At 35.8% G+C, this 144,179-nt stretch overlaps 13 protein-coding genes across 16 annotated transcripts in view; 3 read left to right on the forward strand and 10 right to left on the reverse strand.

Annotated features, from left to right (window-relative positions):
• Positions 1–1,091: 1,091 nt before the first annotated feature.
• LOC128232559 (uncharacterized) lies at positions 1,092–13,522 on the reverse strand. The gene is made up of 15 exons (XM_052946195.1): positions 13,210–13,522; positions 12,784–12,971; positions 11,488–11,656; positions 10,960–11,168; positions 10,489–10,682; positions 9,707–9,807; positions 8,941–9,038; positions 8,728–8,812; positions 8,378–8,450; positions 5,664–5,718; positions 5,328–5,437; positions 4,254–4,322; positions 2,788–2,828; positions 2,470–2,606; positions 1,092–2,052 (listed from the first exon to the last, which is right to left on the reverse strand). Exons 1-15 carry the CDS (start codon positions 13,514–13,516, stop codon positions 1,477–1,479), a joined length of 2,412 nt encoding a protein of 803 aa, XP_052802155.1. The 5' UTR covers positions 13,517–13,522; the 3' UTR covers positions 1,092–1,476.
• A 290-nt stretch (positions 13,523–13,812) lies between these two features.
• Positions 13,813–18,103, reverse strand: LOC128230923 (uncharacterized). The gene is made up of 3 exons (XM_052943350.1): positions 15,175–18,103; positions 13,961–14,799; positions 13,813–13,836 (listed from the first exon to the last, which is right to left on the reverse strand). The coding sequence occupies exons 1-3, from the start codon at positions 18,101–18,103 to the stop codon at positions 13,813–13,815; spliced, it is 3,792 nt and encodes a 1,263-aa protein (XP_052799310.1).
• A 5,163-nt stretch (positions 18,104–23,266) lies between these two features.
• LOC128230209 (coiled-coil domain-containing protein 91-like) lies at positions 23,267–36,380 on the forward strand. Its single transcript, XM_052942285.1, has 13 exons — positions 23,267–23,405; positions 24,694–24,735; positions 25,464–25,542; positions 25,984–26,153; positions 26,888–27,277; positions 28,711–28,812; positions 29,005–29,190; positions 29,584–29,676; positions 30,897–30,965; positions 31,133–31,219; positions 31,691–31,780; positions 34,342–34,455; positions 34,832–36,380. Exons 1-13 carry the CDS (start codon positions 23,391–23,393, stop codon positions 34,982–34,984), a joined length of 1,590 nt encoding a protein of 529 aa, XP_052798245.1. The 5' UTR covers positions 23,267–23,390; the 3' UTR covers positions 34,985–36,380.
• Positions 36,381–39,160: 2,780 nt separating this feature from the next.
• LOC128230431 (carbohydrate sulfotransferase 10-like) lies at positions 39,161–47,909 on the reverse strand. Its single transcript, XM_052942694.1, has 3 exons — positions 47,674–47,909; positions 46,174–46,262; positions 39,161–45,039 (listed from the first exon to the last, which is right to left on the reverse strand). Exons 1-3 carry the CDS (start codon positions 47,795–47,797, stop codon positions 43,927–43,929), a joined length of 1,326 nt encoding a protein of 441 aa, XP_052798654.1. The 5' UTR covers positions 47,798–47,909; the 3' UTR covers positions 39,161–43,926.
• Positions 47,910–49,532: 1,623 nt separating this feature from the next.
• Positions 49,533–54,205, reverse strand: LOC128232798 (carbohydrate sulfotransferase 10-like). The gene is made up of 3 exons (XM_052946537.1): positions 54,020–54,205; positions 52,226–52,308; positions 49,533–51,660 (listed from the first exon to the last, which is right to left on the reverse strand). The coding sequence occupies exons 1-3, from the start codon at positions 54,141–54,143 to the stop codon at positions 50,548–50,550; spliced, it is 1,320 nt and encodes a 439-aa protein (XP_052802497.1). The 5' UTR covers positions 54,144–54,205; the 3' UTR covers positions 49,533–50,547.
• A 1,065-nt stretch (positions 54,206–55,270) lies between these two features.
• On the reverse strand, positions 55,271–59,936 carry LOC128232830 (uncharacterized). Its single transcript, XM_052946586.1, has 3 exons — positions 59,751–59,936; positions 57,955–58,037; positions 55,271–57,389 (listed from the first exon to the last, which is right to left on the reverse strand). The coding sequence occupies exons 1-3, from the start codon at positions 59,872–59,874 to the stop codon at positions 57,057–57,059; spliced, it is 540 nt and encodes a 179-aa protein (XP_052802546.1). The 5' UTR covers positions 59,875–59,936; the 3' UTR covers positions 55,271–57,056.
• Positions 59,937–61,743: 1,807 nt separating this feature from the next.
• LOC128230924 (carbohydrate sulfotransferase 10-like) lies at positions 61,744–65,720 on the reverse strand. The gene is made up of 4 exons (XM_052943351.1): positions 65,535–65,720; positions 63,735–63,817; positions 62,156–63,119; positions 61,744–61,802 (listed from the first exon to the last, which is right to left on the reverse strand). The coding sequence occupies exons 1-4, from the start codon at positions 65,656–65,658 to the stop codon at positions 61,744–61,746; spliced, it is 1,230 nt and encodes a 409-aa protein (XP_052799311.1). The 5' UTR covers positions 65,659–65,720.
• Positions 65,721–67,527: 1,807 nt separating this feature from the next.
• Positions 67,528–71,497, reverse strand: LOC128230925 (carbohydrate sulfotransferase 10-like). Its single transcript, XM_052943353.1, has 4 exons — positions 71,352–71,497; positions 69,518–69,600; positions 67,940–68,903; positions 67,528–67,586 (listed from the first exon to the last, which is right to left on the reverse strand). Exons 1-4 carry the CDS (start codon positions 71,473–71,475, stop codon positions 67,528–67,530), a joined length of 1,230 nt encoding a protein of 409 aa, XP_052799313.1. The 5' UTR covers positions 71,476–71,497.
• A 9,356-nt stretch (positions 71,498–80,853) lies between these two features.
• Positions 80,854–89,455, reverse strand: LOC128230274 (tetraspanin-7-like). Of its 2 annotated transcripts, XM_052942401.1 has the most exons (8): positions 88,895–89,453; positions 87,222–87,434; positions 86,786–86,860; positions 83,102–83,200; positions 82,742–82,816; positions 82,271–82,399; positions 81,931–82,014; positions 80,854–81,678 (listed from the first exon to the last, which is right to left on the reverse strand). In XM_052942401.1, exons 1-8 carry the CDS (start codon positions 88,958–88,960, stop codon positions 81,601–81,603), a joined length of 819 nt encoding a protein of 272 aa, XP_052798361.1. In that variant the 5' UTR covers positions 88,961–89,453; the 3' UTR covers positions 80,854–81,600. The 2 variants fall into 2 exon arrangements, with proteins under 2 accessions (XP_052798361.1, XP_052798362.1); XM_052942402.1 differs by lacking the exon at positions 82,742–82,816 and having other exon boundaries at positions 88,895–89,455.
• Positions 89,456–96,196: 6,741 nt separating this feature from the next.
• Positions 96,197–109,300, reverse strand: LOC128231449 (protein Hikeshi-like). Of its 2 annotated transcripts, none has more exons than XM_052944282.1 (4): positions 109,210–109,300; positions 102,762–102,891; positions 102,256–102,363; positions 96,197–101,936 (listed from the first exon to the last, which is right to left on the reverse strand). In XM_052944282.1, the coding sequence occupies exons 2-4, from the start codon at positions 102,802–102,804 to the stop codon at positions 101,614–101,616; spliced, it is 474 nt and encodes a 157-aa protein (XP_052800242.1). In that variant the 5' UTR covers positions 102,805–102,891; positions 109,210–109,300; the 3' UTR covers positions 96,197–101,613. The 2 variants fall into 2 exon arrangements, with proteins under 2 accessions (XP_052800242.1, XP_052800241.1); XM_052944281.1 differs by lacking the exon at positions 109,210–109,300 and adding an exon at positions 108,848–109,006 and having other exon boundaries at positions 96,198–101,936.
• Positions 109,034–117,223, forward strand: LOC128231448 (uncharacterized). The gene is made up of 8 exons (XM_052944280.1): positions 109,034–109,153; positions 110,287–110,778; positions 111,408–111,541; positions 111,811–111,877; positions 114,563–114,727; positions 115,022–115,212; positions 115,483–115,624; positions 116,246–117,223. Exons 2-8 carry the CDS (start codon positions 110,299–110,301, stop codon positions 116,273–116,275), a joined length of 1,209 nt encoding a protein of 402 aa, XP_052800240.1. The 5' UTR covers positions 109,034–109,153; positions 110,287–110,298; the 3' UTR covers positions 116,276–117,223.
• LOC128231447 (FAD synthase-like) lies at positions 117,209–126,577 on the reverse strand. The gene is made up of 12 exons (XM_052944278.1): positions 126,360–126,577; positions 124,589–124,683; positions 124,150–124,273; positions 122,559–122,671; positions 122,253–122,393; positions 121,514–121,751; positions 120,723–120,867; positions 119,216–119,296; positions 118,927–119,025; positions 118,403–118,524; positions 118,028–118,169; positions 117,209–117,482 (listed from the first exon to the last, which is right to left on the reverse strand). The coding sequence occupies exons 1-12, from the start codon at positions 126,508–126,510 to the stop codon at positions 117,344–117,346; spliced, it is 1,590 nt and encodes a 529-aa protein (XP_052800238.1). The 5' UTR covers positions 126,511–126,577; the 3' UTR covers positions 117,209–117,343.
• A 64-nt stretch (positions 126,578–126,641) lies between these two features.
• Positions 126,642–144,179, forward strand: part of LOC128231635 (DNA helicase MCM8-like) — a 23,308-nt gene continuing 5,770 nt past the window's right edge. Inside the window, exons 1-23 of one of the 2 annotated variants that reach the window (XM_052944668.1) lie at positions 126,642–126,717; positions 127,303–127,448; positions 127,813–127,944; positions 128,079–128,161; positions 128,337–128,397; positions 128,762–128,850; positions 129,765–129,921; positions 130,727–130,827; positions 131,174–131,215; positions 132,079–132,164; positions 132,558–132,640; positions 133,568–133,636; positions 134,132–134,315; positions 134,766–134,859; positions 135,122–135,190; positions 135,513–135,590; positions 135,871–136,008; positions 136,425–136,468; positions 136,996–137,082; positions 138,111–138,230; positions 138,397–138,427; positions 138,610–138,726; positions 139,433–139,668. In XM_052944668.1, the coding sequence (XP_052800628.1) occupies positions 127,328–127,448; positions 127,813–127,944; positions 128,079–128,161; positions 128,337–128,397; positions 128,762–128,850; positions 129,765–129,921; positions 130,727–130,827; positions 131,174–131,215; positions 132,079–132,164; positions 132,558–132,640; positions 133,568–133,636; positions 134,132–134,315; positions 134,766–134,859; positions 135,122–135,190; positions 135,513–135,590; positions 135,871–136,008; positions 136,425–136,468; positions 136,996–137,082; positions 138,111–138,230; positions 138,397–138,427; positions 138,610–138,726; positions 139,433–139,668 (2,222 nt within the window). In that variant the 5' untranslated portion in view covers positions 126,642–126,717; positions 127,303–127,327. Of the gene's footprint in view, positions 126,718–127,302; positions 127,449–127,762; positions 127,945–128,078; positions 128,162–128,336; positions 128,398–128,761; positions 128,851–129,764; positions 129,922–130,726; positions 130,828–131,173; positions 131,216–132,078; positions 132,165–132,557; positions 132,641–133,567; positions 133,637–134,131; positions 134,316–134,765; positions 134,860–135,121; positions 135,191–135,512; positions 135,591–135,870; positions 136,009–136,424; positions 136,469–136,995; positions 137,083–138,110; positions 138,231–138,396; positions 138,428–138,609; positions 138,727–139,432; positions 139,669–144,179 lie in introns of those variants that run through there. The other variant, XM_052944669.1, reaches the window with a different exon arrangement.

Genomic DNA, 144,179 nt, shown 5'->3' on the forward strand with positions numbered 1-144,179 from the left:
ATGCTGTATCCATCAATGGCCAATAAACCTATATCTCTACTGATTAACAATTCCAATGCCAAACAAGTCAATATTTTACTTCATTCTTGCCAATTAAATTACCATCATGTCCATTGTAACTGAACCTACATTCCAAATACATTGTAACCGATAATAACAAACCCCGAATTATCTAGTCAAGCCACTCAATTGTAAAATAAGTCCCAAATAGAAACCTTATAAAAAGTCATTTAATAAACTGGTTATCGATGTACTTGAAAGAATATTTAAAAAAAACTTGCATGAAATTGTATAATCTGATTTTATAACAGGATGTTCATAATTAGGATTATAAATAAATAAATCTAACCAAATTTAAAAAGATAAATGAAATTAATACACACACACTATGGTTAATGTATTGTGTTTTTTTAACATCTTCATCACTAGAAACATACGAGATAGTGAGCATTTTGAAAACAATTTTTGAAAACATTTTGTAAGCATATGCGCATTTTTACATTCAGATACTTATAAAAGGCATACTTTACACACTGAAGACCAATTGGTTTTATTCAACGTTTTATTTATCGACACTATAGGTAATTGTATGTATAAGTAATACGTCTATGTTTTATTTCAACAGGCTAAATTTGTCAACAGAATGACATTGTTTAAACATGTCAGTTGAGAATGACCCTGCGAAATGCCATAGCCGGGAATCCGAAAATGACGACATGCTGAACTATGTCAAACCATTGATTTAAGCGCAAGCGAGGTACGTGAGATTTTTCTTTATTGATCAATTTTACATTCAGTTTGTCAAGTTCGCTGAACTATTTCCTTAATTATGTTTGGTGTTATTAAGTTATTTTACAAATTGTTCCTACGCCTTGACAAATAAACTTTCACGATCCATGGCAATAACCAATTATTCTTTATAAAACTATCATAAGTTGAGATAAATATTTTGGAAATGTTTCATTTTTTTCATTGTGATATTTTTTTTCAATGGATGTAATGTTGGTAATCATCAACCAACATGTTTAATGAATAGACCTAAAAACACCAATAAAAAGAAAGGTGTTTGCACAGCCGTCCGTGTAGTGGATTTGAAGTACGTTCAACAACATTTGCTACTTTCGCCCAGGAATCATATTGTTTTATTACAAGTTATTGCACAATTAAAAATGAATTATATGATATGGTTATCATATTTAACGTTTAACAACAAATGACACTTTTATTATATTATAATTATTAGGACTTGATATATTAATGAGTTAGTATCTACATCATAAACGCGATAAAAATAAATCGATAACGCTAATTTATTTCATAAATTAAAGTTATATTTCGATGTAAAGAATAAGAATGAATAGAATATCTTTTGTTCAAACACATCACAGCATATAACATCATAAATGTGCATAATGTATGTAAATAATTACTTTCATATGCTAACTTTTAATTAAAAATGCAGTTGAAACTGTTCCCTCACACATCTGTCATTGGCTTTTTAACCTTCCTGCTTCGCCGTCTTATTGGTTTTTTATTGATATCCTCCTCTTTTTCTACTTTGGTGCTTCTTAGTTCGTCACGAATACTTTTAATCAAGCGTTCATTCTTCTCTTCACTGTTAATATCCGAGACGATGTCGACTACATCTTTGTTTGCTATATTTCTTTCGGGTCTCCTGTGTTGTTGAAGTGAATCGCTTTCTCGGCGATTTTCTTTTGCATTGGTTTCAGATTTAACAACGTGGTGATCCTTTGAAGTGTTTCTAAAACCCGTATTTACACCAGAAGAGCTCCTGGAATGCGGAACACTGCCGTTGAAGCTGAATTTAGATGTCCTCTCATCAACATAGTTGTTTGTTAATTGAGGCGGCTTTCCAGAGCTAGGTCTTTCCTCTTTTGTACGTAAAAGGATTGGTTTGCCTGGATCTTTTGTATATGTGGACCCATCTATAGTAGTTGTATCTTGTAAGTCAAGCACATTTAAGTCTGTTGCTGGTCTTCTCCCTTTTAGGTTGTTATTCGATTTCTGTCCAAGTTTCGTAACAGGTATGTCCTAAATAATGTTTACAACATGATGTAATAATAATTCATAATGATTATGATATATCTAATTTGACTAAAATGAGTAACCAAAAATGAGAAAAAAAATGTATTATACTTATACTTTCAATCATGTTGTTTATATTGATGTGTTTCTTATTAAAGTAAGATTTAACTTAATCATTAATAATCTACTAATGGATAGGTACAGTATGTTTAAAATATGGCACAGGCACACCTTAAAGCGAGATAAAGCAACAACAGTTGAGACCAGTGCGTTGACCTGCGTGTGATTAAAGGCAGATGGCTACATAATGCACACTAAGTGCTCATGCCCTATTAAGGATTTTCTTTATACTAATGGTAAGATTTTGAAGAAAAATACTTATGGCGTTTATTGTGAAACATTACATTTCATTGGGCCTCTTACCATTTTATTTGGCATGGATATGAGGGCGACCTGGTCGTAAGCTCGATATGGACTCCACGTTTCCAAGTAGTCACCGTAAAGAGCCTTATACGCGGGGTTTGTGTATCCCTGGCCATCCGGTTTCGCTGTTGGTACGTCTATAAGCATACAGGAAACATTAAATAACCACTGTGGTATTGCTTGAAGGGCAACATAATCTCCTAAGTTCCTATAGTTTCCATTGTGTTATTAAATGTTTAAATGGAAAGTGTATATACATAGTGATAGTGCAGAACAGAATGCCTTTGATAGTAGAAATGAAATAGTTTGACAAATTACCTGATTGTGACGAAACGAGAGCATTTTTAAGTTCAGGTTGCCTGCAAATACAAAAACGTATATAATAACAATTAAAATTTAGGTATGTGATGAACAAATACGCCTGTCATTGGCTGTAAGGCATTGGCAAATAAGCATGTCATTGACAATAAAGGCACTGGCAAAAACGCCTGTCATCGACAATAAAGGCATTGACCTAAAATAAATTGGCAAATACGTTTGTCACTGACAATAAAGTCATTGACAAAAAAGGCATTGGCAAAAAACGCCTGTCATTGACAATAAAGGCATTGGCAAACACGCCTGTCATTGGCAATACAGGCATTGGCAAAAACAAAACGCCTGACACTGACAATAAAGGCATTTCCTCAAACATATTGACAAATACGTTTGTCACTATCAATAAAGTCGTTGACAAAAAAGCCATTGGCAAATACGCTTGTCATTGGCAATAAAGCCATTGGCAAAAAACGCCTGTCATTGGCAATAAAGCCATTGACCACATATATATTGGCAAATACGTTTGTCACTGACAATAAAGCCATTGACCACATATATATTGGCAAATACGTTTGTCACTGTCAATAAAGTCATTGACAAAAAAAGGCATTGACAAATACGCCTGTCATTGGCAATAATGGCATTGACATTAAAGGCATTGGCAAAAAAAACCTGTCATTGACAATAAAGGCATTGGCAAACACGCCTGTCATTGGCAATACAGGCATTGGCAAAAACAAAACGCCTGACACTGACAATAAAGGCATTTCCTCAAACATATTGACAAATACGTTTGTCACTGTCAATAAAGTCGTTGACAAAAAAGCCATTGGCAAATACGCTTGTCACTGGCAATAAAGCCATTGGCAAAAAACGCCTGTCATTGGCAATAAAGCCATTGACCACATATATATTGGCAAATACGTTTGTCACTGACAATACAGGCATTGACCACATATATATTGGCAAATACGTTTGTCACTGTCAATAAAGGCATTGTCAATAAAGGCATTGGAAAATACGCTTGTCATTGGCAATATAGGCATTGACCACAAAGACATTGTCAAATACGAGTGTCATTGGCAATAAAGGCATTGGCAATAAAGGCATTGGCAAATACGCCTGCCATTGGCAATAAAGGATTGACAATATAGGCAGTGGCACATACGCCTGGCATTGGCAACAAAGGCATTGACAATAAATGCATTGGCAAACCTATCATTGGCAAAATTGGTATTGACAATAATGTTGAATTGTGATGCATGTGATCCCATATAATGTTGGTATCTTTTGAAAGGGTTTTGCTTGCTTATCATTAATATGTAAATTAAGTAAACGAGAAAACATCACTATATCACAATGTTATCACATTATCATCGTTATGAAGTTATTCTCGCTCTGTTTAATGTTACATAATTATATGTCTTTTAATTGAGTTTTTTATGACACAATATCTCATTGCTTACACAGGTGTGGTATTAGATGCTTGTTTTTCTTTCTCTTTATTTTCATCTGTTTTATTCTGTTGTTGTATCCTGTAACATGATTAATACAAACATTAAAATGAATGTTCATAAAATCAAAATATGTTTTGAACGATATTGTAATACCGTTTTATTATTTGGTTCTCGTTTGTGTGAATACAATCTTAGCAAATTATTTGATGTCCAAATGAATAACGACACAGGTGTTAAACAGTTTAAGGACATCTGTAGTTGTGTAACAATATTTAAAATCCATGAAACTGGTGAATACGAGTGGTGGTATTTTATGTTCGATCCAATACGTATCAACTGTAGTAGTTTCACACAGGACATACAAATGGTGTTGATTTACAAAATATAATTCTGTTAACTAAGATAAAAAAAACTGGTCCTGTTTCGCTTGACTAGCTGCATGCACATTTCGCAATCTTATGAACCAAAACGCTAGTGGAAAAGAGGCGCTTTCAGCAGCCAAATATATATATATTACACATATTTCGACAGGATAAGCAAAATTTCTGCCTTAATAAAGGTGAAGGCTAAGTATTCATTCAAACAAAGCATTGCAAAACCTCGAAGTATACTGTTGAACTGTTCCAAACGCACTGTTGTTTCATCCGACAGCATTGAATTTAGCGTCATATAGAATTTGGAAATGGTATATTTACATGAAAAGTATGTACCTACCTAAAACTGTAAATATGTTCAGAACAGTCATTTTGGCATATTCCATACCTTAAAAAATCTCAAAAGGTGTTTAATGCATATTTGATTTGACAAAATTGTGTCACATGAAAACAACCTTAATACAACTTTTTCTCTCGTAATCTAAATAAATAAATAAAAATGTCTCTGATAATTTCCTCTGAACCATGCTAGTTATCTATTTCGGTAACTCTTTTTAATAGAAGAAATATATAGCCTGGGTACCGAAGATACGACTTTCCTGGACATTTTAACTTGTCGGAGATTTCAAACAATAACGATCTATATTCCAATATTTATATGAAAAGCAGGCACAAGCTCTACCTGATTCCCCCCAAATGATCAACATACCTCAAGTCTTTTTCGCTAAAAGAATTTCCTGGCGATATAAGAGAAAACGCATCGTCAAGAAGCCTGTGCATTCGCTTTCTCGCTTCTGCAATGTTTTCATCCCCAGATTTCTGAAACATAAATCTAATTAATCAAGTAAATTTTCTTTTGATTTCAATTTCCCAACTTGTCCGTTCTATTGCATATGATATCGATGTTAAATGCTGTGTTAGGGAATAAGAAACACGTGTGTAACGGGCGTTGCATTTCCGTTTGATATAAATTGCAATTCAATTCATCATTGAAAACCAAATCATATACAGCATTGATCAGCATTGTTCTTGTATAATGCTTTACCCCGTTGTCTGGTGGTTCTTCTTGTTCAGTCGTATTGTCTCGTACTAGTCTCCCACTGAAATGTAAAATACTCAACATTTTATTCATTTATATTCTCGGCATACTCTAGCAACATTAGTTTTTAAGTGATTAAGCAGGTTTTCCCATTAAAGATTGTAATAAAAAACATAAAAGGTTAAAGCATCCATCATACAGAAAACGCTTAACATTAAGATAGAAGATATATGTTCAATTCCTTGAAAAAAATCGCCCTTTGCCGGCAGATGATTCACCAAATAGTTGAGGAAATTAACGTATAAGTAGAAAAATGAAAAGCACATGCACTTTTAAAAAGATTAATTGAAACTCTTTTAAAATGTAAGATTTTTTTGTAACATACTGCCTACGTATGATCAAATTCTATATCTAAGAATAACTTTCCGTGTAATATTACATTTATTTCAAATTTGTTTCTTATGAAGAGTCACCTAAGACTGATAAAAACATGCGAGTAAAGGATTTGATTTTTATTTCTGTCAAAAGCTTAATATGAAACAAATTTGATTTATTTTACGATAATTTGTCATATGATCGTACTGTATCATTGTCCAACAGACCGTTTTCATCGCGGTATCAATTCATTTCAGAGCTTCTGCATCGCCATCACAAACTCATAAATAATTTCCTGCTAAACTGGCAGATAAATTAAACTATCATTACTTCAAGAGTCTAGAATTATCTATGGGTCCAACTTTGATCTAAATGTATATTTGTAAAATATACGGCATTTATTAATGCCATAAAATGGTTTTCGAAACATCGTTAAATGAAATATAGTTTATATTCATATTTCCCGAAATACATATCTGGGTGGACCAATCGGAGGAACGGACTTCAATATACTTCTGCTTTTTGTAATTCAATAACAATAATTTTCATGACAGAAGTGAAAACGTCCTACATTATATGTCTGATGCGTACGGATGGTTACATCTTAGCTTTTAATTTTCTGACACTTCATAGTGTTGATATCAAAAAACTTTCAGTTGTATTCTGTTGGAAATGTCTTTTTCATGCAATTGAAATTGTACTATCTGCCTGGTCATGTAACTCCAAATAAGTGTTACCGTACGCATTCCTACGCTCGTATCAAGTATATATACACCATTACATCGACCTTTATCTCTATATTAAAACAGAGCATATGGCAATGTGCAAAATTAATTTGACCTCAAAACGTGTATTAAACATTTCAAAAGAAATACTTCTTTCATCAATTTATTACTTCTTTTATCAAAGATTTCCAGTTAATTTCAGACTCAGAAAAGAAAGAAATTATCCAGCTTTGTCATGTCCCTATTTACAACGCTGTGGTGTATGCATAGCTGAAATTATATATCATAATAGAATTACATGTATAACATGTGTTTCACATACTGTATAACCCAGATTTTAGATGAAGAACGGGTCATTCAAGCTTGCTAGTCAAACCCTTGGTCGTTATGTTTGAGAAGATAAGGAAACATATCCGTTGTGAATACGTGCATTTCAGCCACACTCATTGAACTGTTTAGCGAAGACAAACAGTTTTTGGCTTTGCTTGCTCTATAGAGCAACTGTTGGTGCCTCGTAAGATACCTTCGTACAACTAAGAGATCACACTTTCACATCACATTAAAATATTTATTTTTGGACCTATCCCACGATAACCTTTTATCAAAGGATTCGTGTATACTGCTGTAAGAAAGCATGTACAATTTCTCCACATGTCAATGCAATAAAAATAAAATGCAAAATCACAATCCTAGATGTCAGTAGGTACACTCCGTATTCGTCTGTTTTGAAGATAAGACAGACAGGGAGTGTTCTTGTAAGTTCATAGCTACTAGTATTAGAAGAAACATACAGAAGGCAAGACCTGATTTATGATAATGGAGACCTCGTTGCGGTTTTGAGCCCATATAAACCTAATATTAATGTGCAGAAAAAGTTCCTTGTTGCACAACCACTGAAAAGCATTAAACGGTATGACGATGCAACTTACACACCATAATTGACAAGGACCTTTCCCACGTTAATATACACCATATTTGACACCATAAATACCAGGAAGGACCTGTCTATATTTAATTCAACATTCAGATGAAACCTGTTACCGACACCGAAGATGTGGAACTACATCATTTGGAAAAATGCCTTTTTTTAAATGTTAACACATGACCAAATTACATATGCATAACAAAGTATATTTTTGTAATAAGCTGCTAGAATACATAAAATTTATTTAGATTGCACCGTCTATATCTCAAATTGTATTATCTCAAATTGAACTAAATGGCATAATTCATGGTCGCGTGTTCCTTCACCAAGTATACATAATGCGTCCATGTTATTAATACATAATTTATAAAACAGTGGTTACAGGCTTAGGTTCGGAAAATAAGATCTGAAGAACTGTGTTATTTATGGTGATTATTATAATCATTATTTTACATTTTCAAGGGCATATTAATTATCCAAATTATGATAAATGCTTTACGAATACTTTAATCTTCTTAATATGGAGCCAGCATGTTAATAAATCATATTATAAGATCCATTTATTTATCAAAATAAAAGGAATAAGTCGCTCTCGAACGCAATAGGAACTCATTTATTATGTAGATAAATAAAATAGAGAGTACCGAGAAATAACTTACTGTGATATTACACATTATTGTAATGTATTCACTGACCTTTCAATGACAAGATGCGGGACGGATGTATTTTGCATTCCGAGAATGGTCTCATTCATCGCTGTAACATCACCTAGTGGAACGAATATAAATGAGGTATCAATTCAAGTGCATATAATTCAAACATGTTTAACACTTTACCATATATGGATATATTCTGTATAAAAAGTATTAATTAAGTGTGTTAATGGGATACCGTATCTTTTGTCGCATGCAACTTACGTCTATCAAATTTGACATCGAAAACATACATCTGACATTTAAAAATGGAAGCACTTTCGTGAGAATTCCTGACTTAATGTCTGTTATTACAGTTTGATAGCATATGACACTTAACGATCCACATGTACCGTTCATATCGGCGTGTTGTCCCCTGAGTTTGACTTTATTTTTCTTCTTCTCTTCATGCAGATGTTGTTTGACATGTTCATTATCCTGTAATTTGTAAAATGCTCATATGTAAGCATTTCACCGTGTAATAATCATTTTAAGGTGTAAGAACTTATTGCAAGAAAAAGTATACTGGATTATAAATTGCAATCGCATGGTTTTAATGAATGTACCTCTGTAAAACTGGTTTGGAACATGTCGGCTCTATCCGGCTGCAGGCCTTCTGAATGCATACTACTTGTGGCTAACTCCATAAACTCCGTTGCAGGACCTGAACAGTAATATACAACTCAACAATTGTGATCACTTAATGCTACAACTGGCAACCAATTTAGTTGATATTTTAATATGGACTGGGAATACTGATACAAATTTAATGACCATTTTGTGTATCAAGAAGATTGTATTTGGTCCATTTGAAAATAAATTGTTACACAATTGCCACATTTTTACCAGGAATTTGCGTGTTATACTTATTGACTCCTTTAGCCATACATTTAAGTACGGCTAACGTGCGAGTTATGGAACAATGTTTAAGCTTTATTTTATTTCTTACAAACTATCATAAAAAAATCTGATTTCTTATTCTTTTTGATCTGTCGAACTAGAAAACCTTGGCATTTTTCTTGACGTCTTATTTGACGTCAGTTTACGTCATATTAATTTTTTGACTTAATGATCATTTTGTTTATCAAAGACTTTACTATTTACTTTTGATAAAACAGCTCTTTATGTTTCTTATAACAGTAACATATTTTGAAACTAAAATCAATTTGATCCTTAGCAAAATTTGACTGTTATAGTTAACATGATAGTTTGAACGTAACAAAGTGCACGGGATTGATATTGCTGAATAAGTAATAGATACTGTAAGTGTTCGTTTGTGTATGAATACATTAATAGCGAACGTAATTTTGCGTCAACTGTTTCGGCACGTACTGATGCTGTTCCGACTTTCCCTCCTGCTGCGTTGTGCCGGAGGTGCGAGGTCCCGGGCTGATGGCGGAGGCGTGCAACTCTTCTCAACAGGGATATATAACCTGGAACACGATGGTTGACGACAGATATGCAGAATGTGTGTTGTTAATGTCAAAGGTATGAAGAATCCATGAATTCTGTTTACGTATTCTACGTTCGTTTATTACTAACAATTTGGTATATGGTCAATACTACATCAGGAAAGAAAATGTTTGACCCGGATCATTACTTGTGCTATATCAAACTCCAAAAGTAGACGTACTTAAAATGAATCCGTTATTATAAATATGTCTTGTTGCATTCAAGCCTAGTAGTAATGAATCAAGTATTTACTCTGTTAATCGCCTAAAAACTGGACAAAAGACGCAAGACGTACAAACAGAGCACACATACCTCACATACATCAGCATAGCTTTATCAATAAAAGCTGGAATTACAGCCTTGTAACGGTCAGTTAAACACGAGTTCAATAACTTATTTGCCTCCTTATTAACTTCGTATATATATATATATATATATATATATATATATATATATATATATATATATATATATATATATATATATATATATATATATATACGTGTGTGTGTGTGTGTGTGTGCGTGTGCGTGTGCGTGTGCGTGTGCGTATTATTTTTGTTTGGAGAAATGCCAACAAATATGTACACATACGAAAACAAATCGTACACAAGAACTAATGGAGTGGTCTATAAGTTATAATAATCACAGCGTGACGTCTACCTTCCCTTCGACGGAGTGCTGTGTTTTATAGGCGGTGGATATAAAAGATGTTCCTCCTCGTCCCGTCCATGTCCAGATTCAGAAAGTTCCGGATTCTCCGGCCCGTATGACCTCAGTTTTGTCGGAATTATAGCAGTCACGCTGCTTCGTTGGCGAGGTAGCGGTCTTTTCGACGGTGATGGCGGTAGTGAACGCTTGGCAGAACATAACCAACTTTCAATTGAATAAATTCGATATTTCTTACTCTTAACTACAAGATGCGTTGATATTTGTCGCCAAAACCTGATTCTTTGTAGTCATACTTTAAAAGGTTACCATTGGAACAATAATTACATAAAACAAAAAGAGACACAAACAACAACAAAACTGTTAAAAGATAGTGTTGAATATAATAATAAAATTGAATATCTGGAATACTGTCTTTGAACAATCATTGAATTTGGAGTTGACAAACCCCTGTTTAAATAATACCTTTCTCGGTGCAGGCTCCTCGATGGACATGAGTTCAGGATCTCCATCATCGTTTCCTACAGGCTTGTGTCGGCAACACTTGCAGTAGATGCAGATGGTGATAAACACAATTAGCAAGGCTCCACCAGCACCACCGGCTATCGCAGCGATTAGCCAGATCTGAGATTCGTCACTTGTAGGTGTCGTCTGTGTCGTCGTCGGAATGTAAGCTGGAGAAAGACAAGAAAATATGATAAAATATAAGTGTTCGACCGCTTTTTAATAAACATATATGAATTTTGAATTCAGATTTCTTTTTCCATTAATATGTTTGCTGTTTTCACGACGGAAATATATTACAAAACCGATTTAATTGCGGATTTGAACATTAGACATAATTCGGAAACAAATGTCTTGGGTTTCGTGCTATATTTTTGTATTTCGGGTGTAACGAATGTTTGTTATCTCGAACTTTTTTCCTAGGTCCTGACGAATTCGACATAACAAGTTTCAACTGTATATTGTAGGATCTCTTTTTATGATACGTACTCTCGGCCTTGACCGCGACAACCTGTCTCAGGATAATTGCTAGCTCCTGTGTGTCGAGGGTGACGAGAGCTGCCACCGCCTCCTCTGCATCCATCACGCGGCCCTGCCTCTCGACCGTGTACACAGCCGTCACCGCGCTGCTCCCTGCCGTCCGCAATAACTCGTGCACCTGATAGTGAGATTGACAACAAAACATGTTCAAAACAAAACGATACTTCTCTTAAATAACAAATTCTTGATAATTTTAGATAGTTACCTAAACGATTGAACATTAAGCAACTGCAGTATTATAGGTTGTTGTTGTTGTTGTTGTTGTTGATGATGATGATGATAGTGGTTATATTAAAAAATAAAATTAACGATTATCAATTATTTCTTTTCATTTTAGTGTTTTAAGGCATTTCCGAGTATTAAGTATTACTGTTCTTGTTAGTGTTTTATCGCATTTCCGTTAAGATAATGAATGTACGATTGTGTACATAAAGAACAGCAAAGTTCAATACAAATCATTTTAAGTCACGAACCTATTTTTTACATTGCAGCGGAAATTATCATTTCGTTAAAACTGATGTACTAATAAGACTATAATTGTATGATGTGTCATCCACAGTCGTAAAGGTTGGCAGTCAATTTGCCTACTAATCATCACTATATTTGATGAAATGTCAGACGCCGTAATATGTCACAATAAATCGACAATGAAATTGTTATTGATATGGTTTGGGATACAAATGTAAAATAAAATAAAAACAATTTTACAGTAAATAGTTTATTTTTCAGATTTTCTTGTGTTTAAAAAGTCAAATGCGTGACTTATATTCTTTGCAGTTGAAATGATTTTAATAATGATGAAATTTTCGAACGACTCCATTAAGTATATTAACATAATTATACCGAACATAATGTAAAAACGCCAGGGCAATATTTCGACTATAACCATGCACTATCAACCGCTGCCGCACTGATAAATAATCGGGGAGGGGGGGGGGGGGTATAACAATATGCCATATTTTGTCCACAAGTGCTAAAAACAAATCGTTTCGTGTTATGACTCGCCAATCGCCATGTGTTTATGAACACGTAATATTTCTTGTCAATGAGTCATTTCCACATACTTCAATGTATAAATTTATGTTGAATGTTTGAACTGCAATAATGTACTGTTCTATTACTTTTTTATGACATCATTTATCTTCTGCTCTGATGATCTAATACGAAAAAGAAAGTTCTTAGGTCACATCCAGAAATTGGCCATCGATGTTTTGCAACGTATTTTCTATCGGAAGTGCTACTCACATGTACGGCAGCGTCACCGACAGTCGTGTACCGCTTACGTCTCTTCCGGTCCTCAAGCGGATCAAACTGTCCTTCCGCAATCAGTTTCTCACGCAGGAACGCCTCACTGTAGGCATTCGCCAAACCCTGCTCTGTTTCCATCCGGAACGTTGGATCGCTCACATTTATATTTTTCTGAACCTTTAAAACTTTAAGCACAGTTACGAATAAGTTCACCTACCAAACAAACACAAGATACAGCAATGATTTGTTAGTCATATCATTTTCCAGGTCAAATATTTTAAAAAGAATTCAGAGAGTGTTTAACATGCATTACAACAAAACTAAACCACACATTTTTTTCGAAGAAGGTCATCTTAAACTTTTGACCCACTTGAAATTAATTAAATGGAAAAATGAGTTAAATATAAAATTTCTTGTACTGACCAGTTTTGACCCAATTCTTTTCTCTTGCTGTTGTAGCATTTTCTGTCGTACGTGTCGGCTCTGGTGTGGAGACAGCATGCGAGCTGTACATATTTTCTGAAGATGTTTTAGTGGCAGATATGTTTTTAAAATGTGTTGACATCAATGAATTAGAGGTACTTGCAGGTGTCAGCTTTTCTGTGGCTAAAAACGTGGACATATCGGTTGAGTTTAAAGTTACATTTACTGCGTCAGTTGTACTGCTGATGATGACACCTGAATAGTTGGCCACTGTCGTCGAGAAGCTTGATTCAACATTAGATGGCATACTTCCATAAAGCGTTGATATAGGTGAATCTGGTGACGAGACAGTATACAGTTCAGCAGTATTCATAGTATTTGACCAGGACTCAACAACACTCGAAGCTGGTGTCGGTGAAATTACAAAAGACACAGATGTTGATCCTTGTAAACTGGTCGTTGCCGACGGTGTAAAAGCTGTGCTAACGATATCCGATTTTAAAAGTGTTGTGCTGCTTGAAATTTGGCTAGTTTGCGTGAAAAGATTCGTCAGTGCAGATGAAAAAGAGTATGTGGGGACAACACTGGGAGCTTGAAGAAATGTCACTGTACTTTCACTGCTTTGGGCTAAAGAAGATGAATGATCGTTATTGAATGTACTTATAAGCACGGTTGTACTTTCAAATGAAGAAGTTAATCGATTCGCATTTGATGTATCACGGGAAATACTGGAAGCTTGAAGGAATGTCACTTTACTTTCACTGCTTTGTGCTAAAGAAGATGAACGATCGTTATTTAATGTACTAATAAGTGCTTTTGTACTTTCAAATGAAGAAGTTAATCGATTCGCATTTGATGTATCACGGGAAATACTGGAAGCTTGAAGGAATGTCACTTTACTTTCACTGCTTTGTGCTAAAGAAGAAGAGAGTTCGCTACTTAGTATACTCATGAACACGGGTGTACTTTCAGATAAAGACATCAATCGATTGGAATTTGATGTATCAAGGAAAACACTGGAAATTTCAAGGAATGACGCTGTACTCCCACTGTTGTGCGCTAAAGAAGATGATTGATCGCTACTTAGTTTACTCATAAAAGCGGTTGTATGTATAAATGAAGAAATTGGCGTCAATCGATTCGAGTTAAATGTATCAGTTTTACTATTCCTGAATGAATCAGTCGATGCCAGTTTACTTGCAACTGATATATCAGTAACATTGTGTTTGAATGATGAGGCTGACGTTAATGGTTTTGTGAATGACGTATCACTAACACTGTGTACAAAAGAAGTCAGTAAGGATGTTCTAGAAAGTAAAAAGCCGTTGGTTGTGACAAGGGATGTGATTGTGGAATCAAGTCTCAAGATGGAGCTAGTATGTCCGTATAATGTACTCCAAACTTCATTAGTAAATGGTGTATGACTTGTCTCTAACACTGAATTCCCAGATGATTTAGATATCCGAGAAAATAAAGAGGCTGAAGACACTCTTGTAGATGAAATATCTATGGGAGAACTCGTGAAAACTATGTTAGATGTCAGCATATCTGTGGTAGGTAAACTGTCGGTGTTCACGTCGGGGGAAGATGCTGGAAGATTAAATGAGCCTGTTAACTTGTCGGAAGGAATTGTGCTCAATCTTGGTGATAAGCTGTGCTGAATACTAGTCACAATGACGCTACTTTTACTTTTAAGAATTTCGGTCTCACTACTTTTGCTGAAAAACTCCAACGTGTTTACTGTATTTACTGGTGCACTGTGAGTAGTTCTAAGTTTAACTGTACTGCTAGAGCTTCTATACACATCGTTGGTGGCAAATGTATGTACAGATATCGATGATGTATATTCTAAACTAGCTGTGTTTTCAAACTTTGTGGTAAAGCTACTTTGATGCGGTCTTAACACAGAACTAAAATAACTATATTCGCTACTTCCTTCAAAAGTTGACAACACGAATGTATTACCTGGAGTGGTCGAGGTATAATGATATATGGAGGACATATTGCTGTAAACATTCCAATATTTTGTTGAATGGTTGACATTTTCACTATCCGTGGAATGATAAACAATGCTCTGACTAAACACGGGTGTAAACGATGGCTGAATAACTGCGGCTGTTGTCATCACACTGGAACTTGAATCACTTGCTATTGTGGACTCTGATGAGATAAATGTTGATGTCCACGTTGATAAACCGAATGAGATCACAGCTGTCGACAAAATAATATCGTTGGTCTTGTAGGATGAATTATTAACTTTAGTACTAAGTAGCACTTCGGTAGCATCACTTGTTACAACAATATTTGTCGGTAAGGAAATTAAAGGTGAAGTCAATGACGTTGAAAATTCAACTGGTGCTGTTTGAACTGATGTTGTTATTAACATTGTATTAGTCTGCACTTGTGATACATTCACATTTAAGAACTTGCTAGAAATGTCTGATGAACTGGCTTGTAAGAAATCACTTTTACTCTTAAAGGATGATGTCAACAAGATAGGTGTGCTTACGTTTCCTTTAAATGGTGATCCACTTTCAGACGCACTTGGAATGGATGAAATGTTAAAAGCACTCGAAGGTGAGATACTAGAATAATTCGTGTCATTTAAATTCTCGTTTGCAACATGACTCTCACTTGAGTGAATGCTATATGGTGTACTTCGTTGCAAGACAACGTTTGTAATATATGTCTGGCTCGCCGAAAAGTCCGATGATGGAGAGAATTTGCTTCCTGTAGAAGACACTGATAATGTAAAAATACTGTCAGAAGAACTGCGAATTGAATAAGCAGGTATTGATTCAAACATATATGAAGAATAACTGGTTTCTAATGACTTTAAATGAGTCAAAATTGACGATGATGACATTTCATTAAAATAAACCGTCGAAGAAAACATGTAAATAGAATTTGATTTAAAAGTAGGTATCGGGAAATATTTCGTGAAAGTCGATGAAATCTGTGACACAGAAAATAAATGTGTGCTGTCAATAAGTGATGGAAAATATTGACTCATAGCAAACATTTCACTGGAATCAAGTGAGCCAATATCTGTGCGAGTAGAAAGTGAATGGTCATGAGAACTCGACATGCCTGCTTCTGAGGTCTTTGTATGGTTCCATTTTGCTGAACTTCCGCTTGATGGTATCGACCTGTCGTGGGTGGAATACGATAAACCTCCAGATAAACTTTCAACAACAGGTCTTTCTGTCGCCACTGTGTTTGTGGTTCCATACATAAAAGAGTATGTTTGCACACTTGTCATAGGTGATGATGGCGTGGCAGTAATGCTTAAAAGTTGACTATCTGTTGATGCTGTTATGTTGATGCTTTCTAATAATGGTTTATTTATTTTGCTTGAATAAAGTGAGCCAATAGATGTGCTAGTAAAAAGTGATTGGTCATACAAACTCGACATGCCTGATTCTGAGCTCTTAGTATGGTTCCATATTGTTGAACTTTCTCTTAGCAGTGTCGACATGTCATTGATGGGAAACGATGTTTCTCCAGATGAACTTCCACCCACTGTTCGTGCTGTCGCAACAGAGTTTGTGGCTTCATACATCAAAGTCTGTGTTTTTACACTTGTCATTAGTGATGGCGTGGCAGTAATGCTTAAAAGTTGATTATCTATTGATGCTGTTAGTTTGATGCTTTCTAAAAAAGGGCTACTTATTTTGCTAGAATAAACTAAGTCAATAGCCATGCTAGTAAAGTCCGATTGGTCAAATGAACTCGACATGCTTGCTTCTGAACTTTTTGTATGGTTCAATATTGGCGAACTTTTGCTTAAAGGTATTGATATGTTGAGGATGGAAAACGATGTGTCTCCAGATGCACTTTCAATCACTGATCGTCCTGTCGCTACATAGCTTGTGGTTTCAAACATAAAAGGGGGTGTTTGCACACTTGTCATGGGTGATGATGGCGTGGCAATAATGCTTAAAAGTTGACTATCTGTTGATGATGTAATGTTGATGCTCTCTATTAATGGTTTATTTATTTCACTGGAATCAAGTGAGTCAATAGCTGTGCTTGTAAAAAGCAATTGGTCATATGAACTCGACATTCCTGATTCTGAAGTCTTCATTTGGTTCCATATTGTTGAACTTTCGCTTGATGGTGTCAAAATGTCGTGAATGGGAAACGATGGATCTCCAGATGAACTTCCACCCACGGATCGTGTTGAAACTACAGAGATTGTGGTTCTATACATTGCAGTGGGTGTTTGCACACTTGTTATGTTTGATGACGACATGGCAGCTATACTTAAGCGTTGACTCTCTGATGATGATGTAATGTTGATGCTTTCTACTAATGAGGTAATTATTTCACTGGTATCAAGTGAGATAATAGCTGTGCTAGTTAAACCTGATTGGTCATATGAACTCGACATGCCTGATTCTGCACTTTCTGCATGGTTCCATATTGTTGAACGTTCGCTCATTAGTGACGAAATCTCGGGGATGGACAACAGTTGGTCTCCAGATGAACTTCTAACCACTGGTCGTGCTGTCGCTACTGAGTTTGTGGTTCCATACATCGCAGTGGGTGTTGGCATACTTGTCATGGGTGATGATGGCGTGGCAGCTATGCTTAAACGTTGACTATCTGTTGATGATGTAATGTTGATGCTTTTTAATAATGGGCTGTTTATTTCACTGGAATCAAGTGAGCCAATAGCCGTCCTTGTAAAAAGTAACTGGTCATATGAACTCGACATTCCAGATTCTGAACCCTTCATATAGTTCCATATTGTTGACTTTTCGATTGGTGGTGTCGAAATATTGTGAAGGGCAAACGACGGATCACTAGATGAACTTCCACCCACTGTTCGTACTGCCACTACTGAATTTGTGGTTCCGTATGTCAACATTGGTGTTGGCACACTTATCATGAGTAATGATGACGTGGAAGTAGTGCTTAAAAGTTCACTTTCTGTCGATGCTTTTATGTTGAAGCTTTCTAATAATGAGATATTTATTGTGGATTCTGGGCGAGTTTGATAAGATGTAAAATGTTTCTGATCTGTAAGCGAAATGTTCTCCGTTAATTTCGTTTTAATTGAGGTCGAATAACTGAGCTGCATTTCTGAACTAGTAGTATATATAATAGACCTTTGCATTGATAATTTAATTTCTGATGTCGAATGTTGTTTGTCTGTAGCGGATTCAATAATTTGCGAAGCAAGAGCATCATATGTCTTCGTTTCATCCGATGCTGATAACGTATCTTTTATATCCGATTTCCAAGTTGAACTCGTTGTAAAATCATATGATTTATTTTCTTCTGAATAGGTCTTTGCAAATATAATTGTCTGCAGTATTCTGCTGTTTACTATAGATGAAAATGAATGGCTTTTATCTGTAAATATTGTCGCAACAAATTTTGAGGCGTCCGTATGATGTCCCCTTGCTGAATCACTGTAATAACCAGTTATCGTAGGCGTAGACATTGCGGGTGACGATGTCTGCGCTCCTATAAAATCATCCGATGACGATTTAAACGCGTTATCAGAAAATGAAATTCCATGCAAAATGGTGCTCAACGTTTCAAATGTATCAGACAAAATAGGATTTGACTGCAAGTGTGCGCTAAAGTTTGTTGTTAATGTTTGTGAATTCAAACCAGTGACTGAGTGCTTTATAAGATTCTCGGCTGACATATACTCTGAAAAAGATATTGTGGAAGGCACTGACGATAGTTCAAGTGACGAAGAAAGTTTTGTTGTGTTTTCTGGCATATTCGATGTCATGCTTGACTTACCCATTGAGGTTGTTGTTGTCTTCATGTATTGGGAACTTTCAGAATACATACTAGAAGGTGAATTGAGAGTTGAATATCCTGATCCATTCATTGTAGTTGGATTGTCAAGAGGCACTGAAGTAAGATGGATTGAATGTTTCTTTTCCGAAAAATACCTCATGCTGGTGCTGGTAGCCCCGAATGATGAATCGACTATAGTTGAATAGTTTATTTGCGTGGTCTTGGTTGGTGCGATAAATCGTGTTTCTGCTGTGTTTGATACGTCTACCAATGTCGGCGAAAGCTGCGTAATCGAGTTGATAGATGAGGATTTACTTAATGCAATTATAGAATTACTTTTTGTAAAGGTAGGAAATGTAGCACTCATTGAAGTCCTGAGGCTGGTGGTGTCCGTATAGGAAGTTCTGAGATTTAATGTTGAAGATAATTTAATATTCGAAACTGGTGTTGAAGTATAATGAGACGAAGAGGAATTACGTGATGTAAAACTGTCTTCGATGGCAATCTTAGGGTCAGATGATTTCACAAAACTATGCAAGACTGTAGAATCTATGGTCACTGTGGCAATAGTTCTGCTTCCATTAACACTATCTCTTATGACTGTTTTAGATGGCTTTATAGTTCGTGTAATTTCAGATGATGAAAGGTGTACACTTCCGGGTTCATCCGAATTCATTTTCAATGATTTGCTATGAGAAATTATTGATGTATCTACAGTTTCTCTGTATAAACCTGTAGATGTTTGTATAACAGATGATGAAAACGTTTGATTAGTATCGCCGGATGCTACGTTCGCACTCGTTGTGGGGGGCAACCTGGAGAAGGTTTGGCTCATTTCCGCGATTGACTTCGAGGGTGAAACAGACACCTCCATCCCCGCTGTGCTGTGTACCGAAGACTCCGCAATGTTGTGGTTTGAAAGTGTGGTTGCGGCGGCATTGACACGGCTCATTGATAAATCTGAAGAAGAAAAAGACAAACATAGAGTAGTGACTCAATGCTTAAACCTATACGTATGCCTATTTTTTATTTTCAGCATTAGCAAATCTTGTGACTGTGAGTTTAAGTTAATATCATGACAACTGTAATGACAAATAGTTTGAAGAAAGAGAACTGTGATACTTCTTCATTATTGGTTATACCAACTTTTGAAAATGTAAAAATGCATTTGCATAAAAAAAATCAATTGAATTGAAGCATTTAGCTGTATTGGAAGTTTTAAAACTGTAAATAAACAACTTATACGTGTTGCTGTTACTATAACAACATACGGTTGTTTGCCGATAAGAACAGTAAATAACATTCTAAAACTGGCTAATCATGGTAGAACAAAGAAAAATCACCTTCCTCATCAAATATTTATATAATGTCAGAATACACCGAATCATTCCGATACAAAGTCAATATATCAAAGCTATGTTTGGAGAAATTAACAAATCTTCATTTGATCGGTTTGCTCTTTATCAAATATTCATAATGTTTACGGTTCTGTGTGTATGTTGTTAACAGACAAATGCAGCTTCGGATGTCAGCATTTGGAAACCTTAAACAAATGCGTGTCAAAATTACTTTATTTCGATAACTGCGTGCAGTCTTTAATGCGGATTGCGTGCATATGAGTGTACGTTTGGGATATTGAAACAAGGGAGTTCCGGACATCATGTTGAAACATACCTAGCAAATGTTAGTATCACAGTTTGGAATTAATGTCCACTTTTTTCATTTTTTGAACAACTTAACAATTACCATTATGATAAGCTTGATCGTATTTGGAGCAATTATACCTTTATAATACGGGCCATTTTGAATCTTCTCCGAACTATTTCAAACCATATGTGACATAGGAAGACATGTATACATATTAAGTGCCTTAAATTTCAACTACAATCGGCCTATTTATACAGTCGCGTATAAAGGTAAGAAAAAGGCAAACTTTGCTGCTTTGTCAGCTCCAAAACCCTAAAATGACTAACAATCTTAACGGAGCACTTGCCGAATGGGCAAGGCCCAAGTGCGAGTATAAATAAGCTTACACACCCCACCCCACCCCCCTTTGCTGGACGTGCTGTTTTGAAAACCAACAGCAATGACATCGCAATGAACAGATGAACGTAATGGTGCGTTTGTCTTTAATTATTTTTTTATATGCGATAGTTGTGAAAGTAAAATAAATTATGAATGTTTCTCTTGAATAGTATATATTTTTATGATGTATATACTGCTGTATAAATGGTCTTCAAAAGCTAACTTGTCAATGGTGGACATATGTGTGTGTTACGGTCATCTTTAGTGTCCTCAACAATAATATTAGGGGCAATAAATGACAGAAAAAGGTACAGTTTGATCTCCTTCCCTAATGATAGAGACATTTGATAGAATAGAACCATGGTGAGAATGTCTTTATATAGCATTTGGATTAAATCTGTGTAATTATGAAATATAAGACATCATACGTTTGTATTTTCTAAAGGGTATAATCCCTCTGAGATGAGTTGAGTCTATTTTCAATGAAGTTTTAATTCAGAAAGAATTTCGTAGTCATCTTAATCATGAAATGTGTAAGTCATTGTATGTACGTACCTTGTGTGTTTGTGGACGACTGACAGACAACCACGGAGATGTCGCAGACAATAAGACCAAGAAGTATGAACAAAGATAGCATAGTTCCGTCAGATGTTCCGTCCAAAATATATAACTTAAGATATCCACACTATGTTAAGGTTTAATCTTGCTGTCATTTTCTTTCTCTTTTGGCTTTAAAAACGTTTTCGAAATAATTGAATTCACGATTTATAAATTGTTGACTATTTGATGATGGGTACATTCAAGCACTTGTTATTAATGTAATGCTATCTTTAATACAAGTTCACATCAAGCTTGTTTGTATTGCATTCTCCTAAAGATATGGACATAGTTAAATAAAGCGTTCATGTAGTGTGCTATTCTGTTATCATCGGTGTGAGCAATAATCCGAAAAGTTAATATCAAACTATCGATTCATCCAAAACAAATCACTGATGATCAATAAATCCAAGATAACGGGTATAGAGATATAGTCTTAAAAATTTGATGAAAACTTGACTATTCGCAAAATAGTGTTGTTGTAATATGACCCACATGTACGAAACAGAATTAGAACAATCCCTATGGGAACACTATTTCATCTCAATTATTAAATAGCTATCTTTGTGTAAAGATCACCAGCTGACAAACATCTAAAAAAGTATTTGTCTTCTTAAAATGTTCGCTGTTAATCCAAATATTATGCAACTTTTCTTAGTTGTTTTCGAACAAATATTTACATCACATTCATTCTGCTGTATATCGATGCGATTTTTTTATTTCTTTGTAATGCTGAGCATCAATAGAATAAAGGTTGCTTATCATATTAGTCAGTTGCCGTATATAGAGAAGATGAGGGTGGAGCTAATTGATTTTTCTTCAGCGTTTAATATCCCGAACATATGTTACACGAAGCCCACTGCAATATAGTAATTCCTCAGGTAAACCTCTCAATGTGGAATTGATTTCTGTCACAAGTCGAGAATAAAATCTAGCATTATACAGAATTTTCTGTAGGATGTTGTTTATTGAATAAATACCAACAATGCGAAAGCTGTCAAGCTGGACTTGGCCAGATGCGTACTTCGTGACTCATTTTTACACTCCTTTTTATAATATGTTTTTGTTCAAATCTGCCTTTTTTTAAATATACTAGTTTTATAAAAAATATGAAACAAAAATATAAAACTAATTCTGAGTTAAACATGCACACCATACACGCATGATGTCATTGTGCACTGATGTCTGACATTTTTTTAATGAAGCATCCAATAAGATTATTTGATACTGCGCAAAAACGAAGTCGGTTAGGTACACTTTTCTTAATAGCATGCGATTTGTAATAAAACATTGAATACATGTATTTAAAAAAATCAAAAAATAAACGAGCATTTTTTTTTCAAAATTTAAAGAAAGGCGCACTTTTTCAGCGAAACACGACGCCGTTTTACCCGCGAAAAACAGTCAATTACTGGGCATATGCTCTTCTATTTATATACCAATTTTCAGAATGATTAACTCGAAAATTCGCTCAGGGTCGCGTTCCACCTTAAAGACGTTTCTTCGCAAATATTGGCCGTGACGTTTTTTTCATTCTTTTACTATTAGCTTTTTTATCAAAAATTTGTACGGCTAAAAATAACATACATGTAGCTTTGGTATAACCGTTTGAAAAATTTCGGCCTTGTTACCAAGCCGTTTTTACGGTTTTGCCTAGTTAAGTTCCGGGTCCCGAGTAGTACACGTTCACAATATGGCTGCGCCCATAGAAAAACTTAAACAACGATAAATCAACAACTTTTTGTTGACAATCTTGGTTAATTCATTAAATTTATTTCTGATCGTGTGTCAATAAAATGAGTCAGAATCAGGTAAAATCGTTTATTAACAATTTTATGAATGCTGTTTACTAGTATGTATCTTGACCATGAAAATATGTATAATGCCCATGTTTTCGGACCACAACTTCGGATATTTTTTAAGATTTTATTCAAGTCAAAGCGATGCATTCCTTGAGATAACACAAAATAATCTAAATATATTTTCTTTTCTACACTATACATTTGTGAACTATTAATACAATAGATAAGTCTATAAATGTACATTTGATTTTCTAAGGAAATGAAATTTCTGAATGAATAATGATTAAAATCATTGAATATTGAAGTACTCCCAATCTTTAACCAATTCTACATCAGATGTATTTATTCCCTTGCCAGAAAGTGAATTTAATTGGGAAAGAATTATAGGAATCAATGCACCTTTTTCCGTCAATCATTTTCATGCCAGCTTCATATCTCTTGCACTCCCCTTAAAGGATTTTAATCAGTCAATCCACATCTCTTGAAGGATTTACATAAAAATTGTTTTACACCCTATACTCATCAAGTCAACAAATGTTGTGCCAATGTTCCAACCATTGTATCATGGTACCAGGTCACAGGTTTAATTCTTGATCATGTGTCTGCTTCATTGTTTTCACAACTTTGAATGCAACCTTGGTTTATGATCTACTCATCAATGTGACACTGAGAGACATATAGAACCCATGTTTGAACCACCCATTGCCAGGTTGCAATATAAATGACTCAAAATTATACCTGATTTGATAAAGACTTGAGAACATGTGTACAGCTAGTATTTACAGGGTCTTTTTGTCCCTGCCTCTTTATGTGGTTAGGAAATATATCTGTTGATTCCAACTACCTTGAAATCTTTTATAGCTGGCCATTCCTGTGATGATAATTCTGAAGTTTACATAATTAGTTCCTCCGAAACAGCTCACTACCCTGAACAAATCTGGGTTCATATTTATAAATCGGCTCACCTCACTAGTCTTCTTCTAGTCTCAGAGGGACACATTTTTAAAAAATAAACACGCTCAATAAATGAAACTTCACATTCAGATTGTTAAGCTTTTATTTTAAAAATCAGTTTGATAAGATTTTTTAGAAATTGTTTACCTGCAGTGGCTGAACCGATTCCCCAGAAACTTCAATTTCCATTTGGCTCCTAAGAAGAAAATTTTGTTTGTATCATTTAAATCAGTCATAAAAGCAAAAACAAACAAATCTAAATATTTACTGATCAACTAAAAAAAGTTTGGATCTGGCAATACCAATTCACAATTTTTATGAATGATCAAATGTTTTATTTCAGAATGCAGATGATGATGATTTTGGGGACTTCGGTGGCTTTGAGGTATGTTTGAATGATGACAAAATCAAAGTTTGCCCTTCTGTGTTCGCCAATGAAATCACTGTATTGTGTTTGAAATTTGACAATTATTCCTCACACAGACGCTTTCATGTGGAGAAAATAAATCAGGTTTTTCTTCTGTATGGGGTCGACATGATCAAACTCTTATAACAGGTGCATTGTGAACGTGACAAAATAGGTCAAACTGTAAATTTGTTATCATTCATATTTTGTATTTTATAGAACATATCACAGAGCTTGCTATGCTGGCTTCTTATGTATTCCATAAAATTCAAAATATGGACGATAACTCATACTCATTTATGTTATGCTTATTATAAGTCATGATTATGATAACAGCAGCAGCTTTTTATTTGATGATTGGTCACTATTTAAAAAAAAATTATAGTCAAGAGAAATCCCTCATCAAAACCTCAACATGAAAACTGTATAGTAAAACATGTGTTTGATTTGCATTCATGAATTAGTTTACCTATTTACTCTCTCTTTATTAAGGTGTTTTTGATTTGTTGAGTTTCAAAGAGCAAGTAGCTTAAGTTTAAAAAGCTTGGACTATTTTATTATAGACCTAATGAAATTGAATTCAGTAATAACCATTCATCCTATACTATTTACATTCTAAATACATTTTAGAAGTCTTATGTAAAAAGGACCATATTTTTTCTTAATTCTGTGTTAGTTTCACAAGTGGTATTTCCTTGCTGTTGCAGGGGGCCGAGCCAACAGAGAACGAGAATCAGGGCGGGGCTCAAGCAGCACCAAATGTCTGGGCAGCCATGTTTGCACCAGGTATATGCAAGCCACTGACCTCATACATATTATGGTCATGTAATTATACATGAATTACTGTTGAGTTACCAGATATTATAGCATTTCTGATGTTTAATTGCTATTAAATGATGACATTTACCTTACAATAAATACTGACTCAATGAATGTAATGTTACTGCAGTGCTCATGATGACATATCTTCCTTTGTTGTTTGGTCAAGGTTGTAAAGAATTACTTCATACATATGTTTTACACAATTCATCCAATCTGAAAATAACTCTGAAATTTTGGGCTCACAATTGTAAATATTACTGTTTTAATGTCAAAAAGTTTTATCGATGATTTCTTGCTAAAAAACATTCAACTATGTAGTAATGGTATTCACAATGTACCTTTAACTACACATACCATGTCTGATGATTGTCTCAACTCTCATATTTTATCTCATATTCCCCGCAGCTGTACCAGGCATGCGGAATGTCCAGCCTGACCTACTGTGTGGACAGAATCGATTTCCAGCCCACCTGGACACACCTACCACAGTGGACATAGCTAGCAGTGCCCAGGCGAGGGTTCCGTCTGACTTGAACTCAGCAGATGGGGCAACTGGCGAAGATGGGGATGGACTGGTAGGGTTTGATTATTGGTTTCAGATTTGTTGTAATGATTCTTGACTGGTTGATTTAAAAACATAAATGGTTCAGGAGGGCATATTAAAACAGCACCTTCCATCTGTCTGCACAAACATCTAGGGCTTATTTGTTTTATTGACAATATGGTAAGGCGCATTTCTGTGTAGTTACCTATGTTAAAAGCTCATGCTCATCCATCCGGTTCGCAATGTCCCTGCTGAAACTTTGTCATTCAGTGAGGGATTTTAATATTACTTGGATGTGTTCAGTACATAAAGAAGACTTGTCTCTTGCCATATTCACGTCCAGTACCTCAAAGGTCAAGGCCACTCTTACAGGTTTATCATTTTGGAATGCTGCATATGTGCAGATATCTGTGTACGTCCTGCATTGAGATATTTTAAGATTACTTGGCACATGTGTTCAGTATATAGATCGGGTGCAAGGCCCATGTCTTTATCTCTTACTGCATCACTCCTTGACACTTAATGTCGACCATCATGGGGGCAGGCATATGCTTATAGTTTATGATACATGTAGCTCTTCCTGAATGTAGGCATATTATTGCATAATCCATTGAGCTGTAAAGCACTTCAGGAGGTTTCGTCTCTGACTATGACAGCTCCTGTTCTTTCCATTGAACAATTGCCGTGTTTATGATGATTAATTATACTATCTACAATATATATGTACTATACTATTAACAAATGTTTTTAAATTACTCATTTCAGAATGAGCAAGACAATTTCAGCCTTGCGAATGATATACTAGATGGCAGCTTCAGATCATCATCTATGTCCAATCAATCACAGATGCCAGACATCAGTGGCCTTGACATTGGACATGGAGCTCAGGCAAGGGCAGACAGTGCACAGCCATCTGCTGTCCTGAGTCGACCGGCACCAGGTACTCCTGGTTCTGACCAAGGAGGCCAGGGATTGGCTGAGAGAGCAGAAACTGGTGGAGCCACTGGTGGTCCGGCCAATGAGATTGCAGAAAATAAAGATGAGTCAGCCAATCAGGTTGACTGGAGCTTGGCAGTCAGACGGGATGCTGCTCATGCTGATGAGAACAATGCTATTGTTCAAAGAGCATTACAAGAAAAAGAAAGCATCAAACAGGTAATAGAAACTGTTAGGACATTCAAGTTTTATTTAAATCTTTATTATTAAGAAAGGCATAACAAGTGCAACAATAGAGCCCTTCTTAGTCATATAGATTTTGTTTAGACTTATTTACAATTTAACATGTCTTCAGAAGATGGAGTTCAAAATTATGATGTCAAGTCTACTACATGAAATCTAACAGATAAATGGTGTATTTTTTGAAGGTCGTTCGGCAATTTCATTTTATGTAGAAACTTAAGGTCATAGATTTGTATTTCATAGTTATTTGATTAATTTGTGCATTGATAAAGTATGACAAAGTGATGACTATTATATTGTTTTCCATAACTAAGTTTTAATTTTGCAGATTTGATTCAAATTTCAAGGTGTGTGATGTCAAATTATGGTAATTTAGTACAGCTGTTGATTAATTTCATCCACTTAAATAAGCACAGATTCACAGCATTTGAATTTATTTCGTTTTATTATATGCCCACCTTCAAAGAAGCAGGGGGAAAGTTTCCTGCACATGTCAGTCAGTCAGTCTGGAGACCGAATATTTTACAATTGATATCTACAAAACACTTGGGTATCCAAACTTGGTAGGGAGGTTGGTTATGACCAACAGATAACCTATTGATTTTGACATAATCATGTTGAAGGTCACAGTCATGGTGACCTTTAACAAAAAAAGCTCTCCGGTTGATGACTAGTGTATCCATGGGCCTTACTTTGTCTTTACCTGCAGATGACCGCAATCGTTATTGAGGTCAAAGGTGAAGGTCACAATAACCTTGAACACAAAAGCCTTATCTGATCAATATAAAGAGAACGCCTGGAACTTTGTGGGGAGTTTGGTCATGCACGGTATCTTCCTATTGTAGACCCCTATTTTTTTTTAGATCAACATTTTTTACGATAGCACCAAAATGCTGGAACGTTGCAGGAAATTGACCATTGCTGATTTATTATAAAGATATTGGTTACTATTTCAATTAACACATAACACACACATGTTTTACTGGAAACTGTAATTCATCAACTGCTATAGCAACTTTAAGAACTGATCAATTACCATAACTAATATCCACAAACTTAGGGATGTTGGTCATATCTTTTAATTACCCCACAGACATTTAATGTGAAAAGACTTTATGGCTGTAATAAGGGGAAATTCATGTTTTATAAACATCTCTTGTGCTCTAATATTGACTATACGCCCAACAAGGCCCAAACGAGTCCTCTTGTTTCTGTGACAGCTCTGGGTTGTTCAAAAATGGTTGTCAACATTAGCTTCAGGGTTGTTTTCTTATACTTGTTATTGCTAATAGATCATGTAAGGTTGTCTTATGGTGCTTTGTATGATGCAAGTGCCATATACAAACATACATTCCAAACAGAATCATATGATTGTTGTGATTTTCACTCTCTGCCTACTTTCCATACAGGAGCTGACACAGCAACAAGGAGAAAATGCCAGGTTAGCAGAGGACCTGGTTCGGGCAGAGGCTCTTGCAACAGAGGCCAGGCAAAACCTGGAAAAAGTCAATGTAAATGTATATATTTGTCCATGTATGGGACCTGTTATCAATGAGTGTTGCCAAATTGTAAAATGACTAACTGGACATGTATAATTTTTTGTGTAATTTTAAATTTTTGGGTATAAGTGCTCGAGGTCAGTAAAATGTAACATATATCAAAAAACAAGTGACTTACCACATGGCTTCTGTGTCTGTTTTCAGGCTGACCATACTGAGCAGCTGGAGGCCTTGCGATCTGCTGGTCATGAGGCGGTGACAATGGTTGTTGGGGAGTACAGGGCCTCACTGGCCACACTGGTCCAGGAACAGAGGGAAACAGGCCTCCGATCTGTCACACAAACCCTCTCACAGGAGACCGACCACCTTCGACACTTACTGGTAGAACAGGTGAGTTATAAGGGAGGACTAGGGGGAGAGGCTATTTATGGTGAAATTACAGGGAAACACTGGATCCTGGTACAGAAACAGAAGGTGACGCAGTCAGAGTCATCATATAATTCCTCTTTCATGAGATGGACCCCCTTCAACAGTTGTTGGTTGAACAGGTGATTTGTGGTTGATGGGGAAGGAGCTACATATCCTCTGTTAGGGAGTCTGTGTACTAAGTTTATTATTTTATTTTGATTTATGAGTTAAAAAAATATCTGAGAATTGTGTTAAAGTTATACCTCTGGACATGTAATCATCATGTCTTTGAACTATTTACTTAAATAATAAATATGTTTTTAAGCTATCATAAATATATTATTGAAATAGTATTGTATACTTTCTTGATGACAGAAAGAAGAATTTGATAGATTACAAGAAGTAGAACGAAAGAAAAATGAAAAACTACTTAAGGAAGCCATAGCTGAAATGAAAGAAAAAAATAAGGTAAGTCTTTACAACATATACCGGTAGAGAAATACATATTTCCGAAAAGTAATACTTACATGTAGCACAGGCAAACCGAAAATGTATGCTGATGTTTGAGATAGATTCAAGACTCTGCTTTTCTCAGTTTAACACATTACTGTGACCGATGAGTTCTAGTTGGACCAAACATGTGTAAACAAATGCAGTACTAGAAGTCATAAATGTTTCTAGGACATTTCAAGTTTAATTTATCATTTAAGCAATTTACAAATCCAGTTGTAATAATCATAAAATATTTAGCTTATTTTAGCACAAAGCACAAGGCAACCATTTTTAGCTCGACTATTCAAAGAATAAGGAGAGCTATACTACTCACCCTAGTGTCGGCATTGGCGTCGGCGTCACACCTTGGTTAAGGTTTTGCATGTAAGCACCTTTAAGTCATTATCTCAGTTAATACCACATGTATTGCATTGAAAATTTAGAAATGTATTCCCAACTATCTAACCTACTAAATGAATGAAGTTAGATAACACTTATTTGAATCTAATGCAAATTATGGGCCTGTATTACTAGTATTTGATTTAGAAATTCTTGTTACGGTTTTGCATGTAAGGACACATAGGTTAATATCTCAGCAACTACTTGATGTTTTGCATTGAGACTTAATACAATGGTACTCAACCATCCAACCTACTTAATTAACCAAGTTATATAACTCTAGTTGGCGGAATAGTCGAAGGCGCTGTCTCTGTGACAGCTCTTGTTAATCTCCTAGTATTCCTTTTCTTTCTGTAACCTATTACTTCTAATGGCAGCATGCAGGAAACTGAACTAACATTATTGATAGATTATAAAATCATCATTAAGGAGAATGGATTGTGTAAGCTCCTTAATCCAGACTTTTTTATGTTAATAATGGTGTACTATGCATTCTTTTAAAATGATAATACTTGGACAAAAAAGCACCCAGTTTTGTAACCTTTCTATCAAATTTCTTGATGTCCTGTATTTTGAGTATGGCTGTTGCATTGATACATCAAAGTTTGGGTTGAAGTTGTCAAGCTTGGTGTGTGAGTTCCATCCATGTGCAACAGTTGAACTGCAGCATAAGGCCAGACTATCGAGAAATATTGTACCTATATTGTGTTATTAGGGTAATTTTGTTATAACCTTTCACAATATTTTGAAAATAGACAGGTTTAAACAAATGACTCATCCATGCTCTGTGCCTTCAGGAGCAGGTTGTGAATGCTCTGGAAGGGGAGAGAACAAAATATGAAGCTAAAATTCAGGATGCAATTCAGGTAAGACTTTACTTTATATACAACAATTTATTTCACAACAATTTGTTATCCTTTCTTTTCCTTAACATCTATATGTTAATGTGTATGTTAAATTATTAAGAAAAGATTATTTAAACCTTTTTGTCTTTGTACATTATTTGTCCTATGTATTATTATATACCACACAGGCTGAGCAGGAGGGGCTAGAGAGGAGACTGACAGAGGCAGTTAAAGAGGAGCAAGACAGGGGGGCACAGGCCCTCAAACAACAACAGGTAACATTCCTTCCTTCTATCACGGGCTGGTTCATTTTTCAGTGTAACTGTATTTGGTTAAAATGAGAGGGTCCGGTGCAGAGGCTGATGTGAGACGGGATCTGTCATGTAGATGAATCATGCACCCTATCCTATGTATTAAAAGGGTAAAAAAAAGCTGATAAAGGGATTATTGACTGCAATCTATAACAAATATTAGGGCTATGTATTATCTCTTAAGGGTTTCAATTTTCTGAAAGTTGGAACCCGAATGACTCCTTAGTTAAAACAAATAATCTGCATAATAGCTACACAAAAAGTTTTGAGTAACCCTCGGTATGCCCTTTAGTGTTATGTGATGTCTTCTTTTGTTGCTCTTGTATCAGTTGTAAGTCAAGTCGGAAATTGTCCTCACCATGAGGAGCCACTTTGTAAAAATGATTGGTTTCCCTTCAAGACTTTATATCCAACCTTATCATAACTTATTTCCAGGAGCAGTTTACCACCCAGATGTCAGAGGAGGCTGGGAAACACCGGGAACAGCTTGAGAAAGCCCTACATGAACAGCAGGATAAATATAAGGTGCATATTTCGCAATTTTCCTCATATCTAGAATAAGGATGATGTTGGTCATAAGATCTCTGTTGTCGAGTTTGGTTATGGGCAAAATCTGATCATGAGGCTACTTGTAAGTTAAGACTGTATAGGATAAAAAAACAAAATTTAAAACAAATTTTTAGCTACATGTACAAACAGCCGCCATTGCTTTCTTGATCATAAATTTATGCATATGAGTTTAGCCAAAGGATATAGATTTGACCTTGTCTGTCCATTTTTCCATCCCTCTGTCAGTTCACAGCTATTTCTATGTAACAACTAAACAGAAATTAATGAAACTTACGTCAAGTGTGTATAACACAAATGTTATTGCCCTTTAAGTTATGAAAAAGCCTTAAAAAATCAATCCACGGCTATTACTGTGAGAATTTAGGACAGAATGTAATGACACTTATATGAAATGAGTATAACTAGAGTGTTGCTTGTATGAAATGAGTATAACTAGAGTGTTGCTTGTATGAAATGAGTATAACTAGAGTGTTGCTTGTATGAAATGAGTATAACTAGAGTGTTGCTTGTATGAAATGAGTATAACTAGAGTGTTGCTTGTATGAAATGAGTATAACTAGAGTGTTGTTTATATGAAATGAGTATAACTAGAGTGTTGCTTATATGAAATGAGTATAACTAGAGTGTTGCTTATATGAAATGAGTATAACTAGAGTGTTGCTTATATGAAATGAGTATAACTAGAGTGTTGCTTATATGAAATGAGTATAACTAGAGTGTTGCTTATATGAAATGAGTATAACTAGAGTGTTGCTTATATGAAATGAGTATAACTAGAGTGTTGCTTATATGAAATGAGTATAACTAGAGTGTTGCTTACATGAAATGTGTGTAACTAGAGTGTTGCTTATATGAAATGAGTATAACTAGAGTGTTGTTGTGCATCCACACGTTTGTACCAATTGCCTTTTGATTAATGAAAAAAATCTCAAATGTGTCCATTTGGAGCCATTTATGTATATGTATAACTATTGAAAAGTATTAGTGAAAAGTACATGATTGGTGTACAACCATAGTACAGTGGTGCATAATCAAATTTTGTCTAGATTGGATCAGTACTATCACAGTTATTGCCCTTAAATTAATGAAAATCGGAAATTATTGTGCCCACTTTGAAACACCAAACCTTGTCCAATTGATAACTATAGAATGCTTGATCATAAGGTCTGCAAACTTGAAAAGGAGGCTGGTCATGACCAGATTATAAGCCCTATTGATTTTAGGTCAGAAGGTCAAAGGTAATAAACCTGTAAGATTGATAACTAGAGTAGGCTTGGTCTTACAATCCTCAAACTTGGTAGGGAGGTTGGTCAACACCAGGTCAGTCCAAATTACTCTGTGACCTTGAAAACAAAAACCTTTTCTGATCAATACAAAAAAAAATACTTGCATCTTAAACTTGGTAGGGAGGTTTGTCACCACCTACAGATCAGGGTCAGCACCAGCAGATCAGGTCAGCCCATCAAATGACTTTGTAAACTTGAATACAAAAACCTTGTCTGATCAATACAAAGAAAGTACTTGCATCTCAGACTTGTATGTAGGTATGACCCGATTAATTTTAAGCACAACTATTCGAAGAATATGAGAGCTTTACTGTTATGCTGGCGTCAGCGTTGGCGTCGCACCTTGGTTAAGGTTGTGCGTGTTAGCAACATAAGTCAATATCTCGGCAACTTCTTGACATATTGCATTTAAAAATTATACAAGGGCTCTTAACCCTCCAACCTAATTAATTTATCAAGTTAGATAACTTGATTTTACATTTGATGCAAATTATGGCCCATATTTGGACGCAAAATAGATAATGATCTTACAGTGAAATTAACAATTATCTACTCTTTTTTTAACTATAATTAATTTCTCAAATGTTTCAACTGATTATGTTTAATATATAAGATTTTTTTTAACATTTTAAGATATGCCTTTCTGCGTCTGTGAGCTTGAATTGTGCCATAAGGTTTACGAACAGTCTCAAATTTGATTCAAGACTCAAGCATTATGGACAAAATATCATGTAATGGGTATTTTATTCTTTAAATATAGTCTGTAAATTTTAGTGAATATTTTTGCAAATGGTAATAAATCCCTCAGTTTACACAGTCATGCATTTTTATTTTGGGCTCAAGTTAACAAACGGTGTTAAATTAGAATCTAAACTCAGACTCCAAAAAGCAAGATTTTGATATGAATAAAATTCATTTATGCTGTATATTTGCAAAATATGTGTGAATGGTGTTGAAACTTACTAGCAGTGATATATACAATTTCAAACATCCTAATCATGAGCCCTTCTCTTGGAGTTGGGAGGCAATGAAGGGGATCATTTTTGAAAAATTTACAGTTAAATTTAATCATGTTTCGGTTCTAGGAAGAGTAGTCCCTATCACTGCTGGATAAGAGACCACGGAATATGATGCTCTGCATGTACCGTAAATTGACCATGGGATATTAAAGACCTGAAAGGAATAATTGTTCTATGTTCAAAGTAAAAAAAGATTGTGTTTCTACTTCAGGAGGAGTTGTCAGTGGCTTTGAGAGAGGAGAGGTCAAGGGGTCAAGATGCCCTTCAAGGGGCTGTGAGGGTCGCAAGGGAGGATATGACCTCTCATCTTCAACACCTAAGGGAGGTCAGTGGCTAACCCTATATGTTGTCCATGTATTTGTGGTAAATAGCACTTTTGCGGAAATATGTACAGTGCACTAAAGGATTGTTTCTTAGAATACCAGGTACATTACATATGTTGAAACATTTCCATGTAGTTATGCTATACCATGTTATTCCTAGTGTTTGTGGAAACAAGCAGAGTTAAACAGAAAAAAATACTCTAAGAAATTCATTTAACCTTCTCTATTTCTTGATTACATATGGTAATGTTCATAGTTTGTAGATCTAGAATTAGTGGCTTACTTTGTCTTTAATTGCATAGAAATACTGTTTCTTTTTGGATGATGATATGAATTAAATACATTATCATACAGAATGTCCATGTAATTGTGTTTCAGAGTGATCAAAGGTTACACAGGCGTCAGCTAGCAAGCCTGGATTTATTTTTGGAGAGTGCCCGCCAACAGCTTGCCTTACTGATGACCACTCCGGACAAATCTGACCACAGCGGACAAGACAATCCGACTGATTCAGACTCCGGAGTTTCCTGAGGTTGTTGCAGAAGTGATGTTGTTACAGTTGAAGTGAATTATAACATATCTACTGATGGAACAAAAAATGCTCAACTGTGCAAATAAATATAACAAAGTGCATAATACTGTCATTGTCATTTAAGTCGAGAGCATAATTATTGTTGAAATCAGAATATTTTATTAGGTTTTCATTAAACAGTACACATTGTATGAATCACCTTGCATCTTTGTGACGTGTCTAGTGATAGGCCACTTGCTTTTAAACATCAAACATGCTTTGCTTGTCCCAGTGTATTTTTGTTGTTTTTTTAAGAAAATAATCACATTGTTATTTTCTATACATGTACATGTATTTAAGAAGCTCATGTGTTGTCACCACTGGAGTCATGCAAAAATGTCAATCCTACGCCACCAATCAAAAACTGTTCTAGGTTTTCACAATGAACTTGGTACTCATGTTTCAATAGTGTACACATACATAAAGATAAACATATGACTGTGGTGGCATGTCCCTTCACCAACTGAAAACAGGCAAACCGTTTGCATTCACTTGCAACCCTCGTGTTGTAAATAGACTGGGTGGACTTAATAAGACTCTTGGATTTGTGCCAAGTAAACACATCTATTAGTTTTCATGTGAAATACTCTTTGAAATTCTCTTTTTAAACCATCATAATGCCAATGGCCATAGCTCACACAGTGATCATTTATTCATCAAATCAATACATAAACAAGTTAATATTGGATTTAGGTCAATTTGACCCATAATCAAAACATTTCCCTGAATACACAGTATCTATATATAGATACACAGTATAATAAACATTTTTATATGTTTAATAATACATATAATAAAGAATTAGCATGATTTATGTCAGTTACTTTGTTTACATAATAAAGTAAATAACAGTTTATATTTTGTTTTGTTATACAGTTTTAAACCTAGTGAAGTTTCGACAAACAAAACATTTGTATAAAAAATAAAAAAATAAAAACATACAAATGACTATTTACTAAAAAATCGAATGAGGCACTTTATTATATAATAATTTTATTGATTGTTATTCATACCTATTATTTAAAGGAGTTCAGAGAGCATTTATTCTACCTTAAGGGCAGATATCGGGAAAGGAATCAATGCCAGTTATTCAGAATGGTTGTTGCTGTACTGTACTGTGCAAATAAGTTTGCAAAATTATTACTAGTATTTGCATGTATTTTTTTTATTGTTTTGCTTTGAAAACTTTAATGCTAACCATTAAATAGTTCAGTTTAATAAACTTTATCAGCCAGTTGTGTAATATCTCCATAAGTAGTCCACTGGTGTTCATTTGGCTAATTTGCGCTTTTAAATGATTTGATCAGTTAAACGCATTATTTTACTTCTTTGTTGAAAAGAAACCAAATAAACAACATTGACAGTCCCTGAGTTTATGACTACACATCCAACATGATAACAACAGCTTAACAAATAGTTAATAAAAGCTATTAGTAAAAAAATAAGCAACATATGGCCTTGAAAACGAACGAACTCCATAATAGGTCCTAGCGACACACGGCTCGAAGTCCCGAGTGGGAACAGACCACGCAAGCCTAAAGAGGCTAGGCTGACCCGTTGTATTAAGTGTATATACAAAATGAAATTTAAAAAAAAATGCTGGAATAGACTGTTTAACAAAGAGGGATAACTCCGCAACAACGTCTTCATGTAAATGTTCCTATTGCCAAATAGCCAATGCAAAAATCCGCAATATATATCTCCTGGCAAGGCCACGCAAAGCAATAATGCAACCGCCAAATACTTGGGCGTCTCGACCTTGATAATTATACATGCAGTATACGTGTTTAGACTTTGTAATTCCAGCGACGGGATTATACGTGTTATTTATACATTTATCCATAACGAATTAATTAATTTAAGTTTATAAATCCCATAATATTTATAGCCCACTATGGATTTCACTACCAAATGACAACTAGCACCGAGGTGCACGACCAAGGTCAAGGTCTCGACGAGCCAAATGACAACTAGCACCGAGGTGCACGACCAAGGTCAAGGTCTCGACGAGCCAAATGACAACTAGCACCGAGGTGCACGACCAAGGTCAAGGTCTCGACAAGCCAAATGACAACTAGCACCGAGGTGCACGACCAAGGTCAATGTCTCGACAAGCCAAATGACAACTAGCACCGAGGTGCACGACCAAGGTCAAGGTCTCGACAAGCCAAATGACAACTAGCACCGAGGTGCACGACCAAGGTCAAGGTCTCGACAAGCCAAATGACAACTAGCACCGAGGTGCACGACCAAGGTCAAGGTCTCGACAAGCCAAATGACAACTAGCACCGAGGTGCACGACCAAGGTCAAGGTCTCGACAAGCCAAATGACAACTTGCACCGAGGTGCACGACCAAGGTCAAGGTCTCGACAAGCCAAATACAACTAAATTATATTTTTTTATGTATACCGGTATTTCCGAATCCCCCCACCCCGCCATCTCGACTGACTAGGAATAAAATACGAATCCCCCCACCCCGCCATCTCGACTGACTAGGAATACAATAGGAATCCCCCCACCCCGCCATCTCGACTGACTAGGAATAAAATAGGAATCCCCCCACCCCGCCATCTCGACTGACTAGGAATAAAATAGGAATACAATAGTTGTGGAACTTTGGAAAACGGCACGCGTTTAATTCAAACTAATATTAATCACTACGGAAAATGCCGTTTACCCTTATCCAAATTACTCTGCTTCATATTTTAGCAATGATGCAACTCATTTTTTTTGCTAACAGATAGCTATTTTTTCCGATGTCCATGGCTCCTATTATTAAGACATGGTTAAATAAAAATAATAAGCACATTCTCAACATGTAAAGGAATTTCATGTTTTCAAACCTTCACGATGTAAACAAGTCTGGTCAAGTACAATACATCTTAAACAAAATTTATTTTCACTAAAAGGGAGAGTTCAATAGTCTGTCGTGTTCTCTTTAGGGCGAGTCAAGCGTTCCCTTCGGAACCCTAATGCCCATGAGTTTCCAGTAATGATTAATCACGATGATAAATAGGTAATAATGTATGTGTTGTTTGTCACAGGACACCGTCAAAAGTATTGCTCCATATAGCGGTTGCACGTGTAAAAGCGGGAGTTCATTCCTGGTATTCCGAGATGACACTCCAGATAAATCCCAATAACGATTGGCGATCCATTATTCCCCGACTGTTTTATTCTATTATCTATCATGATAAACGCCCCCTGAAGATTATAAGTATCTTCCATGGCCGAGAGTGTAATGCGACAATTCGTGGTTATCATGGATATGCGCGCAGTGATTCAGATTATGTTAATAGTCAAATCGGTCTTTAAATAGTTCCAAGGAGAGTGAAGCACTTGAAAGGTGCGTGAAAACTGTTTTATGGTGACATATGAAGCGAGAAATAATTAATTAGCTTTCTAAATATTGCCACATGACAAGGTTTCCATGATGCTACAGACGACAGTCTTCAACAATAGAGGTAATTACAATGTGGCGACCATCAAAAGGAGTTACATACGGGCGGCATTTTATCTTCGCCCGTGGGCAAGATAAGAATTTCTCGCATGGTTAAATTATTGGATCTACTTTTCTGAGGTGGGAGAAACATCAATCCACCATAGCGTACATGTGGACCAGACTCGAACCACCGCTGCGACGCAGTGCCGTAAAATGCAAAATACAAAAGCAGCAACGCGGGAATTCATATATATATATATGAGCAACGTTTAGTAAACTAAATTACTTAAATACCTTGTATGATCGGTAAATACTAAAGAGGGCAACAGGAAAAAATTCTATTACTGAGTGGGTTGGGTGGGCTTTTTTCGATCCACAGAGTTTTGCAAGAAAACAGGGATTCTCCATTCATAGACCAATTTAATCTTAAATTATTTATAGCGCTAAACACAATCAGTATATTGCGCACATTTTCAACGCTACTCATTCATAACGTATTCGTCATTAGAATGCCTCTATACCATATTAAAAATATTTAATGACATTAATTAATTCGTTCATGCTGGTGGCGTTATCTATGAAATAAGTTCTTATATGGCATAGCTTCATGTGCAACGTATAGAACACTTGTCATTTTCATATCCTAATATAGAAACTACATAATACATGAGCAAAACCAAGTCTAAATGCTTAATAATAATAACAACTTTATTTAACGAAGGTTACATACTAAGTGTACAATCATTACAGACATACTACTTATTTCCAGCATGGCCTTCACACAAAATGTATTACAAAAACACATGTACTAAGTTACATATTAAGTAACATACAAAACGTACAATCAGACTATCACTATCATACATTTCTTCGACAAACACAACTCAGTTTGATATGATGATTATAAATTACAATAATTTCATACTGTAAATAATGTAGATATATTCAGTAAAACACATTCAATCAATATATTTACATATTTGGTAGTATCCATTACAAGTTGTTGCAAGAATGTCATATACGTACATTAACACAATTTATGTAAACAATGAACTATTTATTATAATGTGAAGTAAATAAAGTGTCAAGATTTTTTGTTCATGTGATAAAATTATTCTGCCAATAAGTAGCCTTTTAATGCATGTTTAAAGGCTGGTAGCTTATCTTGACATTTAATGTATGTAGGAAGATAATTCCAAATTTTCATTGCTTTATAGGCAAATGTATTTTTGACATAGTTTGTTCTAGGTTTTACAACAAAAAGATCCTTGTTTTCTGAAGAACGCAAGTTATAGTGCTCATTTTTCGAACGATACTTGCAAGTTGCAATACTCGATCCATTAATAAATGCATGATACATATAGCAAGAATATAGCAAGATTATACACCATTTGAAGATGGCTTCTTCAGTTCTGTTAGATTTGATGGTAATTATGTCACCTTTCATTTCATATTTTATATCAATAAAACAAATAATAAATTCAGGCAAAGATAAAAATATAAAATATGCACATGTACTAAAATTAATGTCATGAATAACAAGCACATTGTGTGTGTGTTTTTTTCATATTAAATTCAGTTATAAGTATACTATTGATAATAGTAATACAAAAAGAAACAATGAATGAATAAATGTAAATCAAAATTTTAAGTTAACTCAGTACTTAAGGATTTCTATTATTTTTGTTTTGTTTAACTATCGATTTTGTTGCAGCAGATGCACTGCCACGACCAGTTGTCTTATGTATTTCTGCCAACTGATCGTCTTTTTTTAACTTTTTAATCTTTTCCTGCATGCTCTATTTTCGCAAATAACTAAACTATCGACGAATTCTGGCATTTCACATGAACATAATGTTTTTATTTTAAAAGTCTTGAAAGTACAATACACAAAAATGTCATACCATGAAAGGTGAAAATGCGTTGTACAACGCGTGTCAGAGATTAGCGAATGTCCCGGATAAACGGATTAGCCAGTTTTATTACACACGCACGGCTACTGTTCGGTTCGTACCCTAAAAGCATTGTTGTTTATAATAAAGGCAACTTAATAAAATAAATGATTGTTATGCAAAGGCTCTAATAACGTTTAGAAATAATACGAGAATACCATAAAACCAAATTCAAAAATAAATAAAATAATCAGCATATTCAGATTTCTTAAATAAAGATTAATTGCAAACTTCAAGTTGACAAATAAAATATATTCTGCTAAAGTTGTGTAATAACGACGAATGTGTTCCAATTTATTCAATGTTAGCGAATAGCACAAAACAAATATAAAGGAAAAAATGGAGACGTATCGTGTTGATTATTTTAGAATGGCGCAACTTAAAATCAACACTCTTCATCTAGTAGCTTAAACAAGGCTGTTCAATGGCACCCGCCAACTTACTTTAATGGGATGTTATGACATTGCATCTATTAGCTCCAGAAAATGTGTTTGTGTACTTTTTCCCATTTATTGATTTACTTGTTTACATGCTATGAACATTGTATTAACATATTGTATCGTATCGACATGAGTCGGATATGCAAACATGAAAACATGAAAACTTTTTCAATTGTAAAATTGTAATCATTAATGCTAAAACAATGTAATGTGTAGGGGGGGGGGGGGGGGGGGTTCATACCATAACTTAAAAGGTGCAGTTCTAAGTTACTTCATACTCTAGCCGTCGTCAATCTTTTATGAAAAAAAAAACATTTTTATTGCCATCGCATCTTTCTCTACAGTTCACGTTTAACAAGAATTGCATAAATAGTTTACACCTATAACAAATAGCATAAATTAAGACATAATGTTTATATATTTTACGCCATTTGGTTATATATAAAAACAAATAGTTTAACAAACATCGGCATTTTTTTAAATCACAAAGCATTGAAATTCAAATCCTATAAAGCTGTAAAGTAGCTAAATGCTCTGAGATGGTATAACTATGCGTTGAGTCACTGTCAAATGTTAAAAAAAAGCATGCTACACATATAGTAGTCACTTCCGAAGTTTTGTAAATTGCCCTGTATTATGACGGTTTACATTGTGTGTATTACAGAATGTGTATTGAACTACGTTGCAAGTAGTTCGTGTAGTTATTTCAATTTAGTAGAACATAAAAAATCCCAACAGTTTTACGCTCGAGTAAACGACCGTTCATCAGAATGCTACTTGTCAATTTGTAATTCCTATAAAACAACTATGATGAAACCATGACTTGCAATTTCAAACATCAAATATTGTTAAAAACAATTCCGTCTCTCCAAACGTTTGTCACCCGATGAATACGTCTGCGTTTCAGATTGAATTACACCATATAATAGCCATGATAGCTAGCAAACCGTACATGGGAACTTGTGTGTTTTTGGCGGACCTATGTTTTCTTTTGTAAACTCAAATGCACCATATATGCAAGGGCGAGGACGTAATTTCGTTTCATGCAAACATTAAGTGAGAAAGTGTTTCGTGGCAAACAAAATGGCGGATTTAGAATGAAAAGTACCAATTCTGGTACCAATTTTTGCCTGGTAAGTGGACTTTTTCTTTAAATTTTGAAAAAATGTATGCGTCCAGTATGTGGCGAAAAACATATTCTTCGACCGACTTCTTAGTTTGGTATCATAACTTTAAAGATAAAACAAGTTATTGAACAGATTGTGGCTTAGGAGGCAATGTTTAAAAATAAACTTGTTGAAGTTATCCCCAATTTTTCGTATTTTTCGGCAAATATGGCATATCTGTGCATGTGGTAACTGTGTTTGTATGCATATAGTCCTATTTTCCAAACTTTATGCATTGGTTATTACTCGACTGTAAATGTTTCCACGCCGATTTTTTTAACCTAAACCCCCTATTATGTCTATTTCAAGCATACTACACACATTTTGCAGAAATGCAAACAAACTTCTGCATAATTGTTTAGTCATGGGATGATACGTTTTTAGTCCAGAGAATCGCTAATGACCACGAGGCTTTCAGTTGGTATGTGATGTGTACCATAATTTGAAGTCAACGACTTTTTAACTTCAGGAACGACCTTGAACTTCACTATGGCCCGATTTAGCAGGCGAGCGAGATAAGTCACAGAAAATCACACAAGACTGCAGTGTGCTTGTCCTCGAAAAAGAAACGCTCAAAACGTTACGATTGTTTGGGGTGGATCCGAGAGGGAGGTATCCCCCTCCGGCGTTATGAAACGTTTTAGGGTTTGAAACTTCAGGATGTAGAAAAACGTCAAATGATGCTCGTGCGGTTGCGATATGCTGATCAATTAAAATCCCTGGTCTAATAAATGACAAAATCCTTTGGTCTTATGCCTGAAACTCTTAACCAAATCCCCTGGTCTACTGACAAAACCCCTGGAAATCTAAACAAAATCCCCTGGAATTCTGAACAAAATCTCCTGGTCTAATGACAAAATCCAAATGTTGTTTATATATATATATATATACATATATACAATAAGAAACTAGAAATAGATGAAAAATCTTGCAATAAAACAAGGAAACTAAAATACTCAAAATAACGTGTTCTATCTTCATGAGTGACATGTATCATTAAAATGGAAGTAAAATATGTCACTTTCATTATCACTGTGGTCAGACCAGCCATAAACTGATAAGCACTTAGTTGTAGCTTTTAGTAAAATAACAAAATGTTAAAAGTTAAAAAGCATAAGAATAGAGTTGCAGGTTCTGGCATAGCCTTGTCTATTATTTGACTGTATAAAAGACAGCTTATCTATATCCGAAATAGTTTGAAATAATGTTTTGGTTGTATTTGTTTTTCTAAATATAGAATGCATGTAGTACCATAAAGTTTACTATATTAACACTCGAGTTTCTGACTCAATATTATCATAAAGCGGCAAAACAAAGACGATCATTCAGGCCAAGCGTTTCGTATCGCCCCGTTTAAAATTGAAATACAGCTTCTGAACATCTTAACTTTATTTTGAGAGCACTATCAATTTAAAATAATATTCAACATCATTGCTCTTTTTGTATTAAATATGGTTCCTTAACTAATTTCTGCCACTTTTATTTATTTATGGAGGTAGATTGTTATTTGGAGTGTATTGTTCATGATGAGTGTTGCTAAATTGCACACATATGTTGGTTTTTAATAGTAAATATTAAATAAATATTGACCAAGCAATTCAGTTTTTGGCTAGCTTTGACTAAATCACAGAATTAACCAGTTTTAAACAATTGGCTGCTGATTCGTTCTGTTTCCTCACAAACGTTCTTGAATATTGCTGTATTAAATAAGCGACAATTCTTATGAGTGAACTTTTACAGATTAGTTTTAACCCGATGATATTGATGTCTGACTTTATTTTATGTTAGTCTGATTTTGTTTTGAGGTATGCCTCAGAAGTGATCAGTATGTTGTTATAACAATGCAATGTACAATATTTTGTGTTTAATTTCCTACGAATGCTTTTTGAAAGAAAGTTAACTTAATCCATAGTATGCAACAAAATATTACTTTCGATGTTCGAGTAATTAAAAAAACCTATTGCATTGTATTGATCCGACTGTCGAAATATTTTAGTATCGGTGCTAAAATTGAATAAATTAAATTCATTTCTATATACATGTTTAATACTGTCTAATAATTCCTCAGGAATATTCCTGTATGCTTCAATGTAAGATAACTGCTTCATCATATGTCTTTCGTTTGCTGTGCTTTTCTCCCTAACTTTCTTAAGAACGTTGATGTAATCAGTCCTACTAATAGACTCGGCCTCAAACTCGGAGAGGGAAAAGCCCTTGGTCCCTATTACTCCTCGGATCTGCAACTTTCGCCAAATTTTACGCAGAGCATCTGGCCATGACATGCACTTTACAATGTCCTTCCGCCATTCATAAGGTCCAGAGACCGAATCCTGTATAGCGTCATCAGCATGAAGGTTAGAGGACTTAGCTTCCATTGCATCCAGACTCTTGAACTGCCGAAGAGCTGACAATATACTTGTGATATCGTCTTTGAACGTTTCCATTTTGCCTATATATGTATAGTTTACTTCACATGGTAAACACGCATCCCACTTGGCAACATGGCAGTCGAGAGTTTGTTTCTTCTTATCCGTGATAATCACATATTCAAGCAGTTGTCGAAATGAAAAATTCGCATATCCACATTGGTTATTCTTATCTCGTGAAAACCGATTGAAATAAGGATTAGGTCCAACAAATTTATCAACGTAAGCTGAAAAGAGCATATCAAATGGACTCCTTACAAACATAAACCGAAAACTGTTACTTGCATCTTTGTTGCCGACAGTCCACTTGTTAAGGTCCAAATTATCTGTGGAAGGAGGTGCATCGGAGATAGGCACGTCAAAAGGGGTGTACACAGTCCCGTTTGGTAAACCCCTGTTATTAAGCGCTATCATTCGGAACATTCTTGTCAAGAAGGTGGAAGCGATCTTACACAGCGGACAGTACACGGCGTTAACATGCGGGTCGAAACTTACTCGGACCTTTCTGTTCCCCGATCTATGTATGTTGTTCTTACACGCGCTCCGTAGATACTCAGCTCGTGAAAACCCATCCTCCACTGGCAGATCCTGTATTCAGACAAACCATGACTAAACAATACGTATTAACAGAGGTTTTTAAAAATAAAATATGCCCAACAAGAACTTCAACATTGCTATATTCCATATCAAAATTCATAAAGATTCAGACCAGGCCGATCTTAAGAGCAAAATTTGAACAACGAAGTACTCGGTAGCTCTCCTCTATGTACACACTTAATACAAGCATATATGCATTAAAGGCCTGCCACATCTAGTATGGCATCGCAACGGTATGGCATCGTTATGAAAGGTAGTACATCATTAAGACATCGTCAGAGCATCGGCGAATACCATAGCAACGACCGGCGATGGAATTCATGGGACTGCCACGGCAGTACAACGGTTGTACTCCGGTTCCACTTCGCCATAGCCCCGGTCATCGCTGGCACATAGGTGGAACTACGGCGGCGCCTCGGTATAACACTTAAGTGGCATAAAAGTTATTCGTTAGTACATCGGCAGGACAACGGTATGGCAACGGTAGAACCACGGTATCACAACGCCGGTACTACATCGGTATCAAAACGCCGGTACTACATCGGTATCATAACGCCGGTACTACATCGGTATCACAACGCCGGTACTACATCGGTATCACGACGCCGGTACTATATCGGTATCACAACGCCGCTACTACATCGGTATCACAACGCCGGTACTACATCGGTATCGCAATGCCGCTACTACATCTTTATCACAACGCCGGCACTACATCGATATCACAACGCCGGAACTACATCGGTATCACAGCGCCGGTACTACATCGGTAGAGCTACGGTCAATTGTGATTTTTCAAAAGCCTTTTCGACGGAGCTCCGCCGATTTTCTCGCCATTTTTAATTGTGTGCTCCGGTTTAGTCCCGGCGAAGTGTGTGACAGGCCCTTAATTAACAAGCATTTCCTTTTTTCATATTGTTGGGGATGTTTTTAATACACTTGAACCATCTGAATGCCTGAAAATATCTGGCCACATTGATTTCTGAATGATCGTTCGTTCTTATGTTATCAGGACGTCTACGAGCAAAGATTTGCCCAAATAGCCCACAGTGAGACATTGTGAACACCGTTTCCAATTATTCAGTTTAGAACAAATAATATTTAAGTTAGTATGGTTTTTGATACCTTTGTGTTCTTCAGGATACTACTTTTCTTTCCACTTGATGTTGGCATCAACTCTTGATGAATCTTTTCTTCTGGCGTAGTTGTCAGCTCTAGATCAAGGAGAGAGTACAATGTTAATATAACTGGCAGTGGAACATAAGCCTTAGTCTTTTATTGAAATACTCTTAATAAATTTAACAAATATTGTTATTACTCTTTTTGTCGCAACATCCACAGGTATATCGGAATGTATATAATTATAAACACATGGGATGAATAAGATATACACAATTATATTAGGTGATTGTGTACTGTCTGAACTGTGTGATAAGAGTAAAAAAAACATGAAACTTAATCCGCGCCAATCTAGCTGTGAATATGCTCAAAATTTGGTAATGTTCATAGAGACAAGAAGTAAAATCACAATTTGGAGGAAAAGGTAAGTTACGATATGTTAATTTTCAAGACTTTTGAAGTGACTGACACCAATAAAGGGCGAAATATCCGTTCTGCTTTCCGAATGTAATTGATATATATAGGGAACAAGATATCTTCAAAACAAGACATGTTTTGGTAGTTCTTTAACGTATCGGGATACGTTAAGATTACTAACTTTTGAAAAGGAGTTCATGTTTTTCTAGATTAACCCTCAGAATCGTTGTTTAGACATCTAGTTTTACCAAACAGTAGTAAGATTCTCTTTCCAGGGTCTCTGCTTTCGAACAATTATTGTTTCATCTTATACAAATGCAACCTGAGTAGCATATTGTAACAGTAAATAACAAAGACACAATGCACCCTGTGTGGCGCTCAAACCTACTTCTTTTAGTAATGCACTGATCATCGTATGACGAAGATGGCCGTGTGTTCCGACACGGTGTGGCGCTCAAACTAACTACTTTCAGTAATGCACTGTTCATCGTATGGCGAAGATGGCCGTGTGTTCCGACACGGTGTGTAGCTCAAACTAACTACTTACAGTAATGCACTGATCATCGTATGGCGAAGATGGCCGTGTGTTCCGACACGGTGTGGCGCTCAAACTAACTACTTTCAGTAATGCACTGATCATCGTATGGCGAAGATGGCCGTGTGTTCCGCCACGGTGTGTAGCTCAAGCTAACTAATTTCAGTAATGCACTGTTCATCGTATGACGAAGATGTCCGTGCGTTTTGACACGGTGTGTAGCTCAAACTATCTTCTTTCAGTAATGCACTGTTCATCGTATGGCGAAGATGGTCGTGTGTTCCGACACGGTGTGGCGCTCAAACTAACTACTTTCAGTAATACTCTGTTCATCGTATGACGAAGATGCCCGTGTGATCCGACACGGTGTGGCGGTCAAACTAACTACTTTCAGTAATGCACTGTTGATCGTATGACGAAGATGCCCGTGTGTTCCGACACTGTGTGTAGCTCAAACTAAATACCTCCGGTGTGGCACTCGAATGATTAAAATGAGCAAAATGATTTAGAATATTTTACATTTGATATCCAAAGAACATGATTATGATCCTTACCTGAAAAAGTGAAGCGGTTTTGGGTTAGGTAAATGAGCATCCATGTCCCGATGACCATCATCAGGGCCCATATGGCAGCGCCCCTCCGCCGACACACCCACCAATGCACTCGTCTTAACATCATTTCCAATGCTTAAAGGCAGAAAAACTTACGTCCCTCTAAATTTTTGTCATGCAATGAATATCTGTGCACTTTGCGATTTGGTAATTGAAGTCCACGATACGTCCTGCTCCGTATTTTGATTGGGAAATGTTAAACTCTTTGTGTTTAAGGATAAGAACGACAAAGCTTGAAACTTGATCCCAAAAATTAAAAACTTGCACCGAAGTACAGAATGTTGTCTATTCATTGCGTCGCATTTGAATTTATGGGCTATGATTGTTAAAAGATACAATGTTCGTATCAATGTGGGTTTAACAGTCGGTTGCATTATACATGTAACTGTAAAAGCAGTTCGATCTCAAACATTTAATCATTCTTTAACTGGTCAAGAGTACATGCATGTTATTTTTGTATAAGAAAACCTAATTTAAACAGCTTACAACTGAGATCTTGGCAAATAATTATATTTGTCATAAGGACCCCATTGGAAATAAGTTGAATAACTTTAATGGGTTATCCTGTGTTATATATTTGTCACATTGAATTTAATCTTTATTAACGCACGTATGTATCCAAAGCATTCTAATGATGTTGTGCTTTAGTATAGATATCATCACTAATACTTTGTTAATCAGTCTGTGATATAACTTTAACATATTTGGCTTGTTACTATATATATGCACGAATAAATCCATCCATCCATCCATCCATCCATCCATCCATCCATCATCCATCCATCCATCCATCCATCCATCCATCCATCCATCTATCTATCTATCTATCTATCTATCTATCTATCTATCTATCTATCTATCTATCTATCTATCTATCTAATTCTTATGATGGCATATAACTGCCGTAAAATAACCTGTTCACATTCGCGAATAATTTTGTGTTAACAACTTAATTTTCGCAATAACTTTGTAGCTAACTAATTAAGTTTCGCGAACTATTTTTGGTTATATAAATATTATAGGACTAAAAACTGGCTTGAAAGTGCCAAAAACTGCCACTTGTCAGCCTGTTTTAGCTGTACAACACTAACATGTTATTTCCACTTAATAAGTAACATACTAACAAGTTGACTTGATACGATGCGTGTAACAACTTATATATAAATGCACGTTTGGATTTTAGCAGTAACTGATTATCTAGTTATGGTTTGCGAACCATAAAACAGTTTTTACGCACCTTTCAAGAAATAATACTTCACTCTGCTTAGAACTATTTAAAGTCCAATTTGACTATTAACATAATTTAAATCACTGCGCGCATATTCATGACAATCACGAATTATCGCATATCCATACGCAATTATTTTCACTAAGCACAAAAGAGTTCCAGCAAAAATACATCCTCGTCCTACGTCCTCGGAAAAGAAACGCTCAAAACGTTTGTTTGGGGTGGATCCGGAAGGGAGGTGCCCCCTACCGGCGTTATGAAACGTTTTAGGGTTTGCAACTCCAGGATGTAGAAAAACGTTAAATGATGCTCGTGCGGTTGCGATATGCTGATCAATTAAACTCCCCTGGTCTAATGAATGACAAAATCCCCTGGTCTAATGACAAAATCCCCCGGAAATCTGAAAACACTCTGGAATTATTAACCAAATCCCCTGTCTACTGACAAAATCCCCTGGAAATCTAAACAAAATCCCCTGGAATTCTGAACAAAATCCCTTGGAATTCTGAACAAAATCCCCTGGTCTAATGACAAAATCCAAATGTTGTTTATATATATATATACATATATACAATAAGAAACTAGAAATAGATGAAAAATCTTGGAATACAACAAGGAAACTAAAATACTCAAAATAACGTGTTCTATCATCATGAGTGACATGTATCATTAAAATGGAAGTAAAATATGTCACTTTCATTATCACTGTGGTCAGACCAGCCATAAACTGATAAGCACTTAGTTGTAGCTTTTAGTAAAATAACAAAATGTTAAAAGTTAAAAAGCATAAGAATAGAGTTGCAGGTTCTGGCATAGCCTTGTCTATTATTTGACTGTATAAAAGACAGCTTATCTATATCCGAAATAGTTTGAAATAATGTTTTGGTTGTATTTGTTTTTCTAAATATAGAATGCATGTAGTACCATAAAGTTTACTATATTAACACTCGAGTTTCTGACTCAATATTATCATAAAGCGGCAAAACAAAGACGATCATTCAGGCCAAGCGTTTCGTATCGCCCCGTTTAAAATTGAAATACAGCTTCTGAACATCTTAACTTTATTTTGAGAGCACTATCAATTTATAATAATATTCAACAGAATTGCTCTTTTTGTATTAAATATGGTCCCTTAACTAATTTCTGCCACTTTTATTCATTTATTGTTTGAGGTAGATTGTTATTTAGAGTGTTGTATATATTGTTCATGATGAGTGTTGCTAAACTGCACACATATGTTGGTTTTTAATAGTAATTATTAAATAAATATTGACCAAGCAATTCAGTTTTTGGCTAGCTTTGACTAAATCACAGAATTAACCAGTTTTAAACAATTGGCTGCTGATTCGCTCTAACTGTTTCCTCACAAACGTTCTTGAATATTGCTGTATTAAATAAGCGACAAATCTTATTAGTGAACTTTTACAGATCAGTTTTAACTCGATGATATTGATGTCTGACTTTAATTTATGTTAGTCTGATTTTGTTTTGAGGTATGCGTCAGAAGTGATCAGTATGCTGTTATAACAATGCAATGCACAATATTTTGTGTTTAATTTCCTACGAATGCTTTTTGAAAGAAAGTTAACTTAATCCATAGTATGCAACAAAATATTACTTTCGATGTTCGAGTAATTAAAAAAACCTATTGCATTGTATTGATCCGACTGGCGAAATATTTTAGTATCATTGCTAAAATTGAATAAATTAAATTCATTTCTATATACATGTTTAATACTGTCTAATAATTCCTCAGGAATATTCCTGTATGCTTCAATGTAAGATAACTGCTTCATCATATGTCTTTCGTTTGCTGTGCTTTTCTCCCTAACTTTCTTAAGAACGTTGATGTAATCAGTCTTATTAATAGACTCTGCCTCAAACTCGGAGAGCGAAAAGCCCTTGGTCCCTATTACTCCTCGGATCTGCAACTTTCGCCAGATTCTACGCAGAGCATCTGGCCATGACATGCACTTTACAATGTCCTTCCGCCATTCATAAGGTCCAGAGACCGAATCCTGTATAGCGTCATCAGCATGAAGGTTAGAGGACTTAGCTTCCATTGCATCCAGACTCTTGAACTGCCGAAGAGCTGACAATATACTTGTGATATCGTCTTTGAACGTTTCCATTTTGCCTATATATGTATAGTTTACTTCACATGGTAAACACGCATCCCACTTGGCAACATGGCAGTCGAGAGTTTGTTTCTTCTTATCCGTGATAATCACATATTCCAGCAGTTGTCGAAATGAAAAATTCGCATATCCACATTGGTTATTCTTATCTCGTGAAAACCGATTGAAATACGGATTAGGTCCAACAAATTTATCAACGTAAGCTGAAAAGAGCATATCAAATGGACTCCTTACAAACATAAACCGAAAACTGTTACTTGCATCTTTGTTGCCGACAGTCCACTTGTTAAGGTCCAAATTATCTGTGGAAGGAGGTGCATCTGAGATAGGAACGTCAAAAGGGGTGTACACTGTCCCGTTTGGTAAACCCCTGTTATTAAGCGCTATCATTCGGAACATTCTTGTCAAGAAGGTGGAAGCGATCTTACACAGCGGACAGTACACGGCGTTAACATGCGGGTCGAAACTTACTCGGACCTTTCTTTTCCCCGATCTATGTATGTTGTTCTTACACGCGCTCCGTAGATACTCAGCTCGTGAAAACCCATCCTCCACTGGCAGATCCTGTATTCAGACAAACCAAGACTAAACAATACGTATCAACAGGGGTTTTTAAAAATAAAATATGCCATAAAAGTGGTAGTCGGTAGTACATCGGCTTTACATATGGAGGAAAACAGTAAGGCAACGATAAGGCAACGGTAGAACCACGGTATCACAACGCCGGTACTACATCGGTATCACAACGCCGGTACTACATCGCTATCACAACGCCGGTACTTCATCGATATTGCTACGGCCAATCGTGATTTTTCAAATGCTTTTTCGACGGAGCTCCACCGATTTTCTCGCAATTTTTAATTGTGTGCTCCGGTTTAGTCCCGGCGAAGTGTGTGACAGACCCTTAATAAGGGCAAGCATTTTGATATTGTTTTTAATACACTTGAACCATTCGAATAAAACATCTAGCCACATGTTTTCAGAATGGTCGTTCGTTCTTATGTTATCAGGACGTCTACGAGCAAAGATTTACCCAATAGCCCACACTGAGACATTGTGAACATCGTTTTTAATAACTAGTATTCTGTTTAGAAAAAAATACTATTTGAGTTAGTATGGTTTTTGATACCTTTGTGTCCTTCAGGATACTACTTTTCTTTCCACTTGATGTGGACTCTTGATAAATCTTTTCTTCTGGCGTAGGGGTCAGCTCTAGATCAAGGGAACAGCACAATGTTACTATCACTGGCAGTGGCCTAAGCCTTCTATTGAAATACACTTAATAAATTTAACAAATTCTGTTATTACTCTTTTTGTCGCAACATCCACATCTAAATCGGAATGTATATAAACACATGCGATGAATAAGATATACATATTTTATATTTTATATATATTAAGTGAATGTGTACTGTCTCAACTGTGTGATAAGAGTAAAAAAAAACAACCTAAAACCAATCTAGCTGTGGAATATGCTCAAAATTTGATAATGTTCATAGAGACAAGAAGTACAATTACAATTTGGAAGAACAGTTAAGTTCAGATAGGTTCATTTTCAAGGCTTTTGAGGTGACTAACACCAAAAAAGGGCGAAATATCCGTTCCACTTTCAGAATGTAATTGATATAAATATGGAACAAGATAACTTCAACAAAAGACATGTTTTGAGAATTCTTTTAAAGTATAAGGATACGTTAAAAATACTAACTTTTGAAAAGGAGTTCAGTTTTTTTCTAGATTAAACCTCACAATCGTTGTTTATACATCTAGTTTTACCCAAAAGTAATAAGATTCTCTTTCCAGGGTCTCTGCTTTCGAACAATTATTGTAGCATCTTATAAAAATACAACCCGGGTATTATATTGTAACAGTAAATCCCTAGGCTAGGAAACAATGCGCCCTGTATCGCGCTCAAACCAACTACTTTTAGTAATGCACCGGTCATCGTATGGCGCAGATCACGGCCTCCAAACGCCAGCTCCACCACTTTACGGTGGTGCAAAGAAAAAGAGCTGTCGACACTTCCGTGGTGGAGCTGTGCCCTATGTTTACATGAACAAAAGTGAGTATGATTTATATTTTATTTGATAATTTCATTTAACGGACATATTTCGAAAAGCGGAGAATGTGGTACCGTGTAAGAACACTTTTACTGCAGGCTATTTCGTTTCAATATTGCGCAAAGTGTGGTGCCAGGAGCTTTTCTCCCGAATCGGACTTGTGCATATTTTGAGATCTGATTGCATAGCAAGTACATTTCGGTGCTTACACCCCCCCCCGTAAGAACATTCTTACGCATGTAAACATAACTGTTATGTATAGTACCTATGCCAGAACACAACAAAACTAATAAACACTTCTTAAAAAGGAAAAATGCACACATTTATAAAAGTGGTGGCGCTGTTGCCCTAGTGGTGGCGCTGTCGAGTAGTGGTGGCACTATCGACTCCGTAATCGAGTATGTTTTGCGCTTGAAGTAATATAAAAAGTTAACGCTTTTGGAATAAATACAAAGGTTGCTATATTTATCATTCATTGTTATGCTGGTTATGCATGCTTCTCAGTGCGGAAACAAAACTATACGCGAACTACCTAAAACCTTAATAAAACCTATTTCGAAAACAAACAGCTATAGCGGCGTTTAGAGGCCGTGTGTTCCGACACGGTGTGGCGCTCGAATCAACGACCGTTAGTTTATCTAAAAGGTGTGCTAATTGTCATCTTGTATGTACACTCAAAAATTAGGACTAGTATATTGAAACGATGCCTTGTCATTTCAATTTTAGAGATAAAAAATCACTATTAATTAGAATGCACCTTCTTAACTACACATGACTAGCACATGCCATTAAAACATATAATGTGCAAAATGATCTTGAATGTGTTACATTTGATATACAAAGAACATGGTGATGATCCCTACCTGAAAAAGTGAAGCGGTTTTGGGTTAGGTAAATGAGCATCAATGTCCCGATGACCATCATCAGGGCCCATATGGCAGAGCCCCTCCGCCGACACACCCACCAACGCACTTGTCTTAAAACCATTTCTACTGCTAAAAGGCAGAAAAACTTCCGTCCCTCCAAATGTTTGTCATGCAATGAATATCTGTCCACTTTGCGATTTGGTAATTGAAGTCCACGATACTTATGGCACCGTATATTGATTGGCAAAAGGCAAACTTTTATGTTTAAGGTTTAAGAACGACAAAGCTTGAAACTTGATCCTACGGAACTCATGTACATGTAACTATATAAACAATAAAATTACACTGGAGTACAGACTGTTGGATGTTCATTGCTTTGAATTTATGGGCTATGGTTGTTAAAAGATGCAATGTTCTTGTGCACCGATATTTGCATTATCTCAGTGGTTCGTAGGAAAACAATGTCATTCTTATTCTTATGGTGGCATATAACTGCCGTAAGATAACCTGTTCACATTCGCGAACAACACATTCGTGTGTTAACAACTTAATTATCGCACTGACACCGTAATAAAAACAGCAGATCGCCTGGCATGAATAAATATTTATCCATTAGTAATACCAATATAATGTGCGCATTTAAATTCACTGAACTGTGATACTGATCAATGATCAGTATTATTGCGAATTTCAAAAGTACAATTCTCCCACGGGCCAATTTGTACTTGACTTTATAGTGTATGGACATTTTACCAAACAGTATGAATGCAAATACAATGTCAATGCATTTACGAGTAGGATTAAATGAAATATTAGATTTGAAAGACTTTAGCCGCCTAAAGTTATTATATAACCCCACTATTGCCCGCCGAACTATAAGCTCATTGCCTATTAGGCAATTAAAATCAACAGATATGTGACGAACACTAATGGGGTATGAATGTAAAGGGGACCAAGCGTTAAATGATGCTCGTGCGGTTGCGATATGCTGATCAATTAAACTCCCCTGGTCTAATGAATGACAAAATCCTCTGGTCTAATGACAAAATCCCCCGGAAATCTGAAAACACTCTGGAATTATTAACCAAATCCCCTGTCTACTGACAAAATCCCCTGGAAATCTAAACAAAATCCCCTGGAATTCTGAACAAAATCCCTTGGAATTCTGAACAAAATCCCCTGGTCTAATGACAAAATCCAAATGTTGTTTATATATATATATATATATACATATATACAATAAGAAACTAGAAATAGATGAAAAATCTTGGAATACAACAAGGAAACTAAAATACTCAAAATAACGTGTTCTATCATCATGAGTGACATGTATCATTAAAATGGAAGTAAAATATGTCACTTTCATTATCACTGTGGTCAGACCAGCCATAAACTGATAAGCACTTAGTTGTAGCTTTTAGTAAAATAACAAAATGTTAAAAGTTAAAAAGCATAAGAATAGAGTTGCAGGTTCTGGCATAGCCTTGTCTATTATTTGACTGTATAAAAGACAGCTTATCTATATCCGAAATAGTTTGAAATAATGTTTTGGTTGTATTTGTTTTTCTAAATATAGAATGCATGTAGTACCATAAAGTTTACTATATTAACACTCGAGTTTCTGACTCAATATTATCATAAAGCGGCAAAACAAAGACGATCATTCAGGCCAAGCGTTTCGTATCGCCCCGTTTAAAATTGAAATACAGCTTCTGAACATCTTAACTTTATTTTGAGAGCACTATCAATTTATAATAATATTCAACAGAATTGCTCTTTTTGTATTAAATATGGTCCCTTAACTAATTTCTGCCACTTTTATTCATTTATTGTTTGAGGTAGATTGTTATTTAGAGTGTTGTATATATTGTTCATGATGAGTGTTGCTAAACTGCACACATATGTTGGTTTTTAATAGTAATTATTAAATAAATATTGACCAAGCAATTCAGTTTTTGGCTAGCTTTGACTAAATCACAGAATTAACCAGTTTTAAACAATTGGCTGCTGATTCGCTCTAACTGTTTCCTCACAAACGTTCTTGAATATTGCTGTATTAAATAAGCGACAAATCTTATTAGTGAACTTTTACAGATCAGTTTTAACTCGATGATATTGATGTCTGACTTTATTTTATGTTAGTCTGATTTTGTTTTGAGGTATGCGTCAGAAGTGATCAGTATGCTGTTATAACAATGCAATGCACAATATTTTGTGTTTAATTTCCTACGAATGCTTTTTGAAAGAAAGTTAACTTAATCCATAGTATGCAACAAAATATTACTTTCGATGTTCGAGTAATTAAAAAAACCTATTGCATTGTATTGATCCGACTGGCGAAATATTTTAGTATCATTGCTAAAATTGAATAAATTAAATTCATTTCTATATACATGTTTAATACTGTCTAATAATTCCTCAGGAATATTCCTGTATGCTTCAATGTAAGATAACTGCTTCATCATATGTCTTTCGTTTGCTGTGCTTTTCTCCCTAACTTTCTTAAGAACGTTGATGTAATCAGTCTTATTAATAGACTCTGCCTCAAACTCGGAGAGCGAAAAGCCCTTGGTCCCTATTACTCCTCGGATCTGCAACTTTCGCCAGATTCTACGCAGAGCATCTGGCCATGACATGCACTTTACAATGTCCTTCCGCCATTCATAAGGTCCAGAGACCGAATCCTGTATAGCGTCATCAGCATGAAGGTTAGAGGACTTAGCTTCCATTGCATCCAGACTCTTGAACTGCCGAAGAGCTGACAATATACTTGTGATATCGTCTTTGAACGTTTCCATTTTGCCTATATATGTATAGTTTACTTCACATGGTAAACACGCATCCCACTTGGCAACATGGCAGTCGAGAGTTTGTTTCTTCTTATCCGTGATAATCACATATTCCAGCAGTTGTCGAAATGAAAAATTCGCATATCCACATTGGTTATTCTTATCTCGTGAAAACCGATTGAAATACGGATTAGGTCCAACAAATTTATCAACGTAAGCTGAAAAGAGCATATCAAATGGACTCCTTACAAACATAAACCGAAAACTGTTACTTGCATCTTTGTTGCCGACAGTCCACTTGTTAAGGTCCAAATTATCTGTGGAAGGAGGTGCATCTGAGATAGGAACGTCAAAAGGGGTGTACACTGTCCCGTTTGGTAAACCCCTGTTATTAACGCTATCATTCGGAACATTCTTGTCAAGAAGGTGGAAGCGATCTTACACAGCGGACAGTACACGGCGTTAACATGCGGGTCGAAACTTACTCGGACCTTTCTTTTCCCCGATCTATGTATGTTGTTCTTACACGCGCTCCGTAGATACTCAGCTCGTGAAAACCCATCCTCCACTGGCAGATCCTGTATTCAGACAAACCAAGACTAAACAATACGTATCAACAGGGGTTTTTAAAAATAAAATATGCCATAAAAGTGGTAGTCGGTAGTACATCGGCTTTACATATGGAGGAAAACAGTAAGGCAACGATAAGGCAACGGTAGAACCACGGTATCACAACGCCGGTACTACATCGGTATCACAACGCCGGTACTACATCGGTATCACAACGCCGGTACTTCATCGATATTGCTACGGCCAATCGTGATTTTTCAAATGCTTTTTCGACGGAGCTCCACCGATTTTCTCGCAATTTTTAATTGTGTGCTCCGGTTTAGTCCCGGCGAAGTGTGTGACAGACCCTTAATAAGGGCAAGCATTTTGATATTGTTTTTAATACACTTGAACCATTCGAATAAAACATCTAGCCACATGTTTTCAGAATGGTCGTTCGTTCTTATGTTATCAGGACGTCTACGAGCAAAGATTTACCCAATAGCCCACACTGAGACATTGTGAACATCGTTTTTAATAACTAGTATTCTGTTTAGAAAAAAATACTATTTGAGTTAGTATGGTTTTTGATACCTTTGTGTCCTTCAGGATACTACTTTTCTTTCCACTTGATGTGGACTCTTGATAAATCTTTTCTTCTGGCGTAGGGGTCAGCTCTAGATCAAGGGAACAGCACAATGTTACTATCACTGGCAGTGGCCTAAGCCTTCTATTGAAATACACTTAATAAATTTAACAAATTCTGTTATTACTCTTTTTGTCGCAACATCCACATCTAAATCGGAATGTATATAAACACATGCGATGAATAAGATATACATATTTTATATTTTATATATATTAAGTGAATGTGTACTGTCTCAACTGTGTGATAAGAGTAAAAAAAAACAACCTAAAACCAATCTAGCTGTGGAATATGCTCAAAATTTGATAATGTTCATAGAGACAAGAAGTACAATTACAATTTGGAAGAACAGTTAAGTTCAGATAGGTTCATTTTCAAGGCTTTTGAGGTGACTAACACCAAAAAAGGGCGAAATATCCGTTCCACTTTCAGAATGTAATTGATATAAATATGGAACAAGATAACTTCAACAAAAGACATGTTTTGAGAATTCTTTTAAAGTATAAGGATACGTTAAAAATACTAACTTTTGAAAAGGAGTTCAGTTTTTTTCTAGATTAAACCTCACAATCGTTGTTTATACATCTAGTTTTACCCAAAAGTAATAAGATTCTCTTTCCAGGGTCTCTGCTTTCGAACAATTATTGTAGCATCTTATAAAAATACAACCCGGGTATTATATTGTAACAGTAAATCCCTAGGCTAGGAAACAATGCGCCCTGTATCGCGCTCAAACCAACTACTTTTAGTAATGCACCGGTCATCGTATGGCGCAGATCACGGCCTCCAAACGCCAGCTCCACCACTTTACGGTGGTGCAAAGAAAAAGAGCTGTCGACACTTCCGTGGTGGAGCTGTGCCCTATGTTTACATGAACAAAAGTGAGTATGATTTATATTTTATTTGATAATTTCATTTAACGGACATATTTCGAAAATCGGAGAATGTGGTACCGTGTAAGAACACTTTTACTGCAGGCTATTTCGTTTCAATATTGCGCAAAGTGTGGTGCCAGGAGCTTTTCTCCCGAATCGGACTTGTGCATATTTTGAGATCTGATTGCATAGCAAGTACATTTCGGTGCTTACACCCCCCCTCCCGTAAGAACATTCTTACGCATGTAAACATAACTGTTATGTATAGTACCTATGCCAGAACACAACAAAACTAATAAACACTTCTTAAAAAGGAAAAATGCACACATTTATAAAAGTGGTGGCGCTGTTGCCCTAGTGGTGGCGCTGTCGAGTAGTGGTGGCACTATCGACTCCGTAATCGAGTATGTTTTGCGCTTGAAGTAATATAAAAAGTTAACGCTTTTGGAATAAATACAAAGGTTGCTATATTTATCATTCATTGTTATGCTGGTTATGCATGCTTCTCAGTGCGGAAACAAAACTATACGCGAACTACCTAAAACCTTAATAAAACCTATTTCGAAAACAAACAGCTATAGCGGCGTTTAGAGGCCGTGTGTTCCGACACGGTGTGGCGCTCGAATCAACGACCGTTAGTTTATCTAAAAGGTGTGCTAATTGTCATCTTGTATGTACACTCAAAAATTAGGACTAGTATATTGAAACGATGCCTTGTCATTTCAATTTTAGAGATAAAAAATCACTATTAATTAGAATGCACCTTCTTAACTACACATGACTAGCACATGCCATTAAAACATATAATGTGCAAAATGATCTTGAATGTGTTACATTTGATATACAAAGAACATGGTGATGATCCCTACCTGAAAAAGTGAAGCGGTTTTGGGTTAGGTAAATGAGCATCAATGTCCCGATGACCATCATCAGGGCCCATATGGCAGAGCCCCTCCGCCGACACACCCACCAACGCACTTGTCTTAAAACCATTTCTACTGCTAAAAGGCAGAAAAACTTCCGTCCCTCCAAATGTTTGTCATGCAATGAATATCTGTCCACTTTGCGATTTGGTAATTGAAGTCCACGATACTTATGGCACCGTATATTGATTGGCAAAAGGCAAACTTTTATGTTTAAGGTTTAAGAACGACAAAGCTTGAAACTTGATCCTACGGAACTCATGTACATGTAACTATATAAACAATAAAATTACACTGGAGTACAGACTGTTGGATGTTCATTGCTTTGAATTTATGGGCTATGGTTGTTAAAAGATGCAATGTTCTTGTGCACCGATATTTGCATTATCTCAGTGGTTCGTAGGAAAACAATGTCATTCTTATTCTTATGGTGGCATATAACTGCCGTAAGATAACCTGTTCACATTCGCGAACAACACATTCGTGTGTTAACAACTTAATTATCGCACTGACACCGTAATAAAAACAGCAGATCGCCTGGCATGAATAAATATTTATCCATTAGTAATACCAATATAATGTGCGCATTTAAATTCACTGAACTGTGATACTGATCAATGATCAGTATTATTGCGAATTTCAAAAGTACAATTCTCCCACGGGCCAATTTGTACTTGACTTTATAGTGTATGGACATTTTACCAAACAGTATGAATGCAAATACAATGTCAATGCATTTACGAGTAGGATTAAATGAAATATTAGATTTGAAAGACTTTAGCCGCCTAAAGTTATTATATAACCCCACTATTGCCCGCCGAACTATAAGCTCATTGCCTATTAGGCAATTAAAATCAACAGATATGTGACGAACACTAATGGGGTATGAATGTAAAGGGGACCAAGCGTTAAATGATGCTCGTGCGGTTGCGATATGCTGATCAATTAAACTCCCCTGGTCTAATGAATGACAAAATCCTCTGGTCTAATGACAAAATCCCCCGGAAATCTGAAAACACTCTGGAATTATTAACCAAATCCCCTGTCTACTGACAAAATCCCCTGGAAATCTAAACAAAATCCCCTGGAATTCTGAACAAAATCCCTTGGAATTCTGAACAAAATCCCCTGGTCTAATGACAAAATCCAAATGTTGTTTATATATATATATATATACATATATACAATAAGAAACTAGAAATAGATGAAAAATCTTGGAATACAACAAGGAAACTAAAATACTCAAAATAACGTGTTCTATCATCATGAGTGACATGTATCATTAAAATGGAAGTAAAATATGTCACTTTCATTATCACTGTGGTCAGACCAGCCATAAACTGATAAGCACTTAGTTGTAGCTTTTAGTAAAATAACAAAATGTTAAAAGTTAAAAAGCATAAGAATAGAGTTGCAGGTTCTGGCATAGCCTTGTCTATTATTTGACTGTATAAAAGACAGCTTATCTATATCCGAAATAGTTTGAAATAATGTTTTGGTTGTATTTGTTTTTCTAAATATAGAATGCATGTAGTACCATAAAGTTTACTATATTAACACTCGAGTTTCTGACTCAATATTATCATAAAGCGGCAAAACAAAGACGATCATTCAGGCCAAGCGTTTCGTATCGCCCCGTTTAAAATTGAAATACAGCTTCTGAACATCTTAACTTTATTTTGAGAGCACTATCAATTTATAATAATATTCAACAGAATTGCTCTTTTTGTATTAAATATGGTCCCTTAACTAATTTCTGCCACTTTTATTTATTTATTGTTTGAGGTAGATTGTTATTTAGAGTGTTGTATATATTGTTCATGATGAGTGTTGCTAAACTGCACACATATGTTGGTTTTTAATAGTAATTATTAAATAAATATTGACCAAGCAATTCAGTTTTTGGCTAGCTTTGACTAAATCACAGAATTAACCAGTTTTAAACAATTGGCTGCTGATTCGCTCTAACTGTTTCCTCACAAACGTTCTTGAATATTGCTGTATTAAATAAACGACAAATCTTATTAGTGAACTTTTACAGATCAGTTTTAACTCGATGATATTGATGTCTGACTTTATTTTATGTTAGTCTGATTTTGTTTTGAGGTATGCGTCAGAAGTGATCACTATGCTGTTATAACAATGCAATGCACAATATTTTGTGTTTAATTTCCTACGAATGCTTTTTGAAAGAAAGTTAACTTAATCCATAGTATGCAACAAAATATTACTTTCGATGTTCGAGTAATTAAAAAAACCTATTGCATTGTATTGATCCGACTGGCGAAATATTTTAGTATCATTGCTAAAATTGAATAAATTAAATTCATTTCTATATACATGTTTAATACTGTCTAATAATTCCTCAGGAATATTCCTGTATGCTTCAATGTAAGATAACTGCTTCATCATATGTCTTTCGTTTGCTGTGCTTTTCTCCCTAACTTTCTTAAGAACGTTGATGTAATCAGTCTTATTAATAGACTCTGCCTCAAACTCGGAGAGCGAAAAGCCCTTGGTCCCTATTACTCCTCGGATCTGCAACTTTCGCCAGATTCTACGCAGAGCATCTGGCCATGACATGCACTTTACAATGTCCTTCCGCCATTCATAAGGTCCAGAGACCGAATCCTGTATAGCGTCATCAGCATGAAGGTTAGAGGACTTAGCTTCCATTGCATCCAGACTCTTGAACTGCCGAAGAGCTGACAATATACTTGTGATATCGTCTTTGAACGTTTCCATTTTGCCTATATATGTATAGTTTACTTCACATGGTAAACACGCATCCCACTTGGCAACATGGCAGTCGAGAGTTTGTTTCTTCTTATCCGTGATAATCACATATTCCAGCAGTTGTCGAAATGAAAAATTCGCATATCCACATTGGTTATTCTTATCTCGTGAAAACCGATTGAAATACGGATTAGGTCCAACAAATTTATCAACATAAGCTGAAAAGAGCATATCAAATGGGCTCCTTACAAACATAAACCGAAAACTGTTACTTGCATCTTTGTTGCCGACAGTCCACTTGTTAAGGTCCAAATTATCTGTGGAAGGAGGTGCATCTGAGATAGGAACGTCAAAAGGGGTGTACACTGTCCCGTTTGGTAAACCCCTGTTATTAAGCGCTATCATTCGGAACATTCTTGTCAAGAAGGTGGAAGCGATCTTACACAGCGGACAGTACACGGCGTTAACATGCGGGTCGAAACTTACTCGGACCTTTCTTTTCCCCGATCTATGTATGTTGTTCTTACACGCGCTCCGTAGATACTCAGCTCGTGAAAACCCATCCTCCACTGGCAGATCCTGTATTCAGACAAACCAAGACTAAACAATACGTATCAACAGGGGTTTTTAAAAATAAAATATGCCATAAAAGTGGTAGTCGGTAGTACATCGGCTTTACATATGGAGGAAAACAGTAAGGCAACGATAAGGCAACGGTAGAACCACGGTATCACAACGCCGGTACTACATCGGTATCACAACGCCGGTACTACATCGCTATCACAACGCCGGTACTTCATCGATATCACAACGCCGGTACTACATCGGTATCACAACGCCGGTACTACATCGGTATTGCTACGGCCAATCGTGATTTTTCAAATGCTTTTTCGACGGAGCTCCACCGATTTTCTCGCAATTTTTAATTGTGTGCTCCGGTTTAGTCCCGGCGAAGTGTGTGACAGACCCTTAATAAGGGCAAGCATTTTGATATTGTTTTTAATACACTTGAACCATTCGAATAAAACATCTAGCCACATGTTTTCAGAATGGTCGTTCGTTCTTATGTTATCAGGACGTCTACGAGCAAAGATTTACCCAATAGCCCACACTGAGACATTGTGAACATCGTTTTTAATAACTAGTATTCTGTTTAGAAAAAAATACTATTTGAGTTAGTATGGTTTTTGATACCTTTGTGTCCTTCAGGATACTACTTTTCTTTCCACTTGATGTGGACTCTTGATAAATCTTTTCTTCTGGCGTAGGGGTCAGCTCTAGATCAAGGGAACAGCACAATGTTACTATCACTGGCAGTGGCCTAAGCCTTCTATTGAAATACACTTAATAAATTTAACAAATTCTGTTATTACTCTTTTTGTCGCAACATCCACATCTAAATCGGAATGTATATAAACACATGCGATGAATAAGATATACATATTTTATATTTTATATATATTAAGTGAATGTGTACTGTCTCAACTGTGTGATAAGAGTAAAAAAAAACAACCTAAAACCAATCTAGCTGTGGAATATGCTCAAAATTTGATAATGTTCATAGAGACAAGAAGTACAATTACAATTTGGAAGAACAGTTAAGTTCAGATAGGTTCATTTTCAAGGCTTTTGAGGTGACTAACACCAAAAAAGGGCGAAATATCCGTTCCACTTTCAGAATGTAATTGATATAAATATGGAACAAGATAACTTCAACAAAAGACATGTTTTGAGAATTCTTTTAAAGTATAAGGATACGTTAAAAATACTAACTTTTGAAAAGGAGTTCAGTTTTTTTCTAGATTAAACCTCACAATCGTTGTTTATACATCTAGTTTTACCCAAAAGTAATAAGATTCTCTTTCCAGGGTCTCTGCTTTCGAACAATTATTGTAGCATCTTATAAAAATACAACCCGGGTATTATATTGTAACAGTAAATCCCTAGGCTAGGAAACAATGCGCCCTGTATCGCGCTCAAACCAACTACTTTTAGTAATGCACCGGTCATCGTATGGCGCAGATCACGGCCTCCAAACGCCAGCTCCACCACTTTACGGTGGTGCAAAGGAAAAGAGCTGTCGACACTTCCGTGGTGGAGCTGTGCCCTATGTTTACATGAACAAAAGTGAGTATGATTTATATTTTATTTGATAATTTCATTTAACGGACATATTTCGAAAATCGGAGAATGTGGTACCGTGTAAGAACACTTTTACTGCAGGCTATTTCGTTTCAATATTGCGCAAAGTGTGGTGCCAGGAGCTTTTCTCCCGAATCGGACTTGTGCATATTTTGAGATCTGATTGCATAGCAAGTACATTTCGGTGCTTACACCCCCCCCCCCCCCCGTAAGAACATTCTTACGCATGTAAACATAACTGTTATGTATAGTACCTATGCCAGAACACAACAAAACTAATAAACACTTCTTAAAAAGGAAAAATGCACACATTTATAAAAGTGGTGGCGCTGTTGCCCTAGTGGTGGCGCTGTCGAGTAGTGGTGGCACTATCGACTCCGTAATCGAGTATGTTTTGCGCTTGAAGTAATATAAAAAGTTAACGCTTTTGGAATAAATACAAAGGTTGCTATATTTATCATTCATTGTTATGCTGGTTATGCATGCTTCTCAGTGCGGAAACAAAACTATACGCGAACTACCTAAAACCTTAATAAAACCTATTTCGAAAACAAACAGCTATAGCGGCGTTTAGAGGCCGTGTGTTCCGACACGGTGTGGCGCTCGAATCAACGACCGTTAGTTTATCTAAAAGGTGTGCTAATTGTCATCTTGTATGTACACTCAAAAATTAGGACTAGTATATTGAAACGATGCCTTGTCATTTCAATTTTAGAGATAAAAAATCACTATTAATTAGAATGCACCTTCTTAACTACACATGACTAGCACATGCCATTAAAACATATAATGTGCAAAATGATCTTGAATGTGTTACATTTGATATACAAAGAACATGGTGATGATCCCTACCTGAAAAAGTGAAGCGGTTTTGGGTTAGGTAAATGAGCATCAATGTCCCGATGACCATCATCAGGGCCCATATGGCAGAGCCCCTCCGCCGACACACCCACCAACGCACTTGTCTTAAAACCATTTCTACTGCTAAAAGGCAGAAAAACTTCCGTCCCTCCAAATGTTTGTCATGCAATGAATATCTGTCCACTTTGCGATTTGGTAATTGAAGTCCACGATACTTATGGCACCGTATATTGATTGGCAAAAGGCAAACTTTTATGTTTAAGGTTTAAGAACGACAAAGCTTGAAACTTGATCCTACGGAACTCATGTACATGTAACTATATAAACAATAAAATTACACTGGAGTACAGACTGTTGGATGTTCATTGCTTTGAATTTATGGGCTATGGTTGTTAAAAGATGCAATGTTCTTGTGCACCGATATTTGCATTATCTCAGTGGTTCGTAGGAAAACAATGTCATTCTTATTCTTATGGTGGCATATAACTGCCGTAAGATAACCTGTTCACATTCGCGAACAACACATTCGTGTGTTAACAACTTAATTATCGCACTGACACCGTAATAAAAACAGCAGATCGCCTGGCATGAATAAATATTTATCCATTAGTAATACCAATATAATGTGCGCATTTAAATTCACTGAACTGTGATACTGATCAATGATCAGTATTATTGCGAATTTCAAAAGTACAATTCTCCCACGGGCCAATTTGTACTTGACTTTATAGTGTATGGACATTTTACCAAACAGTATGAATGCAAATACAATGTCAATGCATTTACGAGTAGGATTAAATGAAATATTAGATTTGAAAGACTTTAGCCGCCTAAAGTTATTATATAACCCCACTATTGCCCGCCGAACTATAAGCTCATTGCCTATTAGGCAATTAAAATCAACAGATATGTGACGAACACTAATGGGGTATGAATGTAAAGGGGACCAAGCGTTAAATGATGCTCGTGCGGTTGCGATATGCTGATCAATTAAACTCCCCTGGTCTAATGAATGACAAAATCCTCTGGTCTAATGACAAAATCCCCCGGAAATCTGAAAACACTCTGGAATTATTAACCAAATCCCCTGTCTACTGACAAAATCCCCTGGAAATCTAAACAAAATCCCCTGGAATTCTGAACAAAATCCCTTGGAATTCTGAACAAAATCCCCTGGTCTAATGACAAAATCCAAATGTTGTTTATATATATATATATATACATATATACAATAAGAAACTAGAAATAGATGAAAAATCTTGGAATACAACAAGGAAACTAAAATACTCAAAATAACGTGTTCTATCATCATGAGTGACATGTATCATTAAAATGGAAGTAAAATATGTCACTTTCATTATCACTGTGGTCAGACCAGCCATAAACTGATAAGCACTTAGTTGTAGCTTTTAGTAAAATAACAAAATGTTAAAAGTTAAAAAGCATAAGAATAGAGTTGCAGGTTCTGGCATAGCCTTGTCTATTATTTGACTGTATAAAAGACAGCTTATCTATATCCGAAATAGTTTGAAATAATGTTTTGGTTGTATTTGTTTTTCTAAATATAGAATGCATGTAGTACCATAAAGTTTACTATATTAACACTCGAGTTTCTGACTCAATATTATCATAAAGCGGCAAAACAAAGACGATCATTCAGGCCAAGCGTTTCGTATCGCCCCGTTTAAAATTGAAATACAGCTTCTGAACATCTTAACTTTATTTTGAGAGCACTATCAATTTATAATAATATTCAACAGAATTGCTCTTTTTGTATTAAATATGGTCCCTTAACTAATTTCTGCCACTTTTATTTATTTATTGTTTGAGGTAGATTGTTATTTAGAGTGTTGTATATATTGTTCATGATGAGTGTTGCTAAACTGCACACATATGTTGGTTTTTAATAGTAATTATTAAATAAATATTGACCAAGCAATTCAGTTTTTGGCTAGCTTTGACTAAATCACAGAATTAACCAGTTTTAAACAATTGGCTGCTGATTCGCTCTAACTGTTTCCTCACAAACGTTCTTGAATATTGCTGTATTAAATAAACGACAAATCTTATTAGTGAACTTTTACAGATCAGTTTTAACTCGATGATATTGATGTCTGACTTTATTTTATGTTAGTCTGATTTTGTTTTGAGGTATGCGTCAGAAGTGATCACTATGCTGTTATAACAATGCAATGCACAATATTTTGTGTTTAATTTCCTACGAATGCTTTTTGAAAGAAAGTTAACTTAATCCATAGTATGCAACAAAATATTACTTTCGATGTTCGAGTAATTAAAAAAACCTATTGCATTGTATTGATCCGACTGGCGAAATATTTTAGTATCATTGCTAAAATTGAATAAATTAAATTCATTTCTATATACATGTTTAATACTGTCTAATAATTCCTCAGGAATATTCCTGTATGCTTCAATGTAAGATAACTGCTTCATCATATGTCTTTCGTTTGCTGTGCTTTTCTCCCTAACTTTCTTAAGAACGTTGATGTAATCAGTCTTATTAATAGACTCTGCCTCAAACTCGGAGAGCGAAAAGCCCTTGGTCCCTATTACTCCTCGGATCTGCAACTTTCGCCAGATTCTACGCAGAGCATCTGGCCATGACATGCACTTTACAATGTCCTTCCGCCATTCATAAGGTCCAGAGACCGAATCCTGTATAGCGTCATCAGCATGAAGGTTAAAGGACTTAGCTTCCATTGCATCCAGACTCTTGAACTGCCGAAGAGCTGACAATATACTTGTGATATCGTCTTTGAACGTTTCCATTTTGCCTATATATGTATAGTTTACTTCACATGGTAAACACGCATCCCACTTGGCAACATGGCAGTCGAGAGTTTGTTTCTTCTTATCCGTGATAATCACATATTCCAGCAGTTGTCGAAATGAAAAATTCGCATATCCACATTGGTTATTCTTATCTCGTGAAAACCGATTGAAATACGGATTAGGTCCAACAAATTTATCAACATAAGCTGAAAAGAGCATATCAAATGGGCTCCTTACAAACATAAACCGAAAACTGTTACTTGCATCTTTGTTGCCGACAGTCCACTTGTTAAGGTCCAAATTATCTGTGGAAGGAGGTGCATCTGAGATAGGAACGTCAAAAGGGGTGTACACTGTCCCGTTTGGTAAACCCCTGTTATTAAGCGCTATCATTCGGAACATTCTTGTCAAGAAGGTGGAAGCGATCTTACACAGCGGACAGTACACGGCGTTAACATGCGGGTCGAAACTTACTCGGACCTTTCTTTTCCCCGATCTATGTATGTTGTTCTTACACGCGCTCCGTAGATACTCAGCTCGTGAAAACCCATCCTCCACTGGCAGATCCTGTATTCAGACAAACCAAGACTAAACAATACGTATCAACAGGGGTTTTTAAAAATAAAATATGCCATAAAAGTGGTAGTCGGTAGTACATCGGCTTTACATATGGAGGAAAACAGTAAGGCAACGATAAGGCAACGGTAGAACCACGGTATCACAACGCCGGTACTACATCGGTATCACAACGCCGGTACTACATCGCTATCACAACGCCGGTACTTCATCGATATCACAACGCCGGTACTACATCGGTATCACAACGCCGGTACTACATCGGTATTGCTACGGCCAATCGTGATTTTTCAAATGCTTTTTCGACGGAGCTCCACCGATTTTCTCGCAATTTTTAATTGTGTGCTCCGGTTTAGTCCCGGCGAAGTGTGTGACAGACCCTTAATAAGGGCAAGCATTTTGATATTGTTTTTAATACACTTGAACCATTCGAATAAAACATCTAGCCACATGTTTTCAGAATGGTCGTTCGTTCTTATGTTATCAGGACGTCTACGAGCAAAGATTTACCCAATAGCCCACACTGAGACATTGTGAACATCGTTTTTAATAACTAGTATTCTGTTTAGAAAAAATACTATTTGAGTTAGTATGGTTTTTGATACCTTTGTGTCCTTCAGGATACTACTTTTCTTTCCACTTGATGTGGACTCTTGATAAATCTTTTCTTCTGACGTAGGGGTCAGCTCTAGATCAAGGGAACAGCACAATGTTACTATCACTGGCAGTGGCCTAAGCCTTCTATTGAAATACACTTAATAAATTTAACAAATTCTGTTATTACTCTTTTTGTCGCAACATCCACATCTAAATCGGAATGTATATAAACACATGCGATGAATAAGATATACATATTTTATATTTTATATATATTAAGCGAATGTGTACTGTCTCAACTGTGTGATAAGAGTAAAAAAACAACCCTAGAACTCTTTTGCTAATTAAGGTAGCCCACCAATCTAGCTGTGGAATATGCTCAAAATTTGAGAATGTTCATAGAGACAAGAAGTACAATTACAATTTGGAAGAACAGTTAAGTTCAGATAGGTTCATTTTCAAGGCTTTTGAGGTGACTAACACCAAAAAAGGGCGAAATATCCGTTCCACTTTCAGAATGTAATTGATATAAATATGGAACAAGATAACTTCAACAAAAGACATGTTTTGAGAATTCTTTTAAAGTATAAGGATACGTTAAAAATACTAACTTTTGAAAAGGAGTTCAGTTTTTTTCTAGATTAAACCTCACAATCGTTGTTTATACATCTAGTTTTACCCAAAAGTAATAAGATTCTAAAGTAATAAGATTCTCTTTCCAGGGTCTCTGCTTTCGAACAATTATTGTAGCATCTTATAAAAATACAACCCGGGTATTATATTGTAACAGTAAATCCCTAGGAAACAATGCGCCCTGTATCGCGCTCAAACCAACTACTTTTAGTAATGCACCGGTCATCGTATGGCGCAGATCACGGCCTCCAAACGCCAGCTCCACCACTTTACGGTGGTGCAAAGGAAAAGAGCTGTCGACACTTCCGTGGTGGAGCTGTGCCCTATGTTTACATGAACAAAAGTGAGTATGATTTATATTTTATTTGATAATTTCATTTAACGGACATATTTCGAAAATCGGAGAATGTGGTACCGTGTAAGAACACTTTTACTGCAGGCTGGTTACTATTTCGTTTCAATATTGCGCAAAGTGTGGTGCCAGGAGCTTTTCTCCCGAATCGGACTTGTGCATATTTTGAGATCTGATTGTATAGCAAGTACATTTCGGTGCTTACACCTCCCAGTAAGAACATTCTTACGCATGTAAACATAACTGTTATGTATAGTACCTATGCCAGAACACAACAAAACTAATAAACACTTCTTAAAAAGGAAAAATGCACACATTTATAAAAGTGGTGGCGCTGTTGCCCTAGTGGTGGCGCTGTCGAGTAGTGGTGGCACTATCGACTCCGTAATCGAGTATGTTTTGCGCTTGAAGTAATATAAAAAGTTAACGCTTTTGGAATAAATACAAAGGTTGCTATATTTATCATTCATTGTTATGCTGGTTATGCATGCTTCTCAGTGCGGAAACAAAACTATACGCGAACTACCTAAAACCTTAATAAAACCTATTTCGAAAACAAACAGCTATAGCGGCGTTTAGAGGCCGTGTGTTCCGACACGGTGTGGCGCTCGAATCAACGACCGTTAGTTTATCTAAAAGGTGTGCTAATTGTCATCTTGTATGTACACTCAAAAATTAGGACTAGTATATTGAAACGATGCCTTGTCATTTCAATTTTAGAGATAAAAAATCACTATTAATTAGAATGCACCTTCTTAACTACACATGACTAGCACATGCCATTAAAACATATAATGTGCAAAATGATCTTGAATGTGTTACATTTGATATACAAAGAACATGGTGATGATCCCTACCTGAAAAAGTGAAGCGGTTTTGGGTTAGGTAAATGAGCATCAATGTCCCGATGACCATCATCAGGGCCCATATGGCAGAGCCCCTCCGCCGACACACCCACCAACGCACTTGTCTTAAAACCATTTCTACTGCTAAAAGGCAGAAAAACTTCCGTCCCTCCAAATGTTTGTCATGCAATGAATATCTGTCCACTTTGCGATTTGGTAATTGAAGTCCACGATACTTATGGCACCGTATATTGATTGGCAAAAGGCAAACTTTTATGTTTAAGGTTTAAGAACGACAAAGCTTGAAACTTGATCCTACGGGACTCATGTACATGTAACTATATAAACAATAAAATTACACTGGAGTACAGACTGTTGGATGTTCATTGCTTTGAATTTATGGGCTATGGTTGTTAAAAGATGCAATGTTCTTGCGCACCGATATTTGCATTATCTCAGTGGTTCGTAGGAAAAAAATGTCATTCTTATTCTTATGGTGGCATATAACTGCCGTAAGATAACCTGTTCACATTCGCGAACTGTTGTGTGTTAACAACTTAATTATCGCACTGACACCGTAATAAAAACAGCAGATCGACTGGCGTGAATAAATATTTATCCATTAGTAATACCAATATAATGTGCGCATTTAAATTCACTGAACTGTGATACTGATCAATGATCAGTATTATTGCGAATTTCAAAAGTACAATTCTCCCACGGGCCAATTTGTACTTGACTTTAGAGTGTATGGACATTTTACCAAACAGTATGAATGCAGATACAATGTCAATGCATTTACGAGTAGGATTAAATGAAATATTAGATTTGAAAGACTTTAGCCGCCTAAAGTTGTTATATAACCCCACTATTGCCCGCCGAACTATAAGCTCATTACCTATTAGGCAATTAAAATCAACAGATATGTGACGAACACTAATGGGGTATGAATGTAAGGGGACCAAGCGACAAACAGATTTAAAGATGGTAAATGGGTCCGATAATACCACTAACCAGGAATTTCGAACTTTTTTTAGTAACCTCATGTCAGGTGTCGAATCTCGTTATAATGATGACTATGATGATTTTGTTGGCCAGTTCGATGCGGAGGTAAAACAAAATGTTACATTTGATTCGTTGGATGCACCTATCACAAATGATGAAATTAAAAAAGCAATTGGGAAACTAGGCTCAAATAAGGCTGCTTCTATTGACAATGTGTTATACGAGTATTTTAAGATATCAGTCCCACTAATCATTGGGCCATTGAATTCTTTTTTTAATCATATATTGGACATGAAGTCATTTCCAAGGGCTTGGGCATCTGGTGTTATTATCCCAATCCATGAAAAGGGTGATCAATCAGATCCAAATAATTATAGGGGGATAACTCTTACTAGCTGTTTTTCAAAATTATTCACTGTTATATTGAATGAAAGATTAAAAGCGTGGGCGGAGGAAAATAGTATATTAACAGATGCGCAATTTGGGTTTAAAAATAAGTACAGTACTGTGGATCCTGTTTTTATTTTGCATTCATTGATTCAAACGCAGTTTGAAAGAAAAAAAGCTTTACTGTTGTTTTATTGATTATAAAAAAGCTTACGATTGCATTGATAGAAACAGACTCTGGTATAAATTTATTAAGTTGGGAATTGATGGTAAAGTTTTGTCCCTAGTAATATCAATGTATAATGAAGTCAAACTATTTGTAAAACACTTGGGAAAATTATCAGATTGTTTTAATAGTGACATTGGCCTGTATTTTTTCTCTCTTTCTTAATGATATTGAAATGCATTTACAAGAAAACCTTGACGTCGGAATTAACATTGACCATATTTCAATTTATTTGCTGCTTTTTGCCGACGATGCGGTTATTGTATCAGAGACTAAGACAGGATTGCAGAATTCTCTAAAGTGGAAATTGTTAGCTCGTTTAATTATTTAGGAATTGTATTTAGTAGTGGCGGTGCATTTATGCAAGCTACAAAAACTTTAGCTGGAAAGGGGTTGAGATCACTTCACTCTTTGATGGCGCTAGTCCGTAATATTAAAGTGCCAATAGATATAATGTTTAATCTGTTTGATGCATACGTATTATCAGTAACTATGGTTCTGAAGTCTGGGTTTATATAAATTCGGACGTGGTAGAAAGAGTCCACAAAAAGTTTTGTAAATGGGTATTAAATGTGAAACAGTCAACCAATACGTTGGCTTTGTACGGAGAGTTGGGCAGGTTCCCATTATATATCGAAAAGACATGTAAGAATGGTTAAATATTTTTTAAAACTTCATATAGTCAAGCGAGATAATTGCATTTTAAATGTTATATTACAGGATCAAATTTACAGTGTTGAAAATCATTCTTCTACGAACTGGGCATCAAAGGTTAAGGAAATTCTCCAATCATACGGTCTTTATGAAATATGGTTATACCCTGAGTCGGTAAAAATGGACGTATTTGTTCCCATACTAAAAAGTAGACTCAAAGATATTTATATCAGCAATTGGAGGTCTTGGTTAGACTTGTCTCCGTCTCTAGATGTGTTTAAAGAAATTAAGACAAATTTTGAACAATCTTCATATCTCAGTCTTGTTGAAAATACAAAGTATAGAAGTATTTTATCTAAATTACGCCTTTCATCCCATAAACTAATTATAGAAATAGGTCGACACAATAAGGTTCCTAGGAATGAAAGAAAATGTTCACTCTGTAATTTAAATGATATTGAGGACGAATTTCATTTCGTCCTCAAATGTCCAGTATATGCGGACCTTAGACGTCAATATATTCCGAAGTATTTTTACACTCATACGAGTTTGATGAAATATATTGTTTTAATGTAAAGTAACAACCAAACCACCCTAAGGAAGTTAGCGCTTTACTGTGATAAGTCCTTCAAATTACGTGATTCCTTAATATAGTATAAATTTTTGCTATGTTTCTTTGGTATTTTGATTGTATCATAAACGGTAGTGTTTAAACATGAATCTGTAGATCCTTAGGACATACGAGATGTACATATTCTTTTTCCTTTTGTGTGCGTGTTTTTCTTTTTGCTGTTGTTGTTGTTTTTGTTGTCTTTTTTTGTAATATTCATATCCTTAAACAGTAGCCACAAAGTTGTATGTATCACGCAGCTTGAACCTTGCGGCTGTATTAATCAACGTTGAGACGTGTTTATATATAGAGAGAAATTCATATAGATTGTTATAACACCGAAATCATTACCTTTTCATATTATACCTTAATATCGATGACATTCTTGTTATTGTTATACACACTCTCACAATATCTATATCAAACTTATGATTGATTTATTAATATAACTTATTTTATATTTGTCACATGCCATGCATTATTTCTATACATAGTGTTGTGACGATGAGCTTTTTATGCTTAAGTCGAATAAAATTTCTGTTCTGTTCTGTTCTGTTTAAACCATAGAAAGAACGGGTAAGAATCAAGGGCAGTAATGTCAGGTGCGTCCATGTTTACTGGTTCATTGTTTTGGCTGACAAACGTCCTCGATTCGGTGAGTATTAACACAGATTTCTATATGTTTCAACGATATTCTTTAGAAACGACCTTGTGCACCGAATGAAGAGCAATTACTTGTTTATGATGACGCTTGTTTTAGATGAAAATTATGTGTGTATTAAAATATCTCGTAAAAACACTACACATTTTTACCAGGCTCAGTAAGTCGAGACACGATTAGGTCTTGAATTGAAATGGTGCTTACGGAACTTGTGACGAACTTCATTTAAGACGTTATATTGTTGACAGTCTCCTGAAGGTTGTCTCCCTTTTCAATTTGCCAAATTTAAACAATATGCGTAAAGACATCTGCATAATCAATCATTCGGAGCTCCTCGGCCATTTTATCGAAAACAAGCTCGGATGTATTTGGACGGTTTACACACTCAAAAAGTGGTACGTTTAAGTCCGCTGCAAGTAGATCGCGTAGTAATTTTATTTAGCAGTTAAACTTTGTGACCTAACTCTTGGGATTCTTCATTATGTTTGCTATAATACAATTCAATGACAATAAATTTAAACTTAGATCAATAAATACAACTCTAAAACACTACATTTAACTAATGATATAATTCAAAATTTTACGAACTACTTCAGCAGATGTACCTGCATACATCCGAGGTTGTTTTCGATAAAATGGCCGAGGAGTTCCGAATGCATAATCAATAAGGCAAACTCTTTCTTTATCATAAATTTCAGTTCAAAACAGCAGACATGCTGGGAAAGAACGCTAAAAGTGTGATGTATGCTGGCAGGGAAATGCATAACGTTCATCCCATGAATTACACATACAGCAAAAACATCATCCACACAAGTGCCATGTGTGTAAAAGATGTGGAAAGTCATTTTCGAATAAGTTTGATCTAGAGAGACGCAAAGAAATGCGGGATAAAACAATATTAAAGTACTATTGCAAGTTTTATGAGAAGTAAGAAGCTGATCTACGTATTATCATCTTTTATTGTGTGTAAAATGATGAGGCACATCATTTAGATTTACTTTGTTTACATTGTTCTAGTAAAATTGCTGTGTCAGTTCTTTAGCTTCGTTTACCATGTTTGATGATTTCATGATTGATCTGTGATTACGAATTCCTGTGGAAACTATTTTCAATTAACGTTTAATATTAAGTCTCAGTCTTTGTATAACAACTCGACTTAATTTAAGGAATGAATTGCAGGGTTGGTGTCATTATCGGGGTATGAACGCAATTGGGCTGGTCAAAGTGTGTGGAGTCGGAAGGATGTGTGTAAATTGTTACGAACATATTGTACTGCTGTATGATAATATTAATAGAAATTTTGCAGTATACGTGTATAAAGCTGTGCAAATAAGGGAAACATATAAAATGTATTATGGGTAAACTGTCTCCATTAAAAGAATCGTCACGCTATGTCATGTGCCCTTTTTTGGTTTATATGATTGTAATGTTCATATGCAAGTAATGAAATTTCATATACATATACATGTATGTATGTATGTGTGTATGTGCGTGCGTGCGTGCGTGCGTGCGTGCGTGCGTGCGTGTATGTATGCATGCATGTATGTATGTATGCATGTATGTATGTTGGTATATATGTATAGGTATACTTGTACCTTGATCACTTTGTTATGTTTGTACCATTGTGAAACGCTGTATACTCATGGACATTTCTGCCTCGATGTATTTGTGAATAAACTAAACTATGATGCCGATGCCCACTAATTGGGATTATGTATGGTCACACGTTATTTGTAATAATAATTATTATTATTTAATTTTTAAATTACACATTGCTGACATGTTTCCTTGAAATGCCTTAGCAATTAGATATATATAGTTGTACATATGTATGCATATCTCCTTCTTAGGAGGAAATACAGATTTTGATTGATTGATTAATTGATTGTTAACGGACTCACACGATCTGTATCAATAAACAATTTACTAAAATAAATTGACTGGATGTCCCTTACGGATAGAAGAACAATTCAAAAGCTTACATAAATGTATAAATACAAACACAACAGGTTACCATCTTATCTCGAACAATTATTTTCTCCAAGTGTTCAAGCGTTTAGACACAAGTTAACAACACGTACAATTTACGCAACTTCTAAACGTTACCTAAAAGAACTCTAAGGTATGCACATTCTATACTTCCATCCGCATTGAGGATGTGAAACGATCTTGGCACCTCCGTAAAACATGCAGTATTACTGCTCGCGTTTAACACCAAAATGAAATCTTTATAATTATTATAGTGTTCCCGTAGTCCCTTTATTTTATATCGAAGGTGAAAGATCCGCTTCAGTCCATCATGACCGAATGTGTAATACTTGCAGCAACTATAATTCCGATCTTTACAATAATCATATCGCAACTTCCCCGAACTGTGTCTATGGTACAGAAATTAAAGATGCTGAGCAGATTTCTACACAAAGGCGTCAGTTATTCGTTCAAACTAGACTACGGTAATCTGAATGGCGAACAGAAGACATACATTTTCCAAAGAGTGCACACATATAGTGTTGCATCTGAAAATATTTAAGACAATTGAAGTTCAGTAAGACGACTGTAAACCATATTACTTGTAGGATTAGCCCACGTGGACTTGGCGACAACATATTCGTACATATACATGTTCTCTTCATGTCTTTCTCCCTCTCTCTCTCCTTCTTCCGTTAACTTTTTTCTTAAGAAAAACTCGTACTAATTCGAAATTTTAAATTTATCATCATGGTATGTAATTTATTTTTTTCACATGCAAATTGATACTGTCATAACTTTTCAATCTTAATGATAACTTGTGGCCCAACCCAATTGTATGATAATATTGTTTGTCCAATTACTATAATTGTTAATTATTTATAAATACACGTGTGTATAGTATACAGAATAAAATACGATTAAACTTAATTAATGTGCGTTTATGTGCGAAACACATGAACTACCACAAAGAAACGAGTGTTCATCAATTGCTGCTTTCAGTGGTCTATATTTATTAGCCATCCGATGATCTATGCCAGTTGCTATAAAGGATTGAAAAGCGTAATAAAATGCATTGGAATGTGTTTAGTGTGTCCTGTTGGGTATGGCAGTTGCTGTGATGTCAATCTTCCTTCCTTCACCATCTTTGAATATTGAAAAGTCATCACTCATTGTGGAACATTTCAAACAGTGAATTCTTTACCAGGTCATGGTACATGGTTGTCAATTGCATAAACTAAAGAGGATATTACAAAGGTTGAATTTGCGACATGGCGGTGTGACTTGTACACTCCACTGGGATATGTAGTTGACGTCATAATCAGAGGAATACAGAATAGCGGACACTCAGATGGCTACCGAATTGTATGGCGCCGGTTAAAAGTTATAAATGATATGAACGTCAAGCAAGATGCCATGTATGTAGTGAATGCATTGGATCCGAATGGCGTACGGTAGTACTGCGAAAGGCACATCGCCTCAAACGTGCAAAAGGGCATAATTTGCATATATTTCGATAAGACCAAGCCATTCGGATTGTGTATCCATGATGTGATAGATGGGTTTAGCGGGAAAATAATCTGGTAAGAAGTTACAGACACTAACAACAACCCAAGACTAATCACAAACTATTATTAAATGAAATTAGTGACACGCCTCGCACATTGCGTCGTGATGCTGGCACAGAAAATTCTGCTGTTTGTCGTCTACAGCAATTCTTTCGGAATTATGCGACGGGCACATTTGCATGAAGTCGAAGCATTATTGTTGGAAAGACCAACGCAATGAACGATTGCGGGGTACTCAACGGCAACAATGTTTACAGTGGTGGATAGCTTCTTTGAAGACTTGTGTGATTATGGTTGATTCAAGGAGTAAGACTCTATATATTGTCCCAAATTTGGTGATCATCGGACAATATGTTTAATACGTTTTAAGAAGACAAAGTTTATGTATTTCTTTATTTAAGTGCGATAACTTCGGAGTGACTTGTCTGATATATTATGCCCATACATATTCCAACCAACTTTGGTGAAAATACTTCTAAAGTTATCGATCGAACAATATCAATTGTAGGTAATATTCTATTTTTAAAGGGCAATAACTCTGGAGTGACCTAAGCGATATCGCGCGAAACAATACTTTTCCGAGAACGGAAATATAATTTCAACCCTGAAACTAATCAAATTGGTGGTCTTGTTTCTATTCCAATGACATGATCATACAGTCACACCAGCATAATAATACTATCAGACCTAAACAGTTGGAATTAAAATATCAACACTATTAAAACAGTGTTTCTATGATATTTCAAAGCTATCTATAGAACATAATCAGGCTTATGAGAAAACCGGGCAACAATCATAAGCAGGTGGGAGCTTTCAATTGTCATATTGTTAGCTTTTTGGAAAATGGTTTTAATTTCAGATGCAATATATTTTGTATTCTCCTGGTTCTGTTATGCGCATTAAGCAAAGACGTAACTGCAAAGATTCGTCCAGAGCAATACCAAGTGAACATACCCTCTCCTGAGTTATGCGACTTTGTCACAACTCCAATAATTAAGGATCACCATATTCGGTTCAACATATTTCAGTTAGACCATGTACACCTGAAGGTGAATAGTCTTGATGACCCTGCTCAGGTTGTCCCGAAAATTCCATACAGCCCAACATAGACTGACAACTAATCGAATGTATCTGTCCATTGCAGGAAGAAATTGTGTATCTCGTGTACTTAAGCAAAATATTGATTGTTTACTAGTAGTAGATCTAGTGGACGCTTCGACCAGTTTCATATTTATTCTACTGCTACATGAGGTTTTTTTCACAGATTGAAATTCAGATGTTGAAACAATGTTTTGCATCCATGTCTGCTTTTGTTCCTGTCCACACTATGTCTGATTAATCTTTATGTAAATACTTTTTGCCTGACTCAATTAAGTACGGGAATGTTTGGTTTTCCTTCAATTGGATAACTCAGCACTCTTCTTCACCTCCTTGTATCAATTTCACCTGCTTGTATTGCCCTTTACTGTTATTTAGCCAACAAAAATGAATTTCATAATGTGTGTACCGGCCAAACTCTTGTTCTCAGTAGACTCAGATGTAACAGCCTGTAATAGAAATGCATTTCTTTTACAGAAAAATCCTTTTGGACATGTTTACCTTGAAAAGACCCCAGACTTTTGAATATTGCTTTGGTTATTATAACAAGCAGCATGAGCTTCAACTGTCGGTAGTATGATTGCTTAAATATAGCTTACACAATCTGAATCGCTCTTGCTGTTGTCTGGCGCCATCGTCGATGTCTTCCCATTATGTAACAAGCCCGTGGTTGAAATGCGCGGCAAAGTTACATCAGTCATTAGTTTAAAGTCACAAGTCACAATTCAAAAGCCATCCATAAATCAAAAGTAACAAGTCGGCAGACATAAGTCGAAAAGGCCCTCCCCGGTTTCCACGAGAATGAGTTATTATAGTGCCCGTAAATCTCGTTTAAATCATGTATGTTTAAATCAGATTCCAAGTAATCGATTCATGCTAATTGCCCGTCGCCGAAATTCATGCTCCCGTTGTTGCTCCTGTCGGTGAAAATAGTGCGCCCTTCGGTGTTGTTTTATTCTATTGGAAACTGTTGAAGTTGTTTGCGTCAGAAAGTGCATAAATAGTATAATTTTGTAATGTTTGACAAATCCAAGGCCAATTTTTCTATAATGACAATTACATGGTCAACGAAACATGTATTGCTCTACATGTCACTTCTACCAGTCATAAAGTCATTCCATGAAAAACTGAAAGTAGTTCGTGTCACAAAATTATAAATCTTTATATGGAAGGACAAGAACGTCAAAGTAACCCCTACCTCGTTACAATAGCTACCTTGTGGAGGCATGTTATAGCCGAGTTATCGACAACTTCAGATCGATTAAATCGTAACTTTAAAAAAAAAAATGAACTGAAGACTATGTACCATTAATTATGAAGCAACTCCATCATTCTAGTTTTCTCTTTTTAATTAAAACCCCCCACATCTGTACAGCATACGAGAACATCAAAAATATATTGTTCACTTATTCGAAATAATCACACACAAGCAGACACTTCTAAGTCACATTTTTCTTCGTGTCCTTCTCGAGAAAAGTCGCGACTGACGATACGACACACCATTTGCATTTTGTCACACATTACATCAATGCTATTTATTTCTTGATATAAAATACAGGAATCAAACACAGGCTATCTTCATATCATCGTTGCAACCATAGTTTGTAAATAAACCGACGATGTCTCTTTATACAAGTGAACAAAAGAGCCTGCATCGGGGTTTCCTGTGTCGTCTTGGAAAACCGCAATCATCGGTCATTTGCCACGGTGCATTAGTGGAAGTAGTTCGTAAAATTGATATTATTACTATTTATTTATTGTAATGATTTGTATTAGTAAGTTCAAATTGATTCCAAGTGAAGTGTATTATTGCATCAATGATTAAGATTCCTAAGAGTAAAGTCCTTAGGTTTAACTGCTATACTGAAATAACCACGCGATTCACTTGTAGCGTTTTCGATGGAAAATGGCCGAGGTGTTCCGATGGCAACCGCAAGACATACACATCCGTTTCACCGCTGCACCTGTTCTGCTGGAGGCGTGTGTCTAAATAAATGTTATGTAGAATTTGAGACGACTATCAAAACATAAATTAATGAGTAGAATTTAGAAACGTGAAAGTTCAGGTGGCTGGCTTCTTTGCTTTAATCGTCGTAGTAGTCATCATCATACAAATCTGATCGATTTCGGCACAGGTATATCGCAAGGGCCACCCCGATTAGCTGAAATAAAAAGGACAACGGTGAATTTTGGACTCTAAACCAGTTTGTTTTCTCTTTCAGACTAAATAAAAATCTAGAGCTTCTTTCAATGCCAATGCCCGTATTTTCCTGGCATTTAGACGCCATGCATATACTGTACCACTCATTTTACTCAAAGCAAAGGTTTTTTCTTAAGTTTAAGATATTCCATGAATGTAATTAAACGTTGTTACTTAGGTTTTAAAAGAATGAAAATCAACAAGACATGCATACCTCTAGTACAAGAATACCAGAAGAGACACCTATGAGAATGGCACTGTTGTCTTCTATCAGGTCTCGAATAATGTTAAGGCAACCCTGAAAATGACAACGAAAGTACATTCTACAAGCTTCAGTCATCTGGCTGTTTTGATTGGATTATAAGATTATTTGGCCAATGAGAACACTCAGATTTTGCTCCTTATAATAAGATCAATCTAAGATGCGTATTGAATTTGGCACCCGGGCGGACCTTCAAATAACATGTAAAGGCAACGATCTCTATACCCAATGGGACATGAACTAGAATAATAACATTTAAAAGAACTATAGAAACACCGTCATTAGTACATACCTTGGTGAAGAGTTGTGTACCATTGACGAGCCCTAGACGGGCCTCCATCTGACAGCGGTTCAGTGCGGCCGGCTCGGGGTCCTGACTTATGCTGTACGTAAGGCAACAACTATCTGGCACAGAGTAGTCCTGAAAACAAAGACGTTTTGATAAAACGGGCACACATAATAAAGCATGTTTATTCTATTATAAATATACATTTAGCCAAATCTGCATGTTTTCGACGCAGAAAATGGTATTTCGAGTTTTTGCACTGGCTATTAAATGTGCAACGTGATAAAACAATAACATACATGTATGTCTGTTTGTTGCAGTTTGTGTTGTCAATCTCCTCGGTTTACTGCGTTGTGTGGATATCAATCATTTCAGTTTTGTTTTGTTATTCAGGCTGTGTCAGACATACATGGAATATATACATACAGTAATGCAAGCAAAATTTAAATTGCATATACACATGTAAACTATACATACCTCAAACTTTGGATCGTGTTTGAAGTAGTAATTCTCTTTATAGTTAGTGAAATTATCTGCGCCGCAGCATTTACCCTACAAATACAAGACAAAGTGCTTAAAGCAATTCATGAAACATGCATATATACTTCATCCATTTGCATACCTAGCATTCCTGGCCAATTTTGAAGTTACAGACAAAGCTGACCGTTAGAGCAAAGGATCGCATTTGGTTAATTTAGCAGATGACATGAACTTACAAGAAAAACAAACTTTTGTAAGAAGCCTTTTGAGCGGGTTTTTTTCGCATAAAACTGTTCTCAGCTTAGGGTACCTTGCAAAAAACTTACTTAAAGAAAGAGCAAACCGAAGTATACTCGCCTTTGACTGAAGTATATCCAATGCAGTGGCATTTTTCTTGTGGACAACAGTGGAGTTGAGCATGTCTGACAACAGTTTGTCCCTGAGATTGGTCTCAATCTGGAAAAGGTACAGAAACATATTTGGTACTATAGAATTGATTCTGCAGAATACATAGGACATATCTGAGACTCTTTCATTCCTTTTTTCAAGGGGGCTTATAAGCCTCAGTGTTCCATATGCTTAAAGATCGAGCTGTTGGTAAGCAAGTTGAAGTTTGACATTGAGGTGCAGAGGTCGATGTGGGAGACCGATAGTATAGTATGTGTGCGTGCAATTAGTCAAGGTAACATTTGAAAACGATGAGGGTAATCGACATTTCATTTAGCAAAGTGGGTTCAATTGACAAGTGAATGATTGAGTGACAGGATACATTTGGCCCATAAGCTTATGTATACAAAACACATAAGAATATAAAAGAAATGAAAAATAGAATACATGACTAGAGCTGTCATAGGAGTGACGAAGAGCCAATGATGTCACCGGAATGGCATAGTATTTCTTTGAAATGAGTACTTTTATTACTTTAATAGTGTTAAACAAGTGCACAAATCATTTTTAAGCCATTGCGCCTGTAATGAGGACCCTTCCATAAACTTCCAAGTTTTTGACAACTTTAAAGTTAAAAGGGGGTATTAATTCCGTAAAACAAGAGGCCCACGAGGGCCTAAGCTCTGTCGACAATGTGACGTAACTACATTTTCAAGTTATGCTCCGGACAATAAAAGTAACAAAGGGCATTAGCAATAGCTGAAATAGAGTTATGGTTCCTGTACACTACACTTATACTATTGTATAAAGTTTATTTAAATTACATGCAGTAATTTTGAATTTTATGTCCCGCACAAAGGGAAATTGCAAAAAAAAACGACCAACTGACCGGTCGACCGACCGACAATCCGACCACAGGGTGACTCTAACATATCCCCCTTCGTTTGTCGGGGGTATTATAAAAAAGTTCGATTTGCAGCAGGTTCATTCCCCAGACATCTTGATCACTAGAGGGGGTCTTTAAAGCTTGAGAACTAAGGCATCCATGTAAAACTGGTGATATGGTATACTAAAAATATAATATACAGACTACGAGGAGCATCCAGTATGTAATCCAACTATAGGGATGATATTTGTGTTGCAGATAAATATTGAAACATTTTGTACATTGCGTTAAAGATGCATTTCAGGTGCAATTTGGTCCTGTTTATTTAACGATTTAGTTAGGAAATTTTACAGACATTTTACATCTCTAAAAAATCATAAGTTCGTGATACTTGGTTAACGAAGAATACTTTGTAGTTGACTGTTCAGAATGTATTTAAACAACGATAATGTTTTGGCATTTATTTTGACTTATCATAGTCATTTGATAAAAATGATTAAAACCCCTACAACAATTAACATTTTTAGAAAAATTGTTTGTGCACCTAAGCACGTAAATGCTTCACATCTTTGTTTATTACTTGAACAGTTTAGGTGTACTCGGCAAGGCTGACGCCCGTTCGTCTTCGAAACCTTTTTATAGTATTACATACAATTATATCCTTTTTCACCATCTCCGACTGATACTGTCACCCATGACCTAAAAGGCATTGAAGTTAAATTCCCAAGAGTGGACCGACTGATACTGTCACCCATGACCTAAAAGGCATTGAAGTTAAATTCCCAAGAGTGGACCGACTGATACTGTCACCCATGACCTAAAAGGCATTGAAGTTAAATTCCCAAGAGTGGACCGACTGATACTGTCACCCATTACCTAAAAGGCATTGAAGTTAAATTCCCAAGAGTGGACCGACTGATACTGTCACCCATTACCTAAAAGGCATTGAAGTTAAATTCCCAAGAGTGGACCGACTGATACTGTCACCCATTACCTAAAAGGCATTGAAGTTAAATTCCCAAGAGTGGACCGACTGATACTGTCACCCATGACCTAAAAGGCATTGAAGTTAAATTCCCAAGAGTGGACCGACTGATACTGTCACCCATGACCTAAAAGGCATTGAAGTTAAATTCCCAAGAGTGGACCGACTAATACTGTCACCCATTACCTAAAAGGCGTTGAAGTTAAATTCCCAAGAGTGGATAATTTCGTGTACAATTTGTCAAGTTGGTAATCAAGAGTACGTTCAGCAAAAAGCGTATTCGTGGTACATTTGGCAAAGTGATTATTTGAGAGTGCATGTGCCGAAATGAGAAACCGAATGACAGGGTACATTTGGCAGTGTACTTTAAATTGACGGGTACATTGATCAATGAAAACTATGATACATTTAGAAGAGTGGGCAATTGGGGGTATATTTTGCAAAATGAGTATTCCGGAGTTTATTTTGCGAAAGAGTAAATGAGGGTATATTTGGTGGAGTGAGTATTCCGGAGTATATTTGGCGAAGGAGTAAATGAGGGTATATTTGGTGGAGTGAGTGTTCCGGAGTATTTTTTGGCGAAGGAGTACTGGAGGGGATATTTGGTGGAGTGAGTTTTGCGGAGCATATTTTGCGACGGAGTACTGGAGGGTATATTTGATGGAGTGAGTATTCCGGAGTATATTTGGCGACGGAGAACTGGAGGGTATATTTGGTGGATTGAGTAGTCCGGAGTATATCTGGCGAATGAGTAAATGAGGGTATATTTGGTTGAGTGAGTATTCCGGAGTATATAAGGCGAAGGAGTAAAAGAGGGTATATTTGGTTGAGTGAGTATTCCGGAGTATATTTGGCGACGGAGTACTGGCGGGTATGTTTGGTGGATTGAGTATTCCGATGTATATTTGGCGACGGAGTAAAGAGGATATATTTGGTGGAGTGAGTATTCGGGAGTATATTTGGCAAAATAGTACTAGAGGGTCTATTTGACAGTGAGTATTTCAGAGTCCATTTAGTAGATGGACAATTGATTGCACCTTTGCTAAAGTGAGTATTCGAGAGTTCATTTGATAAAGTAATTAAGTGTATCTTTGGGAAAAAGCTAATTAGGATTACATTGGGCGAAGTGTGTAATCTAAATTACATTTGAAGTGGGTATTTGGGGAAACACTTGACAAAATGGTGAATTCAAAACTCTGTCTTTTGCTTAGTGTCTCTTAAACCCTTTTCGTTTTAGGCCTCGATTTGACGGTAATCGATGGTACATTTGGAACATATTTTTTTATTTGAGAGCATATTAGGCGAGCTACCATTTATTACACACCACCTAATACGCCATGTCATGTGGGGTACAAAACTTGTAAATGTCCCAATTTCATGGTACAGATCTTGAAAACCTGAATTCACTCAATCTGGACTAAGCTGGCGATGTTTTGCATGATTAACAAAGGTCGTGTGCCAGATATTTTTATCTGTGTTTATTAACAATGGTATAACATTATTAATATGTATTAATACCTGTCTAAGTACACGCCGTGCATCATCCTTATCTAATGCTGGCAATAACAGCCAGCCAAAGGTTCATCAGCCATATGGCGATATGACGTTATAATAGCTAATTCTTGATGTAGCAAGGGCGTAGTCAATAGACAAATATCCCGTTATTGCAGTACAAAAATATAGTTTTATCGCGAGTTTATCATGTTCTTGCAATAATACTTGCAAGTACCATAGTCTCGGTGATTAAGAAAGTTAGTTGTTGGAAATTGCATGTAAAACTTACTGAAGATTTTTCCAATGCGACGTAGACAATACCTGCAAGCTCTCCACATAACAAGACCACCATGAATACCATATACTGTAAAAGAAACACATACCTGCAACTGTTTTAAAAGTCTAGGTATTAATTGCTATATGTATCAATCATTTGAAGGAATTTGGTTAAATGTAAAATAAGCTGTATATGTTGCAATAAAATAACAAATCATGTTGTGAATTAATTATGTAAAGTATTTGCGCGCAGCTGATCATACTCTTTATGTAATTATCGTGTAAAGTGCTTGGACCTATGCTATCAGAAATACCTTTTTTTAGAAATTCATCAAGAATATACATCAAGAATGTTATCCTCATTGATACAACAGAAACTTATGTAACGAAAGGTTACCACACATACAAAATTTAGATATATTTCAGCCCTTCGCATAGACTGGACTCACCACTCCGAGCATAATGGCGCTCTCCCGAATGGCGCCACAGCAGCCACAGAAGCCGATGAGGAACATGAAGGCGCCGACACCGACCACGGCATACCCGACCGCCATGAGCGTGTCAGCGGGGATGGATATGCGAAGCCATTCGGTGACCGTTTTTCCAACGTTGTCGCTAGCCACCACCCAGATACCTGCTCCCAACAGCAGCATCCCCGTGATCTGTGAACACGATTTTTAAGTACATTAATAAAAATAAAACTACATGCACCCAAACATTGCTGCCAAAATGATAAAATCATTGGCATATAGTAAAATGTTATAAACGCAAAGTTAATAAAAGCAATATATAATGTCTGTGCATAGTGCTCTTCATTACAACTTGTTTGAAGCATGTATGAATGTATATATGTATGTCTGTATGTGTATATTTAGCTGGACATACTCTTTTAATTTGGTCCATGTTTTCCAAATACTATTTCGTGCCTCATAATTTCCTTTGTTTTGCATCAATTTGTTTAACTGGCACTTGCGTAGCTTAACGTAAGCAATATAAGCGTGTGTTAATCATTTCCCGAAAATGTGAATTTTTAGTCTTAAAAAGACAGAGAAATCCGGGCTCCCTAGCATGTCCTGCCTTGTCAGTATTTCTTCCCATAGCTATGTTGGGGGAGATTTTGTTTTAAGCATCCGTCCGTCTGTTGGGCACACTTTCGAGTCCGCTCCGTATCTCCAAAACAACTTGGAGGATGTTCATGAAACTCTGGTCAAATCTTCACCACTTCGAAACGATGTGCAGAAACAGCATTCCAGGTGCGTCATCTAAAGGTCAAGGTCACAATTCAAGGTCAGAGGTGCCCGCTGTTCCAACCCAAATAAAACAAATTAAAAGACATTCAAATGTTTACCCAAAGAGATGACGTGCAAAGATCGACGACAAGGCCAAGGTCACAACTCAATGTCAATTTAAAGGTTCGATTCATATAGTTCTTGTTGTTTCAATGTTCAACACCCCAAAAGTTATTTCATGAAACTTGGGTAAAATGTTCACCTCATTGACACAACACACGCGCCTTATCTAACAAATCAAATTTCGTGAAACAAAATGAGACAAGAATGGGTGGCCGTCTATTTGAATTATGTTTATTTCCGCTCAACAGCACGCACAAGGCTGTTTTACAATCGAAGGCTTTGTTCAGTTAGTTATTATGACAAACATTTACCCTATTGTTATAATTAGGGCAAAAATAACCACTGGGCTGTAACCAATACCACATGTAGGAGCGAGCAATAATGTGTACTCGTATCGACAGTTATGAACATTCCATGGTCGAAGTTCAATTTATCTCCTACCAGGAAATTGTCATAACTTACTGCGCAACTACATTACCGAGTGGTTTCATTTTCCATTTTGTAGCAATGACCATCAAAGCAGAAATTTGGTCATATTGGACATGACTGAATGATGGAACTGGTGTAGATAAAGTCAAGAACAAATATTTGACCATTCCACCCTTATAGTACTTGTAGTTCATCTCTTACTATAAGCATGTCCGAACAGATTCATGATTTCCGAAATGTTTAAATACAGCGAATGAATATTACTCATTACAATATGAAATTATGATTAATATGTGCTATACTTGTTTATCACAGGTCTACAAGGCTAAGAGTGTACCTACCCAGAATATAAGATTAAGGATGATAAGAAGGTATCGAGCACATGAAGCAAGCTTTCCCTCCGCCATGGTTACCCTTGACAACGTTGGCTGAACCCCTTGGCACCAGAACCCGACGTTGGCCCTTTTATTTGCTTAACTGTAATCCGTTTGTCCTTTGCTTCGACAATCCTCCGCCCACGTGTTAAGCACCAACGAGTTTCGAGTGAAAAGTTAAAAATCAACACAGACTCACTGGTGTTCACATTTTGACCATTTATGCGCACATGTCCTCATTATTATACCACACGGTCAAAGCTTACTTCAAAGAACGGGTACCGTCCAACAACGTTTTATTTTTGTGAAAGTATTTTACAGTAAACATGTATGTTAAAGCTAAATATAAATCCCAGTAGAAAAAGATAATTAGCTAATCCAACAAGAAAATGAATTGTTCACTTAAAGCATCTATAAATACAACAAAGATTCCCCCCTAACCGATAATTTCCCGAGCACCGCACGGGAGGAAAATGTGCATCTCACCTGGATAGAAACGTAATCTAAATCCACACTGGCGGTAAGGAAAACACGTGCTGGCTCGTTCTGGAATGGTGCGTAGCGTGCGGCAGTGTACCATTGTGCGTTAAAGTAATAACAAAATACATTAAATATCAACTCAAACTCAAGTTAATATTGATTTTAAACATATTTGTATACATCCAAAACGAATAGAAATGTGTCATTAAAAAGAACAGCAACAATTGAAACATATAATAACCATCAAAAAGATGACTGTTGCATATAATTTATATGCGACTCTGCAAAACACAGTCTAAGTATTCAAGAATAGTCTTAAGATGCTTTCCAGGAGGTACCCTTATTCACTCAATGGTATTACACACTAAAGTTTCATTAAGGATTAAAAAAATAATATATATCCGGGAAGAAAAGTGCGGTTAGACGTTAATAAGATGGATCGTTAAGTGAGTTGGCTAACATATCAAATGAGCACCCATTATTTACAAGCAAACATGCACACATCAAAAACAACATAAACAAAAACACTGATTTATTTAATGGTTTTCGGTGTTTTTGTTTATTAACAAAATCAACAGTCGATTACATCCTGATAATCCGTTGGCACCGTTTTAAAGTAAAAAAACGTAGTTGGATGAAAAATAAATGTCGTTATAGCCGGTATGACGTCAATTGGCGCGATTTTCCAATTGATTATATCATTTACTAGCGTAAAAAACAGTGAAAGCGTGTAATATACTTTTTTCAACTCATGAGCACCAAAAAAAAAAAGTTCACTCTTGGCTGTGAAATATAATTGTTTGTTTCACTGAAAGATCGCAATATTTCCAGGGGCGGACCCAGGATATGATGTAAGAGGGGGCGTAACTTAGGGGCGTAAGGTTTTAACTTGCGCCCCTCCCTTTGAAGCGAAATTATTTATCATTTTGGTTTAAAGTGTTAACAGGAGGTTTTGATATTTCGCGAGTTAGCATCAATAGTTGTAGTTCACGTGTGAAAAATAGGGAAATATATTTTTTTTCACTGATAAATCTCTACAAACCACAGGAAGGCATGTAATAAATTGCTATCTTATTCCGAAACGAACAATTGCTCTCTTATATGTCAGAGGGCTTTGGGATAAAGCAGATTAGCAAACGATCTGTTTTGGATGCAAAACATATATCAAATTTCGCTGTCTGTTGTTTCACGACTACCACAATATCAACGATATTTGTGTGGAGAGTATGGGGGGGGGGGGGGGGGGGGATTTCGTTAATCCATATATTGGCAGTGATTCCGTACTGATTCATTCGACAACAGAATATTACCGGTATTCATTGTTAGGCAGTTCCTGCCCGTGGAAAGAAACCATACGTTTTCTCAGCTATGTTTACTTATATAACAAATAAGTGTTTCTTCCGCAACAATGAGCAACATAAACAAATCACAATTAGTTCATGGAAACGTGATTAGAGGAAGACCAACGCATTGAAAAAGGTGAACGTGTTGGCTACGTAACGACAAGCATGTATCATAACAGAATTGGAAACATAATTATTGATAAAAGAATTGAAAAAAAAAATAATGATCTGCGTCCTATTAAGTGAGAAAGTAAAAAACAACGCCATAAGTACAAAGATAAATCCTCATACGTCAAGACTTTCGTCATCATGTGACAGATACATGGAATGTGTGACCTTGTATGTTGCATAAAACAATTATACCCGTGCATAAAAAGGGATAAATGTAATGTTGTCTCTGTGTTGCATGCCCGGTTTTATGCCGGATCGACGGGCGAACGCAGAATGATGGGAATTTGTGTTACGTGAGCGGCAGGCGCGACTGTCAGACACAATCACGTACCTGTCTGCGATCTTGAACCACTTCCATATGTTACACGAAAATTCCCTGTACATGTTGCCTTCTACATACTATTGCTTCACTGAACATACACTGAGCATTGTTAGACAAAACATTGCTTATTGTCAAGAACATCTTGTGCCAAGACATACATCAAAATTACAAACCTAACGTTTAGAAAAAATGGGTTAGCATTCTAACATTTGTTTTAGAGACGTTTTTACCCATTCGTTTCTAGGTATAGTTTGATTGTAGAAAACTATCTGCCACCGTCTAAAAGAAGCTACACTCAATGATGATATATTTATAATGTCGTGGCCCGCATCTGTTTTCCTCTTTCATAAATTACGATTCTATCATGGGAAAAGAAACTTTAGCGTAGCAAAACAACATCCATGGTTTGGAGCGCTTTCAAGATACGCCTCAGGCCTTCCATGGTGTGCCGCAGGGCATGCCATGGTATGCTACAGCGCTTTCATGGCATGCCACAGCGCTTCCACGGTATGCCACAGGGTTTCCATGGTATGCCACAGCGCTTACATTTTATGACACAGCGCTTTCGCGGTATGCCATAGCGATCCCTGGTATGTCATAGCACTTCCATGGTATGCCACAGGGTCTCCATGGTATGCCACAGCGGTTTCATGGCATGCCACAGCGCTTCCATGGTATACCACAACGCTTCCATGGTTTGCCACAGCGTTTCCATGGTATGCCACAGGGCTTCCATGGTATGCCACAGCGATTTCATGGCATGCCACAGCGTTTCCATGGTATGCCACAGCGCTTCCACGGTAAGCTACAGCGCCATGCAACAGCGCTCCTTTGATATGCCGTAGCGCTTTCACGGAATGCCGTAGCGCAATCACGGCATGCCACAACACTTTCACGGCATGCCACAACGCTTCCATGGTATGCCACAGGGCTTTCACGGAATGCCGTAGCGCAATCACGGCATGCCACGGCGCTTCCATGGCATGCCACAGCGCTTCCACGTCATGCCACAGCGCTTCTATGGTATGCCACAGCGCTTCCAAAGCATGCTTCCCTGGTATGCCGCAGCGCTTCCATGGCATGCCACAGCGCTTCTATGGTATGCCACAGCGCTTCCAATGCATGCTTCCCTGGTATGCCGCAGCGCTTCCATGGCATGCCACAGCGCTTCCACGTCATGTCACAGCGCTTCTATGGTATGCCACAGCGCTTCCAATGCATGCTTCCCTGGTATGCCGCAGCGCTTCCATGGCATGCCACAGTGCTTCTATGGTATGCCACAGCGCTTCCAATGCATACTTTCCTGGTATGCCGCAGCGCTTCCATGGCATGCCACAGTGCTTCTATGGTATGCCACAGCGCTTCCATGGTATGTCACAGCGCTTCTATGGTATGCCACAGCGCTTCCAATGCATGCTTCCCTGGTATGCCGCAGCGCTTCCATGGCATGCCACAGTGCTTCTATGGTATGCCACAGCGCTTCCAATGCATGCTTCCCTGGTATGCCGCAGCGCTTCCATGGCATGCCACAGCGCTTCCACGTCATGCCACAGCGCTTCTATGGTATGCCACAGCGCTTCCAATGCATGCTTCCCTGGTATGCCGCAGCGCTTCCATGGTATGTCACAGCGCTTCCACGGCTTGCAACGGTGCTTCCATGGTATGCCGTAGCACTCAGTTGTTTGCTGCAGCGCTTCCATGGTTTGCCACAGCACTTCCATGTTTTGCATCAACTAAATCAAAGTTTGTGACTGTGGGACTCTCCATAAAAAGGCGTTCAGTATCGCATATGAAGCAGATCCACCACATACATAAAACGAAGAATACATCAGTTGTGTCATTTGATTGTGATCGCTCATATATGTATAATTTATACATTACACAACAAACAAGTCATTCAAACTTAGCCATTGAATCTAAAACACTTCATTGCTACGGATAAGGTGAGTGTACAACACAATAACAAGGAGTGTCAAAACTGACGGGATCTTGGCTGGGTCGGCTTCTGCTCAAGAAAAAGAGAAAACAATAATATGTAGTTTTTATCTTGTTCTATGATTGATGAAGAAGCGTTCTGGTGCATACTCAGAAGATTTAACCCAGTTTTCAAGACTGTTCTACATGTGAACTTGGCGAACGACAACCGTGCTAGGCTTTAACCGAATATTATTTACAAATGCACAGCTATACAAGTTAGCTTAAAATTATTTCATTTACTTCTGGCTGTAAGTCGTTTATTTATTAAAATATTTTGTTTTGTTTTGACGATAAACCACCGAAAATATGATATCAAACGATGCCAACACATGAATTGCAAGGCAGTCATTCCGATACGTATTTGGTCAATGCCATGATTTCGGAGAACGGAGAGTATTCTAGCAATAATTTAAATAAAGGTTTAACTACGTGCCGTTCGTGTAACTTCTTCTTATTTTTTTGCTATAATTGTTTTCGCATTGGATTCTGGGACACTAAGCAGCAACTGAGAAACGCCATTCAACATTCATATTGGTGACAACACATGATGTTCCCAAAATAGACATTAGAGAACAAATTCCAACCCAGTTTAGTTTTGACGTAGACCTATGTTACTGACATTACTATGTTACATAAATCATGTTCCTCCACCGGATTCTTGGAAACTGAAGAAAAAAATCATTCAGCATCGTGTCACGAAAAATAGATTATAGTATATCATATAGAGTTAGTATTTGGTAGAATGATAACATGCCACTCTTCAAAGAAACGTTCCTTGCTTCAAGTGCTTTCACAACCTTTTACACTTAGTTTATGTTACCAGAATTTCTTTATAAATTGTATGGCTTTAAGATTTCTTCAAGTGTATACATACTTGTACCACAACCTCATGGCGAGAAATAATGAGATAGAAATAACTACTTCGTTAATTACAATGGCAGACAATGCGTTTATTGCTTAAAATATCAACAGTTCATATGATAGCTCTCAAAAAATTACATTAACACATGGGTATGTTCTGTAATAATCTAGGCGTAAAACAACAGCCCTCCAATATTTAATGTTAACACTCTGAATGATAAACAAACGATGCCAATCAGTTCAAAGGCACAGGCTAATATTTTCCAGGCAAATGTTAATTGTTTAAGTAAGATCATATGAATTTTGAGCTAGAAACCATGAAATATTGTATCCCTTTCCACTTGCATGTATTTAAAACAGTCCTACAAATACAGTAGAATATATTGAAAAGATTAACAACTTTTTTATTTTTTGTTATGGAACAAGTCAATTTATGCGAAAATGCATGGGAACCAGTGATATAAGACTGCTGACAAAAAATCAGATGCAGAAAAGTTGAAGTTGTATGCATTTTTCTTAAACTGTTAGTAACGCTTTAAGCCATAAAACATTAATTTTCAAAGGAAACATGAAAATCTGCAATCTGGTCATTTGTCAACAGTCTTATATCACTGGTTTGCAGATATTTATGCAAAAATCAGCTCATTCCAGGACAAAACATTACAAAAGTTGTCAAAATGGTAAATCTGTAAGAGTGCAGCTTTAAAGAAAGGACAATCAACTCATTCAAGGCAAAATCCAAATGCACCACATTGATCTGCAGTGGTTGTAACAATGCACTGGTTTTATACCAATGTTGTTGTTTTTTAGTTATCACTAAGATAAATGATAAAAACACAACAAGAGGCACATCAGTGCCTGTGCTCCACTGGCCAAAAGGTTCAAGCAAAGACCACCTAACGAACATTTTCGTCAAGTTTCATAGAAATACAATCATCAATTTTTGAGGAGAAGTTATTTAATTTTTTTTTTACTTTAATAGCTCTGGCTGCCATGTTGTGCAGTGGACCGAAATGATTTGGGCAATTTGAGTAAAGGAGCACCAAACAAACATTTCTGTCAAGTTTTATCGAAAAGAGGTCATCGGTTTCGACGACAAGTCGTATCAAGTTTTTTTAATTTTTTAGCTCTGGCAGCCATGGTGTGCAGTGGACTGGAACCATTTAACAAATTTTGGTTAATGACCACCCAAGGAACATTTCTGTCAAGTTTCATCAAAATCTGATCATCGGTTTCTGAGGAGAAGTGGTGTAAAGGTTTTTCCTATTTTTAGCTCTGGCTGCCATGTTGTGCAGCGGAACGGAACCATTTGGGCAATTTTGGTTAAAGGGCATCCCGATGAACATTTATGTAAAGTTTCATCAAAATCTGATAATCGGTTTCTGAGAAGATGTAGTTTAACGTTTTTTTCTATTCTTAGCTCTGGTGCCCATGATGTGCAGCAGACCAGAACTGTTTGGGCTATTTTGGTTAAGGACTACCCAAGTAACATTTCTGTCAAGTTTCATTGCAATACGATCATCGGTTTCTGAGGAGAAGTCGTTTAAAGGTTTTTCTATTTTTACCTCTGGGGGCCATCTTGTGCAGTGGACCGAAACCATTGAAGCAAATTTGATAAAGGACCATCCAAGGAACATTTCTGTTAAGTTTCATCAAAATCTGATCATCGGTTTCTGAGAAGATGTTCTTTAAAGGTTTTTCTATATTTTTGCCCTGGCAGCCATGTTGTGCAGCGGACCGGAACCATTTGAGCAATTTTGGTTAAGGACCACCAAAGGAACAATTCTGTCAAGTTTCATCAAAATCTGCCTATCCGTTTCAGAGGAGATGTCGTTTAAAGATTTTGCTATTTTTAGCTGTGGCGGCCATATTGTGCAATGGACCAGAACCATTTGAGCAATTTTAATAAAGGACCACCCAAGGAACATTACTGTTAAGTTTCATCAAAATCTGATCATCGGTTTCTGAGAAGATGTTCTTTAAAGGTTTTTCTATTTTTTTGCCCTGGCAGCCATGTTGTGCAGCGGACCGGAACCATTTGAGCAATTTTGGTTAAGGACCACCCAAGGAACAATTCTGTCAAGTTTCATCAAAATCTGCCTATCCGTTTCAGAGGGGATGTCGTTTAAAGATTTTGCTATTTTTAGCTGTGGCGGCCATATTGTGCAATGGACCAGAACCATTTGAGCAATTTTAATAAAGGACCACCCAAGGAACATTACTGTCAAGTTTCATCAAAATCTGCTGAACCGTTTCAGAGGAGATGTCGTTTAAAGATTTTGCTATTTTTAGCTCTGGCGGCCATATTGTGCAATGGACCGGAACCATTTGAGCAATTTTGGTAAAGGACCACCAAAGGAACATTCCTGTGAAGTTTTGTCAAAATCCGCTTATCAGTTTCAGAGGAGATGTCGTTTAAAGTAAAAGTTTACGCACGCACGCACTCACGACGGACAACCTGTGACGACATAAGCTCCATGGCCTTCGGCCAGTGGAGCTAAAAAGCATGGCACAGTTCAGTTTAATAGGTACATAACAGTTTGCTACATGCAGGTGCATTTGCAGAGTACTGTAGAAATGTTACGAGCTGATGCTCTTCCATAGCAAGGATTGTCTCTCTAGTTATTGTAGCAAGTAGTTCTCTCAATCAAGACCGACAACACATTAACATTTACACTATGTACGTCTTGGCAGATGTTGTATGGGTATCAATAATTTTCAAACAGAGTTAATTATGACCTTAACATATTTTTTTTTCACATTCCAAGCATCTTAAATATTTAAAGATTCCAAATGATAAAGTGCTATATAACATATGAACTACAAATTTGATTCATTGTGTCATTGTCAATGACCTTTACTTCAATGTCAAAACATTTGCAGCAGGGCTAATCTACAGAACAAATTACGTACTAAACATTGACCTTGAGGCAATTTATGCACATTTACATGTGTATCAAAATAACTTGATTGCAAAACATAAAATTATTTTGTTCTTTTATTACGCATGGACAAGCCTTAGCAAATTATATTTTCAAATTGTCTATTCTAATAAATTGAAAATATGTATAACACCATGCATTATAAGACATGCTTAAGTGACTCAATTCATATAATAACAGTAAGAGAAAAACCAATTCATAATATACTGGGTAACCCTCAGATCAACATATAACTTTGCCCAGGTAGGACACAATATACAAAATAAATTCATCACCACTGCTGGAGCAATTTCCCATATCCCCATCATGCCAATGACCCATCTACTTGATCAAAGGCTATGGTGTCAGTTGGTATATTATGATCCTGACTGCTACATCTGATCAGGTAAAGAAAATGGTGCCCCTTAATGACTGAGTATATAATTACACCCAACAGAGAACTCGTTATCTCAGGATGAGATTTCATTATTACATATAATTGCAATAAAAACGGAGGTAATCAGTACAATCAGATTCTGTAACACATGCCTTTTCAACGAAACTCATTTCTGCACAGTAAAAATATAGTGGATTTCAGCTAATAAATATAACCACATAAAAGAAGTAACTCAGTCAAAGCAATTGACATGACAACTATCAAAGAGCCTCAAGATAAGGCAGGCTTATCAGTTGCATGTTGCTATCCACCATGACCTCCGACAATCTGCACTTATCAACAGTAGTGTAATACGCTGTTTTCTATATATATATATATTTTGATTTCATTCTGATAAACCAAGTTAAACACTCGCATAAAACTACAAAATGTGTTTGTCATTACTGAGGGAGAGCTTAGACAAATAAGAAAAGCCTTAATTCTGACATGATGCTGTATTTATGCATTTTTAGTATTCGTTTAAATCAAAAGTGACCTTTAGTAACCATCAAGAGTTTCTAATCATTTATGTTAACCATACATACTTGACATAGAAAATATGTTGTTCTTAAAATAGGACATGTCATTACTACATAAAGTGCTAGGAAACAATATGAGAGTATAAAAGTGACGATATGCCATGATTTATTTATATTTCGAAAATTGTCTCAATCTTTTGCATTCCATGTTAAATCTAAGGCATATTCATTTATTTTGAGTTTGTTTAGAAATAATTTTAGGGATAAAGACATCTCAGTTAACAAAAAAATGAATGAAAAATGTTAAATCATTTAGTTTAGATATCTTAAAGCACATATAACTAAAGGTTACAAATAAAATATTTGTATAGATAAAAAATCAGATTTTTTAATTATGTGAATGACACAAGTCAAAGAATAAAACGTATATTGATTATGACTATGACCACTTGAAACACATTTGTTGCTTGATATAAGCATTAAATTTTAATTGGATATTAACACATAGCAAAGAAACAAAAAGGTTATTATATAATTCATTAAACTTGTAAAAAAGAAGTGAGTATTTATGGAGAAAATAACTACAGCAAAACCCATAGAGTTTTGACATTTTTTTCTAAACACGTCAACTTTTTTTGTTAAATTCCCTAAAGGAAAAAAGGAAAACTAATCAACCACAATTTAATGTTATGCTTGTTTTATTTTTTTACCACATTCCATGCTACATGTATATTTATCTAATTTCCAAGTATAACTTCTGTATATATTCTTATCGTCTGCTTTTTCATATTTGGCGAAGGACCCAACCTAAGAAAGGGGTCACATGACAAAGTAGGCGTAGCTTTATTGCTATCAGCTTAGTGTTAATTAAGATATAATTATATAATATAATACGTTAACACTGGAGAAATACTTACATTAATCCTACACAATACTCTTCAAGAACAAAAGAAATTAATCTGAATACTCTTCAAGAACACTTGAATGGAGACTTACCTCAAAATACTAATTAGTAAAACATCTAAACACAATAATTAACATTGCTTTTGCACAGAGAATACCTGACCTAACACTTTAACATAACATAACATTGTATCTGCAAACATTGCACAAAGAAAATGAATTGCCTTTATGAAATTGTATATGTACCAACACTTATAACAATTGAGCAAAATGCACCAAACACAGATATTGCAGTGAAATATAGCTAAAGAAACAGTGGATCGTTCAAAAAAGTTCCACTTCATTTCATTTTCTTTTCCACTCTTTACAAAAGAAGTTTCTTCTTTTTCTTTGAAATTTCAAGTATATATGTAACAAGTTTTAAAACAAATATACCATTTTTCTTTTCTTTTTTATTCACAATTGTTGAACAATTTATCATTCACAATCAATTTGTTAAAAATGTACAACATTTGTCATTAATAGATCCATATTGTTGGGAAACAATCTATAAAGCAAACAGGTACTGGGTCAATTTTAATAATTCATACAAATAGCTCTGAAACAGATACTACAAAGCAAGGTATATAAGATCTCATTTTTGAAACCTGATTTAAGTTGAATATAAATCTACGAAAATTACAACAAAGAATTTCCTATTTCATGATTACAGAACAATTATCATGATTAGTCCAGCTGCATCCCTGAATAGTACAGTGGAGCTGTGGTGATATGAATTTATTTAGTCCTATTTCCACTGTTTAATAAATGTGACATTTATGTTTCATGGCTACCAGTGCATGTATGTGTAATGTGTGGGTTTTTCTTGATAATCCACTCTATGTAGCTGCTGATAACGTAACTGATTGTCACCTCTTTCCAGTGAAGGTCACAGACAGAGTGGAAGATATTTGTAAGTTCTTTCTCTTTTTTCTTTCATTTATCATTTACAACATTTACAAATCTCTCCTTTCCTTTATTACAAAAAAAAAAGACCACAACATAACGATTGCAGGAAAATGCAACAACCAGATTACTAAAAAAATGCTTGTGTCAGTCATTGAAATTAGACTTTTGGATGAACAAGCCCGAATTCTTATACTATTGCATAGAATCATATTTTTGAACAAGCCCTGCTATATAAAATTCAGAATTTGAGCAAGCCCAGGTGTCATTTTATCAGTGCAGGGCTTGCGGGCTTGTGCTAATTTCGACCACTGTTGTGTAATAAAAGGAACATAAGCATACATGTATATAAAAATCTTTTACAATACAATTTATATTTCTACATTCAAAATTCACAGAATCTGAGGATCAAATAAGCTACATGTAGCTGGGGGACAGCAACCCTTGGCTTACAATACAGTTTAATTGAAAACAATAATATATAAAGTTACATACAAGAACAAGAGTGCCATTAAAAGGAATTGTCAACGCCTGTCAAAAGAGTTGTCAGTATGTGGTAAGCAGTTACAGACAATTCATGGGAGATAACTCCAAATATCTAAAGCCATTGGAGTGGGATCCCACTCAGTCTCGATATTATGCCCATACAGATAGTAAACCAATATTGGCAACTATTAGACATTTTGCAAATATTTGGCAACAAAAGGTTCAAAAGTCCAAAGCATGCGAATCTAGGATAATCATTATAAAGTTTGAATAACTTTGCTTGATATTGAACTAATTTCAGACATTATGAATAATACCAAAAGCTAAATACTGTTTATGTAAATGAGCAGTGAATTCAAAAATTTAAAAGTCAAGGACCATGACTCCAAAAAGACAAAAATACCTTAAAGCTGCACTCGCACAGATTTACCGTTTTTACAACTTTTTTTTATTTTTTTTGTCTTGGAAAGGGTAAATTTTTGCATAAACATCTGCAAACCAATGATAAAAGATTGCTGACAAAAGATCAGATCGCAGATTTGCCTATTTCCGTTCAAAAAGTAATGTTTAATGGCTTTAATCGTTACATACGGTTTAAGAAAATTGCATAAAACATTAATTTTTGAACTGCAATATAAAAATTTGCGATTCATTTTTTTTTGTCAGCACTCTTGTATCACTTGTTTCCATGGATTTTTGCTAAAAAATGGCTCGTTCCAAGAAAAAAATAAAAACAATTGTCAAAACGTTCAATCTGTGAGAGTGCAGCTTTATGGTTATCAAATTCATTGAGATTTTATGTCCAAATAAATTGTTTCAAATTAAAGACAACGAGCTTCATTTTGCTGACGCAGATGAATTTCGTTCAATTTTGAAAATTCAAGGACCATAACTCCAGAGAGACTAAAGTAACTTGGCTGGTTATCAAAAAAATTTGATTATAATGCATATAAGGATTGTATCAAATTTGTTTACAAAATACTCTGTCCCTTAAGTTGAGGAGTGGACATTTATTCAATTAGGTCCAATTTCCAAAATTGAAGGACCATAACTCTAAAATTACTACAGACTACAGTTATTTAAATGGTTTTCAATCTCATTCACAGCACTTTAATCGTGAACATTGTTAAAACATTGTTGCCAAGTTTTGTGATTATTAGGTTTATAAGCATTGCTATGTCTGAACACAAACAAGATCATTTCTGGGTCCAATGCCAAACATCACCCAAAATGGGCGATCTCATATTTCGTCAAACAAATGACAGGGCAATGAAAACTGATAAAAAAAATTCTGACATCATTTAAAAATATTGCATATTCACAACAGTGAGCCTTTCTGTAAACACAATAGCATGCACAATGTCATGACCTCCAGAAATATGGATTCTGTTCAAGTCTTCGTTGGAAGTTTTCATACCACTGAGAAAGCTTACTCAGTGGAACAAATGTCTCTGTGGGATTAGGGGTCATCTGGGGCTGAGTTAAAGCAAAGGAGGACATGAAGTTGTAGACATTTTCGCACATTTTCTTGGAAAACTCTACGAAAGGTTCTACAGCAGATGTACTGGCTATTGATGCAGGTGTCTGCTGGGCAAGCTGGGACTCAGGCTCTACCGAGATGCCAATCTGGGCCAGGTGGGTCTGGGCTGTCATCTGGCCAAATGGATGGTTGCTGCTGGTTGCATCTAACATGAGATTAAAATTTTGTACTTTTATGTTGTACATTATGTTTCAACACAGTTATCACAACAAGAATATCTAAATACCTATTGTTGTAGTTTGTGTTATTTTTCATCTCAATATAAGCTTTAAAAAATTATCAGTTGAATATTAGGTAAAAAGATAATACACAATATGTATTATGACTTTTATGTAAAACACCCCCCTTCACCCCTCAAAAATATAGAAGAAAGAAATAAAGAAACAAAAATGATATTAATGGAGGTTGAAAGCACAATTTTCATGTTTTTCAGAAATGCAGTTCTTTAAAAAGACTGGACTTACCAGAATGTTTAAGATTTGTTATCTTGAAAATTGCACTTGGTTTGTTGTTGGTGATATGGCCTAGTAAAATCCATGTCTGCCCAGCTGGACTTGGCCATGAGAAGTACACTGAAATATTTGGCAAAAGGGTTGGACATAACTTTAATTGAAATAGCAATGCCCCTGTTGGTGGGCATATTAAAATATCGCTGTCCATGCGTCTAGTGTACCCTGTACAGGCTTTAACTTTTGTCATGCTGGGAGAGATATTAAAAATTCTTGGCTCATGTGTATGGTACATAAAAGCGATGTATCGCATTCAAGACCCACGACACTACTTCCAAGATCACACTTCACGTTTAATCATTATGGAATGCTGCATATATGCACAAAGATATCTGTGTCTGGGCTGAAAATTTGAAATGATTAAGCTTGAATTGTTAGCTTTTTGTCTACAAATGAACCAAAAATGCAAAGACTCTCAAATAATGATTTCAAAGATAATGAAAAAGAATGTTTGCATTTACCTGCCCCACCAAAACCATCAGGAAATGGAATCTGCCCAGTCATGAACACAACGATGTGATTTATGTTGTCTGCATCTGGGATGTTGAAAATCACCTTGTTTTCACTCACTGGCTCTTCGTTGGTCTGCACCTTTAATGATATGTACATATTACATATATATATATATATATATATATCAGCAAGCCTCCTCTGGATCTGTCCATGTTAAGACAGACAGAAGAGAAATTCTGGATGCTCCTTCTTGCAAAGGGTTGCTCTATTGGTAATATGGAACAAAAAAATCATATCTTCTACCAGCCAAATGACAACAGATAGATATACATGTATAACCATCAATACAAATGTAAATAACTGTTGTGCATGCCTCATCAGCCTTTAGACTATTCTATAACAATCTGTGCAACCTAAAATGTTAATGATAATCATCCTTACTTATGAATAATTTCAGAAAAAATAGCGTTATGTCAATATAAACAAGAGCATCCCTTTGACTTAGAAGTGAATACAATAATGATGTATGTGCCTGTCGAAAGCGATAAAAAAGTCATATTAAAAAGTAAACAGTGACCATAACTCTCAGGGGCCCAAAACACAATCTCATGAAAGGTCTCTATGAACTCTTTATATATACCAAGTTTGCCTGCAATATGTCGACACTTAAGTTATTCAACACCAACCATTTTTTTATTAATAGTAGCTTTGACCTTGACCTTGATCCTAGGGGCCTCAAACACAATCCCATGAAAGGTCTCCATAAACGCTTCCTATATACGAAGTTTGGTCACTATATGTAAAACCTAGCTAAAATTATTCTAAACATATGTGACTTTGACGCTGCCCTCGCACAAGCCTGCCCGAACATTGACGCAAGTCATTCTAATAACTTGTTTTCCCTTTGTGAAAACCTGGCTAAGAATATAAAAATGTGCCTGTCAAAAGAGATAAAAAGAAAATTAAACAAGAGCTGTCACAGTATGTGACAAATGCCCCGAATGTGACATTGACCTATGAACAAGGTTAGTACATGAAAAGTTAAAGATCAAACAAATACAAATGGCAAGTTATTTTAAATTACCTTTGAACATAAAACAAGAGGGCCCTGAAGGTCCTGAATCGCTCACCTGATCCAATAAAGATCATCAACAATAACATTCTGATCAAGTTCCATGAACATATGGTCATAAATGTGGCCTCTAGAGTGTTAAAATACTTTTCCTATTATTTGACCTGGTGACCTAGTTTTTGACCGCACATGACCCACATTCAAACTTGGCCTTGAGCTAATCCATATAAACATTCTGACTAAGTTCCATGTACATACAGTCATAAATGTGACCTCTAGAGTGCTAACAAGCTTTTCCTATGATTTGACCTTATGACCTAGTTTTTGACCACAATTGACCTAGATTTAAACTTGACTTAGAGATTACTAATATAAACATTTTGACCAACTGTCATTAAGGTAAAGTTATAAATGTGACCTCTAGAGTGTTAACAAGCTTTTTCTTAAATTTGACCTGGTGACCTAGTTTTTGACCGCATATGACCCAGAATCGAACTTGACCTAGAGAGTATTAATATTAACATTCTGACCAAGTTTCCTGAAGATACAGTCATAAATGTGACCTCTATAGTGTTAACAAGCTTTTCCTTTAATTTGACCTGGTGACCTAGTTTTTAACCCCAGATGACCCAATATTGAACTCATCCAAGATTTTATTGAGGGTAACATTTTGACTAAGTTTCATTAAGATAGTGCCCAAATTGTGACCTCTAGAGTGTTAACAGTCAAATTGTTGACGACGGACGACGGACACAGGGCGATCACAATAGCTCACCTTGAGCACTTCATGCTCAGAGAAGTGCTCAGGTGAGCTAAAAATACCACCCATACTTGACAACCTACATTCTTATGTCCTTATATTCAGCATTCCATTGTGAATAAACACTAAGTGTATCTTTCACCTTAGAGGTAGGGACATGGGTCTTGCACGCGACATGTCGTCTTGGTATGTCAAACACATGTGGCAAGTTATTTTAAAATCTGTCCATACAAGAAAAAGTTACAGCCCAGACACAACAACCAATACTCTGTGTCCTTATATGCAGCACTCTATTGTGAATAAACACCTAAGTGTGACCTTGACCTTAGAGGTAGGGACACGGGTCTTGCACGAGACACGGCGCCTAGCTATGTCGTACACATGTGGCAAGTTATTTTAAATTCTGTCCATACAAGGGAAAGTTATAGCCCGGACACGACAACCTATACTCTATGTTCTTATATGCAGCATTCCATTGTGAATAAACACCTAAGTGTGACCTTGACCTTAGAGGTAGGGACACGGTTCTTGCACATGACACGTCGTCTTGGTATGTCGAACACATGTGACAAGTTATTTTATAATCTGTCCATACAAGGGAAAGTTACAGCCCAGACACGACAACCTATACTCTATGTCCTTATATGCAGCATTCCATTGTGAATAAAAACTAAGTGTGACCTTGACCTAAGAGGTAGGGACACAGGTCTTGCACGTGACACGTCGTCTTGGTATGCCGAACACATGTGGCAAGTTATTTTAAAATCTGTCCATACAAGGGAAAGTTACAGCCAGGACAAGACAACCTATACTTTATGTCCTTATATGCAGCATTCCATTGTGAATAAACACCTTCGGGGGCATAAAAAAGGGCCATAATTTATATTTAGGGTTAGAATGGAGTTATGTTACCTTATTGTAAGATGGTTATCATTAGTTGTGAAAAGTTTTAAGTTAATGAATGAAGGGTATAGAAGTGCTTTTTTTTTTTTTAAATCCAAACTTGCCTTAAAACTTTAACCTGCCCTAAAACTTTAACCTAAGTTCCGAAGTCAATCAGGGGCCATAACTTGTATTAAGGATACTATGGAGTTATGTTACCTCATTGTGTGATAGTCCTGAACAACTGTGTTAAGTATTATGTCAATTGAATAAAGGGTATAGAAGTTATTAATAATTATCCTAACCCGCCCTTAAACTTTAACTTAAGTTCCATAGTCAATCAGGGGCCATAATTTGTATAAAGGATCGTGTGGAGTTACCTTACCTCAGTATGTGATGGCGGTGAAGAACTGTGTGAAGTATTAAGTGAATTGAATGAAGGGTATTGGACTTATAAGTGAAAATCCCAACTTGCCCTAAAGCTTTAACCGGACACCCTCTTGGGCGAGTAGTATAGCCCTCCTTATTCTTCGAATAGTCATGCTAAAAATGTGGCCACAGTGTAGATTATTTGCTCACAACCTTCTTCGACAAAACAATTAGACATAATTTTGGGGATTCTACTAATGCCTTTCACCATATGATACAAAACGTAAGAAACACTTTCAACATACAATTTTTTTCACTACCCACCTTCTCTGTTGGAAGAATGGTCTTATATCACTAGTTTCCATATACTTACACAACAATGGGCTCATTCAAAGGCAAAAAAATAAAAGAAGTTGTCAGAACGATCAATCTGTGAAAGAGCAGCTTTAACATAATTTTTTTTTCACTACCCACCTTCTCTGTTGGAAGAATTGTCTTACATGTATATCACTAGTTTCAAGACATTTACACCAAAATGAGTTCATTTAAAGACAAAAAAAACAAAAAAAAACTGTCATAACGATCAATCTGTGAAAGAGCAGCTTATGATTACATTAACTTTATCACAGTGCCCTTTCTATATTACAAATCCAAGATGGAGCTAATAAGCAAATCATGAGCATTGGATTATCTGATGGTCAATTCGGAGGTTAAATATAATACCTTTTTGTCCATGTTTGTTTATTATGTGATGAGAAGCACACTTGGCTTACATTAGCATTGCAACATGACTTTTTTTAAATAATTTGACATGGTAAAACCTTACATTTCTGTGAATATACATATTTTGTGAGAATAAAAATGCAAGAATTATTCTAATATCTCATTTCAAAGTGAAGATATGGCAATTTGTATGCAGCCACCCTTCACCGCCATTAAAATGCACTAACTGAAAAGTCACGAAATCCTGACCCAAGTTTTTATTTTCATTGTAAGGCATGTAGAACTGCCCAAAAGGCTTTTTTTTACTACATGCAAACATATAAACTGAATAAAACACAGCAAATAAACAAACTAAAATAAATAAACAGTTTCGTTACAAACTGAAACGAGTTGTACATTAATAGCAATTATAGTTTTTTTATTTATTACACTGCTATTTAATAATGGTATATTGATCAAACCAATTATCATATTAATATTATAATATATATAATAATGATTGTCAATTTATGAGTGAATTCCTTCTTTTTGCTGTTGTCTCCTGTTAAATGTTTTATAAATACTAATTTGTGGTTGATTATAAACATGATTCCCATTTGTAAGTTATAATCACATATAAACATCAACTCTGGATTTAAATAGTACATTTACATTACTTTAAGGCATAAAAAGGAAATGGGAAACATGCTTATTAATTTTCCAAATAAGCTTATGTTTTTTGTGTTTAAAAAAAATCAAAATGAAGCCTTATTTGCATTCACTAAATGTGTTGCCTTACTGTATCAATTTATTTTCTACATTATGTAATCTGTGATTTATATTTCAAATAACATGACCCATGATTGGAATAAAATTTATCTGATCTTTTCTTATTACACAAAAACAACGTTTCAGTTAGAAAACTACTGATGTAACCTAAATCTGGCATTTTCTCGGGCTTTATTTTATATAAACACTTCTTTATTACATACTGTAGACATATTTGAGAAGGAAACGTTATGAAACTGGGGACAAACACAAACTTTGTGAAAAAACATTGTTTATTTTACAATTACTTAAAGAATAGACATAAAATGTATTCATTCTGAATGTTAACACCTATTTACACAGGGTGTACTTGCAGTTTGAAGCTGTCAGCAACTGTTTCATGCATTAATCATCAAGCATCTGACTAAGTGAAAACTGTAGTTTCACTTTGCGGCAGCCATTTTGGATTTTTGTTTACATTTTGGCGAAGTCTATAAATGGTCTAAGAACGTTCATAGTCCAGTTGTTTTTGTATCAAAAGTGATAAAAAACTATGAGAGATTCATCCCATGCTTAAAAACAAACCAAATAATCCTTTGTACTTGCCTGAAAACATGAAAAAAACGTTTAATCAAATTTTCACTTTCGTTTTTCTTTTAGAAAAACCATGTTTTCAGTGAACTCTGACTGGTTTCCAGAATATTTCATCATCTAATTAACTATAAATAGCCACATGGTTCTCTGCAAATGTTGATATATGTGTTTTTAAGGGTGTATAAAATCGGTACCAGTATTGGGTCGCCTTCCGTGAAAAATTAATATTCATGAGATTCATAAGGGGAGATTACTACAATTGACTTGGCATCGCTACTTACATACGTTTTACGGAGACCTTTCAATCAGCTGATGACATAGCGTTACTGTCTGTAATCAAATCATGCTAAAAAACTTTTTGAAGATAGAACCAATACGGATATTGCCCAGAAGACTTTTGAGAAGTTGAGACTGGTCATGTTTACTTACAGTATAGGCGCAATTCACATCTATTTGGTGACCATGGCAGTTTTCATATTGGCCTTGGCATTTTTTCCTTAGGGAATGACCAAATATTCTACTTTTGATTTAATAGTTAGCATATTCCACGAGCAGAAATTTGTGTGTTCTGGAAAACGTCACCTTTAATATCAATATTTCACTCGCATTTAGCAAGTCAAATTTCAAAGCGAATTCGGTCGTAAATCAAATATGGACAGCTTTAATTGATTATTTATATCACTTGATAAAGCATAATCACACGTGATAGTTGCCAGTCTGTGCTGATGTTGACCTGTTCGTTTATAATTCAAACAACAGCTACACTATTCAATATTTAAAACTACTTCAGCACATTTTTAGGGTTTGGTGGCAAACTTTAAACGCAAAATTTTGCATGACTGATATTTTGCTGTACACTGAGAAAAGTTAAGACACCCTAATAATAATAATGAAGTGATGAACAGGTTGAATTTACACACGCGAAATTGTATGACAAATTGCCTTACCAGTCGTCCTGAAACGATTATGCCAAACATTTTATCAGAGATAGACTATGTTTCTTAAATGCAAAATATGTTAGCGTTATGTGCTATCATCAATAATAGGTTTTAAAATATAGAGAACAATTGTTTTTTGGATGGTTTTCCCCCAGACGCTTCAGCAAAAGCGCCTGTTTGACCAAGATTCAGTCAGTGCGCGACATTTACGTCATTGCAGACGACGTTTTTCAGAACGCGCGGGGCACGTTAGCAGCACGTAAACAACAACAGCTGTTTTGGCGAAGAAATTCTTATTGACGGAATATATGTTTAGTAAGAATTGTTTTCATGCTGCATAACTTTTCAACAAATGTTTAAAAATAACTTACTTGTAGCCTCTAGTAAGTGGTGTTTCTCACTCTTTGATCCCAGGCAGTCGTTTGTCTTTGACTGCTGTGTCTTTGGTTAATACAGTAGTTGTTATTCACCAGTCAATTGTAACCACGGCCCCCCCCAGGTCCGGGGAATAGCGGGGACTTTGACTTTCGGTCCACCCAACCCCAGCTAAAATTCCCGCCCTGCGGAGACAAACAGACGGTACAAATCCCCGCCAATGCCCCCCGCACCCCAGAGGGAGGGGGGCCGAAATAAATTCAAAGTTTAATAATAATAGTAATACCGGGAGGGAACTAAAATTATCTGGAGCTGTCAATGAATGCTGCCTGGCCAAAGGAATGGCAACCTATTTCTTTGAAAAGAGGTCATAACCCCCAGGTTATATAAGTAAACTGCATTTCCACATATCATGCTTAACCAAATGGTGGTGTACCATCAGGATCCCTCTGGAAAAATGTTAGGTTCAAACCCTGCAATGTGTGTTGTTTAATTAAAATCCATTGAGAAATTTAGAAGTTACATTGCTCACGGTGTGTATCCATATCGATACCCTCTTTGCGAAATCTACTGAAACGGTACCCTCTTTGCACATGCACCGGTCATTCTCTGCTGAAGACAAATCGGTGATGGACAACAAGCCATTAATGTTCATTCAACTGATGAAAGGATGAATGTCATGTGCAAAAGAAGTATACCACAGAACACTAGAATGTTAAAGCTATGTCTTTTTTAGTAATACATGTGCCCATTTTTTAATTACTGCAACTCCACAATAAGCTACACAATAGCGCTGCAATAAGGTACAATAAAGTTATTGTTCTTGTACACAGCATTTCCTCTCATTGTGCTTTACCATTGTATACTGTACAGTTAAATTAAATTCCATTATTTGCTCCTTCATTGACAGAAAAAACCAACAACAGGCAAGCATTGGTACCCCCTTGCAGCATTGTTTAAAAAAAAGATCATTTCCCATTAAAGAAGGTCTAAACTGTTGATTCAAGCCCACTTATCAATTATCTCAGCAAAGTATGTTATATTTTCAATACTGTTTTTATTTGTACTTTTAGCAACAACAGAAAATGGATGAATTTCGAGGAGAATGCACAGAATCTTTGTCATACACAGCAGATGATATGTGTAGCAGATCAAAGATCCCTAAAATGGGAGAGGATTTAGATGATGCTTGCAGTCCACTGCGCAACAAACCAATAGCTGATGAAACAGACACACTTGAAGGGTTACCTTTTGAAAGTACATGTATTGATGATTGTATCACCACAGATCAAAATATGACTGAGGAAAACAAAATAAGTTTAGAAACTGACTTGGATCACCACAACAATAATCCAACAAATTATTTACTGACAGATTTTAATAATAATTTGTGTTCAGAAGCCAGTTGCATGCCAAGTCTGAACTACAGCAGGAATGATCATGTTGATCCTTGCTGCTCAGTACCACTGGATGAAGATGACAAAAGAGTGGCAGAAAACATTGTTAGGAAGCTGTGTAAAAATGGCAAGTTGATGGAGTTTCAGGAAGGGGAAGACTTCATTAAGGTAGTTGGTTTTTACTGTTATGCGATAATCTTCAGCAAAATTAGACTTTGTGATGAACAAGTACATTTACTAGGCCCTTATTCAATAACCGCTCCAGTCTCAAACTCAGTACTAAAAATGTTATTGAATGTGGAGTAGATGATTATTACTGTGTGTATTTATCTACATCTATTTCATGATGTGTGTACTACATATAACATGTTTTATATATATATGTGTTGCATGAGATAGTGGCCTAAAAATAAAATAAAAATCATTCCATTCAGTGTTTTTATCAGCGCTTTTTGGGCTGAAATTTCAGCTTCATTTGTCTCGTAAAAAAGTATACCCAGGCAAAAAAATCCCTTTGACCACCTTTTTTTTTATAGGAGCATAGTCCTCTCAATTTGATGAATAAAAGGTTTGAAAACAAGTTGTACATTACTGGGTATATGAATCATGTTAGTGTTTTCCCCATTTTGCCAAAATGGTGCTATTTTTTCTCTATCAATAGGCCCCACCACCATTTATTTCAAAGTGGAAAACATTCTCATTGGCCTCTGTGCTTGTGCAGTAAATTTAAATTCTGTCATAAGTTGACATACATAAAGGTTTAGCGCCGGCAATTACAAAATTCTACCTTTACATAGGTGATAGTCTATGAGGACTCGCAGGAGGATGAGAACACAGAGTCCGGGGATGAGGCCCCATCATACACTGCTGCCTCCACCAGCTCCTCCAGCCACCTCCTCAAACTTGCCGAACATGCTGACAAGGAAAACCGGTCATTTGTCTTATGGCAATTATACAAATTGTTCTTGTTATAATCACTTTTTATGATGCCTCCTGTTTTAATAAATGATCATTAAATGTTTTCAAATGCTGCAGAATGTGTTAACAGACTAATGTAGTATTATCTTTAAGCTATCTATAGTGTGGGCAGTCGAAAAATGTGCAGCAGTCAGTAGAAAAATGGTAATTCTGTAACTGTCTTAGTTTTCTCAAATGATTGTGGCTATGAAGATCTTTATTTTTCTCTTCTGCTTTTTTCAGACACCTAGGTGAAAATAGTACTCCTCTGAGTTCCAGAGGTCAACACAATTCATCCATGAAATTCAAGGTGAATTATGACATTTTTTTGGCATCTATATCTGCGATAATATATATGATTACATTCTAGCTTCACAAAGTGAAATAATGGTTATATAGGAGTCACGCATGTCGTCGCATCCGTCCGTTTGTCTGTCCTTTTTTGTCTGGTCTCAATCTTTTTCATTCATGGGTGGATTTTAAAATTATATGGCCAAAGTGACCACCATAGCTTGAGGATGTGTAGCACATAAGGCATTTTGCGCCAACCTTCCAGGTCATGGTCACAGCCATCTTCTTTGCAGTATCAGCCTTACTGATGATAGTTTGTGGCACATAATACTGGTTCAATAGTGATGAAACGATTATCGAGTACAATCGATTAATTGTCGCTGACAATGCTATGTCAGCGACAATCGATAGTGGTTGTCCAAAATTGATGTCGCTAATGTTACTTCCGGTAACTACGTATTTTTTGTTTTGTGGTAAAAGTCGTGTAAATGTCAATTTTTCTTTCAAAAAAAGTTACAAAATTGTTTTTAATTGTTTATATATTTCATAAAACCTTCTTCAATAACCTGTCTCTATGGTGTAGTGGGTCCGGTCTTACCTACAAATACCGGAGATCCCGGCGCGATGCATTCTGTTTTTGAAACCTTTTTTGGTATTGTTTGTAATTAACTAATTTACTTTTTTGTGAAAGTTTTATGAAATTTAGATATTCTAATGATATGTTCAATATAACAAGCTATTGAATATTAAGCTGGTTCACAAATATTTAATATGCTTTTACATTGATAAAATGCTAAGATAACTTACTTGATGCGTTGTGCAACATTTTGCACATTGATGTGCAATAAGTATGTGTTTTGTTGTAATGTTTTTTTCATTGAGATATAAAAGACAGAAAATGGTTATGGATATTAACTTACTGTTGCAAAAAGCATGACTATCGCATCACACGTACTGATTTCATGTTTAACCATCTAAATGATCACGATGATACTATGTATAAAGAATGTATTCCTTACTGATATTATGAACTTTTGATTTTGTCCGATAGTAAATCGAAAAGCTTGGTCCGATTCGATTTGATTATCGATAGCAAATGGAGTCCGATTTTCAAACACTAAGTACCAGTACAGTCAAACCTGGTTGAATGGTCACCTGCTTTTAATGGGCACCTGCCTTAACGGGCCACTCCAAATGTCCCCCGTACGTTTTTACTATATAATGTACGTGCATTAAGCGGCCAACTGTCTAACGCGGCCACGGCCACTAATTTTTGTCCCCATGAAGCCATATTAACACTAATTAGCGGCCACTAATCCCTTGTCACTGACACTTCTGCTTATAAATTCTTAACAGCTTTAATTGCGTATAGAAGTTTACGTAAAAGAACGACGGCCTCGGGTATCTCCGTCATCGAATGAAAATGAATATTGCATCACAAGATTGCCGACGATTGCCATGCGTGTTTACTCATCAAGAAATCATGTTTATTACACGTCGGCGAATGTTTTGATCAGAATTGACACAATTATTAAGATAATTAAATAATTACGAAGTTAATTATTAAATACCGACAAAAGCACCGGTTATTATGAATTCACAGTTTGCATTGTCATTCGAAGGCGTGAAACCAGTTGCGATTTTTATTCACTTCAATATTATTTTTCAGAGTGCACAGATTTATATTTCTACGAACGGATATTTACAATGCATTGTTCTTGATATATATTTTTTTACTTTGATTATAGCTGAAAATAAGACTAATCTAAAGTGTTTGACTCTAAAAGAACGTGTATAAAGTTATGAGAAAACGGCCTTAGTGCAAGTGTTGCCGAGGAATTTAACTGTGGAAGGACTCAAATCAATATACATTAAGACACATACTCTATCCCTGAATAAAGCTAAAGTGGCGGAAATGTCAAACCTTGATTAAGGTTATTCCTATCTTCCTTATGTCTCTACATTATTGACATTGTGGAATGTTTACCTTTAGTGAAACACATTCCACTTGATTTCTTTAGTTGCTCTAACAAGACATTATTAACAACACTTGAGCATGTGGGGGTATTAATCACATTCTGTGATCAATCACTAAACACCTTTTCAAGATATTCAAATAAAACAATACATGTTGCCAGAGATAATACACACTTGTTCAGCAAGGCCCATTACTCTTGCCAAAATGATTATTGAGTTATGCCCCTTGTTTGATAGGGCTAGCAACAATATCCCTTAAATTGTGAGTTTACCAATGGTCCATAGTATTCTTCAAACAAAGCAAAGCCTCCTATAATGTTCTGAGTTTGAAGAACCTTAAGAGAATAACACTACATTTAATCAAAGTTGTTCCTGTTAAATTGTTAAGAGCTGTGTTTTGAGTCAAGTTTTTGTAAATATTATAATCTTATTCATAATTGGGATTGTCAATTGGGACTGATTTTGACCCTGTCAAAATAAAAATCAGCTTTATGGCGCTGTTGTTTCATTTCAAGTACTGGTGGTAAATTGATTGCATTATTATATAAAGTACAGATAAAATTATTTGGCCTTATGCATAGGTATCAACAGTTTTGGTTTTAAAATCCATGAGAATAGCAATAGCCTGATTTTGAAAAAAAGTTATTGAAAACTATGCAGATATTTTAGTCAAAAGGCAGTTTTCGAAAATTTGAGAATGCATTAATTTTTCCCCTTCTTTATTCAGCTGAGCGAAACAGAAGCTAGTGACACAGGGCGTTTGTTCACCCCTCACCCAAGAAGTGGTTACATGTTCTACTCGTCAGATGGCTCCAGCCAGACAGTGATGGGGCCTCCCCTTGTGGCTCAACCTATCCCGTCTAACTCAAACACACCTATCACTTCCAGAATGGTTTGTTTATTGACACATTTGAATTGGCCCAGTGATGATGTGGTAACTTTCTGCTCCCTTTTGACCTTAAGTTTGAATTTTGGACCATACTAGAATCTTAAACCATGTTTTGCCAGAGAACTATCTTTGTCAAACTGACCAGCATTGTACGTTGGCAGACACTGACTGCAAAGTATTTCAAGTAAGCACATTCAGTTTCAGTGATATTTCTCATACATTGTCTATTTTTTTATCATTAGACTACCTTATTTTGCTTGTATTTTGCATGAAGGACACTTTATTCATTCATACCAGATGACACCTGGGTCCCAAGGTCTGCTTTTGAACAGCAGTGGTGAGGAGGTGAGCCCATATGACCCATTGGGGGTTCCGTCCCAGCAGGAGCTGCACAACAGGATGCGCTCCCTCGTCAACATGCCCCAGTTTATGGTCGAGGATACAGGACAAGTCCGGGAGCAGCACAACCAGAAGGAACGCAGACGCAGGTTTGTCCTTGTTGCCCCAAAATGATCTTTCACCAACTCTCAATTGTTTTAAATTTAAATAATAACCTATTTATTAAGTTTCTATAACACCAAATTGATTGTTCATAGATGATTGATAAAGTGCACATATCTATCTATTATAAGGATTCATTTTGCTATTAGAGTTACTTAATTGAAACAGTGATTGCTTAAACATTTTAGAATTACGATATCAATTTTCTTATCTTTTTAGAATACCTTAGTCAAATCACATTGTTTGTTTTTCTTTAGAGCAAGGATCAAGGAGGCGTGTAACTTGTTACGTCAGTTGGTGCCAGGGATGTCAGACAAGACAGACAAAGCCACAGTGTTTGAGTTTGCAGCAAGATATGTGCACTTCCTGAAGGCACATACTGGAGCACAGTATGACAAGGTAAGTTCTTACATTAAGGATACACAACAGACAATAAAACAATACATTTTTAGCTTGTTGCTGATGTCGTTTTGCCATCATGTCCTTCCGTGTCTGTTAAAAAATTATGCCCTTGGAAAACTGATAGGACAAGTTTTTGCGTCCTCTGCCTGTTAAAAGTTGAATGATGGCCATAACTCAAAAAATACAAAAACAATGTATTCACAGATATTAAAATCAAATCACATAATTTTTTAATATGCCTCAAGATTTGTAAAAATGCCCATCACTTTAAAACACTTGCCGAGTTATGCCGTTGGTAAACTGATTAAAACAAGAACAAGCTTTTGCATCTGCTTCCAGTGCTCTTATTAACCTTCATTTAAACTGTTGAACCTGATTGTGAATACAAATGCAGCTAATTAAGCGTTTATAAATCATACTTGAGTCTTTCTAATCCTGTGGAGGTAAACACCTAAACCATTTAATCTTTTTTGTTCAAAACATGATTGCAAACATTACCTCAAACACACATATTCAAGAACTATTTATCACAAACATGACATGTATAAGAGCAGGTTAGTTCATTAAAATGCATATTCTGTTTATGATTTATCACACAAATGTCTTGTTTTGTTCCAGGATTTCCTGATGAAATATAGTCCATACTGAAGCATGATGGGTGTTCCCCATGGCATCAAAGAAAACATGATACAAACTAATATTTTTGTTATTTAATATGTTTGAGTTAGATATTTGTAAATTGATTTAATTTATTAAATATTTTGCTGTTCTGTCTTGAAAGCTTTTCAGTTCAATTCATGTTTAAATTGTTAAAAAAGTCAGGTTTTACTTTATGTGCCTATTGTTTTTCATGTCTGTATTAGTTTACAAAAAAGTCAAGTTATTGTCATAGTTTAAGTATCATCAGTGGTGGCGTCATCCTCCAGAAATTTAATGTTGGCCATAACTTGAAAACATTACATAGGTATTTTTTTTTTATTAATATGAAAACTTATATACATCAGCAGTATGACAACATGCTGAGCAAGACCCATAGCTCTGGCTAACATATCTGTAAAGTTATGCCCCTTGATCCATTGAGAAAAACAGACTTGTGCTTGCATCCAAGTGCTGTTATTTTACAATCCAATTTTGTGCTTTTTATTTACTTTGCCATTCTTTGTTGTAATTATATAAACATTTCTTTGTTTTAATACTGCCTATTGTTTGAATATTGCTGTTTATTATTTGTTTACTATTGTTTTAGAATCAACACTTGATTTCAGAAAACTTTGTTAACTATAACACAAATTTACATGTATATTGATGTTATTTGTTGATTTCAAAGAATACCTTTTATTTTTATACTTTGTGTAATGGCTGATGAATATGTGAAAATATGGTGTGCATGCAGGAAGACCACATGCTAGACTGCTTTATGACCCGTGAATGGTTGTCAATTTTGAAGTAAGAATGTCAGTTATTTAGTATTAAAGAATGTTTAGGCAACATGTTCTAATTATATGTATTGTCTTGAGCTTTTTTTATTCCCCCAAGTTATGAAATATGTTCCCTTTAAAAGTAAAAAACACGTAGTTTGAGATTGTTTTATGATGTCATATGTACCCTATTTTACAACTAAATCCATAAAAACGTAACAACACATTTCTCTCATTTTCTTTGTTTATATATAAATATTCTGAAAATGCCAAATAAGTCATTAACTATAACACAGGATCATATGTTCCTGCCATCGCGTTCCTTTTCATCACAATCTAGTTGAAATGCCGGCTTGTAGCGAACCACTCCATCGACGTCTACATACTGAAGGGAAGGGTTTGGATGTGTGTTGTTCATATTGCCCAGAGAGGTGTACCTGAACAAAAAATAGTAAAATAGTTTAACTAATGCTTAAAACATAGAGCTGATTTATTGAATATTTGTCATAAAATATATGAATACATACATGGATGGAGTCAAAAATGTAAATGGAATGATGAAAGATAGTAAGTCAATCAAAGTTTGATATAAATCACATCCCATGGTTATATTCCAATGGTAAAGTTTGATGAGCGAACGAACGAAAGTTTATTTTACGAACGAACGAAAGTTTATTCAATAAAAGGCCTCCAGTCCATAATACATGTTACAATGCAAATCAAATATAACAAAATGCATATATGAAACTAAATAAGAGTTGTGTCTCTACTCTCTTGGTTAACAAAGTTAGGTGCTATCTATAGCTAACATGAGTTTATGAAGGTAAAGAGCAATGGATTTAATATGGGTAACATTTTCCGATGCCATCATATTATAGAAATGAACAATGTCAGTATTTCCACAATACCATGAAAACAATTACTTTTCCCGGAGCAAAGAAGGAAAAAGTTCATGGGAATGATATAAATGAAACAAACATACCCTCTGTCATATAAGCTACAATAAGGCAGACATAGTGTTCGGAGGAACTTCCATATATCCGTGTATGTCCAGTTGAGGAGAGGATTCACTCTCATATATTGGGGCCAGTCTTGGTCAGTCATAGTAAATGGTTCCAAATGCTCTGAAAACATGCAAATTTTAAATATTGTAGACCGATTAAACATAGTATATTTAATCTGAGCAAAATCAAAACAAGCCATTAAAATGTTGGCAAGCAAAACGTTGAAAAGATCGTAACACAAAGTCTGAATACTGATAGGGAAATGCTTCATAGCTTCTTCTCTATTTTTCTCACTTACTCTGTACTTAGCACATATTGATGAGTGAATGTTTAGCCTAGCATTAATGACTCACTTGAGAAAGGGTCTGTTTCCCTGGTCCCCATGAACACAGCTTTAATTTCTGGATGCTGGCAGTGGAGTTCTCCCAAACTGTCCTTTATCCGACCATTGAATTGTAACATTTCCAAACTATACCTAAAAGCAATGTTTTAATGAATTAGAGAACAGAGCTAAAATTGTAAATATTTGCTGGGACCAAGAACGAATAATACTCCCAGATAATTGACAGGATGATTTAGATTCTCTTACCTTTATTTCCTTACAACCAATGGTATCATCAGGTAAACAAGATATGCCTGTAAACAGTGTGACCGAGTTTTGTGAAGTTTTTAGGAGAAAAGCACAAGTTGGGAAACATACGTGAAAGTATGATGCCATCAGACAGTATGATGCATATACCTATGTCTGCCATGCTATGCAATCTTCTTCTGACCCATTCTTCTTTTTCAACATCATAAACTGATTTGCACCAGGCAATTGGGAAAGTATATTAAAAGTATAACTTGTACAGCATGAGGTCAACCAATGCAAACTAACCTATCCCTGGATATCTGTATAAACTTCTCCACCTCAGGAAATGGCAATCTGCTTCTGATGTACAATGACTTCAGTTTAGCGTCAGAGTCTGGCAACACCCTAAGATCGTTACAAAAAAATAATTATGCAGCAAATAAATGAAGATATATGACTGAAACTTGATTGATTTACAAGTAAAAGCCATACAAGGTCAGTTTAATGGCACCTTATGGCCATAACACAAATTATGCACACTCAGTTAACAGTGGTCTAAAATTTATAAAATGCCTAATGTTAAATATAATCTTACTTTTTCATAACTGCATAGACTAAGTGTAGTAAAACAGTACAGTCCTTTCCACCATTAAAGCCCACACAAATTTCATCCATTCTGAAAATTAAGACAATATCATTACAACTAGAAAACACATATCATTTGAATGGGTAATAAAGTTGAAAAAGATTACCGTAAGTCACAATTAAAAGTGATAATTGCAATTAAACAAACGACCAACACATATGAGGGGTACTCAGAGCTTTATTACTTTTACAACTTACTACAGCTCCAAACTAAGAGTAAACGTGCACATAATAACAATATAAGAAACCTAGACCTGCATGCACACTGAGTAACTGAATGAATGGCACTCTCAGAACCCGCAAGGTCAAGGTCGTTAAGGTCAGGTGAGCACAGACCACGCAGTTGCCCGCATGTTTAAATGAAATTATGAATCTTAATTTTACTTTAAACATATTTATGTATTTCTCTGATATGACAAGAGGCAGAATGTCAAATCTCTGTTCATGTAATCATATATATATATATATTAAACTTTACACTCTACTAGGATACAAATTAATTTCATTTGCGTGTGGCAAAATGCTTATTAATTCCCTTTTCCATATTAGTAAAAATACAGCATGCTGTATTGTACAAGAAATGCCGCAGTGAGACAAAACTGGTTATCAATGATAGATGGAAGGACTTCTGTCTTTGATGTCGATTTCAGTCTCTTTCTTTTTATCTTTAGGAACAGTGATATTAATCTTGACCCTAGGGGCCCCAGTGCCATTCTATGAAAGGTATACATAAACTCTTCCTATATACCAAGTTTGGTCAATATATGTTAACCCTAACTTAAGTTAATCTGTTTCAATCATTATTTCTATTTTTAGTAACAGTGACCTTGACCCTGACACTAAGGGTCCAAATGTAAACCCATTAAGTCTCCATAAACTCTTCCTATATACCAAGTTTGGTTATGATTTGTCAACCCTAACTAAAGTTAATGTGTTTCAATTGTGTTTTTCTATATTTAGTTACAGTGCATTGACCCTGACTATAGGCCCTGACCCTAGGGGTCCAAACTCAATCCTATGGAAGGTCTCCATAAACTCTTCAATACAAATATTCTAAACAAATGTTTATATCTTTCAACCGGGAACATTGACAAATTTTTGAGTTTCTGGAAATGACGTCATAAAAGACATTGGACAACTGATTTTGTGGAGTCATACGCAATAGAAAATACATTTAAATGGGATAGTAATAGATACAATAAATCTTAAAAAATGAAGAATTTTTAATGCTCTGGGTATGCCGACGCTTGTTGCTATGGACACTGATAATTCAGCTAATAATATGAAATTCATTTTTATTTCAACTGCACACTTTTAAGAAAACGTTAATGAAATTTTATTTTAATTTTCAAAGTAATGAGACAAATAAGGACATTATACAAACTTCGCAAACACCCCTCGTACATCAATGCTAAGAGAAGGAGGACGAAGCCAGACTGAAAGCAGTTATCACATACTTGTATCTGGTGAGAGCCTCTTCCAGTGTGCGTACAGAATGGCAGACCTTCTGTGTGAATTCATCCGTGTTGGGGGAGTCCACTATCTCATACAGATGCTCAACTGCTGTCGCCATTGGGTTCTTTTCATACTTGACCAGGCTGTCTGAAGAACAGTTTTTTAGGTTGAAAGATACACATACAGAAGTCCCATACTTATAAATGTAATATCCATTTGAAAGGTGTCACACCACATCCTTAAAATTCAGTTTGCCTTATTAAAGTGTGACCATGACTATTCAGTAAGAAACTTTTTCTTGCATTATGTTTAATCTATTTAACAACTTTAGAAAATTACAAATTTATTCTTAATCTATAAAAGCACCATCTTATTTTGATAAACTTTTGTGTGAAGTTATTTCAAAACATAGGCAGAACAAAGTTATGTCTTGTCAGCATTTCTTAAAATATGACCAAAATTTTTGAATCGTCTTTTTTTTGTTGGGGGGGGGGGGGGAAAAAGGGGCACAACTCAACATGTTTTTGCATCTGAGTTATGGACCTTGCTACACATGTGGTCTCTGGCAAAATGTGTACCAAGTTCAGTTTCATTTATATATCAGTTTTTGAGCAATGGTTACTGTTTTGGCACATTGATGACAGTGATGACAATGCCAACAACACCAACGCTTTGACAATACTTGACTTTTTCTGTTAGTAAAACAGACCAGCTAAAATTTATAAACAAGCTTTATCATATTAAGATTAGATTATGAAGCTAATGTGACTTATAGCATGACATAATACAGTACCTTTTGGCAGGTGATCTTGCAGAAAGGCAAAGGCCTCTTCTATGTGTTTCTTGCTTTCTGACTCTAGGGTCATTCGCACCTTGTAGTAGCTGTTTATGAAGTCTGGGTACGACCCTAGTGTCACATTGTCCTTGAACCGTTCATGACACTGGTCTAGTACTGGTGTGATGGACACTTCATCAGCTGTTACAAAGAGCTCACGTGTGTGAATCTCTATGTTTGGGTTTTTAAAGTGGTCCTGAAAATTAATCATTATAATGTGAACAGACAAATCGAAGAAATAATTAACTTGTTGTTTATAAAAACTAATAAAAAATATATAAGACTTAGAAATGTTGCAGTTCAGCTTGATATTTTGTAAAGTCAAACAAATGCATAATTATAGGGATACGTTAAAATGGGTTTCAATCAAAACCCAGTAAGCTTTTTTTGTATGGCTTTTAAAGTTAATCAAAGGCTGCAGTATTATAGTTACAGAGGTGTTCTTATTTAGGCATGTTTATATCAATTCATTATTATCTGTTTTTTAAGTTATGTCCAATATCCTAACTTATCACATATGTGACAATAACGTAAATTCCCAGCTTACTTGAAACAGTGTTAGCATGATTATAAATGTAAGCATATATTGTCCATCAGAACATATCTGTTAAGCTTTAAGAAAATTATGTGCAACATTTAGAAGTACTGCTTTAATACAATAACATCAATTAAAACCTGCAGTTCATAATTTACTGACCCTGAGCAATGGGAAGGACTTTTCCAGGATGGAAGGGACTCCAGGAAACATGTACACATTTTTGACTGACACCAGTGGAAACCTGGTCTTCTTCCCTGTTGACTTATCCTCACCATAGATGAGCTTCGCCGATTTTGCAACCTGCAGGTAAGTATATAAGTTGTGTTTTTGTTTTAAATGTGCTGGACATGTAATTTTGTCTTTGCACAAAACAACTCAACAAAGTAAACGAACATTTTTCCAAGGGTTTAGCTGGTTGTTTTAAAGAACAACTTGAACAAATTGTATAGAGGAAAAGATTGGTGCCTTTGCCATTTTCAGCTTTGGAGAGTCCATATCTGTTGTACCAAAGTATTTTGCACACAGCTCCATCAGGTGTGGGTGTGGCTCAATTGGTTCATCAAACGCCCTCGCAACTCCTAAAACATGTATAATATATAATATTACAATATATGATAATCCACTACCAGTTTAAAAATAAAGTACCCCACATATAAGCCAGTTCTCTCTTATCCCTAACATTAAAGCTGCACTCTCACAGATTGAACGTTTTGACAACTTTTTTTTTCTTTTCTTGGAACGAGCCAATTTTTGCGAAAATCCATGGAAACCAGTGATACAAGACTGCTGACAAAAATAAGGTAGCAGATTTTTATATTTAAGTTCAAAAATTGATGTTTTATGCATTTTTCTTAAACCGCTAGTAACGGTTTAAACCATAAAACATTAATTTTCGAACGGAAGTGTGAAAACCTACAATCTGAATTTTTGTAAAAATGGTATATCTGTGAGAGTGCAGCTTTAAAGTTTAAGTCTGGTGACTCCATGAAAAATCAGATCGGAAATTATATAAAAAAGAAAAGAAAATGTCATTGTTTTCAAGCATAAATAGGCCCTTCTGAACAATGTGATGGGACAAAACAGATTTTAGGTAATTTATAAAATCTAAGGGCAATTAATCTTGAGTGACTTGAGAGATATGGCTGTTAAATGAACTTTTATTCCCATCCACATTCTGACCAAATCTGGTGATGAATGGACAAAGGCTCCTAAAGTTATTGATCAGACCAATTTGAGGCAATTTCTATAAATAAAGGGAAATAACTCTCAAAAGATCTAAGTTTGAACCGATGACCCCAAATTCTTAAATCTAAAGCAATAATGATGTATTTTCCAAGATATTATGCCAATATACCTTCAGACCAAATTTGGTGATGATTGGACAAAGGCTTCTAAATTTATTGAGCTGACAAGATCAATTTTAAGTAATTTCAATAAAAAAGGGGGAAAACTCTCGAGTGACTAAAGCGATATGACTGGTCATTAAATTTAACCAAGATATTATATTCATTCTGACCGAATTTGGTGATGATCACCAAATTTATTCAGCGGGCAACAAACGGAAAGCCGCCTACTGGATACCACCAACTGGATGCCGCAGGATAAACTATAACGTCCTGTTTTATAAATGGGCGGATAAAAAACATAAAAATGTTGTAGACAGACAGATAGATTGACAGACAGATAGACAGATGGACAGGGTAATTACTTTAGGGCACACACAAATTTTTGCACAGCCCTAATAATAAACTATGTATCACTGTAAGCAAAAATACTTGTTTCTTAAATCCTTTCAATAAAAAATTAGACAAAAAACCCTGACCAGTACTATTTCTGCAAATAAACCCTTTTCAAATGATACCAAATTAATGTGGGTCACTAGGCATCCAAATTTCACACAAGTGTGTATCTGATACCTTAACAAAGGCACAATTGTCATGAAATAGCTGTTCATTGAAAAATGATACAGTTTTTCAGATTTAGCATATTTGCCTAGATGAATGTTTTAACAGAATTCAAGTAGAAACACTGAGATCTAGCATCAATTTGGAATGACCTTCAAATGTAAGGTCATCATGTGTAGGGCCAACCCCGCCGGTGGTGATCACGTAGGTGAACTTTGTTGAGAAATCTGCAACCTCACTGGATATAGTATCAAGTTCATCTGGAATAACAGAAATCTGAAATATAAGAAAAATACATTTTAGGATGAAAATTTTGGAATGAATCAAAAACTACATGTACAAGTAGATCAATCAAAAATTGTAAATGCAGACTTATGACATTTTTGATTTCTGAATTTATCTTGACAAAATCTATTTCTCCTTATCTTCCTTTTGTTATTGTTTGTCATCGTTCCATCATCCTCTATAAATGATGCATCAAGGAAGGGTACATGTATAAAGATTTCTTTCTGTCAACATTAAAATTTACAGTATACATGTTTTATTGAAAACTAATACATATTTGTGCAATTGTAATGTAATTTATCCTACCCTTTTAACCTTCACTCCCCATGAAAAGAGGTGTCTTGTGATGAAATTTGTGTTTGTGTCAGCAACCTGCCCTTTCAATATCTCATCTCCAATTACTGAAAAAAAAGATTGAGATCCTGTATATCGTGGAATTGTACACAGTAGTCAGTACAGCAAATAGCAACGTTTAAACATGCTTGAACTTCAATAAATGAAAAATCTACCACTGCTGTAGTTGTGATTTCTAAGTCTATAATAAATAATATAATGGCCTTTTATTTCAAGGGAAAATTATTCATACATGTATTATCTGCAAAGTGGCGTCAAAGGAGCTTTGACTACAAATGACACCATGCAGACTACTTAGTTTGTGACTTTCATTCCTACGATTATAACATTATGGTTATTCTTTACACATATATGAGGAATTACATCTCTGGAAGCATGTAAAGACAGGCTTTGAGGCTTAGACTATCTCTTAAATTCCTAACCCATTACCTAAACACTGTTAAACATTTTTAAATCTGATCAATTATATTTACCTTCTTCCATCGTACAGTTGAAATATAAGAGTGACAATGTTACAACAATAGCACAGGCATTTTATGTCAGAAATAAACTATATAATTCTTGTGACATTACATCTGAGCTATAAACATGAAATATCTTTAAGAAAAGATAAACGGCAAAGACTGAATGATGTTTCAGTTGGTTAAATAGAAAAAAAATGAAACAGTTCACATATTTATCACATTGTGTTTTTCTCTGTTTATTGTTGTATTGTTAAAAGCCATTGAGTATGCTATAAATTGAGAAATTACATAGTGTCTAACGAACATATTGGGCAAGCTATAAGACAGGCCAAGGTTATCAGTTTGTTTATCAACTTGATTAAACTTCACTCAAAACACATTGATCCACTGAAATCTTCTTCCCACAAAGGTTTTGTCTGTATTGAATAGCTTGAATATTGCTCCATAGTATAGTTTCCTTTCACTGATACCCATACATACCAACTGGAATCTGTCCAACGTAGGGTTGCCAGATGGGCTAAACATAACTATAGCCACACATCAAGTGTCACAGACATAATTCAGTCTCTACAGTGTTATTGGCTTGATTATAGAAGAAATATAGATAACAGGCTCTCTCTTATGAACAAAATAACACATAACCTAACAGCCATATCCATCTCCCGCTACCTTATCCCACTGACAGGACCATCTCAATATTATAACTCCTCTTACGGACTAGTTTATGCCACTACCAACCAATACAAATACACTTCTTTCCAAGAGCTGTCTTCCATTGTGGAACAACCTTGTGGCCTGCCCTATCCTGGAGTAGTTATATCAGGCTTTCAGTAAAATTGAACATATCTCGTCAAAGGGATTTATCAAACTTGTTTTCTACCTTTTCTGTACCCCTTACCAGTACAAGTAGCTCCCTTGCCTAACACTCACAATAACAGAGAAGTACTGGGAAAATGGTGAGCTCAGTACTGGTTAAACCCGCCAAAGTTGTATCTCATTTATCGAAGCTATTAATCATGCATGTTATAGAACCATGCGCTTTTTCCACAAAGAGCTAGGGTATCACACTTGGATCACTTGTATCTCACTCGGTTTCTTCAAGTTGTCTAATACCTAGATTTGACCGGGAATTGCAGTCACATCTCATGTCACTTTAGGCATTTAAACACACTATAAGTCATAATGGCGTCACAAAACGGTCAAGCCATAATGTAGCCAAAATAAACAAAACAAACTAACTCATGAATGCAAAAGCCTACCAATCAATCCAGCTGTGATCTCCTGTAAGTTTTGGCTGGATGATGTGTTGGTTGACATTTTGCATCTGATGAATGTCAGGTGATTACTTATTGATGATAGTCGTCTTAATGGTGTATTTAATCTTTGCATTAGTCTATGACTTGTGTGCATGGCCTATATAGATGCGTAAATTTTATCTCGTTCTAAAAAATGAATTTCTTTAACTTTCAGACGTACCCATTTTTCACAAATGAAAATTATTTCAAGTCACTTTCTATTCAATTTTCTTTGGGCTCAAAGAGGGGATATTTGGCGCCAACTGTCAAACATCAAAACAAATCCTTAATATGTTTTACTTGTTTTCCGATTTTCTTGCGGGTTAGTAGAATAAAGAGTACTGAAAGCCTTAAGGCATCCTTATTCTTGTCAAAAAGACAGCATACTTACTCTAATAAATAACCCTGGAAACATTATGACATGCTAAGCACAGTGTAGGTCAAAACATCACCCCGGACAAAATATTTCTCCCTTAATTTCGTATGGGTAGAGCCCCTCCCCCCCCCCCATAATTTTTACAAGGTGCTCACAACACCCCCTACAGTTTTAACAAGGCGGACAAAACAGTCTTTCTCCAAAATTCAACACATTTGCCCTTCTTATGTGCTTCTTTAGTTGGTCTTCAGGATTCAATTCAGATTTATAGTCAATTTTGCTTAGATTTTATTTATAACACCTCACTTCACCTGATCAAATAATATTAAACTAATGTGAGGTCATTAGGTGAATAACTTGGGCATTATTGTAACTTGAAATCCTTAGAAAATTCTGTATGATGTGGGAGGTACTTTAGTTCAATGATGTTTTGTAAAAAAAACAACCTTATCAAAATGATGAGGGGGGTTTTGTCCACCCATGCAAAAATTGTTTGATCCAGCTTCTGTCAAAGCACTGATGTTCTTGCAGATTTGCAAAAAAAATCGCAATTGCTATGAGTCAGGCCAGCAATTCTGGTGGTCGAGGAGGGGGTTGGCGTGGCAACTGGCGGGGTCAGGGATGGAGAGGTCGAGGAGGCTTCAGGGGCCGGGGCCAATACAACAACAATAGACGAGGTTTCACTTTTTTATAATATATGTCACATAATGATTATGGTACCATTGCTGCATATCTTTTGTAGGAATTTATTGTATTGTACATTGATTGAATTTCATAAAGCTTAACATGTCACCATGACACTGTCATTATATTTAAATATATAATAGTCTGCCATAAACAAGTCTTAATTCGTGCATGGCATTGTGTACATAGCATATTTTGTTTGTGAACTGGTTTTGTAAGAAGAAATCTCTTACTTCCACAACTGCATGCTGTTAAAATTAGGAGTATTTTTTTTCTTAATAATTCTGTATTTTTGTTCAAAATGTAGCTTACAGATGCAAGTTGAAATCAAAAGTTTCGACTAGATTTTATAAACAGGTCGAGGGCGTGGTGCAGGGATGATGATGCCAGACTCAGCTCAAAACCCTTCTCGTCGTCCGACCCTTGTTCAGACAAGGATTGATGTAGCTTCACCATACACTGGCTGGAAATTCTACTTCCCTGAAGAGGGTAGATACATTTTACAGATGAAAAATGTAACATTGTTTCATATAAAGTTGAGATCATAGAATGTACTTATGAAGATGTCCAAAGTGTCCTAAAGTACATTATGTAAGATTTCATGTATGTTCTTTCTTTTTCAGTGTATAGTGACCATTCACCAAATGTAAAGAAAATACAGACCTTTGAAAAATACTTTCTCAGCTGGATAAAAATGTTTGACTTGGTAAGAGATGCCTTTCAAAACATTATATTCTAAAAACTACTCTGTATTGTACATACATTCTAAAGTCTGCTTTAATGTTAAGTGTTTAGGAAAGTTTTAAATGTAAGGAAATATGCCACAATCAGCTATAACTTGTTCAAAGTTTAATAAAATGTATATCTGTTTTGCTTTACAGGATAACATAGAGCAAATGGGAAACTTTACAGTTGATTTCAAAGAGCTTTGTGATGATGAAAGTAAGTTTATATATTTTTAAATGTTGAGTTCACATTAAGAGCCTTACAAGTTTAGTGTTCTGTTACAAAAAAAGTCTGAAAGACTTAAAACAGTGATTGGTATTTTATGCAAATTATTTTGTATCTAATGACTCTCTTATTTCTTTATATTTGAAGCTTATAACTTTTAAAAATTGCAGTTTAAGCAGTTCAAAAGCCTTGTTTTGAATCAGTTGTTTGTCATTATTTTTTGTGCTGAAAATGCAGTTAAACAGTTGCTCCCCTTTTATATTTTTGTCAAGTTGTTCGAGTAAAAAGCTAGAAAACAATAACTATGTGGATGTAAAATATTTTTTTAATACACATGCACTTGTCTGCATTGCAGATATAACTGAGGGTTACCCCACCTTCCAAACTGAGCTGAGGGAAATGCCACTGAAGATTGTGTCATGTCTTGGATTAGCAATGCATCAGGTTTGCTGCCTAAGTACTACAAAATATGGGCTGTTTCTGATGTTTTGACATATTTGTAAAATTATGAGACAAATTATGGGATGGGGTTTTTGGCTCGACTTTTCGAAGAATAAGGAGAGCTATCCTAGTCACCCGAGCGTCGGCGTAACCACTTATGTTAAAGTTTGTGTACCACCTCAAATATTTTCAAAGTCCATTGACATCTGGCTTTGAAACTTCGAACACTTGTTCACCATCATGCCCCCAACCTGTACACAGGAGGAGGTCACTGTTTCAAGCATTTTGACAGAATAATGCCCCTTTTTAGACTTAGAATTTACGTTAAAGTTTGCGTACCACCTGAAATATTTTCCAATTCAATTTATGTAAATATTTCAGCACATCATGTTTTGCATTGAAATCTAATCTAACAGTGATCCATGCATGTTTCGCCAAAACTTTTCAATCCATGCACTGAAAAGCGGCGGAATAGTCGAGCGCGCTGTCTCTGTGACAGCTCTTGTTAAGAATGTTTTGTATAAAAACTGCAGCTTATGGGCTTGTAAGCAAAATGTTTTTTTGCGAGTTTGAAATTGAAAACCAGGAAAACAAATTATTGAACATGCTTGTATGATATATATTAAACAAATTAAAATTCTTCCAAACCTTTTTTCTATAATAAACAAATTAGAATTCTTCAAAATCTTCTTCCTGAACTCTTTTATATACTGTTGATTAGAGAGATTTAATTTTTGGTAAATAAGTCAAATTCCTTATAATTAGTTTGAGCTACTATAAAGGAAAATGCCTGAAGATTGTGTGATGCATATCACACAATCTTTTCAGTACCATTGTCAAAAGCTAAACAATATTTTAGCTGATGATATGTTTAAATACATATAAGTAAAACCGCTAAAATTATCTCCCCTTTCCAGCATATCAGCCAGAAGCGTATGCGGGAGGCGCGGGCTGCAGCCCAGGAGAGCGGGGTGGAGATTACCCCAGATGACTATTTTGTTCCTGTTGTACATGCCCGTATTTTCAACTATGGAAACCCTGTCCCTCTGAAAAATCTAAAGGCTAACTATTATGGTAAAAATTGAATTCATTCGTAATGATTTAACATAGCGTACATGTTAGAGGTGTAAAGAACACCAAAACACTTTTTGTTTAAAAAATCTTTGACTCAGATTAATGTAAGATTATTAATATTTATGGAATGTATATGGAATATTCCCTTAAAAATTGATATGATGCTAAAACCAGATTAAGCCCAATGGGGCTTATCAGTGACTGGCTTTTAATACAAAAGTTGGAAATATCAGCTGTAAGTGTGAGTGTATAGTCTTACAATGAATTCTAAGATTACACTTTTTTAAGAATAAATACTCAATTGCAGAAGATACTGCTATTTTTTAATTGTCATGAATATACATTTTTTAATGTAAATATAACTTTTAATCACTTTTTTTTTTCTTGCATTCTTGTGCATATGCTTTATGAATGCAGTAGTGCAAGTGAGCAAATGATCAAGAAGCGCTAGTTGGGTTCATGGAATTTTCTTGCATGCCATTCTGCGTTGATACAGCATAAACTCAAGAAAAAAAGAGATGAATCCTTAAATAAACAGTTGTCAGCTGATACCATTATTTACTCTACAACAACTGCGGCACCTCAGGAGATAACTTTCCTGGCATTTGTCTGATTAAACATTAAACAAAAGAATATATTATATCCTTGTACAAATGCATTTGTTTGTTTAGGGTAATCATGTGACTAGTAAATTTCTCTATTGGTTTAATATCAGGGTGGTTTGGCTTCATGTCAATAAGGACAATTTCTCTGGAAATGAATGATGGTGACATGATACAGTTGAAGAATTGCTTACACTTTCCAGGAAAGTTTGTTTCTGTGAAGGGAACAGTTGTTCGTGTGAGCAACATCAAGCCGCTATGTACCGTGATGGCTTTCCAATGCAACACCTGCTCTGAAACACAGGTTAGATGATGGAAGAATTGCTGAGTGACATCTATGAACAATTATATATTTCTTGTCATTTTGGATTGAAAAATATATATCATGAATTGTTGGAAAGATACCTTTAACATGTAAACTGCTTGCAAACTAGGTTAACTTTGTTGTAAATGTTCATTTGAGTGAATGCAGCTGTGAAATGTAGAAATGAAACCTTTTCGGTGCATTTTTCATTATTTCTGTTACAGTCCATCTTTGAATTAAAACTATGTGATGTCTGTGTAATCAAAGAACCCTGGAAGTTTTTCATGTACTATGAATGCATCTTTGTCCTAAAGAGGAATTTAATCACATCATTTCTCTGTTTCAGACCATGAATCTCCCAGATGGCAAATACACGGTGCCTACAAGTGTAAGTGTTGTTACTCAAACTGCATCGGGCCTTTTATCATTGAGCTTATCATACAGCACTTTTTTACTGTGGTTTTAACAAGATATAGTATTAAACATAAGTTTGGGTTGTAATTTACACTATTAAAGTTTATTTTTGTTTAAAAGATATAGTAATTGTAGGTGTGTGTGCGCCCAGGCAATCTTGTCTGGAGCCTAACTTGATAAGTCTTTGAAGTATTGACTTCAAACTTCATATATAGTTATATCTCATTTAGAACCACAAGAATGATTGCCAAATTGAGCAGAACCCACATTCCAGGTGTGCACCATGATGTTCACATTTCAAGGTCAAATGTTTGAGAAATAGATTTTTGTGTCTGCTCCATATTTTTTCTACCCCTAGAAAGATTTTCTTGAAACTTGAGTCAAATGTTCACCACATCATGATGACATGCGAGCCCACATTCCAGGGGAGATGTCTCAAGGTCAAAATTCAAAGTCAAATGTTCAAGACAAAGATTTTGTGTCTGCCCAATATCTCCAAATGCCTTGAAGGATTTTCATGAAACTTGGGTTAAATCATCACCTCATCCACACAACACCATCAATCTGCACCATATCTCCTAGCATCAAATGTGGGGTAAATTTGGGTAGACATCTGTTTTTGTTTAAAAATACAACCTTCTTGTCTCTTTCTTAATTCAACATATTGAAACAACTTTTGTAGTCATGGAGTTTTAGATGGCTTGCATACAAATATATGTTAATGGTAGCTTGTCACTGAGTAGCTTTTAATTTTCAAAAGTACACTATAAAGCTGAATCATGTTTCTAATGACTCTACATTTAGGTAAGATCTCAATTTAAGGCCTGTGTGTTGTAGTGTGCTGGAGCCAACTGTAGAGCAAGGCAGTTCCAGCCACTCAGAAGTTCTAACCTGACAGAAACTATAGATTGGCAGACAATCAGGTCAGATGGTTCTTCCAATGGTTCATAATTTTAATGAAATAGGCTTATAAAATCTTTTCTATGCCTAGAACTATTCCAGTGACACAGGCTTGATTAGCTTTAATATGCCATTGTACAATACAACTTGATAGGGGCTTAAGATTTCATTTTGTGTCAACGAAGCTGACTATCGGTACTATTATTCCATAGGCTCAAATGGCCTGTGTTACAACATCATTTTGCACAGAATTTAAATTCAGTGGTTTTGTATTCTTCAGGAACCTATTGCAAGCATACTATATTGTATTGAATCAATTAAAGATTCAAGTTGTTCTTCTAACATTACTACTATGACACTTTCTGTTAAACAATCTATGCAGTACTTGAGAGTATGTACAAAAGTATTCTATATAGGCTTCAGGAGATCATGGGAGATGACCAGAAGGAGGCTGGCAGGATTCCCCGTACTGTTGACTGTGAACTGACACACGACCTTGGTAAGCTGCTAGATAGGTTACCATTGTACTGGTTCCCATTTATACAGGCATCAAAAACCAGATGGAGGAAACTACTAAATAAAATTGAATTAAACTTCAACTAATGGTAAAACACAATAAGAGGAAGTGCATTGTAAGAGAACCATAACTCTGTCTTCACTAATAACAAAGTTATTGTCCTTTGTTTCTTTTTCTTTTCCGAAGCATAACTTCTAAATGACTGCATGGATTTTAATACAACACCATTTGTTGGTAAAGCACAATGAATTAGGTAGTGCATTGCATCTGAACCATAATTATGTCTTGACTTATTAAAGAATTATTGGCCTTTGTTACTTTTCATTGTCTGCAGCATGCCATGCTTTGATAACTATTGTATTGAATTTAATGAAACTTCAAAAAGTATGTATAATTGCTCTAGCTGTTTCTAAAATGTAGCTTCATTACATTGCAAGTAGAGCATAGCCCCTCATGACCCTCTTGTTTTACAGAATAATGGCCCTTTTCAACTAAGAATTTGCCAAAACTTGGTGTCTGGTAACTAACATATGACAGGTACAATGGATTTAAAAAATGATTTGTAAACTAGAATACTGGTCAAGTTCTTCTTTTGTTACAATCCACCAGTGTTTGCCTCTTTTCAAAGAAATAGTTTGCCATTCCTCTGTCCAGGCAGCATTTGGGTGTATTAGTCACTCCTGTGACAGCTTAAGTTTATAAGTTGGAAACAAACATTTTAGCTATGTTGTTTGGTTGATAGCAATAGTTGAAATGATAGTGACAGGCCTTACACTTAATTGGAGGAAACAGAATTAAGAAAAGTTAACATTCCTTGAAGTGGACTTTGCAGCTGAGGCAAACACTTGGAATGGAAAGTACATGTACAGATGTTAAATTTCTCATCAACTGTTTTGTTGTTTGTTTCAGTTGACAGTTGTGTGCCAGGAGACATAGTGACAGTATCTGGTGTGATCAAGGTCAACAGTGTGGATGAAGGTCAAGTTTCATGCGTTTTAAATAACATTGCATATATTTATATCTTATAAAAAGATGCTTTTCTCATCTTATATGGGAAAAATCTTGATTGGACATTTACTTGTAACATCAACAAATCAGTAAAAATAAACATAAATCACCCTTTATTAGGCTTACACAATTTGTCAAAATGTAAGAAGGCTTCTCTTGATACCAATGTTTTGTGGACAAAACTAACCTGGTTTAGGCACATAATTATTATGATCATTTATGACAAAGAAAGAATATAGAATGCTTATTTCAAATTTTGCTTTCTACTTCTACTACTACATAAATGTAATTGTTTATTGGACATATAGTGGCACATTATCTGTCTCGCTAAGAAGCCAGCTTTTATAGTGATGTGGTAGAGTGTTTGCCTGCTGAGCAAGGGGTTGTGGACTTCGACTTCACCAGATGCACAAAGCATATTTGTGTAGTTTGTCATATAAATGTGAGCCTATATTGTCTGTTTAGGTCGTACTAAAAACAAGGACAAGTGTATGTTTCTGCTGTACGTACATGCCAACTCTGTGTGCAACAGTAAAGGTCGTGGGGGGTCAGGCAGTGGGGAGGGGCTGGCTGTGGACTTTACCATGAAGGAACTGTATGGCATTGAGATGATCCAGAGTGAGGAGAACCTCTTCAGACTCCTTGTGGGGTAAGTAGGCAATAAGAAGGTGGGTTGAGGGGAAAGGGTCAGATAGAAGGGAGCTTGGGTTGGCCGTAGACATTGCAATATTATTATAAAGAATTTGTAGCGGAATTTGACACAAGTATTAAATAGTTCAATAAAACCATACCTTTTAAAGGTTGAGAATGGGGCCGTGTTTTAGCCCCCAAATCACCAGACGGATAGCAAACATTTTATAGAGTGGTGTTTTGTTAAGATAATTCTATTTAATAAGTCATTATATTGACTGAAACTCATGTGCATTTTAAAGCATTTATTGCTGAAAACAATCATTGTTTTCTATGCAGTATGCCAAAAGTATGCTACAATGTATTTATCTATTCTATATTACTTTGTGTCCACCATACGATATAAGTTATCACCTCAAATACTATTCCATAACCCATTAAATACTTGAATTCGATAATGTTGTTACAGATCAGTGTGCCCCAGTATCTATGGTCATGAGCTTGTGAAGGCAGGGCTGGTCCTGGGCCTGTTTGGAGGAACACATAGGTTCACCAATGACAAGGTCTGTGCTTCTGTGTTGTGAATATTTTTACTGCTTGATGAGAGTTAATGTTACTATTGAAAAGCTTACTCAACATTTTAAATAGTTTGTTCTTGTATGATAAAGCATTACCATGGACAGAGTCTGACATAAACATTTTACAATATTCATTAAGATAAATGCATTCCGTATATTATAGTTTGATGCATGACATGAATAAAACTTGAGACTTCTTTACTCTTTTTCTATCTTTACATTGTCTTTACATGCTTCATTCACCTAGAATCGGATCCCAGTGCGAGGAGACCCTCACCTCCTGATTGTTGGGGATCCAGGTCTTGGCAAGTCTCAGGTAGGCAAATGATTTCATATGTCTTTAGCGCGTAAATGGATTAATTTGTTAATCTCAAAATACGGTGAAAGTTACATTCATGTATAATTTTGGTAACTGGGGTAACAGGTGCAGAAACTATAATAATAATATAATAATAATAACTTTATTTCATTAAGATAACACATTAAGTTACATAAGTGTCTTCGTTACAATGTGGTCTTCAATGGATTCTAAAAACATAAGTATACATTTCTCATTCAAACAATCATGTCCGACTTCCCTCTGGAAACATAAGAATTTTGTGCTTAATATTATCAGACACACTGTTAATGTTTTTTAGATGCTGCAAGCTACAGCCAACATAGCCCCAAGAAGTGTGTACGTTTGCGGTAACACGACCACGACCTCTGGTCTTACTGTAAGTGCTCATTTATTGACATCCTACTGCTCGAATGGAAACTAAACCTTTTAAAGAAAGAAATAGTTTTATTCTGAGTGCTGTTGAATAAATTATTTTTTAGACTCCTGTCTCACCACAGTTTATAGTTGACCCTGTTTAAGGACAGAGCTTCGGTTGACTACCCCTGTAGGCCGTGGCTCAGGTTTTGGCTGACCAGGAGTGAAGCTGTGTAGCCAAATGCTGTAACTACCATGATAATTATGTTTAATAACTGACATTCAGCCCTCGTATATCCCAGGTGACCCTGTCTAAGGATGGAGGCTCAGGAGACTACGCCTTGGAGGCTGGGGCTCTGGTGCTGGCTGACCAGGGGTGCTGTTGTATAGATGAGTTTGACAAGATGACCAATCAACACCAGGCACTTTTGGAGGCTATGGTCAATCATTGTAGTTAGACTTTTCGATGAACAATTCGGATTTAGTATACTGGATTTGGTATCATAGATTTTCAACCTGGGCTTGCTGGCTTGTGGTTATTTTGGCCATTGTAGGGTTTATACCGTAGTAGGAATGTTTCAATTTTGACATCATGGAGAAAATAGGATCCATTCATTGATACAGTTATGACAAATACTGTTACATGTGTTCTCTATGGATCGAATATCTCATATCATTACTTCTTCAGTCCGATAAAAACAATTATTGACAGACCAATTTTTTAAATGCAAACTAGTGGTATGCTAATCTTTAGTCATGCTGTATTTGTCAATTAAATTACCGGCCAACATCGTTTGTATACATATATTCCTTGTTATTGTTTATGCTTGAAATTTTGTACCTTCTCCATCTACAGGAGCAGCAGTGTATCAGCATCGCCAAGGCTGGTATCGTCTGTAGGTATGTTGAATTAACACAACACATGTAAAAGCCAGTATGATTAGCCAGTGAAAAGTTACGTACTTGGCCCGTTTGTTTTAAAAAGTATTGGCATTGTGATAGTCTTGGTGTCAGCATTGTGCAAAAGCTCTAACCTTTGATGAAGCTTCATGCACATATTGCCAGAGACAATACACACATGTATGGAACAGGGCTTCTAAAAGTTTGGAGCCTCAACCGGTCTGGACCCGGCGGCCGAAATTGAAAAAAACACAATTTTCGGACCGATTTTCTAGCCATTTTCTGTAACTGCAACCAGTCTGGCAAAGTCAAAATCGGTCCAGACCAGCCAATTGCCAGTTTTTAGAAGCCGTGGTATGGAAAGTCCCATCAACTCAAGCTTTGATAATTATCCAGCCCAATGGTTCCACTGGAAAAAACAACAACAGACAAGCTTTGGCATTTGCTTCACCGTGCTCTTGTTTTTTATCCAATACATTTTACTGCTGAAGAGTATCAATGTCGTTCTGTGCTGTTATGTATTTTAGCTTACCAGCCCGGACCTCTATACTGGCAGCAGCCAACCCTGTAGGTGGACACTACAATAAGGCCAAAACAGTCGCTGAAAACCTTAAGTATGTATATCCATTTTGTTTATGTGCTTTTTGTGAACATATTAAATGTAGTGGTTGTAATACAGTCGAAACCCGTTATGTTGAAGTTGTCAAGACCTCAGGAAATACATTCAATACATCCAAAATACAAAAAAAAGTAGCACCAAACCCAACACATTTGAGTCCGAAATTTTGTTTTTCGCTGATATTTACATCTGATCTCCCATTGAAATGGTCTTGTGTTTTTCAGTTGTGAAAACATTAGTTATCTTTTAAATTAAAAATGGAATTTCTTTGTTTAAATTTGATTTCATTCATGTTTATTGATACACTAAAACAAATTTAAAATGAACACATACATGATATAATAAACAATGATATAGCGCATAAAACGATGATAGCACATTCACAGTGCTTCTTTGCATTGATCTTGTTCTGGACTTCTATGATGGCTTTGTACTTCTGGGTGTATGCATTTGTTGACAAATTTCATTTCTTATACTTACTCCCTATCTAGATATCCCTTCCATATTTTACACCGGGTCCATCTCTACTCGATCCAAGCTGTGGTACTCACATCTGATAATTTGAAGTGCCGATTTGGGGATTTTGGGATTGTGATCGAATCTATAAAATCTCCATATTTTATACATAAACTTAAAAGAACTATTTTCTGAGGTATAAATGTCAAATGTCTCTTCTTTAAATACATAAATAAACAACTGAAAATATTCACACTAACCAATTTTCTACCAAACAGTTTATTTTTGACACACACACACTAATAAGTGACATGCCGCAAACTGTAATGAAATTTCGAATCAGCTTGAACTGCAGTTTGACTCTAAGGAAGGATTTCAAACATAAGGGGAATTTGTTTTAAATAGAAACAGAAGGTTTTAAATTCAGGACCGGTAAAGAAGTTTGACATTCTAGTCTAACGTGAAAATTTATATTGAAGTTATTTTTCCCTTACCTTTTACAGCTTACACTTGTTATATTGTAACTACTGGGTTCATGTTTAGACTAATGAAGCACTGCTCTTGCAGGATGGGATCCGCGCTGTTATCCAGGTTTGACCTGGTGTTTATCCTGCTGGACAAGCCGGATGAGCAGATGGACAGTATGATGTCTGAGCATGTCATGTCCATGCACTCCAGGCAACACAGGTAACTTATGCAGATTGGCTTGATATGTAAATAAGTTCTTGTAATTGAAATATGGTCAAGTTATTTGCTAAGAAGTGAATTTGTCAACTGTTTGGAAGAGCTATTTTATTTTCTGAATTAATCAGGTGAGTTTTTTTTTAATTGCACCCTATTTTATGAATTACAGGGCACAGTCTAAAGCAGCTTCAAGTTTTGCAGTAAGTACGGTACACAGCTAATTTGCATTTATTTTGGTGTAAGTTGGAATTAATCAATGGAAACACTATTCCTGGTGTTTTAAACAAGTAAAATGATTTGTATAATGCAATACTACCTGCACCATATAAGTTTTGACTTAAATTTGATACAGGTACAAATTACTATTCTGCTATAATTGCAGGATGTCAGTATGAATGAGTCGGTTTTGCTGGCGGAGTCGGAACGCCCTCTCAATGACAGACTTAAAGTCACCCGCAGACAGCCCATTGACCCTATACCCCCACCTCTCCTCAGGAAAGTAAAACTTTACTGTGTTTTTATACCCCAAAGGGCAGCAGCATATATTAATCGAACCTTCTGTCCATCCGTCAATCCCCATGGTTTCCGACCAATAACTGAAGAACGTTATGACTCATGAACCTCAAACTTAGACGGCTGGTTGGTAATGACCAGCAGAGGAACCCTATAGATTTGAGGTCAATTGAGGTCGTGGTGACCTGGAGCTGAAAATCTGTTTCCGATTGATAACTGAAAAACACTATGGCCTAGGGACCTCAAACTTAAAAGCAGATGAACCCTATTGATTTTGAGGTCAGTGGGTCAAGCTGGTGGTGAACCTTTAGCTGAAAATCGGTTTCCAGTCAATAACTGAAAGAGCCTGAGATGACATCCACTCCATCTTGCAGTGACTTACTATTTTCATTTACTCTTTAAAAAATGTTTCAGGTCAATATTTCCAAACTTCATGAGAAGGTAAGTTAGGTCATCATGAAAATATGTTATGTAATGAAGGCTGTTTTGTCCATACTGAATGGCTATCTGTCCAACGTTCCTGTGACAGCTCTTGCTCATTTTGTAAATGACTCCATTAAAGAGTTGATAATGATTAAGTTTTAACAAAACTTTTGGTGTGATGAATTTCACAAGGTTTGTGACTAGAATTTAAACATGATTTTACAAGAAAAATTTTTTCTTTTGCAGTATAACCTTTCCTTGTTTTGCAGTATGTAGGCTATGCCCGGAAGTATGTCCATCCAAAGATCGGCCCAGAGGCAGCCAAGGTGATCCAGACGTTCTACCTTGAGTTGCGTCGTCAGCACCAGACCCAGGACAGTACGCCGATCACAACAAGGCAGCTGGAGTCCCTGATCCGACTCACAGAGGCACGTGCTAGGCTGGAACTGAGGGAGATTGCCTCCAGGGAAGATGCAGAGGATGTGATAGAAATAATGAAGTACAGGTATGTGATAGACATCATGAAATACAGGTATGTGATGGACATCATGAAGTACAGGTATGTGGTAGACATCATGAAGTACAGGTATGTGATATACATAATAAAGTACAGGTATGTGATAGACATCATGAAGTACAGGTATGTGATAGACATCATGGAGTACAGGTATGTGATAGACATAATGAAAAACAGGTATGTGTTAGACATCATGAAGTACAGGTATGTAAAAGACATCATGAAGTACAGGTATGTGGTAGACATAATGAAGTACAGGTATGTGATGGACATAATGAAGAACAGGTATGTGATAGACATCACGAAGAACAGGTATGTGATAGACGTCATGAAGTACAGGTATGTGATAGACATCATGAAGAACAGGTATGTGATAGACATAATGAAGTACAGGTATGTGATAGACATAATGAAGAACAGGTATGTGATGGACATCATGAAGTACAGGTATGTGATAGACATAATGAAAAACAGGTATGTGTTAGACATCATGAAGTACAGGTATGTAATAGACATCATGAAGTACAGGTATGTGGTAGACATAATGAAGTACAGGTATGTGATATACATCAAGAAGAACAGGTATGTGATAGACATCATGAAGTACAGGTATGTGATATACATCATGAAGTACAGGTATGTGATAGACATAATGAAGATCAGGTATGTGATAGACATAATGAAGAACAGGTATGTGATAGACATAATGAAGTACAGGTATGTGATAGACATAATGAAGAACAGGTATGTGATATACATCAAGAAGAACAGGTATGTGATAGACATCATGAAGTACAGGTATGTGATATACATCATGAAGTACAGGTATGTGATAGACATCATGAAGTACAGGTATGTGATAAACATCATGAAGTACAGGTATGTGATATACATAATGAAGATCAGGTATGTGATAGACATAATGAAGAACAGGTATGTGATAGACATAATGAAGTACAGGTATGTGATAGACATAATGAAGAACAGGTATGTGATATACATCAAGAAGAACAGGTATGTGATAGACATCATGAAGTACAGGTATGTGATATACATCATGAAGTACAGGTATGTGATAGACATCATGAAGTACAGGTATATGATAGACATCATGAAGTACAGGTATGTGATAGACATAATGAAGAACAGGTATGTGATAGACATAATGTACAGGTATGTGATGGACATAATGAAGAACAGGTATGTGATATACATCAAGAAGAACAGGTATGTGATAGACATCATGAAGTACTGGTATGTGATATACATCATGAAGTACTGGTATGTGATAGACATCATGAAGTACTGGTATGTGTTAGATATCATGAAGTACTGGTATGTGTTAGATATAATGAAGTACTGGTATTTGATAGACATCATGAAGTACTGGTATGTGTTAGATATCATGAAGTACTGGTATATGATAGACATCATGAAGTACTGGTATGTGTTAGATATCATGACGTACTGGTATGTGATAGATATAATGAAGTACTGGTATTTGATAGACATCATGAAGTACTGGTATGTGTTAGATATCATGAAGTACTGGTATGTGATAGACATCATGAAGTACTGGTATGTGATAGACATCATGAAGTACTGGTATGTGTTAGATATCATGAAGTACTGGTATGTGTTAGATATAATGAAGTACTGGTATTTGATAGACATCATGAAGTACTGGTATGTGTTAGATATCATGAAGTACTGGTATGTGATAGACACCATGAAGTACTGGTATGTGATAGACATCATGAAGTACAGGTATGTGATAGACATAATGAAGAACAGGTATGTGATAGACATAATGTACAGGTATGTGATGGACATAATGAAGAACAGGTATGTGATATACATCAAGAAGAACAGGTATGTGTTAGATATCATGAAGTACTGGTATGTGTTAGATATCATGAAGTACTGGTATGTGATAGACATCATGAAGTACTGGTATGTGTTAGATATCATGAAGTACTGGTATGTGATAGACATCATGAAGTACTGGTATGTGATAGACATCATGAAGTACTGGTATGTGTTAGATATCATGAAGTACTGGTATGTGATAGACATCATGAAGTACTGGTATGTGATAGACATCATGAAGTACAGGTATGTGATATACATCAAGAAGAACAGGTATGTGATATACATCATGAAGTACAGGTATGTAAAAGACATCATGAAGTACAGGTATGTGGTAGACATAATGAAGTACAGGTATGTGATGGACATAATGAAGAACAGGTATGTGATAGACATCATGAAGTACAGGTATGTGATAGACATAATGAAAAACAGGTATGTGTTAGACATCATGAAGTACAGGTATGTAAAAGACATCATGAAGTACAGGTATGTGGTAGACATAATGAAAAACAGGTATGTGTTAGAAATCATGAAGTACAGGTATGTAAAAGACATCATGAAGTACAGGTATGTGGTAGACATAATGAAGTACAGGTATGTGATGGACATAATGAAGAACAGGTATGTGATAGACATCATGAAGAACAGGTATGTGATAGACATCATGAAGTACAGGTATGTGATAGACATCATGAAGTACAGGTATGTGATAGACATAATGAAGTACAGGTATGTGATAGACATAATGAAGAACAGGTATGTGATGGACATCATGAAGTACAGGTATGTGATAGACATAATGAAAAACAGGTATGTGTTAGACATCATGAAGTACAGGTATGTAATAGACATCATGAAGTACAGGTATGTGGTAGACATAATGAAGTACAGGTATGTGATATACATCAAGAAGAACAGGTATGTGATAGACATCATGAAGTACAGGTATGTGATATACATCATGAAGTACAGGTATGTGATAGACATAATGAAGATCAGGTATGTGATAGACATAATGAAGAACAGGTATGTGATAGACATAATGAAGTACAGGTATGTGATAGACATAATGAAGAACAGGTATGTGATATACATCAAGAAGAACAGGTATGTGATAGACATCATGAAGTACAGGTATGTGATATACATCATGAAGTACAGGTATGTGATAGACATCATGAAGTACAGGTATGTGATAGACATCATGAAGTACAGGTATGTGATAGACATAATGAAGAACAGGTATGTGATAGACATAATGTACAGGTATGTGATGGACATAATGAAGAACAGGTATGTGATATACATCAAGAAGAACAGGTATGTGTTAGATATCATGAAGTACTGGTATGTGTTAGATATCATGAAGTACTGGTATGTGATAGACATCATGAAGTACTGGTATGTGTTAGATATCATGAAGTACTGGTATGTGATAGACATCATGAAGTACTGGTATGTGATAGACATCATGAAGTACTGGTATGTGTTAGATATCATGAAGTACTGGTATGTGATAGACATCATGAAGTACAGGTATGTGATAGACATCATGAAGTACAGGTATGTGATATACATCAAGAAGAACAGGTATGTGATATACATCATGAAGTACAGGTATGTAAAAGACATCATGAAGTACAGGTATGTGGTAGACATAATGAAGTACAGGTATGTGATGGACATAATGAAGAACAGGTATGTGATAGACATCATGAAGTACAGGTATGTGATAGACATAATGAAAAACAGGTATGTGTTAGACATCATGAAGTACAGGTATGTAAAAGACATCATGAAGTACAGGTATGTGGTAGACATAATGAAAAACAGGTATGTGTTAGAAATCATGAAGTACAGGTATGTAAAAGACATCATGAAGTACAGGTATGTGGTAGACATCATGAAGTACAGGTATGTGATGGACATAATGAAGAACAGGTATGTGATAGACATCATGAAGAACAGGTATGTGATAGACATCATGAAGTACAGGTATGTGATAGACATCATGAAGAACAGGTATGTGATAGACATAATGAAGTACAGGTATGTGATAGACATAATGAAGAACAGGTATGTGATGGACATCATGAAGTACAGGTATGTGATAGACATAATGAAAAACAGGTATGTGTTAGACATCATGAAGTACAGGTATGTAATAGACATCATGAAGTACAGGTATGTGGTAGACATCATGAAGTACAGGTATGTGATATACATCAAGAAGAACAGGTATGTGATAGACATCATGAAGTACAGGTATGTGATATACATCATGAAGTACAGGTATGTGATAGACATAATGAAGATCAGGTATGTGATAGACATAATGAAGAACAGGTATGTGATAGACATAATGAAGTACAGGTATGTGATAGACATAATGAAGAACAGGTATGTGATATACATCAAGAAGAACAGGTATGTGATAGACATCATGAAGTACAGGTATGTGATATACATCATGAAGTACAGGTATGTGATAGACATCATGAAGTACAGGTATGTGATAGACATCATGAAGTACAGGTATGTGATAGACATAATGAAGAACAGGGATGTGATAGACATAATGTACAGGTATGTGATGGACATAATGAAGAACAGGTATGTGATATACA

This window comes from Mya arenaria, chromosome 4 (genome assembly GCF_026914265.1).
Source record: "Mya arenaria isolate MELC-2E11 chromosome 4, ASM2691426v1".
In the NCBI taxonomy this organism is placed as follows: domain Eukaryota; kingdom Metazoa; phylum Mollusca; class Bivalvia; order Myida; family Myidae; genus Mya; species Mya arenaria.

Coding starts and splice junctions, on each gene's coding strand:
- LOC128232559 (XM_052946195.1), bottom strand. CDS start 13,516: ATGCCATCTAATGTTGAATCAAGCTTCTCGACGACAGTGGCCAACTAT. Junction 5,438..5,663: donor AAGAACCACCAGACAACGGG/GTAAAGCATTAT, acceptor TTTATGTTTCAG/AAATCTGGGGATGAAAACAT. Junction 2,053..2,469: donor TATCCATGCCAAATAAAATG/GTAAGAGGCCCA, acceptor AACATTATTTAG/GACATACCTGTTACGAAACT.
- LOC128232830 (XM_052946586.1), bottom strand. CDS start 59,874: ATGGTTTTAAGACAAGTGCGTTGGTGGGTGTGTCGGCGGAGGGGCTCT. Junction 58,038..59,750: donor AAACCGCTTCACTTTTTCAG/GTAGGGATCATC, acceptor CCCTTGATCTAG/AGCTGACCCCTACGCCAGAA. Junction 57,390..57,954: donor GTATCCTGAAGGACACAAAG/GTATCAAAAACC, acceptor GTCTGAATACAG/GATCTGCCAGTGGAGGATGG.
- LOC128231447 (XM_052944278.1), bottom strand. CDS start 126,510: ATGCACACAAGTCATAGACTAATGCAAAGATTAAATACACCATTAAGA. Junction 124,684..126,359: donor GATCACAGCTGGATTGATTG/GTAGGCTTTTGC, acceptor CTTTTTTTTCAG/TAATTGGAGATGAGATATTG. Junction 119,297..120,722: donor GAGGCTCTCACCAGATACAA/GTATGTGATAAC, acceptor CTTAATTTTCAG/AATGGATGAAATTTGTGTGG.
- LOC128231448 (XM_052944280.1), top strand. CDS start 110,299: ATGGATGAATTTCGAGGAGAATGCACAGAATCTTTGTCATACACAGCA. Junction 110,779..111,407: donor AAGGGGAAGACTTCATTAAG/GTAGTTGGTTTT, acceptor ACCTTTACATAG/GTGATAGTCTATGAGGACTC. Junction 115,625..116,245: donor CTGGAGCACAGTATGACAAG/GTAAGTTCTTAC, acceptor GTTTTGTTCCAG/GATTTCCTGATGAAATATAG.
- LOC128230431 (XM_052942694.1), bottom strand. CDS start 47,797: ATGATGTTAAGACGAGTGCATTGGTGGGTGTGTCGGCGGAGGGGCGCT. Junction 46,263..47,673: donor AAACCGCTTCACTTTTTCAG/GTAAGGATCATA, acceptor TCCTTGATCTAG/AGCTGACAACTACGCCAGAA. Junction 45,040..46,173: donor GTATCCTGAAGAACACAAAG/GTATCAAAAACC, acceptor GTCTGAATACAG/GATCTGCCAGTGGAGGATGG.
- LOC128230274 (XM_052942401.1), bottom strand. CDS start 88,960: ATGGCGGAGGGAAAGCTTGCTTCATGTGCTCGATACCTTCTTATCATC. Junction 83,201..86,785: donor TCGCATTGGAAAAATCTTCA/GTAAGTTTTACA, acceptor TACCTTTTCCAG/ATTGAGACCAATCTCAGGGA. Junction 82,817..83,101: donor TGGATATACTTCAGTCAAAG/GCGAGTATACTT, acceptor TTGTATTTGTAG/GGTAAATGCTGCGGCGCAGA.
- LOC128230924 (XM_052943351.1), bottom strand. CDS start 65,658: ATGGTTTTAAGACAAGTGCGTTGGTGGGTGTGTCGGCGGAGGGGCTCT. Junction 63,120..63,734: donor GTATCCTGAAGGACACAAAG/GTATCAAAAACC, acceptor GTCTGAATACAG/GATCTGCCAGTGGAGGATGG. Junction 61,803..62,155: donor TCCTGAGGAATTATTAGACA/GTATTAAACATG, acceptor TATTTAATACAG/CAATATTCAAGAACGTTTGT.
- LOC128232798 (XM_052946537.1), bottom strand. CDS start 54,143: ATGGTTTTAAGACAAGTGCGTTGGTGGGTGTGTCGGCGGAGGGGCTCT. Junction 52,309..54,019: donor AAACCGCTTCACTTTTTCAG/GTAGGGATCATC, acceptor CCCTTGATCTAG/AGCTGACCCCTACGCCAGAA. Junction 51,661..52,225: donor GTATCCTGAAGGACACAAAG/GTATCAAAAACC, acceptor GTCTGAATACAG/GATCTGCCAGTGGAGGATGG.
- LOC128231449 (XM_052944281.1), bottom strand. CDS start 108,877: ATGTTTGGCATAATCGTTTCAGGACGACTG. Junction 102,892..108,847: donor TAATCGTTTCAGGACGACTG/GTAAGGCAATTT, acceptor ATATCATTAAAG/GTGCAGACCAACGAAGAGCC. Junction 101,937..102,255: donor AACAAATCTTAAACATTCTG/GTAAGTCCAGTC, acceptor ATCTCATGTTAG/ATGCAACCAGCAGCAACCAT.
- LOC128230209 (XM_052942285.1), top strand. Junction 30,966..31,132: donor AAATTCAGGATGCAATTCAG/GTAAGACTTTAC, acceptor TATACCACACAG/GCTGAGCAGGAGGGGCTAGA. Junction 34,456..34,831: donor ATCTTCAACACCTAAGGGAG/GTCAGTGGCTAA, acceptor ATTGTGTTTCAG/AGTGATCAAAGGTTACACAG.
- LOC128230923 (XM_052943350.1), bottom strand. CDS start 18,103: ATGATAAGTGTGCCAACACCAATGTTGACATACGGAACCACAAATTCA. Junction 14,800..15,174: donor TTATACCTCGACCACTCCAG/GTAATACATTCG, acceptor TTAATCTTCCAG/CATCTTCCCCCGACGTGAAC. Junction 13,837..13,960: donor CACAAAGCAGTGAAAGTAAA/GTGACATTCCTT, acceptor CATCTTCTTTAG/CCCAAAGCAGTGAAAGTACA.
- LOC128230925 (XM_052943353.1), bottom strand. CDS start 71,475: ATGGTTTTAAGACAAGTGCGTTGGTGGGTGTGTCGGCGGAGGGGCTCT. Junction 68,904..69,517: donor GTATCCTGAAGGACACAAAG/GTATCAAAAACC, acceptor GTCTGAATACAG/GATCTGCCAGTGGAGGATGG. Junction 67,587..67,939: donor TCCTGAGGAATTATTAGACA/GTATTAAACATG, acceptor TATTTAATACAG/CAATATTCAAGAACGTTTGT.